Here is a 131,804-nt window from a genome sequence, read left to right on the forward strand (position 1 = left end):
TGTGTGGGCATCCCATGCTCACGTCCAGCACACAGCCCCTCTCCTTCGGCATGGCCAGTGGGAGCTCCTCCACCACCATGCAGCACCGCTGCTCCCAGCTCTTCTCCAACAGCACCCACTGCTCTTCTGACCCCCCACTCCATGGGGAAAACCAGGGCAGCATCCTACTGAAACTCAGTGTCGGGTGGGTGTAAGAGGAGATGTTTCCTTTTGCAGCGTGCAGTGGCTTGAGGCTGGCTGCTAAAACAAAAATACATAGGAAGGAAGGAAGGAGGGAGGGATTGTTCATAGTTAGGGCATCTGCCTCCAGAAAATCCCAGGTCTTTTCCTTTTTGTGCTGCCACAGGCTTCCTGTGTGATAGTGATGATGTTATTCAATCTCTATCTCCCATTGTATAAAGGACGAGAGTAATCACGGGTTTTTTTTCCACCCACTATACAGCTCCTGCCTCTTTGTAAAAGGTTTATAAACTGTTGAGGGAAACGTCTTGCTCTTATTTGTTTTCAAGCTGCTGGTATAAAAGATCTCCAAATTCAAATGTGGCATCTACCTGCTAAGAGCACCTAATGTGAAATCTGGAATTTTGGTCTTTCCCAAGAAAACCGTTCTCTTCCACTTACTCCTGATGTGTTGTTAGTTGTTTTTTTGTGTTTTTTTTTCAGAGCCTCCATGTAACTGGGCCTTTGATTGTACTGTAAGGCTTGACATTGAGCAAAAATATAGTATATGGAGAGAAACTCATGTTTCCGGTAGGTCATCAGGAACTGCACTACAGAAGATTGAGGGTTAAATTCCCATTTTGTCAATTGTTAGTGCCTGAGGCTCCCAGAGCAACAGAACAATCTCAAGTCCCTCATCCAGCAGGTTGTCTTCACCCATCAGTGTGTCCTGATTTCCTCGCTCCCTTATCACACACATTAATTCCAGCTGTCTTAATGAAAAAGATGAGTGCCACTAAAGAGATCTGTCAGACACTCTGATGTTTAACAGAACTCCTGAAAACCTGCTGCAATGGAGACCTGCACACACCCATCAGGAGATACAGAGGCAGATGTGAGTCTTGGCATCATGTTTCCATTTGATAATAGTGTTTGGACTGCTCTCAGAATCACAGAATATCCTGAGCTGGAAGGGACCTACAAGGATCATCAAGTCTAACTCCTGGGTCCACACAGGATTGCCCAAAAATCAGCCATGTGTCTGAGAGCGTTGTCCAAACACTTCTTGAACTCCAGCAGGCTCAGTGCTGTGACCACCGGCCTGGGGAGCCTGTCCCAGTGCCCGACCACCCCTGGGTGCAGAACCTTTCCCTAACCCCCAGCCTGACCCTCCCCTGTCCCAGCTCCATGCCGTTCCCTCGGGTCCTGTCGCTGTCCCCAGAGAGCAGAGCTCAGCGCCTGCCCCTCCGCTCCCCTCGTGAGGGAGCTGCAGGCCGCCATGAGGCCTCCCCTCGGCCTGCTCTGCTCTGGGCTGAACGAACCAAGGGCCCTCAGCCGCTCCTCATACATCCTCCCCTCTAGACCCTGCACCATCTTTGTAGCCCTCCTTTGGACACTCTCTGATAGTTTTATGTCCTTTTAATACTGTGGCACCCAAAACCACACACAGAGCTCGAGGTGAGGCCGCCCCAGCGCAGAGCAGAGCAGGACAATGCCTCCCCTCGCCCAGCTGGCCGTGCCGTGCCTGAGGCACCCCAGGGTGCTGTTGGCCCTCCTGGCTGCCAGGGCACACTGCTGGCTCGTGTTCAGCTTGAAGTCAAACAGAACTCCCAGGTCCCATAACTCTTAGGTGGGACCATTCTCTTTACATCAGCTTGTCTAAGTGTCCAACGTTTGGTTTTAGAAAGGCCCAAAGTGCAATCTGAGTTGCAGGGGCTCTTGCTGATCTGTGCCACATGCCTTGATTTGTAATTATTGCTGGAAAATTGGAATTTCTTTAAGTGAAGTGTCTCACACTGACATGGAAGAAAATGACTTTGGCTTGAGCCCATCTAGCTTCACTCATTAGCAAGAGAAAGCAGCAGCAGCAATCTCAGTACTCCCCTTCAGTGAGTGCCAGGAGATAAAATACTGGTTGTGCTGATATGAAGCAACTTCCCCTTGTTTCGTATCCCCCAGGAAGGACACGGATCCATCTGGGAGCGCAACTATTGCAGATGGTTCTGTTTGGCACCCATCTGGATGCCCTGTTCTTCTGCATGGCATCACGGGTCCCTGTCTCAAAGTTTTGGGCTCTGCTTTGGGCTGCAGGTAGATGAAAGTTCAGCAGTTTTTTTCTCCTAACCTTTTTCCCTTTATTAGATCTGGCTGTGGATGCTTCTGTCCCTCAGTTTCTAATTTATCAAAGGTAGATAAATACTGATCTGTCTCAGAGGAGTAGGACATTAAGAATTGTGAGTTGTTCAAGTATTGCAGAGCTGGAAGCCTGGCAGGATCAATCTCACGTATCAGGGATCTTCAGAAGCTGAGGAAGCACTCAGAAGCCTGGGTATTTATTTGAGTTTTACAGACTTGTTGAGGATGTGAAAGTGGCCCTATGTCTACGAACAAACTTTCTCATGGGATTTCTGGTGCCTCCATTCATTCCTGGGCCCCTGCAGGACAAAGGGCACAGGCAAAATGTTTTCAAGAAACAGCTCAAATATTCAGAACCTCAGAAGAAGTTCAGTTTGAGTCTAAACATAAACAAGTTTAAAGACTGTCTCGTTTCTTGTAAAGCAAGTACCCTGTAAGGACATTTCCCTTTCTAATTCTTAGGCTTCATAAAAATGTCTGAGAGAAATTAATAAAGTCCTCTAGGAGTTTTTTTCTTCTAAGTTATTTTCTAAGCCTAGCTCTACATTTATGAGTGTTTGTTCCTTGATTGGGCTAGATATGGTATTTCTACCAAAGATATGATATTTTCAACCAGAAGAACAGCTGCTTTTATGGGAACAGCATTTGATGTTTAGATATAAACTGTAGTTTTGGCGATACTCAACCAAGACTTCAGGCAATCTGAATAACAGATACTCAACCAAGACTTCAGGCACATCTTTAAAAACACAGTAAGGTGTCCCTAGAATTAAAATAATTATTTCAGCAAGTCAGCCAACAACTTACATTCAGTTCTTTCCAACCCTTTAATTGGCCCTGCAAACAACTTTCTTCGTCTTTCTCAGATCCTTGTGAGTTTGTAGGGACAATAGGCTGTGTGAAGGCTAGATGCAAAAATGAGTCATGATCACCACGCTACACATGTGTATGCCTTTGTGAAGAGGGGTTGTTTTAAAAATGTCTGCCTGTATTATCTCTGAGGAGAGAGGATATCAATTGCTTTTTCAGTCATTAAAAAGGACAAAATACTCCTTTGTCATAAGTGAATACGGGAGAAGTGGTCAGGCTACGTGTAATTAACCTGTGAGTTGTGCCCTGAGTTTAAAGACATTATAAGAAATCGCCACAAGTGGAGAGCTTCCAAAATGAACCGGTAATGGCATCTAACGGAATCATAGCATAGAATCATAGAATGGCTTGGGCTGGAAAGGACCTTAAAGATCACCTATTTCCAATCTCCCTGCCATGGGCAGGGATGCCACCCACTAGATCAGGTTGCTCAGGGCCCCGTCCAACCTGGTCTTGAGCACCTCAGGGATGGGGCATCCACAACCTCTCTGGGCAACCTGTTCCAGTGCCTCACCACCCTCTGAGTGAAGAATTTCCTCCTTACCTCTAATCTAAATCTCCCCTCTTTTAGTTTAAAAACTATCCTTCATCCTGTCATTGTCTGCCCGAGCAAAAAGTTGTTCTCCATCTCTTTTATAAGCTCTATTTAAGTATTGAAAAGCTGCAATAGAGTCTCCCTGGAGCTTTTTCTTCTCCAGGCTGAACAACCCCAGCTCTCTCAGCCTGTCTTCATAGGAGAGGTGCTCCAGCCCTCTGATCAACATTGAGTCCTTCTCTAGACCTACAGATCCCCATTCTTCTTGTGTTGGGGGCCCCAGACCTGGAAATAGGTGACAGCTGTGAGCCCCAGCAGTCATACCTGCCCCCAGTCTTCTCCCAGTTTGAGGTTGTTTGATTTTGGCTTGAGCTCATCACTCTAGCTAACACTGAAGACATGATTCAAGGTTCATTTCATTTGAACAGATCTCCCTGTACCAATCAAGCAGTGTGCTAACCACAGTTTTACGTGTGAGGAGATATTATTAGGGCAAGTGACAAGACTTGCTTTATTTCTCTTGAGTGTGCTCATAAATTACTGATGAGCTAAAATGTACTGGCTTAACGCCTCAGCAAGCTGGACATTTCGAGTAAATGGAGAAGGTGAATTTCAGCCAACTCTTGACCTCTCTTCAGTATCATTCCTTCAACAGAAAATTTTCCTTCACGTGGTTGATATTATACTCTTTTCTTAGCAGGAGACTGGGCTAGATTTGGCTCAGACATCCCATGCTTCCAGCAAAGATGGAGCTTGTTCAGTTACTTTGGAGGAGCCTGTTTTACAGCACATCATCCTGCTTGCATGTTCAAATGCTGTCCTTCTTTCCACACCATTGTGCCCTTACAGTAGTGCTGATTCTCCAGACATCTCCCAAAGCCATGTCTGTCTGCTGGGGGTTGTCCACAGCCTGGTGTTCCCCAGCTGCTCCTCTTCCTCATCCTGCTCTAAGCCCCTGCCTGCATCTTCTCCCACCGTGCTGCTTGCAGAAACAAAATGTTCATTGTGCCAAAGCATGTTTTAGGTTAAATCTGAGTTATTCATGACCAGTAAAGCTCCACTGTGTTCAAAGTATGGGGGTCAGAAACAGTGTTCAGAGGAATTGAATCCAGCCTCCTGCTGATGCACTTTTGTAGACTGCCCAAGCTTTAGATGAAAGTCAGTCGAGGTTCTGGCTTCCCCTACTGAATATATATTTTCTATATATACATAACATTTGTGTTCTATAGAAAAAGATGAGTAGGATGTGAAAAGAGTGTATCTAAACCATGAAATACAACTGGGAACAACCTGGCACTACTTAGATGGAGCTTAATGGAAGGGAGATCAGAGAAGAGCCATGTGGACGTCAGAGCAACAAGCTCCAAGGGAAGGTTTAAAGAGCTTAGCTGGACACGCAACAAGAAAGCAATAAGATATGATGCACTACGTTCATCTGAAAAAAGTAAGGATTGAGGTTAAAAAAGAAGCTGACCAGAGTAGCCAAAACACTCCCTTAGTTCTTCAGTTTCTTTCACCTTCCATTGCACCTGCTATTAGGCATCACTGGGGATAGGCGACGGGGTCAGAGGGACCATTCATCTCATCCAGTTATGGCAGTTCCTGTGTTTCTAGACAGGAAAAATTTAGGCCAACTAGGAAAAAAAAATATTTTTTTAAGTATTTTTAAATACTTTTTTTTTTTTTTAATTGCAGGAAGCTTTTTGAGTTTTCATAATCATTTTCTGAAATTTCTAAATGTTTTGACATTTTTAAAACTTCGTAACAGTGTCTAATGCTCAAAGAATCCCAACTCTCTCTACAGCTCAACCATTCAACAAAAAATTGACAGTTTTTTTCCTCCAAAATAAATACTGTCCCATTGAATTCTGGAAGTCTTGAGCAGGTCTGTTTAGTGAGCCCCAAAATCTTGCTCCTGGGAAGTTGTGAAAACCTCATTCCGTGCTGCTCTTAAAACTCTTCAAGACTAAATGAGCAGCTGGAGGTAGTCACCAACTATGCCTCCTCTCTGTCTTCCTGGGATGGGCTATCATGTTAAGGGGCTATGAAAATGCTCATTCTTTAAGGATTCATGCTGGACACTGTGTAGCTGGGAAAAAAAAAAATAAAAAAATAAAAGAGCTGCCAAAAGCAGCTAGTGGCATTCCAGCAGGCTGGCAATGCAGGGCTAAACTTAAATCCTTCTCAACAAATTGTGCCATCCCGCATTACTGGACAAAGAGCAGGATGATAGCAAAATGGTAACAGATGCATGCGTGTACTCTTAACAACAATAGAGAGTCCTTGTTCAGATTTTCAATTTCCAGCCACACAAATAATATTCATACCCGTCCAGATGGAAGTCCTGGGCCCGGGAGCCAGCAGCTCTTGTGACCCAGGTCCTGGCTCTGCTCTTGAAACGGGTACGAGCGAGATGATAATGTTTACTTAGCCGTCTTCCAGCTGGGCAGCTTGCTCCATCAGTGAGAGCTGAGAAAATCTGAAGGGTCCTTTACATGTGAGTTCTTTTATACCAAGCTTCAGTAGTTCCTGAGGTGGACTTAAAGCCTCGTTCTTAAAGTTATCTGTATAAATCCAGCTGATTTAACAGCAAATGAAATAAAACTTCCATCTGAGCACAGGTTGTCCTTGAGACAGGAGCAGAATCTCTTCTGTCTGTAGTTTAAAGGACTCAAGATTAAAAATCTTATGGTTTTGAAGTGGCCTTGCAGGCACTGTTGACACTTGAAGCTTCTGAGCCAGAAGAACATTTTAATATAACTGACGCTTCGTAAACGATCAGGTTAATTTATGTTCTGCGCTTTCCTCAGTGACACAGCCAGCCTTCACAACTTTATACGTCTCTAGCAATTTTCCAATTTTTACTGTCGCCCACTAACATTAACGTGGTGTGACCATGCAGCAAATCAGAGCATTATGTAAAACAAAAGAGCAACGGCAAAACACTTCCTTAGCTTCAATTGTTTTATTTTAGAGACAGATTCCTTGTGAATTTACAAACAAGCATGCCAGCCTCCGTGCAGCCCTTTTAAAATAACACAGGCCTGCCTGATGACTAATTTTTTATCAATTTTTAGCCAAAAGGCAGCCCACCCTCAAGGAGTAAAAGAAAGGTGGTTGTCTTGTTTGCCACTTCCTCAGACTGGAGATGGATCTGGGATGCAGCAGGGGAATTCGGGGGCCCTCATGGCTGAACCAGCACCCAACCAGTCCGCAAAAAACCTTGCTGTGACTCCTGGATTGGGATCTGTGGAAGCAAATAGTCCTTGGCCGGCTGCGGGGCGATGTGCTGCTTGCACAGCTTGGCATACAGCTGCAGCAGGTTGCCAGGAGCCCTTTTGGAAATGCACGCACCGATGGCTGCTTTCACAGCAGGGCTTTTCCCAAATGGATCTGATTTTCCCAGCTTTTGCACGAGTGAGACGTGAAAGGGGGGTCTCACCCTTCCCTCGGTGGCCGTGCTCCTGCTCCCTGCAGCAACGGGCAGGCTCCGGTGTCAGCAGCAACACAGAGCAAGCTGAGGCTGGGGCTTCATCCTCCGGCTGCCCCTTCCTGCGCTGCTGGCTGAGCCAAACCCCTTCCAGCCGCACACCACAGATGGCTAATTAGGGGCATGGGGAGAGGAAAGCTGCTCGGGGCCTTCTGCGTTGGGAACAGGCTCGTCCTTATGCAGCTGACATCCGTCGGCGTAAGGCATTCTGCCTTCACTGCATGCAAATACAGGCAAGGGGGGGACTGCGGCTCAGTCCTGTCCTCGAGTTCTGGTGAGCTGAATTCGGGCGTGGAGGATGCAGAGATCGGGCGTGCAAAAGGAGGGAAGGATGTCCAGGAGCATCTGTCTTTGAGGGCTTGGATGAAGGGTCCCGAGGAGGATGCCAAGGCAATAGCTGCCCTCTCTGGATGTCCTTTCCAGTTTTTTTCACCTTCCTCTCACTCCTCAATCCCATCAGGGGATTTTCCTTGGCAGGAACAATTGTTCCCAGCATCTTTTCATCCCCACTGACCTCTTCGCTGAACCCTACCCATATCCACCTGGAAAATACCATTAGTGCTGCTGCAAGGCACTGTCACTATCTCTGACCCTTCAATGCCTCTTGCTGCTTGACTATGCTAATTACGCTGTGCCAATTAGCTCCCCATATAAATTCACCCAATTAATTTCACTCTGAGATCCCATCATCAACCAAGTCTCCGTGGCTAAGAGGTCCGGGAGTTAACCAATGCATCTGGGAGCCACCAGGAACCACAGATGTGTCTCATACAGGCATGAAATTGCCCTCTGAAATTCCTGATTTAGGGAGAAGTGCTTGTATTCCCCTTTTTCCCTCATTTAGGCTTGAAAAGACACCCTCGTGTAGGATATCAGCCATACGTTGATCCTTGCATCCTGTACGCCTACTGAACAAATCCTGACCTTCGTCTCAGCACATTAACAATTTGTAAGTAATAAAAACGAAACCAAAAGGGCAATATAATGAGATATTTTTAAAACATATAATTGCCTTTTGGTTTGTATTTTCCTGTAAACCTTTGGGTGCCTTATAGAAACACTTCAAAACTGTTAACCTTCCATTTATCATAGAATCCCAGAGTGGTTTGGGTTGGAAGGGACCTTAAAGCCCATCCAGTTCCAACCCTCCTGCCATGGGCAGGGACACCTCCCACCAGCCCAGGCTGCCCAAAGCCTCGTCCAACCTTTTCTTCATTTACATAAAGAAAAACACCTTCTCTTTTTCCTCTGTATAAAGAAGTCATCTTTCTCGCTAAAAACATTTTTATGGAAAAAAAAAAAAGAGAGAGAATCTACCAAAACAATTATCACATCACAAAATGATTATTTTGGTAAATGATCTTTGTTATTTGGAAGCCTATATTAAAAAAAAAAAATAAATAAATAAATAAATAAAGCTGCATTTGCAATGGCTTTGACCAGAGCCAGGACTCCAAACAGGGTCCACTACTATCGTGCTTTTGATTTAATTTTGGCTGTATCTGCACATTGCTTGGCTTTGTTCACTTTGCAACATCCATGCTTGATGCTTGGAAAACGGAGAGCTGAGCCACTGGATTCTCTGTTTCATCAAGGAACAACATCCAAAGACTGCACAAAAATCATCTCAAGTAGAAGCAGGCAACTTAAGAAACTTCATCCATCGAGGCCAGGACCCACCGCAATCAACCATCGGATGGGCAGCCTCATCTCCCAGAGCAAAACTGGGGTCCTGATGGCTGGGGCTGCCCTTTGAGGCTGTGCTGGCTGCATGTGCAATGCAGGCAGTATCGGATCCATGATGTTAAAGACATATTTTTATGCAACGCACTTGCTTAACATTTGCTTACCATGCTAGAACGAAATGCAGACGGTGGGTTTTGCTCATGTCTCGGCAGGCGTTTTGCTGACTCAGTTCCTTTTTTAACCCTCACGGGCAACGATCCAAAGGCATCATTGTAATATTCATAAAAAACTAATTATCCAGAACTTCAGGCAGTTGGCACGGTAACCCTTCTACACAAGTTTTAACAGAGGGTTGTCGTTTTTACAGAAATTTTTAGGAAATTTTCCTAAGCACAGATGGCTCCTCACCACGAGACAGAGCTATTGCCATTTCACCTCCACACCACTTCCACCCTCCAGGTTTCATTTGTTTGATCACGTCCCACTCTTAAAACATCCTATTTTCTTATGCACACAGCTTGCAGGTGCAGCTTTCCTCCGCTTGGCTTCCCGGGGTGGCTTTTGTTGGCTGCAGCGGGCTGCCCGACTGAACAGGCAGGAACTGCCATGTCAGTGCCCAAAACGCATCTAACGGCTGTCTTCATCTCACAGACTGCTCCGATTTCTGTGAAAATGGTTTGAAATAGCTGTTTTCCCCCTCACTTTCAACTTCATGGTGGTATAATCAGGTCGTGATAAACCACAGCGCGGGTGCGTTTTGCTCTACCTTCAGGAACAAATATTTGGCAAGAACAAAAGTCACCGGCACACTCCAGGTGCTTCAGGCTTGGAAATTCTTGAAAAATCCATTTCTTTACATGCCTCAAGTAGGAAAATAACAGCCAAAAAGGCAGCAACTTTGAAAACCTTATTGCAGCAAAGCGTCCTCTGAAGATGTGATGTGAGGGCAACCCAGGGTGATGTAGGTGTGGAAGAGCTGAGTCAAGCGGCTGTAGGGCTGTCGTCCTGCTGCTGCTGTGCTATCGGGCTGGTGTCCCATGTTGCAAAGAAGTCACCTGTACTTTGTGCCCTCCACATGAGATGCAGAAGGTCACCCCATCTATGTCCCGCTGGGTCTGCCTGCATCGAGCGAGGGTGACTGGGTGGGAGAGGAGCAGCTGAGGCTACTGGGCTCCGAGGGAATTAATGCACCATGTCTCCTACACCCAAACGCCCTTCAAACTGCTGCTCCGACCCTCTGGAGCTGCTGGCATGCAGACAGAGAGGGCAGGCACAGGCAGGAGATGTTAAGAAGGTGGGTTCTAGGAAATAAAATAGATGCCAAACTCAGCTGGCCTGAAAGCTGCCCAGTGCTGAGTCCCATCCACGCCCTGCTCCAAGCCCCCTCTCCCAGGATATTAGTTATTTTAGGATAACTACCAATTTCGTAGCTGAGATCCACAGTAAATGCCCAAATTGCAGAAACCCCTCAGAGGAATGACTGCGGGGAAGCACGGCCAGTGTTTCTGACCCGGACCCAGGCCTCTGCAGGGGCACTGACAACAGTTTCACGTCCGAGGAGCTCTTAGCTCGGCTCAGCACGCCTCCATCGCTCCCACCAGGAGGCTGCTCCACCTCCGATTTCTACAGCCACGAGCACAGCGGGGAGGGCAGATGCCAGCCTGTGTCCTTTTGGCAGGATCCTCCTTCACGGCTCACTTGCCAGCAACATTAACCAGTGCTCCCCGACTTCCCTCCCCGCCGCTAGCCCCGCTGCAGGTGGACAAAAGGCTTGCTCTCGCCACGGGATGCCGGGAGACAGAAGGCATCTCTTTTGCCAGAGTCTCTGAAATGGTGGTCTCAGCAGTAGGGGAAAAAAAAAAATAGCTTTTCGGGCCGCTGAGTTTGCTGGCATCAGCAAATGTCGGCTTACAGAGCGAGGCTGCTCCAGGGCGCTGCAGGCTGATGGCAGCTCTTTCTGCATCACTTAGTCGGGCGCGGGAGTCCCACCTGGTACGCAAAACATTTCCAGAGCAAACATTTGCTTTCCCCCCCCACCTAATTTTAAAACTGCTATTTAAGCATGTACGTGACGAGTGCCTTTCCCTCTGAATCATTTTGCGCCGGAGCCCCCACCGAGCCACGGGACAATGGAAATTTTGGGGGCTCTGCTGAGCTCATTTGACTCGTGGCAGCAGTGATTTTATCCTCGTGTGCACACCTGGCTCCACAACCACTCCTCAGGCAAATGAAGTCACGGCTGAGCAGACAAGACATCTTGAACTGAGATCTAAACATTTACCCCCGAATAAACACATGGCCTTGGCCACAAGGAAAACTGGTCCTTTGCAAACTTTAGACAAACAGTTCCATTCATTGATTGAAATGCTTTGGCAATGAAATACGTATTTGTGTGCTTTGTACGTAGCTTTACCTCACTGCAAAATGATATAGTAGGTTTAGATAGGAAATGCAGAATATCTTACCAAGATGAACCTGTGAGGAGAATGGAGGTAGGCAGGAAAGTTAGGTGTGTTTAGCCAGGTCCCCAAAGTAGTATTAACTTAAGGGTATTAACTGCTCGTTTACAAAGTGCTAGAAAGTCTTGACAAGCTGGAAGGATGGGGAACAGGGGTTTAACTTCTGCAGCAGAGCATGTCTGAGGGACAAGTAACACCACCAATAAAGCAGGGCCTTGGCTCGTTACTGATGTGGTAGGAGCAGTTCCTCTCCAAAGTTACCTTTACCAGCGTGAAGATTGAATTACACGGTTTGGCCGATACTGAATGTCTACCCTGTCCCCTCCAAAAGCTGACTCACAGAAGTATTATTGTGGGGTTGTGCTGCCACCTCGATGCAGGAGGCCAGCAGTGGAGTGCTCGCAGAGCTCCTCTGGCGCAACGCCTCAGAGCCGGCCTGGCCACCAGCACGTGGTCTGCTGAGAAACAGAGCCCTCGGCTCTGACCGACACCCCAAAGCCTAAGATTTCACACATCAGCCTGTAAATCCTACTCGGTTTCTTGGTATTGAGCTACCCACAGCAGAACCCACCAATCCCCCCAAGCCGTGTCCCAGACCGGATGGTGTGACTGTTCTCCTGCTGAAGGTGCAGGCAGATCTCATCAGGAAGGCAGCCTAATTGATAACTGATAACTAATGACTAAAGAGAAGAAACCTGGTGCTTCTCAATACCTCGCTTTGCTTTTCTTGAGCCTACGCAGAATTGAAAGTTCTGTGTTACATTAAAGATGCTTCCTCAGTCACTTTCTCAGAGAGGAGGAATTTGCATTTTTAACTTCTTTTTCAGTTCAGTGCAGTTGCGATCTTCTCTAGGTTAGCTTGGGAAGTCTGAAAAGACAGGAGGAAAGTAGAGGACCCCTAACCGGGTGAACCATCTTAAGTGGATTTGCAAATGTTGGGCTATTATTGAATTCAATGAAACCAATGGTCAACTGTGTTGATGCTGAAGTCAACAGAATTATAACAACAAATTATCATTTCAGGGGGACGGATTTGCTGATGGCCTACGATAATGTAACCCTTGACATCCATGACCTTCCTCTCCCAGCTGTGAGACCCGAGAGTTGTCCCTGTGAATGCAACACCTCTCTCCTTCGTACAAGAACGGCGCCAGTGGGCAAGTGGGTTTGGCCCTCCAGTCAGGTAAGGATGAGCCAAGTGGTCTGTAATAAAAATATAGGGCATTGTAAAGTCTATTGAGCATCTTTACCTGCTTCTTGGAGTACTTCAGACACGTTTGAAAGATTAATTTCCGTGCAGTCCCGCACCTCCTTGTTTAGAGCAGATATACCGAAATATCTTACAAATATATACGTATAATTTTCTATCCATCTCTATCCATTTCTCCGTCTCTTTCAGACAACGCAAGGCTGCCAAGGTTCAGATGTGAGATTGCAGGCGTTTCTTAATTTGTAACACATTAGAAGTTTGCTCGTTGCTCCTGGGAATACAGCCAAGACCCTTTTCTTCCCTACTGGTTATGCTACAGACATGCACCCTGATTCTCTTCTTATTCTTTCCCCGGTCTTTGCCAAATCTTAGTGACTTCGCTTTGGGGTACGCGTAAGAAAAAATAAATAAATTAAAAAATAGAAAAACAATCCTGATGTTTGGCCCAGCCTCCAAGGAGAGCACAGGCATGAAGCCTGCTCATGGGGCTGCCCAGAGACTGCATCATTGCCCGAAGAAAGTTACAGCAGCACAATGAGCTCATTAACCCCGATGCACCAAGACAGAAAACATGCCCACAAGGAGATGGGCACGTTGAGGTAGAAGCACGGTGAGCAAGCACTCTGCTGTCTTTTTAGGACTTGTACCGTGGCCTTCTGCTCACCCTCCCACACCTTCATTTTCTCTACTTAATATTAAGCTCAGCGGGCCCTACCTGTATGCAAGCCAAATAATTCCTTTATCTGAACAAAATGTCCTTGGCTAGTGGGATTTTCTGGTTGCCTGGCCATCCATTGTATAAATACCGAATTGCAAGGGATTGGACGAATGCCAAACAAACAAACAAAAAAAAGTGACGGGCTAAAATATTTCTTGTTCTGAAATAAAAGAGATGAGACCTCAAAATGTATTGAAATCTTCTGAAAACTTCGGTTTAGCAGAGTAAAATGAGGTCGCAAAATCCCTGGGTATCTATGGATTTTGGCAACATCTAATGCACCAAGGTGGACAGAGATGGATCAAAAGAATTCTGTGATGGATCAAAAGAGGTTAAATAGTTTCTGTTTTAATTTATGAAGGCTTCTAAAGTGCATTAGACTGGGTATTTGTGGCAAGCTGCTGCAAAGACAGCACGTAAAATAAAATGCAGGCTTGTTCAAGAATTGTTCCCCAACAGTAAAGACCTGTGGAGTATGGAATAATCCCCACAAGGTAAATCACAGATACGGATCAGGCAGGAACTGGCAGGAGAAATCCAGTAAATCAAACGGGTCCTCATCTTCAAACTGGTCTGTGCTTCTGCTGCGCAGCTGCAGAATACATCACATTGTCACCCTGGCATTGGAAACCTTTGTTTTAATTAGAGCACTGCATGTATTTATGCCACATCGATCCTCCTGCCCGTTATAAGATTCCAGGGGCAAAGTGGAACACCTTAATTCTGTGGTCAGACTTTACAAATGCAGTCAGGCTGGTTTTTGGTGGTTTTTTTTTTTTCAGGATTCAGCCTTATTTAGTAATATATAGTAAAAAAGGTCACCCGCAGGGTCCCTCCCTCCTTCCTTCACCACCAAGATGAAAGGCACGAGGCTTTCAGGAAAGCCACGATGGATGTGTGGCCAGATGCTGCCCGTGGAAGGTGCAGATTCCAAGGTGATTTTTGCTACACTTTTTTTTCTGCTAGAAGTGCACGAGGAAGCAGTGGCGTGTCACACCTTGTCAGGAGAAGTCACATATTGACAGCCATCAGCAGACCGGGAATTCATCACTGTTAAAACCCCTCCAGCTCCCAGCCCGGACCACAGCCGAGCTCGGATGCGGCTCCTGCCCCGTGGCCGCAGTGATTTAAACCCTGCTCACATCGATATGTCTCGTGCTTGTAAATTACAAACTCTGCCCGTGTCAGCCACGCTTAAAATCAATGGGGAACCTAATCTCCGCTCCGCTTGGGTATCGATCGAGCTCCATTGACTGAAATTCAGATACAGTAAATCAGTGGAGCTCCCTAGCGCTGACACAGAAACCCAGGTTAGAGGTACTTCCACCTGTGTAGCTTGTCCGAAGAAAAATCATCTCAGCAGGATTCATTTTTTGCCCAGGTTTCCCCGTGGATAGAGTTGGGATGTCACAAGCAGGTGAGTTGGTTCCTTAAGACATTTAAGGGACAGGAGCATCGCTGAAAGGAAGAAACCTCCCCAAAAGGCTGGCAAAGCAGGAGGTGGGACGCGCCGCCTGCTCCTCCAAAGGTCAGACGTCCCTGCGGGCCCGGCCCCAGGGTTTACATCAGCCCACGGGACCTGGGGAGGAATAGGTTCACTGGCAGCTTCCAGCAGGGATTTCTTACTGGGTCCGAGGCAAAGAAGAAGAAAAAAATCAGGAGAGTGTGCACATGCAAGCAGTGGCGATGCACAGCACGGGGCAGACGTCTCCTAAAGCACGGGCTTTATGGGGGCAGTTTTGGGTAGCCTTTCTGGCTAATAGCCGCACTTCTCTGCTGCTCACTTGCCCATCATGCTGAAAAAACAACAGAGAACATGGGCTGGGATCTGCCCGTGCTAAAGCAGGCGTCTGGAGGTGAGATGTCTGCTTGCGAGGGACTCAGCAGCACTCCTAACGCCGCTGGGCTGCCAGCAGCTCTCCAGGTGCTCGCTCCTGCTGCGTGTGACGAGCTCAGGTCTGGACCTCGTGCCATGGGGCTTGCAGCTTTCACCTCCCTCTGCTTCCCTTCCCTCCTTCCCCACCTCCATCCTGCAGCACCGTGAGCTCCAGGTAAACCCCATGGCTACATCTGCCCTCGGTATCATCAGCGGGAGACCTTTGGCGGTAATAGGGCAGAGCCCTCAAGTCTTATTTATTTATGGATTTCTTCTGTGGCTTTATTCGCAGCGAGGCGTTAGAAATGAAGGTAGGAAACCAGCTCGTGTGCGTGTGTCTGTGCGCGTACAGGTCGTGGTATATGAGACCTCCGCTCACCCAGGGCAAGGTAAATCATTAACGACTGGAAGTCTGCCGGTGGGCTTTTTGGAAAGCGTTTGAAAAAATGTCACGCGCTGCTAGAGTATCACAAAGGCAATTCCGGAGAAACCCCTGAATGATTCCTTTAGGCAGTATGCGGGAGCAATATGGGCTTGATGCAGGTGCCAGCCGAAGGTCTGACCTGGGGATTCTGCATGGACACGTAGGGACCGGCTCCCTGACGAGGCTCACGAGACCTGCTTCCCCCTCACAGGCCCTGCTCGCTCCTTCCCAGCCTGCCAGTAACCTCAGCCTCGCTCAGCCTGGAGAGCTCCAAGGATTTCACGCCCAGTTTCCTTTCTGCAGGAGGAAAGAATGCGAGAGATGCTTTTGGAGAGCACGTAACTCTTCACGTTGTCCTTAGCTCCTCCGTGCTGCCGGAGAGGAAAAAGCCACCCCGTTCCTTGAAGCCCTCATCCCTCCAGCCGTCTGTGCTCCAAATATTCAAAGCCTAGACCCGGTGCTTCGTCGTCCCATGGTGTCCCTAGAGCTGGTGGCACCAGCTCCTCTGTCTGCTTTCACTCCCCACGGTTCGGGTTCCCCGCAGCCTTCCCGGCCCCAGGAGGAGGGCTGGAGAGTAAATCCTGCCAGCCGCCAGCTGGGAGAAGGGCTCACGCCAGTCCTAGGACAAAAGCAGCAGAACCACAGGACACAAAGCCACTGGGAATGGGGTTTCCCTCACTCCCTGCACTGGCAGGTTTTGTCCCACACCCAGGTCTTACTGCCCCGCCGAGCTGTCCGGGGAAGAGGAAAGCGAGCAGGTTTTTGACACGCAAAGCAAGCAAGGCCTAATTAAACGAAGGGGACGGAGAGATTGCGTTTATTCAGGTTATTTAAAAGCCCTCGGTCTTCGTTAGCAGCTGCTCAGCTGGAACAAGCAGCCTCTCTCTCAAGGATTCAGCACAGCTCCAGCTTCGCTGAAGAGCTGGGAAGGTGCCCGTCGGCACGTCTGGGTCCGGACAGAGTGGTGAGAACGCAAACCCCAAACTCTGCTTCTCCCGGCGTAGTCTGAAAGCAGGTGAGAACAGGGAGGGAGGGAGAACAGGACTATTTATACAATGAATGTTCAATTAAATGAATTAATGAGCAAGGCAGCACACCAGTGAAGCACTCCTCTCTCAGGGTAGATGGAGCACATCACGCTGGAAGCAGTGGGGGACTGCTGCTGGCTTTTACAGCGTGGGGAAGGCACAGAGACCCCCATGGTTTTAAATCAAGGCTGAGAGCCTTCTGCCTCTGCCCGTTTAACCCGTCCCACTAGGACCCATGGAGAAGGAGCACTTTTCAGGGCAGGAGCTGGAGGCTGAGCCGCTCAGAGCTCTGCACATCCCCTGGCCAGGCTGATTCAGCGTTGCTCTGCTCCCCAGGGAATTTCTGTTGGTTTGGCTCACGTCTTCGCTTCTCGCCTTTGTTATGGCTGTAAGTCCTTCGAGAAGATCTTGTGTTTTTGCTCTGCGGCAGAACAGAACTCCGAAGAACAACATCTGGGCAGGAGAACAACCCGGGAAAATACCCAAATGGTAACTTGGGAAAATCCAGAGCTGAGAATCTCTATGCATTTCTTGAAAGGGTAGGTCCTTGGGAGGGATGCTGCAGGTGGCGTCCGCTGTGCTGGAAGAGACGTCCGAAGACGGGAGGAGTCCCTGCAGAAAGACAGATTAACATCAGAGCACGGAGAGGCTTCACACCATAAACCCCGTGGCTGCACAAAGCTCCTGCGGTAGGACCAGCCGATACGGCGTGTCCCGATGGCACCGACCTCACCTCTGCCCCGAAATGGGAGTCGTAAAGCACGTGTAGCTTCCCACAGATATGACAGCTATTTCTTTATGTGCAGCCCTCTGGACCCAGGTGGGTAATACGAGAACATCACAGAGCAAAAAAAAAAAAAAAATCAGGTGCTTGAAATACTCGGGCCCTAAAGCGCTCCCCTCCTCTGCACCCCCTGCCTCCCCCAGGTTCAGCCTGGAAAGGCAAAATGGGGATTTCGGTGTATCTGCTCAGCCATCAGCTGCTGCACTGCCAGCAGCTACGCTAACTTTCCCCCTCTGTAATGGACTGTTTGGGGTCCCAGCCAACGACCGGGGAAGCTGCTGGAAAGCGTCCCACTGATTTCGGTGGCTGTCCAACACCACGGAGCCGTGTACGCCGAAAATTAAACGCAGACCCTCCGAATTCGTTTCACACCGGGCCGCAGGACCGTCCTCTGGTACTAGCAATTATCGTGATTATTGTCATTACGGGATTTGAGTGAATGCCCGTGAGTGCAGATGGACGGAGATTTTTCTCTACCAGAAATCCTGCCACGCAGGGAGGACTTTCTCAGAACTCGAAATAAAAGAGGATGGGTCCAGACGCTGCTCTGCTCCTTTTGCAGCCCCACAGCTGCTGACCAGCTACGGCGTCCACGGCGAAATCTGAATTTCTTTTAAGTGAAATGTAAAAATCTGTCCAAAAAAAATAAATTTACATACTGCACCAAGAAAATAAAAACCTTAAGTTGAACAGCAGAAACTGGAAAAGCTGCCAAAGGAATGTTAGCAAGTTAGCTAAAGACAGGGATCGTTAACACTTCAAAACAAAACAAAGCAAAACGAAAAAAAAAAGACGGCTCTGTAGCTTAAAAAAAGAGCTCTAATTTCATCTTTTACAGATAATGGTGGGTTTGTGGGAAAGGAATTTGTTCTGTCGGCTCTGTATGGATCCCACTAACACTTTTTTTTTAAGAAAAGGAGCTCAGAATCTATCAACACTTTGATCTCAGCTCAATAAAGCTAATCTCACAGTCGGTTTTAACATGGACATTTAATTGTGTTTAATCACCGTCTGCAAAAATCAATTTAGGTGACATGATACTGACCAGGACTGGCCAGCAGAGATAAGCAAGAGTGATGTTCTAGCTACCCCGTCCTATAACACTCACCTCTAAGCAGGCAACTAATTAATGTTGTTATCCTTAGGTGGAAGGGAAAATGCTACTTTTGGCTTGTTTTTCAGACGTAGGACTCAGGAAACAGTAAAATTAAATGACTTCCTCGAGGTCATGCAGTAAATCTCCGACAGCACGCAAAATTAACTTCTTGTTTCCAGCTGGGACCCCCACCCCTAAATCGGTTTTTATGCCCCAGATTAAGATATCTGTCCCGATACTGACCTGATGCTGAGCATGATCCATTTTGGTGGTCAGTTCTTAAGCAGCTGGATCAGACGCTGATCTGTTTTGTGGGGAAGTGATGTTACAGAGCACAAAATTCACCCCAGAGCTCAGTGAACACCAGGTTTTCCACCAGAGCACAAATGTGAATTTCATACCTCAGAACGTGCCTGCAAATCTCCAGGATTGTACCACGGCACCCTTTGTAATTCGTGCTGTCACTTGGGTCTGCGTTATTAACCATAACCGGTTATATTTACACGGCACCCTCCAGCAAGGACCTCAGCACGCTTCTTATCTGTTATTAAAGCTTTCCAACATTCCTGTAAAGTGATTTTGGCATTCTTTAGGAGATAGAAAAACTGGGACATGGAGAGGAAAAAGGCCAAAATGTTAAAAGGGAGATGTTCAAAATGTTAAACGTTAAAAATCTGGAGATTTTTCTATTATTTTCCTTGGGGAATAATAATAAAAAAAAATAATAATTTGAATGTATGTTTAAAAGTTCTCAGACTCAACGTAAGTGATAAAATCTTTTGGCCAACCATGACCATCATCAGTGTGCCCAGAGATGACAGTGCCTAACACAGTCTACAGCAATTCTCAACACAGCAGTGAGAATATTGCCCATTTCTTGTTTTATTAGCACAGACTACATGCAATTATCTGTAGCACAGGCTTATTCTTGCTCTAAAGACAATCATACGTGTTTGACTATCATGATCACCAACACAGCCTTTTCAAAGGTGATTGTGTGAGTTCCCAGTTCTAGCTATGATGTGTATTTGCCGTGTTTAATTAGCCATCGCTGCCTTGTTATTCCTCTCAAGGATAATCTGCAATTGGATGAATGCCGGCAGAGAACTTGGAAGAGCATCTCCTCGATGAGTAGACGCTCTGCTTGTGTCAGGGTAACTTGGAAGAGGTTTGTAGAGGACAAGGTTGCTTTCAGACAAACTGCTGGAGGCACTCACCAAACCCCTCAGGAAACTGCAGCGTATGGGTTGTCCACTCATCGCTTGAACACCGCTCAGCGGCCCAGGGTTTGGTTGGTTCAGGCCGTAAGGCAACCACATTTTGCTCACTTCGCGATCGAGCTTGTGACGTGGAGCGCAATAAAGGCCGGCTCATTTTGCAGGCATTCAAAGCTTTTTCAAGAAGAGAAAGAAAACTGACCTTCTTGACTTACAAGCAAAAACAAATAGATGCTTAACATGCTTTATGTCACCTAAAATATAAAACTTTTCTCGGGATACTCTCCAATAAGCAGTCTGCTGTAAGTAAAAAGAAAGAAAAAAAAAATCTGGCTTCAACTTTACTCCAAAGCTGCTGAGCTGCCAAGCTGGCTCAGCGTTGCAGATGAGTTGTAGCATTGCAATTACATGCTGCGTTGATGCCACCTACAGGCATTAATACCAGCCTTTCAACAGGTCTGCCTGCCAAGCTTTCAGTGTACTTTTTCTGCCAAATAAGTACTTTTTTTCCTTTTTTTTTGGACTGCAGTGAATGACTCCAGAGCAGTCAGACCCTCGACCCATAAAAACATTTTGTTCAGCTGATTAAATATTAAGACAAGTATTTAATTCATCTGATCCACTAACCAAACTTGCTTTGTCACTTGGCTACTGTGATTATGAAGCAATGAGGACACCGGAATCAACTTTTTTGTGTGCCCTTCGTAATGGGTGGCACGTGTTAAAGCAAACCCAGAAGTCGTCTGCGTCCTCCGGCCCAAAACCCAGCAGTTTGGGGGTGGTAAGCAATGCAAGGAATAATGATGGTGTAACTACTTCTGAGGACTTAGGCAAGGAGTTTGAGGAGCCTCTCATGCAAATATATATATATAATCTGGATGCTGTCATGAAGGCAAGCGAAGGGGGCAGAAGTTAGCCATCAGCAGGACGTCAACACCTCCAGTGGGGCTGTGCAGCCTCACGTTTTCTTGGGGAAAAGTAGGTTTTTGAAAACCAGGAGGGAGGTGCCACCTGGTGGACTGCTGTCCACGTCTCTCCACAGCCAGGCTCTCCCCAGAGCTTTCCTGGGCATCCACTGACCCCATCCACGTCCCCAGGCTGGAGAAGATCACAGGTCCTGCAGCTGCCATCTCCAGCCTCCTTGGAGCTTATCTTCCTGATAATTAAGTCAGAACACGCACAAGATAATTAAAAGGAGTTCTCTCATCCTTCTTTCCTCACCCCCAGGGACATTTTAGAGTATATACTATTTACCAGCCACAAAACAGCCCGTTGTTCAATAGAGATGCCCGGTTCCACTCTAAATACTTCACAGATGTTGCTGCTTTTTGCTGTGATCTCTGTGATTTCCCTGCAGTCAGCCTGCTGTGGACAGAGCTATTCTTACTCTCCAGCCTCTCGGGCTGCCTGGGAGCTCTCGGCACGGGAGTAACTTGGGCGAGTTCACATCTCGCCGCTCTGACAGCTGGTCTCCCTGTGCCAGGTCTGGTTTTCGGAGGGCTGACAGATGTGCCACAGGCTGGGAGAGCAGGGGCACCTCTGAGATCCTGCCCTGGCCTGAAGGTTTGAGGCTGTTGAAAGGTTTGAGGCTGTTGAAAACCTTGAAGGTTTGGCTGTGAAGGTTTGGGCCACTGGTTTGGGAATCTTGCCAGCAGGTTGCAGCAGAATCGCTATCTTAGGAGGGGGTCGTGGCAAGGGAATGTGGTGGGTTTGTCTGATGTGTGCACCCAGGGATGTGCAGTACCCTCAGCAGACCGGGGCTGGATATTTCTCCTGTTCCTGTCATGGAGAAACATCTCCCTGGAGGGGTTAGAAGCTAAATTCCAGTCGCTCCCTGAGGCCAGGCTGTGCTGGTGTCAGTGCTCCCCTCCTCAATCCCGCTTTTAAGAGACAGCGAGCATACTAAGGCTCTCACTTATTTACAGAACTGCTGTAACAAGCGGGGCAGCCTTCCTTTTCTTTAGGAGCAGGTTGTTAACCCCACCTCTCAGCTCACTCAAGCTCAGTGCAACCTCACGGCTCCCCGTTAACTAAGGATGCCACCAGAAAACAGATACACAAAGAGCGGACAGAGGAGCTCTTTTCACTCCTCAACATCTACTACTGGCCGCCATAAACCTCTGCCAAGGCATTTCTAGCCTGCTTCCACGCAGGTTCACTTACAGCTGGAAGGAGCATTAGCTGCTTCAGTTAAGATAAATAGAACTTGGGCGCGTCTGTCCTGTTGTGTTCATGGCATGACATCTGGAAAACAACCATGGATGTGCTGAGGCATGTAGGAGACGTTAGTAGTGCAGTTTTGGACACACCAATTATACATACCATTTTAGGTTCTAATCCCATTACCAGTCTGTTGGCATAAATGGTGCAGCTGGCATTAGGATCTGAGGGAAAGCCGGGAAAAATCAGGTTTCTGTACTAGAAGCTTCTGTCCTCCTTTACCCTCCTAACTTTAGTATCTCTTCTCCGACTCCCTTCTCCATTACCTGTGCCAAAGATGCCTTTGCATTCACTGCTTTCTTCTGTGATGCCTTTCTCCAGTTCCCACAGGTCTCTCCAGCTCACCTCTACCCTTCTCTTTCCATTACTCTGTTTACAAGAGGAAACAGAAAGGAGCTGCAATGTGGACACACTGCAAAGGTATCATTTTCAGCTGTACCAGTTTCCTTTATCGACACTGGGATCATCTCACGAGCACGGACTGCTGCAAGCCGAGCTCCAGCCAGGGACTTCCAGCCCTTGGTCAGACTTCCCCAAGCCTGGTTATCACAAGGGGAATAGTCCTGTGACTTAAGAAACCCAGGATCAGTCTGGGGACACAAAATCCCTTTGGAAGTTTTGATAACTCCTTTAACCTCTATGTGATCATATTCATTCTCTTGACCCGTCAGCATACCATACATAAACCAAGGATAAGGCCAGTGTTTACTTCTGAGCAATACAGTGAGGCGGTACCACATGGCATTTAGAGAGAAATAAAATCCAAATCACCGAATCACAGAATTGTAGGGGTTGGAAGGGACCTCCAGAGATCATCGGGGCCAACCCCCCTGCCAAAGCAGGTTCCCCAGAGCAGGCTGCCCAGGTAGGCGTCCAGACGGGCCTTGAATGTCTCCAGAGAAGGAGACTCCACAACCTCCCTGGGCAGCCTGTCCCAGGGCTCCGTCACCCTCACCGTGAAGAAGTTCTTTCGCATGTTGGGGCGGAACTGCCTGGGCTCCATTTTGTGGCCATTGCCCCTTGTCCTGTCCCCAGAGACCACTGAAAAGAGGTTGGCCAAATCCCTCTGTCTCCAACACCTCAGGTATTTGTAAACATTGATGAGATCCCCTCTCAGTCTCTTCTCCAGGCTGAACAGACCCAGGTCTCTCAGCCTTTCCTCACAGGGGAGATGTTCCAGGCCCCGCATCATCTTTGTGGCCCTCCGCTGGACTCTTTCCAGGAGATCCCTGTCTTTTTTTTTGTGCTGGGGAGCCCAGAGCTGGACACAGTACTGGATAATCACCCCAACTGCCCACACAGGCCCCACACACACCAGGTTGGGGAAGATGCAGGCACTCGGTCCGCACCCAGCACCCCGCACCGGGCACAGGGGCTGCGATCCTATAACCCCTTACACCCTTTTCTCCCTACCCCACCTCGTTCATCCTGCTGCCCCTTCCCCTGCACATCCCTCCCAGCCCACCAGAGCCTGAGCAGCTTTTGGCGTGGTGGCAGGAGTTGGGCTCTGCCTGACCGGTGTTCAAGTCCCCCAGACCGTGAGCTGAGTTAAAAAGCACACTGACTAGAAATCATTTTGTTGGCTTTTATTGTATTTTATATTATTTCTTCAGTGATAACGCAGATGGGCTTCTCCAGCGGCGGTGCAACATCCCCACGTGGCATGATTTACGCTCGGATGTTGGTCACGGCTGGTTAGGTCACGCAGAGGCAGCACTTCAGCTCCGCCGCCTCCTTAATGATATTTGGCTAAAAATATATATATATTTATACTGCCTGCATGTGCTTCATTGCCTGCAATTAAACATTGAGAGAAGCCAACGGCATAAAATACACAAACCCGCCGCCCACCCCCGCCCTGTACACGCAGGAAATAGCTTCCTGCGCCTTTCTTTGCATTAATCTTTATTTTGGGCGTTAAATAAACTCAAGCTCAGCCCTGACGAACTCCCCTCAGCCGCCGCCCGCCCGCCCCTCAGGGACGAAGTCTGCCGCGTTGCTATGCCTGATGACGCACGCACACCCCGATTTTTCTCATTGGTCACTCCGAAGCCGCGAGGGCGCGTGGGAGAGGAGGCGGGGAAGCCGTGAGCCGTGTATGAGAGGCGGGCGCCGATTGGTGCTCGCGGAGAGAGGCGGGGCGCGATTGGCTGGCGGCGGGGCATTGTGGGGCGGCGGGCGCACGGGGAGCAGGGAGGGGCTGATGGCGGCCATCGGCGTGCATCTGGGAGCGTCCTCGGCGTGCGCGGCCGTGTACAAGGTGCGGGGGTGGGGGGGGTGGTAGTAGAAGGGGGTGGTGGTAGTAGGGGGTGGTGGTAGTAGGGGGTGGTGGTAGTAGGGGGTGGTGGTAGTAGGGGGTGGTGGTAGAAGGGGGTGGTGGTAGAAGGGGGTGGTGGTAGTAGGGGGTGGTGGTAGTAGGGGGTGGTGGTAGAAGGGGGTGGTGGTAGTAGGGGGTGGTGGTAGTAGGGGGTGGTGGTAGAAGGGGGTGGAGGAGAAGGGGGTGGTGGTAGTAGTAGAGGAGATGGAGGAAGTAATAGTGATAGTAGAAGGAGGAGGTGGTAGCAGAGAGGTGGAGGAGAGAAGTAGTAGTGGTAGTAGAGGAGGTGGTGGGAGTAGTAGTAGGGGAGGTGGAGAAGGTAATAGTGGTAGAAGGAGGAGGTGGTAGTAGAGCAGGTGGTGGGAGGAGGAGGTGGAGGAGGAGGTGGTGGGAGTAGTAGTAGAGGAGGTAGAGGAGGAAGTAGTGGTAGTAGTAGAGGAGGTAGAGGAGGAAGTAGTGGTGGTAGTAGAGGAGGTGGAGGAGGAGGTAGTGGTGGTAGTAGAGGAGCTGGTAGAGGTGGTAGTAGTAGCATAGGAGGAGGAAGTGGAGGAGCAGGAGATGGTGGGAGGAAGAGATAGTGGTAGTAGAGGGAGGAGATGGGAGTAGTAGTAGTGGAGGTGGTGGGAGGAGGAGTTAGTAATGGTAGTAGAAAGAAGAGGTGGTAGTGATAGGAGGAGGTGGAGGAGGTAGTAGTGGTAGTAGGAGGAGGTAGTAGTAGAGGTGGGAGGAGGAGGAAGCAGAGATGGAGGAGGAGGTGGGAGGAGGTAGTGATAGAAGGAGGAGATGGTGGTAGTAGTAGAGGAGGTGGTGGAGGAGGTAGTAGTGGTAGCAGAAGAAGGAGGTAGTAGTAGTAGTAGAGAAGGTGGAGGAGGAGGTGATGGTGGAGGAGGAGGAAGTGGAGATTGAGGTGGAGGAGGATGTAGTAGTGGTAGGAGGAGGAGGTGACAGTAGTAGTGGAGGAGGAGATAGTAGTGGTAGTAGAAGGAGAGGAGGTGGTAGTAGTAGAGGAGGGAGGAGGTGCAGGGGCCGTGCTGACAGACGCTTCTCCCCGCAGGACGGCCGCGCGGACGTGGTGGCCAACGATGCCGGGGACCGGGTGACTCCTGCCGTCGTGGCCTTCACGGAGAGCGAGGAGGTGAGGCCTGCCTGCGCGGGGGCCCCCGGGAGAGCCGCTCCGCATGGGGCTCGCTGATTTTTCTCCCTGTTCTACTCAGGTTGTCGGCTTGGCGGCGAAGCAGAGCAGGATAAGGAACGTTTCCAACACCGTGGTGAAAGTAAAGCAGATTCTGGGGCGAAGGTAAGCGGATCCCTGGGCGCGCAGGTGGGGGAGGGAGGCCGAGAAGCGCAGTTTTCCCCATTAAAGCTGCTCAGTGTCAAGGGCAACCTACAAAAAATGTCTGCTGTCGAGCCGTAGCAGTAAAATGAATCTGGAGCCAACAGCGCGGTTCCGCTGGTCTTAAACATCGATTGTATCATCGAAACTCCTTACCCAGCGCTTCATTTGAAAGTGAAGAGATGCGAAGGATTCTAGGCCTGAATTCCTTTGCAAAATCAAATTGTGACAAGAATTTATTACGCGTGCGTGATTTCTGGTATGTGCTCTGGTATCCTCAACCGAGACTGCGACTTGGACATCTCCCAGTGGCTGAAATGCACCAGGATTTTAGTTACCGAAACTCCGTACCGCCTCTTGCTGGCACAGCGGGACGCGCTGTGGTTGTGCCTCCCCTGTCCCTTGGCTCAGGGGCTCCGTGCCAGTTTGCACTGACAGCTCCAGGGGTGTCAGCACTGAACTTTCAGGTTCAGGTCTGGCGTCAGAGCTGCCACAAAGCGTTTTAGTGATAACGTGGCTGCGTGTTACAGCTCTTTCACTGAAGCGAGTGGACCAGAACGTGTCCGCTCTGCATGTCTTAGTTCTCTGCAGATACTTAGTTTTTTGTCAAAAATAGAGGGCAGGCGGCTTATTGCTGACACCTTATGTCAGTAAAGGCAACAAAAGTGCCACCAGAATCTTTTGTAACTGAGTGTTGGGGACAGTGGGTTGAAACAAAACATGATTGTAGGTTTTTTTGTTACTCTTCACTAACTAGCAGGTGTTTCTGCTGTTGTTAGTGTGGGGAATGGTGCTTGACAGGTACCAGCAGACAGAACCATTACGTTGTGATCTTTTCTTCCATGTAGATGTATCCATAGTGTGAAAAGAGGAATCTTGCCTAGAGTGTAGCTTCTTCATACACTGTCAACACTCTAGAGAACATCACCAAGACGAATTCCTGCAGTTACTCTGGAGCATATGGTTTATTTTGCTGTTCTCCTTTTGTCTTGACAGCTCTGGTGACCCACAAGCACAGAAATACATTACAGAAAGCAAATGTTCAGTGAGTATGAGCTGATTTTGTTGTTGTAGTTGTTGTTCTCAGAATAACTTCTCATTTTATACCGTGCTGCTTTGCATTTTGTGCCACGCTGTTTTGTGTTCCACAGCGATCATCTCTCCCAATATGAAGTTTGTTTGCTGCTGTATGGAATGTGTTCCTCTAGCATGTGTTTCTTTCTCTCTTTACGAAGTAGAGAACTTCTTGTTCTGAGATCTGCTGCCATAATGTAGTACAGCAAAAAAAAAAAAAATACACGTATCTCTTGGCCATTCATAAAAGAGAGAATTCTTTTAAAATATTTTCAGAACAGTATTGTAGAAGCAGGCAAGTAGTTGGGCTGTTGTACTACAGAGAACATTTTAATAGATGAAGGAAGTCAGGAGCTTCTAAGTCCCTGTGAATATCATTCGAACGTTTGTTGGATAATGCAAGGTTTCCTTGTGCTCTTTGATAAACATTTTGGAAATATTTTCTTGTCATAGAATACAAAGTATTCTAGATACAATAGAAAGTATCAACAAGCTCTTCCCCTTTTTTCATTACTTTGAACAGAAACTAAATGGGTTATTAACAAAAACTCATGTTCAAATTATGCATCTAACAGGGGTGTGTTGTCTTTGCTTACAGATAGTTGAGAAGAATGGAAAACTTCAATATGAGATAGATAGTAAGCTTATTAATCCAGAAGATGTGGCAAAGCTAATTTTCAGTAAAATGAAAGGTACGTAGTGAGTAAAAGCATGTTATAATAATAATAATGTTTTTAAGCTTGTCCTCATGTTTTTAAGATGCGGTCTGTTGGTGTTTTTTTTGCATTTAATCAACATGTTCTGCCTATGTTTATAACAGAAACCGCTCAGTCTGCGTTGGGTTCAGATGTAAATGACGTTGTTATCACCGTACCATTTGATTTTGGAGAGAATCAGAAAAATGCCCTCGGGTAAGAGGATTAAGATTTTTCTGTTCTTTAACGTGCCTAAAGCAGAGCTTCTGGCTGATGAGCAACGGGAGTTCTCCTGCTGGACTTCGACTGTATCATCGTGGCTGTAGTGTCACTTCAGATGTGGTATTCCTGCTGCCTCTTCAGTGCCCCCTTTGAAATGCAAATGGTGATTTTTTTTTTTTTTTTTCCAGCCCTCCTCCATAATTTTTCTCCACCAAACTAAATGGTGCTATGTGATTTTATTGAGGACTCTATTAGAGAGCAGATACAGATATTAGAGATATTACAGATATTATTATGCAGATATTAGAGAGCAGAGTGAATACACACCACTGTTCTGCTTGGAAGTGCAGCTGTAGAACTTCGTTTCTATGAAAACATAAGTAGACTTTTGCCACAACAGAAGTCAAAGCTGCGCATAAATAGCAGCATTTCTTTCTGCTTTCGGTGTGTAGAAGGCCTTATGGTGAATTGTCATGAAAATCTTAAAACACACTCAAAGTTAGTCATAAAACACTTGCACTGGGTATCTGCGGTATGTGTAATGAAACTTTCTGCTGCTTTGGCATACAAGTTTCAAAATGACTTCAGTGTGGAGGAAACTATTAGGGCAGTCTCAGGGCCACTGAGTGCCAAGAAACCACACAAAGAAAAGTTAAAAATGAGCTGTGGTAACTTGATTTGGAAGTAAAATCAATCAAATCGACATCTGGTGAAATAACGTACTGAGGACATTTAATGCCACACATGAAGACGCGTTACCCAAGCTTACTTGAGGGTGGCTTTTTAATCTTTTTTTTTTCTGCTGTTTTTATGGGGTATGCAAGTCTGATGCATCAGTGTTTTCCTTGACATAAGCACACAGCAGATCCAGCTCCCTGAAGAAAGCAGTTGCAATTGAACTTCATTATGTTTTTTTTTCCCAGTCACTTCTCTTGGTTAATACCACGCTGTAACCAAGTGCTGAATTGATGTCATATCTAGTTCTGATGAGGTCTTAATAGTGTGCGTAACTACAGTGAAATCGCTAAAGTAAAATGCGATGCTGTTGTGCCTTATCACAGGGAAGCAGCTGCAGCTGCTGGATTTAATGTTCTGAGATTAATTCACGAACCATCTGCAGCTCTCCTGGCCTACGGAATTGGCCAAGATTCACCCACTGGGAAAAGGTAAAATCCGAAGATCTTACTCCTTAAATTTAAGCTGCTGTAGTTTAACACAACACATTCTGTGCAAAGAAATCTTAAATGAGGGAATGACGTGTTGCCCTAACAGCCAATACAAAATTAATGATTTGAAGCCTGCTTTTCTCTTGCTCTCAGAGCCAATGGAAATTTAAAAGTTATAAATCTGTGACTTTTAGTTAACTCCTTTATTCTGTTTTGTAAGACATTGTCTTAAAGATTTGTCCCCCGTTTGTGTCTTGCTTTTTAATGAGCTGATTGGCTTGAGGAAAAATGTAAATTTCTTTAGCAGACTTAGGCGTAGCTAGTTTTTACTTGTGGGAGATGGGGTTATTTTGCATATGCTTGAAGAACTAAAGGTCCTGCCTAGGAGGTGCATTCAGTTTCCCTCAAGATTATTCAGATAAGTCACAAGGTTTTCAAAATAGCCAAGGCTGCTGTTAGTGAGAACAGATGTCTTGTCTTTCTCTTGTTGGTATCTTTTTTTTACCCTTCTCATATAATTGGGGCCCACAACTGAGAACCCAGTGTCACATTTTAGGTTATGTTGTGGGATAAACGTTGGCTAACTCTCGCCGTATGACAGTGACCTGTTCTTTAGGGAACGTCGTCACTAGTCAGTGGTACCAAGACGTGCTAAATCCAGACTGCGCAAATCAAATTCACTGGACCAAACTGATAAAACCCTGCAATATATTGCTTGGTGGTGGTCATATTAGTGTGTCAAAGTAAACAGAATTTTAGGTGCTGTGTTAATGCTACTTTCATTTTTCTTCACTGTGGCAGCAACGTGTTGGTTTATAAACTTGGTGGCACGTCGCTTTCTATCACGGTCATAGAAGTAAACAGCGGAATATACCGCGTGCTTGCTACAAACACAGACGACAGCATCGGCGGAGTGTGCTTCACAGAAGCTCTAGCACAACACTTAGCATCTGAATTCCAGAGGTAGGTTTTGAATCCCAAGTGTGTTGCTGGGACAAGAACGTCATTGCGTGATTCTGGCTTTTAAAAAAGAACTCATACTAGCTTGGCAGAGCTAGTGGGCTGTCCGAGGGAAATGGCTCAGATAAAGATATTAAAGGAACAGTCAGCTGTTGGGGGAGATGGGGAAATAGTTGCTTTGGGTGACCGTTGCCTGAAGTCAGTGGTGAGCTGTAAGGGCTCAGCTATGAACTATTTTAAGTGATGTAGGCTTGATTATATAGTTACCGTCACAAAGGTGGGGTGTGTTTGGAGGGAGGAGAGTGGGGCAGGGAATTCACTTCTGTGGGTTTTGTTTTCTCTTGCTGACATGAAGGACCGTGGAGGGGTCAGCTTCATCAGGCCGGAGCCTGTGTGTCCTTGTCCTGTAACAAACAAAACTGCACTCATAAATGTACTAGCATTAGATCTAGTGCTTTTTTTTTCCTGGGGTGGCCAACTGCATGCTATTACAGAAGGAGACTTTGGATGAAATATACTCTTTCAACGTGTCTAATGTTCAGTGTTCTATTTCTTACAGTAATATGTGATTAAAATTGTTTAATTTGTAGGCCTGTTCTTGCTGTTTCTTCTTCCAGGATCCATTCAACTGAGAAATAGTTTGGAAAGACTTAAATTTGTATGATAAACACACATACCTCAAATCTGTGTGATAAATATTAATACATTGAGTTCACAGCAGTACTTCTACTTAGCATTCTTTAGTTTGAATTGAAATACGTGCTCTTATTCTCTGTGAACTTTCTGTAGTGTCACTGTAGGTAACGTGAAAATGTCTACAGAAAAATGTTAATATCTTGAACTCATTTTTTTTCTTTCAGAAAATGTTACCGCTCAAAAGCTTGCCTTTCTAAATAGACTTTTTTTTTTTCTTTTAATGTAGGTCTTGTAAGCATGATATTAGAGGAAATCCCAGGGCTATGATGAAGCTAATGAACAGCGCTGACGTTGCAAAGCACTCGTTATCAACCTTGGGAAGTGCAAACTGTTTTGTAGACTCACTGTACGATGGATTGGATTTTGATTGTAATGTGTCCAGGTAAAACAAATCTTGAAGCTACTACTGTTACACAGAAGTAGGCTTTCAGTTTTTCTAGTTTGTGTTTAGGATATTAATAAGCTTTGATTTTTGGTGATGCTGGAAGGCCAACTTGCTTTTTTGAGCTTTCTTTCACATTATTTGTTAGTGCATGACCTGTAGTAGTTGAGAGGAACACTGAAGATATTCTTGTAAGTGGTTGGAAAATACACTCTGAAAAGGTCCACGGAGACCCCATCTTTGGAATCTAGTTAATGAAAGGGAAATAAACCCTGTAATTAATCAAGGTGCTTTCTCTTGTTCCTCCCATTATTGTTTTTGTTGCTGCATTTTTTCTTACAGAAGAGGGTTTGGGGCTCTTTCATCCAAATGAGCTCCAGAATGGTAGAAGTCAGGGATATCTTAGTGTCTGTCTTTGACAGGTGGAGTGGAAAAATACTTTTTGTCTCCTTGTTTATGCTGCTGTGTCCTACTCTTAAGTCTCTTTTCTCTGTTAGGATGAACTCTTTTTGAAGTATTTAGGTAAACTTCAGTTGCTCTTCCAGTCACCAGTAGAATTTAGCAAAATGAAATTGTTTTGTGCTGTTGCAGCAGTTGGGTCTGTTGAAGTAAGGCACGGTAAGCAAGCGTGAGAAGCTCTACTGTGGAGCTTGTTTGGTTCAGTTGAGATAAGGAATTTGACTTACTGCAGTTGTGCAGAGTAACTTTTGTCTTCAGGCTTGAAAGAGCCTGAAGCAAGCACATTTTCTTTTAATTTGGCTAAGTAACTATTCCTCTGTGCAAATTAGGAAGCAGCTTGACTTGCCTCTGGAACTTCAAGAGGTGCATTTTGATGTGTCTGTTTTAAAGATGAAGGACTTTTTGCTTCTTTAGGATTTTTGCTTCTTTATTGCTTTGACTCAGATGTGAAAACTGTTTTTTTTCCCAAGAATGCACTAAGTAAAAAATCTGCATTCCATGTTAGTGATGCAATCAATAGCAGAGATATTTTCACAACAAAAATCACTTCTTTGAGATTAATAGTTGGGAAATAAAATTTTTTTGACTGCTTAAAAAAAATCTCAATATGAGGTATAGCCAGAGAAACAAAGTATGTTCTAAAAATGATTCTTTTTCTGTTTTGGGTGTTTGTCTAATGGATGGCATTTTTTTTTTTTTTTACCCTTTTAGGGCCAGGTTTGAACTTATCTGTTCCTCACTTTTTAGTAAGTGTGTAGAAGCAATTAAAAAGCTCCTGCAGCAAGTTGGATTTACAGCAGATGATATTAATAAGGTAATAATAGCAATCACTTGTCTGTGCAATGCTTTATAGCTCTACAAGAACACGTGGGGGGATGTTTTCCTTGGACTGAGATTATTTCTGAATGTGTTCAAGCATTTTTGGCTCAAATGCAACAGTGTATGTAGAATCCAGGTCTTTGGAGGTTATTTGGACTAAGGTAAAAATTAGTCAATGATGGCATTTACTGACGTATATTGAGTAAATGGTAGAGGATTCGTCTCCATTTGGTGTGTTAGTGTAACTTGGTGGAGCTGAGGAGTACTTTCTTTAATATTCAGAAGTTCTTTTGCCGTCACTGAGTTTTGGATTGGGTTAGCTGACATGTGAAGAATTCCTGAGTTTCAGCTTGGTCTTACAAGTTGAACAAGGTATTTACTGTCTGCTTGGTGTCTGTGTTCCTCCTCCCTTCACTCCTCCTTGTTAGCTTAAACTTGGGAACACATTAGATGCCAAATCTTTAATGCCGAAGATGGTGATTAAAGTTACAAATATTGCTGGTTGCTTCAAATGTCTCTTTCTGTTTGGTACAAAAGTGACTTCATCTAAATTCCTCTGCACCCATCTGTGGTAAATATTGCTGCACGTATTACTTGTGGAGTTGGTGCACAAATTCTGCAGCAAAGGTTAACTTCTAATGATACTGGATGCTATTTCAGACTCCTAATTAGTGTTGCCACTAAAGCTGTGTCACATCTGAATTACAGTTGCAGGATAATGAGGTGTTCTAGGCCACTGTTCAGTGAGTGTCTTCTGTTTTCCGGTGGAAATATTTTTAAAGTCGCTCATTGTGCTATTTGCTCAGGCCTTAATGGTGTGGTTTTTATTTTGATTTTATGCTTAAAATGTATTAAAAATAGCTTAATTCTACAACTCTTTAGTCATGCTTCACGCTAAGAAAAGTGGATTAGCTTGGTTTTAAGATCTAGTTGCAACACGGGGAGCCAGGAGAAGAATTTATAGTGTGAGGTAAATCAAACACTTGCAGAGGTTTTTGGAATCTGTATTTGTAGAGCTGCCTGTTGTAACTAGATGTATTCTGAGCAGGAGGCTGGATGAGGTGACGTACATCTACGGGTTCTAAAATATCCCAGAGGGGTTTACACTTCTATATTGCAGGTTGTGGCTTTTTCTTAACTTCTGAAGCGAGATTTGAAAGCATTGTCTTGTTTCCAGGTAGTTCTGTGTGGTGGGTCTGCTCGAATCCCAAAGCTACAGCAGCTGATCAAAGACATTTTCCCAAACGTGGAACTCCTGAGTTCAATTCCTCCCGATGAAGTTATTCCTATTGGTGCAGCAATAGAGGCAGGAATTCTGCTAGGGAAAGAGAATCCATCATTAGAAGAAGAAGCATTCTTTATTGAGTGTTCTGCCAAAGATATTCTTTATAAGGTAAGACTAAAATTGTTTAGCCTTCGAAAATTTTACTGCTATAATGAATACATAAAACCAGTTAAGCTTTGATATTAAAGAAGTACTATTGTTTTGATACATTACTCAGCTGTAAGTGGCAATTTAGGTTTATCCAAATTGTTGGAGAAATTCCTCTTGACTCAAAGGAGAGATGGATTGCATCCTTGTTATTTCCTTAATTGCCAGTTCCTTGTCACTGCTGGATTTTTTTCACTTATAGAAACTTCAGGTTTTTTATTGAATTGCTGCTATGGTAAATACAGCAGAAAGAGTGAATCTTGGATTTCTTTGTTGATGGAGCACTGTTACAAAGCTTCTAGCTCACTGAAGTACTTAGAAAGGCGTGAACTTGTTCTTTCTTTTTAAAGGGAGTAGACGAGTCAGGGGCTGACAAATTCACAGTGCTATTTCCATCAGGGACACCATTACCAGCTCGAAGGCAGCATACCCTGCATGCTCCTGGAAACACGTCTTCTGTATGCCTTGAACTATACGAGTCATTAGGGAAAAGTCCTATGAATGAAGAAAACAAATTTGCACAGGTGAGTGTCTGTCTACACATACAAGTTTTTAATGTGAACTACTTGGAATTTAAGTGGATCTGGAGGAAAAAAAAAAAAAGAACCAGCCATGTTCCTACCAGAACCTTATGTTAAAAAAATCAGAATTGAATGCATCTGTCTAGAAATTGTCCTTAAACGTTATTCTACAAATGTGTTACGAATTATTGAAGCATCTTTAAAGAAATTTCCCTCCTGAGTTTCTAAATACCTGACTTTGATGTATTGGCACTACTGTGGTGCAGCTCATCTGGGACAAGAGACTGTAACCAGGTGTTCCAGTAGTATATAGATCACCAACACTTTAGAAATAAAACTGCTCGAGGTAACAATGTTGCTAGTGTATGTACTAATTATTACACATATCACTTTTTTCATTATCCTTCTGTGTAAGGATTTAGAAAAACTTTAACATCTTTTTTTGTTTTAAACAGATTGTACTCCAGGATTTAGATAAAAAGGAGGATGGCCTACATGATATATTAACTGTTCTCACTATGAAAAGGTACCTAAAATATTTCTTGTTCTGATGTTTAACTTGCTGCTTCACACCTCGGACAAACCTCTTTTTTCCTGTTATAGAAAGTTTAGTTTTGTGTTGAGAAATTTCAGCATTTCCTTGCTTACTGGGCTCTGTCCTAGCTGGGGCAAATTCTGTAGGAATGTGAGGAATGTGTGTGTTTTGTTTTTTTTTTTTTTTAAGGCAGCACTTCCTGTGCTTGCATTCTTTGATTGCTATGGAAATAAAACCTAACACAGTTGTATAGATGACTTTTAGCATCTTCAGAGCTGCTGATCAGTTTAACCATGCTTGAGAGCAGCAGGTAGTTCTGCAGAACACACACACTTGTGAATAACTGAAGTTAAATTATCCTTTTATTAGTTGCTAATGAATGCTAATGAATCCCTGAAGGACTTACAATGCTGCGTTTATGGAAAACACCTGTGGCCTTTTCATTTTAGAGTCAGGGTTGTGAAGCATGAAAAACAATGCCATAGGAAATCAGGTTTTATAAATCTACTTTTTACAGAACTACCAGAGGGAAAATACAAAGTGTCATATGGTTGTGGTAGGAGAGGTGGAATGGAATTGACACAGGGAAGTCTGAGAAATCACTTCTAGGTCTTAATGGTTGAGTACTTTGGCTTACGTGAAATAGTCAAAGTAGTTTATAAAGGTAACAGAAGGTGGAGTTCCAAGTAGTCAAAACGTGTTTGTCTTCTGAGGACTGTACTGGAATTCTTACTGCTTTTCAAACTAATAAGTAAGTTGTCTAGATGTTGCTGAGAAACTAAATCCCTACATGCTATTTGAATACAAAATACTTTTATTTTCTTAAGTTAACTATCAGGTTTATTAATTCTGTATTAATAGACTTAACTTTAAATACCTCCTTAGCCGTGCAGAAATTTTCACTTAGCATTGGTGAGAAAAATCTTTTTGGCTATTTACATGCAACTGTGAGGCACAGAATGCTTGCATTATTTTAAGGGTTTTAGTATTGCACAGATCAGTGAAAGTTCATTGGAATGCTTTTATTTTTATCTAAATCTCAAGTGTGACTTGTATGCTTAGGTGAAGTAGGATTCAGTGTTAGCTTTTTTTAAATGAAGGGTTTTTTCTTTAAGAAGATCCTTGGTATTTATAGACTACTGCTTTTTAAGAGTTCTTGTGATTTGAGAAGATGCACTTATCTGTTGGTTGCCATTAGGCTGAGTTCTTAATATAATTATTTTGAATATTACTACATATTGTATTTCCAAGCCTGCATTAAATAACTTAGTTACAGTAATAACATAAATATGTTCCTGAATCTGTTCCATCATACTTGGAGAAGAGGCATGCTTTAATGGAGAACAAGAAGTATGTATCTAAGTACTGAACACAGTAAACTAATTTCATAAGTATGTTACTCTGTTATTCATTTTGTTGCTACTCTGGCTTCCTTTGTTCTGCATGAAGCCTACTATCTGTTTTCAATAGAACATGTAACAACATACTAAATGAGGTGATCCTAAACATACCGTTTTTTTTTTCCTAGGGATGGATCCTTGCATGTTACCTGCACAGATCAAGATACTGGAAAGTGTGAAGTCATCACTGTTGAAGTGGCTTCATAATCTCATTTGAAAGGCAACGTTACCCTGAGTTGATATTGTCTGTCCTTGGCTTGTCCACCAGAGTGGTGACTGAGGTGTCTTTAATGATTCATAGAGAATTGTAATAAACTGAAGTAAAACATTAATTTGCCACCAAGTCTGTTTGGAGTAGAAGATGTGGTGCAGAATGTTAATCTAAATAGGAAGAAAACACAGCATTGAATTATCAGCACCTTTCAAAATTTTTTTTTCAAAGAGTATATCTCAGGTTTTTGGTTTAGCAACAAGCATATTTTGTAGTCTGAAGACTTCTCATTAGACTAATCAGCTCCTATACCCATTCAAACAGTATACCTGTGGCTTCAACCAGCATAGCACTGAACCAGCAAGAGCTAGATATGTGAAAATCCACTCCCAAATATCTGTACAAATTATCATTAACCTGTGTGGTCTCCATATTGCCTGAAACCCTGGAGGTGCCCGTTTGAGCTGGCCTCTTGAGCAGGATTTCTCTTTTTGTGGAGTTACTGTAAGATGGTTTTGTGATGTTACCTGAAAAACGTGTAAGGGTTATATGTGCTTATTTATGTGTTTATTAATAAAAAATTTTATACAGATGCTGGCATTCTCCATACTGTGGCACTGTTCTAATCTGTATATCAGTATATATTTGGCTATAATCTGATGTCTTGTGGTGTGTTTTTGTTTTTTTAATTTAGGTGGGGAAGTAATAGAAAGTGGAACGGGCAACTATAGTTCCAGGATTTGAGGGTCTTGGTCTTGCATACAGTTGAGGAAAGCAGCAGTTCAGCCCTTAAGTAGGGCCAGATGTTATTTTGTCAGATATTCAGAGTGACCCAGTAGTACCTCAAAGGCATAAACCAAAACTAGAGAGAGGGATGCCAATCTGGATTTTTAAGAGACTTGGACTCAGTTACTACTTTCTGACAGATTTCCCAAGTTTGTCTTGAGCTCCACAGTTACCTGTTGCATTTACCTCAGTTACCTACACCCATTTTAGTATCCTTTTTACTTTACAAAAGCAATGTATCCTATGTACATATAAATCTTACTGCATTTCAAACATAAGCATTTGACTTGAATTTGTAATACTTGGAAAATTTTGCCTCACCTACTACTGGCTCTTTGGTCTCCTGAAGGTAAGTGAATAAATAGTTCATCAGTTCCTGTCTGGAAGCTTTTAAAAGGAGTCTTGGAAAACCCAAAGTCTTACTTGGTGTGGGCAGTGGAGTCCCTTAGCCCCATACTGTTGCACCTTAACATCAGCTTAGAAGAAATCCTTGTGGAAAGGCTGGAGTTCTAGCTAGTGGCTGGACATCTCTGAGGGGTGTGTATTTTGTGCACAGCAGTACCAATTGCTGGGGTTTGGGGCTGACTTGAACAGCAGACCTCATTTCTGGGAAGTGTATTGTGAGAGAATATATTTTTGGTTCAAAGTGCCTGAACTATTCCCTTTTTGACTCTGGAGGTCAGTATCCGACAGAGCACTAGTGAGGGGCCTCAGGGCCTCCCGTTGCCTCTGCCCCACGTGTGGATGCTGAGAGTGAACAAAGAGAAGGAGCCTGGGCCTTCCTTCACCTGGCACACAATAAAAAGATGGGGTCTGTAAAAGCCACTTCAGCATATGCTTTAGGTTTAAAACTTCATGTAAGATCTGTAAAAGCTGCTTTAACATACAGTTTAGGTTTAAAGCTTGGTGTGAGAGTTTTATTATTAGTAGGGAGAGTCTTGCTATACTTTCTTGATGGGGGTTAATTTTCCGTATAGCTGCTGCTTTTGTGGGTTTGTTTCTGTGGAGGAGTCCTGAAGAGTGTGGGAGGGAGAGAGTGTCTTGGGGGGGGGGGGGGGGGGGAGAAGTGTACCTTAAAGCAGGGTGAAAAACGCTTTATTCCTAATTTTTTAACGTAGTCAGAGAACCTTGAACCCTTGCCCTCACCCCCACCCCCTAACCCTCTCCTTTCTCCCTTCACACCCCCCAAAAAACGTGACGGGGGGTGTGGGGGGGAGAACGGGGCCGCCTCTGAGGCGCCGCCATGGCCCCGCCCCGTGCTGCACGGAGTGTGGGGGGGGGGGGAGGGCGGAGCATGGCGGGCCCCAACCCGCGCCTGGCGCCTGCGGCCCCCTCCAAGATGGAGGGCTGGCCAGGAGGTGAGGCCGCCGGACACCGAGCCCCTCGCTTCCCCTCCGCCTCGCTGAGGGGTGAGGAGGAGGAGGAGGAGGAAGGTTCCGGGCTGAGGGAACCGCCGCCGAGCCCTCCCACCCCCTCCCGTAGCAGGAGCGTTGCAGCCGGGCTCGGCGGTGTGGTGGTGGTGGGGGGGGGGGGGGGGGTTGGGGAGGTTTTTTTTGGGGTCGTGGGAGGGAGGCTGGAGGTTGGAGGCCTCGCCAGCGGCCGAGGAGGGCTGAGCACGGTGCTGTGGGGGGGGGGGGGGGGGGTGCCTGAGGTAAATGTGAGGGAGAGGGGTTGGGGCTGCTGTAGGGGGGCTGGGGGAAAGGCAGCCGCCCCCCTTCCCTCCCCTTTTTCCTCCTCATCCTCTTCATCCTCCTCATTCTCCTCATCCTCCTCTTCCTCCCCCAGCCCCTCACCGACTTCCCGAACTTCCCTTCCCCCCCCCCCCTTGCCCCTTCAGCCCCCAGCAGCCTCCCTCCAGCCCTGCGATCCTTCTGGAAGAGCCTCGGGGCCGTGACTCCGTCGGTCACCGTGGTCCCGTCACAGGGGCCGGGCTCCCCTCCGCGCCCCTCACGAGCTGCAGGGCTGCGGCGGTCCCCTCGGAGGTCCCGTTGAAGAAGGGAGGCTCGCTCGGAGCTGTGCCTCTCGTTACGGGATGCTTTCGCCGTAGGGAAACGCTCTCCCTTGGTCTTAAGGCGCTTTCTGCCCCTGGAAGGGTGTTGCGGCAGCGCCTGCCCTCCAGAGCGTTGGTTGTTCCGTGTAAGTATGCGGCCAGGCACGCCGAGCCGAGGTTCAGGGAGGGAATCGTCGCCGTGCTTCTGCTCTGAGCCTTAGGGTGAAGTTGGAGAGACGCCGTAGGTGTGCGAGAGGCTGCTGGCACAGGTGGTACCGCGGGGACTTTGGGTTGAGGCACGTGGAGTGCATAACGGTTTCAACTCAGCCGAGACATTAAATAGGATTCTTTACCGATTTTCTTATTGTAGCCTGGTATGTGCCATGTCTAGCTTCACTTGAGACCCTCCAAGAATTATGTAGGAAGGAAAATCTCAGATGTAAATCCATTGGAATCACCAACAGGAGTCTAAAGAGTTATGAGGTGGAATATTTGTGTGACTACAAGGTAGAAGAGGTAAGAGAAACACAGACCGATTTGATCACTCTTTCAGCTGAAATTTGGAAGCGAGACAAAGGTAGTTTTGTTCATAATATAAAGAAACAGGCTGCAAGTACAAAGCTGTTGATGACATCACATGAAATATCTTTTAAACTTTGAACTGTAAACAGAAAGCGGTGTAGTTACCTCTTTCAGTATGTTGAAGGAAGTTTTCTTCTGGAATTACGGAGATTTTGGAATACAGAATGCTTCACCTTTGCATATCTAGAAGCAAAACCCTGATGCTTTTAGGTTGTAGCTTGGTACGTATTACGATGCTTCTTTATTTGCAGGTTAACTTTGTTTTTCTCTCGAATGTTGTAGTCTGTCTGATGAAGAGTTAGGGCCATGTGCTGCCACTGGATTCCTACGGCTTGTTCTTGCCAGTGAAATTCAGTATCAGGATTTGGCCTTGTTACATTTACTACGGCTATTTGGCCCTTTTAAAATACATGCAAAGCGCGTGCTTCTCGACTGTAAATACAATATTAAGTGTTTTAAACGGATTGCTTCTTTAGGAGCATGGTTGATACAGGGCAGATAGAGTTTTTTAGACATTTGCTTGGTAAGTTTAGGATTTTATTTTTTTGTTCTGTATGTGATATGACTATATTCTGCTCGTGCATACGAGTTATACAACTAGATAGTTTAATTTGCTTAACTGCTTTAAGAAACTAGCCTCTTCCTGGTTTAAGATTAGTGACCTGAGTGCTTCACAGCTGTGTATTTCTTTGCCCTTAGAGGAGGTACGTGGAGTATCCAAAGTTGTGCTCTAAGCTAACTTGCCAACAGCAAACTTGATTTTTCCCTTTCTCCCCAGTTCTAATTGTTTTGGGGACATCAAGACCTTCTGTACTGTGTGGCATTTCTTAACTGCGGAACTCTGGATTTCAGTAAACAGACGCGCGGCTAAATCTGTATCTGTTTCTGTATTTCAAGGGCACGGAATACTATCTTGTGAAATGGAAAGGATGGCCAGAGTCTTCAAATACTTGGGAGCCTCAGAAAAATCTGAACTGTCCGTTGCTTCTTCAAAACTTTCTTAGTGACAAGAACGAATACTTATCTCGAGTGAAAGAAGGCAAAGCACTGAAAGTGAGAAACCATGTTAAAGCCTTGAAACCTGCGGTCGCAGATTACATTGTGAGGAAGGCTAAGCAAAGAATAGCTCTGCGGAGATGGAAAGAAGAACTCAACAGGAAAAAGAATCATAGAGGAATGATTCTCGTAGAAAACACTGTGGATCTCGAAGGTCCTCCTTTAGACTTCTACTACATTAACGAGTATAAACCTGCTCCGGGAATAAATGTAATCAATGGAATAACGACTGGCTGTGAATGCTCAGACTGCCCTGCTGAGAAGTGCTGTCCAAAGGAGGCTGGCTTTATTTTGGCTTATAATAAAAGAAAGAAGCTGAAAATCCAGCCTGGCTTGCCCATCTATGAATGCAACTCATTTTGTAGGTGCGGTCCCAACTGCCCGAATAGGATAGTACAGAAGGGCACGCAGTATTCTCTTTGCATCTTCCGAACTAACAATGGACGAGGCTGGGGAGTAAAAACCCTCCAGAAAATTAAAACCAACAGTTTCGTGATGGAGTATGTCGGAGAGGTATGTATTTATCTCATATGGATTGATCATTTACTGTGAAGGAGGAGGAAATAGGAGAAAATCTTGATGAGCTTTCTCTTGGTTTTAACGCTTCCTGGCTTTTGCTGTGTAACAGAGAAGTCTGCTTTTGGGCAGGGGAGTACACTGACTAGACATTCAAGCTGGCAGTGAAATTAGGTTTTCCAATATGTTCTCCATTCCAGAGCAATTGTAAAAGGCTGAATGCGAGGAGAACACTCATCCTTTGTGTCGTTACAGAATTCCTGGAGATTTGTGCCCTAGCAGTATTTCTAAAGATGAGTCCTTTTCTTTCCTGGCAGTCACATTCCTCATTCTTCCCTTATCTTTATTGTAGTTTTTGCTGTTCCCCAGGCACAGTTGTTACCAAACTCCCCACCCAGTCTCGGTCCCTTTTCTGTTTTGTCTGGATAATCTGTCTCATGCTGTTCCAAAGCAGAACTTTAATGTTGCGAAGTGCAGACCTGGAGTTACTCTCGAGATTTTGTGTTGCCTTGTGTTACCTCTTTCAGCCTCTGTTCTGCTTCAGGGATCTTTACACCAGTAGCTCCTGGCAGCCTCTCTGATCCACTCTGGTGTGCTTCTGCCACGTATCTGCCTTGCTAATAAGATGATTCAAAATAATTCTGTCCCCACTTAAAAATGTTTGTGGTCTTCATTGTATTTATTCTTGCCCCGAATCTGCTAACTTGTCAGGTTCATAGCCTATTAATAAAACCTCGTAAACTTACAGGAGACTGTTGTGAGTGCAGAATTCTGTTGCTGAAAGCAAAGAGTACGTTTATCCTCTCATGTGAATCTGGTGATTCCCTACTGTTCTCAAATTTGTTTTCAAAATTTGTTTTGTTCTCAAATTTGGTCTGTCAGAAAAATTTGAGGTTTTTTGTCCAATTCTGTTACTTTTTTTATCTGTCCTGCTGCCAAATTGTGATATATATTTATATTTTTTTTTTTGCTGATGGTGCACAACAGAATACATTCAAAGTAACAGGCTGCAGGTGAAGTTTTTAAAGCTTAACTTCATAAATTCAGCTTTGCAAAGTGGTGTGGAGACCTAAGTTATTGTGAAACCAGGAATTCCACAGAGGCGACAGCATCTTTCATTACAGCCAAAAGTCACAGGAAGAGTTTTAAAGACTGGTAACTGTCGTTCCAAATTTTACGTGCAGTTAAAAAAAGGCTTTGTGGGTCTAATGAAAGAATAGTATGTTTAGAAACTCCAAGTAGGAACGGTTTATTTGGCTTCATCAAAACACTTAATGCAGGCGATGATTTTTTCTTTTCCTGAGACAAAGTAGTGCACCGGCCGTAGACAAGTTACACCAGACAGCAAACGTGGTGTTTTTCCTAAGCAAAGTTTTCCTGACTTGATTGTGATGTTTGTTTTAATTCAGTAATAGTTAATAATATGATGCAGGTTTCTTTTTTCTCTCTCTTTAGGTGATTACAAGTGAGGAAGCAGAGAGACGAGGCCAGCTCTATGACAACCAGGGCAATACGTACTTGTTTGATTTGGACTATGACTCAGACGAATTTACAGTGGATGCGGCTCGCTATGGAAATGTGTCCCACTTTGTGAATCACAGCGTAAGGCCTTGTTTTATATCCCAGCTGCTGACAGAATCACCCCAGTCGTGCCAGAAATGCTCTCCTGCTGCGAATATTTTAATGTCATATTCACCGTTTTTCTGAAGTAGCGTGTTTTATTCCAACACAGTCCAGTCACATAGCAGAATATAATAAATAGAGTGCCATACTGAGCCTTGCTCAGAGTGAGGCTGCCTGCGCAAATCCGGCAACGTGAGGCTGCATCAGGTGGACGGCTGGTAGTTCTAGGGGAGTCACTGCACTACCAAAATAGGGTTTGTTTGGTTTTCAAGTAACGAAGAGGCGTAACACACGAGAAACACTTGATCAAGTCAGTGAGGAGTTGAAGACGACGGAGCTGCTGCATTATTTTGTAGCAGGGCAGGGTAGGAGAGGGTGCGTCAAATATCCTTCAAACATTAGTGGATGACGAAAAAAATTGCTGTTTTCTTTGGCATTTCTCTTGTGTAGATAGATACCTTTTCCCCTTCTTAGGATCAAATCTAAATTTGCCAGAGAACCTGAAAGTACATTTTCCGTAGGAAACTTTTGTTGTGTTTTATTTCCTATCCAATTCAAGTACCTACAACACAAAGGCTGAGCTGCATCTGTAAAGGAATTACGTGTTTTTAGTTCAGGAATGATGTATTTCTGAACGGTGCGGTGTTTACGAGGTCTGCGGTCACTGTTGTACAAATAAAGTAAACTCGTCTTCAGGTCGGTGAGCTGATGACATCATTTGTGTGTCATGCAGGCTTGTTAGGGAGGAGGATGAAGAAGAGTTTTAGAATTGCAATTGCTCACTTGTGGAAATGGCAATAAATTATTCCTGCACTTGAGTGCGGAGTTAAAAGTCTAACTTCAGTTCTGCTTTTGTAACGTGAGTTATATTTTACCGTGGAATAGCAGAAAAGCACGCGTATGGTTTAACAAACTGTCTTAGAGACTGCTTAAACTTAATCTAGAAAACCTGAAAAAGTGGTTTATAGTTCCTGCCTGGTTTATTTGACACACGCACTCCTCCTCACCTGTAGCAGATAGCTCAAAAGCCAAGCAGGTTAGCAATTAGAAATAAAAAAAATACCTATAGTATGAGAATGTTATTTCTGTTTTTTTTTCTGACCTGGAAGCAACATTCACGCTCATTATTCTATGTTTAGGTTTATGTGGCTTGAAATGCTAGGTTGTTCTTCTCTTCTCAGCTTTAATTATTTTTGTGGGTTTAGTAAGTAAATCTTAACCCCGAATGTAGGTTAAATTGTTCTGTTTGCCATCTTTTTTCATTGCCATGTTTTGAAGGTACCTTTTTTTTAAGTAGGCTGTTAGATATTCCTGTAGTCCCTGCACTGTGCAAAGGTTATCTTCTTGAAAGAGCTCTACTCTGAATGTTCTCCTTTAATGCTATTTCAAAACTGGAACTTGTTGATTTCAGAAGATAACTTCATTTAGGACTCCTGTCACTGAGAGAAGAGCCATTCCCTCCACTTCCTTTCAGTGAAACTTGCGTTGTTTTTTTTTTTACCAGAAACTACGTTATTTTTTTTCTTTACAGTGTGATCCAAATCTCCAAGTCTTCAACGTGTTCATCGACAACCTCGACCTGCGTCTTCCTCGAATAGCACTGTTTTCCACGAGAACCATCAAGGCTGGAGAAGAGCTCACCTTCGACTACCAGATGAAAGGTCTGCAGATTTCAAACCTGTTCTCGGGGGAGGTACGGGGCACTGGCTAACTTTGTTGCAGGCTGACTGATACCGGCATTTTAGGTGCTCAGAGCAGGGGCTTGTGGCTGGAACCTCTGACAAGGCAGCTTATTTCAAAGATTTGTTGCAGGGGTGCTCAATATAATGGTCAGGGTAAAGAAATGTGTTTGGATACCTTTAAAAAATTATTTTCTTTATTCAAAGTGGCATTTCAGGTACTTTTTGAGGAAACTCCTTGCAAGCACCTGCTAGTGGCAGCCAAGAAGCCAGTTATAACAGCTGAGTGTGGTCTGAGGTGTGTCACTGTGTTGTGGTGCCTGCAGACATCAGCTGTGGATGTAGGTCCTGTGCTGCAGATGTTTAGGAAGAAGGAAAGTCCAAAAATTGAGTGTTCTTTGCTGGGCTGGATGCAGGGATTGTTACTGACTTAAGGAAACACAGTTCTTGGTAAAATATTACTAGCTCTTTGATAATTGATTTTTCCATTTGGGAATTCTTCGCCGCTCTCTTCCCCCCGGTACATTCTAAAACTTTTTAGTCTGTCTGGCGTTCGTGTTCTGTGTGTTAAGCTTTGTTTGCCTGCAAACCACTAAGCCACAACAGAAGTGTTGTTAGCCCAGCTATTTACATCCCAAAGAAGTGTATTTATGCTCCAGAGCTGCGCCTCATTCTTGCAGAAGCTCTCTTTCAGAACTGACAAATTTATCTTACTTAAATAAATCTCTTTTTAAAACTCCATTTTTTGTGGCGTGTGTGACAGTCCCCGTTTGTTTTGTTGTGGTTTTTTTTTTTGGTGTGTCTGACACTCACATTGAAGGCCCGTTGCAGTCTCAGCTGACTGGGATGAACAGCTCGGGTTTGTTGAGCCTTGGATTCTGCTGCTACGTACGCTGTGTTGTGTAGTTGTAGTGGGGGTGTCAGGAGAACGCAGCATAGCTTCACGCACGATTCTTTCAAGACCTGGGGTGGTAGGAGACTTTTTGAAGCCATTTGCCTGCCTTGCATACCTAGCGTGGTTTCGGTCTTTCTTTTAAAATTTTCTGACTTGTGTTTGTCTGTGCCGCAGGTTCGATAGATCTGACTTCAGACTCTGCAGACGGTCTCAGCCCCTCCAGAAAGAGGATCAGAACAGTGTGTAAATGTGGAGCTGTGTGTTGCAGAGGTTATCTCAACTGAGTTTGGGTATCCAACGTCACAAATACTTTGTTCTCTTCTAAAAGTGTTTTAAGAAGACTCTTCTTTCACACATATATTATTCTTACAGCTAATGTAAACGAATACAATGAAAAGAAGGTGTTCTGTTTGTAGCTGAAATGGCATTGGCCAAAGAAAGCGATCTAGTGTTTCAGGCTGAAACTGATATCAGAGGTTAAAGTTTGATTTCTATAGCACTGTTCTGTAGGAGGGAGAAAGGTGTATGGTAAGAAAACTCTTTAAAATGTACCTTGATTTGGATATTGAGTGTGAGCTTACAAAGTGTAGGCATTTTAGGAGCTGATTTCAGTGGGATGAAGTCGTGTTGCATATCTTCTGTACCTTGAAAAGTCTGGAGACACCCAATTCGAGTCCTGAATCATAGCGGACAGTTTCTTTGCTTTTTTTCCGTTGGTGGTGTTGAACAAAAGAAAGGCTTGGAGAGATTCGCAATAACATTTCTTGCCCCACGGGGAAGGAGGGCCGTCGGAGCGTGGCTAGATGAGCGTTCACAGGAGCGCAGACTGCAAAACGTCCGCTGAACTCCACGCAAGTCATCGGTATTAGCAGAGTCCAGATGTAAGGTCAGGTCTCGAACAGTTTTAGCTGATGTCACGTTACTTAGAAGTTTTACAGATAGAACTTTTCCACTTGTTAGGTTCTGACTTTCAGTTAAGATTCTAGGGGGGATCTGCAGTTCTGCACAGAATTTGTAAATACTGCACTGTTACCAGTAACGTACGCTGTTCTGTTCCTGCTGCAGAGAGCTGGCAGTCATTGCTGAAACAAATTACTGGCTACGGTTTGGAAATAGATAATGAAGAGGGAAAGCAGCCCATTGTCTAGCAAAGCTGATGCATTCTGGAGATGGTTACCTGTTAGGTGCAGCAATAGCCTGGGAATTGATTCGTGTTAGCAGTTGGTTCTGATTAAGTTTTTACATACTGTGACTTTTTTTACCTAGTGACAGATTTTTAAGAGACTAGGCCTATTTTTTCTTGTTTCAAAAATGTTAACTTCAGTGAAGTTAGACTAGGGATGAGCTACCCATTTGCTGTAGATGTTTGTAAGATGTTCTTGAATGTAAAGGCTGGGAAACACACAGTTCTTCAGCTGCTTGAATCTTTTTTTTTTTTTTTTGATTATCTTCAAGTTGACTTGATCTGTTCATAATGTATGCTAACTTTTGCTTGGCTTCAAAACACTGAAGAGCAGTTGAGTTAGGTTATGAGTGAAGTTCCAGCCAAGGTCCCGGGATGATCAAAGGGCTTTATTCTCACGGATAAAACGCTTGTAAAGCTTGCATATTGCTTACAAACGGCGTAAATGTCGGTAGGGTCAGGCAGAATTATGTTGCTCCATAACTGGATGCGAGCTATGTATCATAGGTCAGCTAGTTACCTTTATAAGGTGCACTGCTGTTGGCTCAGGTGAATGAAGTCAAGTACCCAGCATATATCAGTTTACCTAATTAGTTAGAAAATGCCTTAAACTTCACGTTAATTCCTAGCACTCCAAGAAGAGTGTTTCAAAGGATAATACAGGTTGGTTGTTGATGAAGAAGCACAGTTGCATTGGCACTGAACATCCGGCTCTTTGGCGGAAAGTGACATTTTTATACGCTACGACAGCAAAATCAGTTTGACGGTTGGGGTGAAGAGCATAGGCCACCGAAAGTGCTCCGTTTTGTAGTCTACAATACAGAGATCCGCGTTGCAATCAATGTTTTATATTGTTTAATGGAGAAAGTTTGCTTAGATTTCAGAGTACCTGACATTTACCAGGCTCACCTGTATTCACACACCTGAATAAACACTGAATCCAGCCAATTTTTAAAATGCCATTTCTCTCACATTTTTTTCATTTCGGTGGAATGTGGAGCTTTAGTGTTACCGAACTCTAGATGATCCTTGATCGTCTGGAGTTGTGCTTTCCCTTGCATGTAGCCCAGGTCAGCAGTGCGTTCCGCGTGGATGGAATCTGCCACCTCCAGCTGCTCAACCTGCTGCCATCCGCAGCCTTTCCTGTCGGTGCAGGAGCGGCGGCGGCAAGAAGTAGATTCCTTACCAAATCAGTTCCTCTGGCCTCTCCTGTGCAAGGTGACAGGACGGTCCGACACCCTTTTTGGCTGTGTTTATGCCCAGTTCGATTTAAAGAATCACAAGTAAATGCATTTTGAAAGCTAAAGTCTTACTAGTTGTACTTGAGTTCAGTGTCTGCCTTTTTCCCAAGGCAGTGTGTGTTATCACCAGCATTTGAAATAACACTGTTGTTCTCCAAGGATGTGTATGTTACCTCTTGTGCGACAAATAAAGGACCTTTAACTTATATCCTGGGAGGTAACAGTAGTTTGTATTTATTTGAAGTTATTAGTCCCTGGATCCTGTTCCTAGTTTAGAAGTTCAAACAGTGTTTATATTTACATATTCAGTGCATTTGGGATTGCAGTTGGTGAATTAGCGTAATGTTACACTGCGTCACTTTTAAAACTTGCCGTTCTTACGAGTTCAGGGGGAAAATTGCCAAATGAGAGGAGAAGAAACTTACTTTCAATTTCTTAAGGAGCCTAAACCAGCCTAGCCTCTGCCTTTGTTTTGCTTTGTGGCCTGGTAGCACCGTCAAGGCCACTAGGTCAGTTGCGTACATGCACTTAAAGAGTCCGGTAACCTGTGCTCTATCCTCTAGCTTTTTGTTTTTTTTTTTGTTTTGGAGGTAGCAGAACTAATGCTGCAAGATCATCTGTAAGAAAGCTATTGTCTATTTATTTAATCTCAAAGTTAAGTCAATCCTTTGGTTATTTCTAATGTATGTTTTAGGACTGTGTACGTTAGAATATGCAGTTTGTAAGCTCAGGAACATTTTCTTTTCATAATGTGTGATCTCTAGTATTGCTCTCTTCCTATAGTTTTTGATAAAAATAAATTAAATTTAGTTTTTCTCTCGTTGTTGTCATTCTTGAAAGAAAAAAAACAAAAGTTACCCTCTCAGAATTAGCTGGAACAGAACAGTTTGCTTTAAAGCTGCCCCCTCTTAATTCCCAGCTTTTAGCAGTGAAAGGACTGTAGCTGAGCACTCCGGAGGAAGTCATGTGTTTCCTTTTCAGTTTATGGCTGAGGGGAGCTGGTCTAAATTTGCAATATTGACTTGCCTAAAGCAGATGGGGTTCCTGTGTACTTAAGCACCCTGGAAATGTATTCTACTGTTAAGGGAACAAGCCAACAGACAAGAGTCTGCTCTGTATGACTATATTCACAGAGGTAGGTAGGTACAACAGCAGTTTGGTTCCCTTTAACCTTGCTAAAAAGCAAAATAAAAATCTGTGCTTGGAATATGCGTTAACAAATCCCAGGAGCAGTGGAAAAACACACGGATTTGAATAACCTTCAAGTCATACACAGATGATAGCAAATTTTTGTGTTTTTTTTCTCTGCCACTGTTCCCAGTAGCAGAATGCTGGCTGGTTTAACGTTCATTGTTCACTAAAAACAGCAGAAAATTTGATGTACACAAAAGGGAGAGCTGTCATAATGGAAGTCTTCTTAATTCTTTGGGCTTAAGAGCTCATAGAACACTCAGATAACTTCTGTTGTTTAGGCATTTCTTCCTAGACATTGAAATTTAAGAACCTGAAGCCGCATTTCCGTTGTAAAAGCTAAGAATTTTGGCAAGAAGTTAGTTACGATAGCAAACATGCATGGAGAATTTGTCTTGCTTTAAAAAAAGAGATCTGAACATGACTGAGTTCAGTAATGTCAATGAGATGGTGGAGAGGAGGTAAAATTTGGTAATAAAAGAGCCTCGAGTAGCAGAGGTAACAGGTTGGCTTCTGCTGCTGTGACGTAGCTTCCAAAGCAAGCTCCTGCAGGTGGCTTTGGAACCAAACGCGGGGCGTTTTATTTTTAGGTAGCTCTGAAAAACGGAGAATGAACCAAAGCAGAGGAACTGACGACAAGTGGGTTGTAGTGAGTTAGATTTAAACCATAGGCAGTGGTGTTTAGTACCCGCTCGCTTTAAAGAGAGAGCGGTTTGATTTAAAGAAGTGACCAAACAAAAATAAAAGGCAGCCAAAACTTTGCTCGGTCAGTCTCTGCTCAGTTCTGCAGTCCTTTAAAATGACTGCCGTGCGAACTCGGGATTTCCTAAAGCCGTAGTGCAGCCCTTCACATTATTTGCGTGGCCGTCCCCAGAAGATGCCACATTCTCCCCCCCACCCCAGTTAAAAATGTAGTATTGTATTAAAACCTGAGATCACGTGCATAAAAGGCAAACTCTTAGAGCTCATGATAAAAGTAAACACTAAATTTCATTTAGTGTCCCATCCTTAAATTGGTCTGTTCTATCTATCTACCTACTTACAGCCCTGCAAAATGAACTTTAGGAGGTAGAAGGCTTTTACAGTCCCCTCTGGAAGTACTTTCTTAAAATACTTCGTGGAAGGAACAACAGAAGTTACAGGGGCTGCAGAATGATATTTATGATGGTAATACTGAAAAATTGTATAAATTAGCTTACGTGCAAGTAGTAATTGGCACTAAAGAGAAAAATAATTAGGGGCTTAAAGAAGAATGTCCCTATTCTCATGACATAATCCGTTCTACCTGTCTTCAGGAGAGTTTTCTCACTATGCTTTCACCTGCTGCTAGCTTCTTATACAGGCAGTACAGCTTGTCTGGCTGAGGTAACTCGGCATCAGGGGTCAAGGGAATTTCAAAGTCCGAGGAGCTCTGGGAGTCCCTCTTCAGTTCCAGATCGGGAGCCCTAGAAGTGTCACGCGTTTCCACCAGCACCTCCTGAACATGAGCAGTGCCAGCTTCTGCTTCTCTCTCCGAGTCTTTGCTTTTCAAGTCACAGATGACATCAGAGGCACACGAGCTGTTCTGACCCGGTGCCTTCCAGCTGCTGTTGTCAGCTTGACTCTCCTTGGCAGCCTCATGTGGCACAGGAACCGTCCTGCCCCCGGCTCTGCTGAAGCAGCTGAAGTCAGCGGCGTTCCTCTCCTGGGAGGTGATGAGCACCGTGTCCATCTGGCTGTCCCAGCCCTGGCTGCCCTGCTCCGATATGTGCGTCGACTGAGAGGAGTTCTGGGAGGAGATGTGGGTGGAGTCGCTCACCCCATCCGAATCGCTGAAGAGTGACTGGGACCCACCAGCACCTGCTGAGGACAGGAAGTTGTCCTCGTTTTCAGAGCTTTCATCCAGCCTGTCACACTTAAAAAACGCATCCCAGCACGGGACGTCAGCTTTAGGCTCCTGCTGGTCGCCAGGTACGCCATTGGAATTTGCCGTAGAAGTGGCATCTGACTCCTGGGGAAGAACTTGAGCTGTACTTTTTTCAGAATCTTCTTTGTCATCTTCTTCATCGTCGTCGTCGTCATCATCATTTGACTCCTCGCAGTCCATGAAGTCCACCTGGACGGAGGTATAAGTTAGGGGTGCTTTGTAGCTGTCCGTGCTCTCGTTCGTGTTTCCTTCAGCATTTTCAGGCTGCGTTGTTTTGGAGGGCCTGCTCTCTTCTCTCTGCTGCTTGGAAATCTTAGGCCTTGCAGAGCTGAGTTCTGTATCAAAGAGATCATCTTCATCTGTCAAGAGAACAATTAACAAGATTTTAGCAGAGATTTGAACTTTTTTTTTTTGAGAGCGAGCAAAGTTTCCACAAAAATAAAACATTTAATAAAGAGAAGAAAAAGTTCTTTAACCCACTTGGAGGCTTAGCAGGACATCAGTGACATGTTTGCCCTGCCTCGCAGAGCACCTTACAAGCTACTGTAGTTAATTTTACTGTTTTGGTTTGGCATTACTCAATCAGCACGTTAGTGGATTCTGTCAGGGCCTTCTTTGTTCATCGGAGGCCTTAATTTCTAGCGTTCTACTGCAACTGTCACTACACTGGTAAAGAGGCTCCTATACAGCGACTCTCAGAGCCAGTAATTATTTGCCAGGTCAGACACTTAAAAAAAAAAAGGCAAAAAATAAATCAGATACCGGTTAAAGAAAGTGGGATGCACATTAGCAAAATTCTTTCTGCTCATTAGCACTTACAAACAGCACTGTTGCTGTGTTTGTTAGACTGAGGAGACATTTAATGACAGCAGTAAGGGGGCTGCAGAGGTGTCAAACAACTGAAGTTACTGAAGAAGCTCGTGTAACTGCTTCCATGCTTTGAATAAAGGTTGACCCAAACAGCAAGCAGTTAGAAGCTGCCAGCAGGTGTCCCTGCCACTGGCCTCCACATGCACGCTGCAGACCTGATGGAGCCCTCATGGACACTGGTCTAGATTCGTGTGCTCAGCCCCGTCCTGTTTTGCCGCGACTACATCAGCCTTGCATGCTTGGCACTTCAGAAACAGCTGAAAAGAACGCAGCAGGCCTGCAGTTCTCCCCTGGTTCAGTGGCTTTCCAGAGTCTACACAGAGCACCCATTGCTGAAGCAACCGTCATAAATTAAAAAAGATACCAGGTGCTAAGCAGCCAGGTGCCGAAGATAACGAAGAGAAGCAATTCCTCTGAAATACCTCACTGTTCCTCCACAGCACAGGACGTGATACAGGTAGAGTCAGAAAACGGCTTTGTTAGGGATGGCGTAGGACTGTGGAATGGAACCCTTCTAGAACATACAGGGCTTCTAAGAACATTTTAAGATCACAAGCAAGCACACTTAACTACCACTCTCCCGAAAACTAAGTTCACTTAATTTACGTTTCTCCTTTCTAACTGTATTTCTCTTGCTTTCTACACAAACTAGTGAATGCCATGGCTTTTGGCACCTCTGTTTTGTCTTAGGCTTTCCTTTAAGGATGGAACCACCAGCAGCATTTTTTACCTGTATCAGATAAATCTCTTTTGTGGACTCTCTTCAGTGTTCCTAGGGGCTTGTACCTGGGTTCCGCATTTCTCCTGTACGATCTGCATAGCGGCTGCAATCTGAGGTGAATGAAGAAAAATCAACATTTAGAACTTGGCAGCTATTTTCAGGCACAAAAGTAAATATTTTGACACTGCTTCATGCCTTTCACAGGCGCTGCGGCAAAAGCGTTAAAGCAAATGCAGCAATAGCTAGGGAAAATGTTAATACTTTGGTGAGCTTAGGCAGCTTAAAGGGAGAAAATCTGTCATTTCCAGGTATTTACCTTAAAACGTACATCATTTGGAAACTTATCTTTTAGCCCCTTGCTTAGAGAAGGAAAGATGACAGGGTTCAAAATCTGCCTGCAGGTTTATTCAGTTATTGTAAAGTGTCTCCTTTCCTATTAAGGAAGAAAACAAAAAGGAGCAAAGAAACAAGTCCTCATTTTGTTCAGACTGAGTGCCACCACGACTCCTGTACTCCATAAAAGCACTTGCTACGCTGCCAGCATCTTTAGGAGCACGGGAGTACAGGTCTGCGTGATACCGTACATTCGTGCCTGCACAAAGACTAGGAGTTCAAGTGCCCAAAGAAATTAATTCTCTTTATAAGAAACTTCCCAGAAACAGCACTGACAAGTAGAAATAGGTGAAGGATGACGTGAGGTGAATGCACGCAGGTGCCACCCAAATCCAACGATCAGAAAAGCCTCTCTACATAGCTCTCACTAGTGTGTGGAATGCAAACTCTTGGACTCTGCAGCACCTATTAGCGTTCAGGAAGAAGTTTGCAGGACTGAATGTGGCAGGGAGGAAATTGAATTATCGGAAGAGTAAAGTAGAAGTCATTGGCCTGCTCGAGAGGCTGGGATTCAGGAGAGTTGTCCTTAGAACAGGGACCAGGTGACCTCCTTTCACCAGCTGCCACTTACAGTTCCATAACTTTGTCTTCTGTCCCACCCACCGGCAGCACGTTGGGGTACACATTCACCGGAGAGATGTAACGCAAGAAATCCTTAATCTAAATTGAAGAAGAGAAGCAGTTTAACTTGCACCAACAACAGTTTTGCATCATAAGCCAAACACTAAGCGTAACAAAACCCCGGGTCTGAAAGTTTCTTGAAAATTGCGTCCAAACGTGTGAGCATCTCACTCCAGCTGAGGTTCTACCAGTACTGATCACTGAACACAGCTACGTGATTGCAGATTGCACTCCCACCTACGCAGACCAGCACAACCCAACTATTTTCGCATGTCCAAGTCTGTTACTCACAACATACCACCCGGCACACTCTGCCAGCAGAGCTGCCATGCTTTATGTACTACTGAGCACCTCTATCCAGAGGTTATTCCGAACTCTAGGAAGATGGTCCTCTTCTACAAGACAGAGGAAATTCAAATAATTACTGTGATCTTCAAAACAGGACCTCCTTCCTAGAGCTCGGAATAATCTCCATTTTGTACACGCAAGGCTTTGTGACAGGTTGATCGGTGGCACGAATCCAGTTTCAGTTCAGCTTCTTACGAGAGAAGTACCTGAAAAACTGGATCGTCATATTAAATGAAGGCATGTGATTCGAGAGAGGATGCTGCCAGGACCGATTTCATGTTAGCCTTTAGCAAAGAAAGAGGAGTAACAGTGGCAGCTACGATGGGAGAAAATTTCTGCTTGAATGTGTGGACAGGGGAAAGAAGTCAAAGCTGCCCAAAACTGCGCCACAGCAGACAACCAACGTACTGAAAACCCCAAACGCCAAGCTTTAAGCACACCACAATTACAGAATAATCAAAACAGTTGTAGTGGTGACCTGTGCTTCAAGCAGAGAAAACAAAAATGGGCTTGTAATCCTGCCCTACCTTAACACGTTCTTCTGCAGTTATATTAAAACATTACTAGTTTGGGGATATCCCTGTCTCCAACATCCAGAACTTCCTATCTCCTTATGTAGTGTTTTGTGGTTTTTTTTGTTTGTTAATTTTGACAAGTCACATCATCCACTCCAGAATAATTAGTGTCTACTTAGTACTACAAGTATACAAACCTCACTGAATGAAGAGTGGAAAGAGAAACAAGCTCTGTAGGTACTCTCCCCAGTCCTAAAAAAAAAAAAAAAAAAAAAAAAAAAACAGGAGGCATATAAATTAGGCAGCTGGTTTTCACGCTCAGTCATCAGGCAAGCATAACTTGCTCTTAAACAGCCCATTTTAAGGTTCAGTTTTACAAACCTCAGGCAGGACACACACCTGAAACAGGTTTTGGCACGGCCCAAACGCTCACCTCACAATTACACTGGTTTTCTTGATCCTTTCTCCAAACCACATAGTGGAGGGTTTGATGCTAATTATGCGCAAGGGAGTTCCGTTTTGGCAAGTCATTCCGCAGGGCAGCCTGTTCCCTCGAAAGCAGTCATCATCCTGCCAAACGCAACACAAAAATTAAGTGCAATCCTGGCTTTTTCCCCCCCCAGAAATTAAGCAACGCGGTATCCGGCCAGACCATATTCTCATCTCACTTCCAGCTCCTTTGAACACTATCTCTTTGCTGTTGCCTCTTGCTTCCAGAGCTGAGGAAGCAAATCAGAGACCAGCGCCCCACTGTGCCACCTCCAGTTCTACCTGCACTCCTCCTAGGCCCAGCCTTCAGCTTCAGACATCCTGCAAAGGGAAGGCCAGCAATTACAAGCACCCAGCGCGTGGCTGCAGGGGGCATCACACGAGCTGGTTTTGATGTACCTGAAGGGATGATAACACCTGACTGATTTAACCCGCTGTTCATCTTACCTCATTTAACAATTTCTAAGTTTCAAATACAATTAAACCGTGTCTAGTATCAGATAATAGCTTTTCTAAAAACACGCCTTAACCCACCAGCTGGAGTTTTCATTCTCCTCTGCATTAAGCAACCAGTTGGCCCCAGCCTGCTGGGGAACAACAGCACGAGAACAACTGCAACCAGTCGCTCGCAGAGAGGTTAGCGGAGGCTTTCCAAAATGATACACACCCGAGGATGTCGACAGGCATGAATCTGTGTGTGCCGGTCTGTAGTAACATGGTAGAGGATTTCTGGCATGTTTCTGAACATATCAAGCTTGTTCACGTGCACCTAAAAAAAGGCAGAGTTAACTCTTGGTTAGCTTAATGAATTTGCCAAACTGCAGCCAGAGCAACTGTACAGGTGTGGTTCTGCTCTCAAAAAAAGCTGGTAGGGTTTTAAAGAATTACTGGTATGGAAGCATTACCTTGATTCCAAGTTCCTCACTGAGGTTAATGAATAAATATTCGTAACCATAAGCAGCTTTGCAATTCAGCCACACAATGTGATAGCGACTCAGCGAGGTCCAGCTTCGCGCTAACTCTAAGATCCCATTTAGACACTCCTCCTGAAAAGTTCAGAAAATATTGCGATTCGTCTTTGAAGGCACTCCCAAAGCGCCGTGCTTTGATAGGCAAATGCCGAAAATGCCGTTTTGCATTTTCAGGATTTACCTAAAGAAGGGCTGGTTAAGTAATTAGTGGCTTTTGGACCTCTTCTCTCACGGCTTATTTAGACTTACCCTGCTTGGTATATGATAAAATTTGGGATCGCAAAACGTGGTGTCCAAATACACGCTCTGAATGTCCTTTACTCTAAAAGAGGAATGTGATATTGTGAGCAATGCATCACATAAGATGTATCGCTTCCTCTCTTCAAAAGGAGGCAATACAAGCTTGTCTTACTGCGGTATATTTAATACACAATATAAAAAATGATGGGAAAAAAAGATGACATTCACAAATTGTCCGCGCCTGTATGATTTTTTGTTCTTTCCAAACCCCACGGATAGCCAAAGACTTTACAGAAGCTGAATGAAAATGTGGATTGTTTTTCTCATACCTGGTCCCTGAATGCAAAAGCTCCATTCTGGCTGCTTCTCCTTTCGCAAGCCTGAAATCCCCCGTGTACAGCACGGTGCCATTTTCACCTTGAAACAAAAACCTGCAAACAGAAACACTCCAGTCAAACTCAACAATATAAAGCATTAACTGCCAGCTGCCAGTTTCTTTTGCTTAGAGAAGTCTGTGTGACTAAAACATGACATAATAGAAACACTGGGCTCAATTTTGTCCTAGACTAATTTCAAATAAACCCAGTGATTCAGACTCAACACATCTGGGACATGCCCTGTGCATGGGCTGGTCAGAGCCCACAAAGGACAAAAGCCTTACAGATTCTGTAAGGGAAGCCCAGCTGTCTCCTGCACCCAAAGGAGTTTTTAGGCATCTGTACCAGGAAGTTGGGCAACTTGTTTTTAGCATCTAGTAAGCACGGGATTTATTTTTAACCACAGTTTTGTGCACCATTTTTAAGTGCAGTTGCAGTCCAGAAAGTTATTATTCAAGGCGCAGGAAAAAGTACCCTGTGGTAACAAGTAACTTCTGCACGGACAAAAAAGCCCTGTACGATCTGGGTTCTAACGCTGAAGGTGGTGGACCCTGCGACTACAGAGCTATAATCAAGTAAGAATTTTAAATTCAGGAGCTCTTTCCAGTTAGGAAAGGAAGAAAAATAAAGAGACACAGCCACAGTATTTATTGAGACTCCGTAGGACTAATTTGCCAGCAGAGACGTTTAGAGTACTGGAAGGACGTACATGACCGATCCTGGGCAGTGACCAGCTGGTAGAAGCGTCACCTCTATATCTTCTTTCTGGAAGAGAGGGGTCGGCGTTATTTTCACGCTGCAGTGAGTACTGCTGGTACCTTCACTGACACGGTGAAAGCAACACATTGCTCTTCACAGGCAACGCAGCACTTGGCACTACTTTTGAATAAAGAGAAAGCGCGTCTCTTCACATTGCAACAAGCCCTGAGCAGCAACGACCATCCTGTCACACCAGAAGAGATGATGGACGGTAAGGTGCTCGTGAGAGCCAGTCAGCCAGGAGACAGCCCTGCTTCCTTGCTTCCTGGTAAAAAAAACATCTTGGAAAAAAACCTTGGGATGCTCTACGAGACCTGTAAGTCCTGCACTTACACACAAGGTGAAAAATCACAACGGGAGTAGGTGAGCTGGAGATCACTAATACGGTGGAAAGAAGTCACCAAAAAATCCCTCTGATAATAAGAACAAAGAGGAGAAGAATTCATGTGGCTATGCATGTTGGAGAGAAAAGGAACACCAGATGTTAACAATAGCGTGTCCACTTTTGACGTCACAGGTAAGATCTGCTTCTCTGCTCACACAAACATTGTTACTGGCCATTAAAAACATAGGAATCGTTTTTGTAACTTACCTCACCAGAAGTTTCATCTACTAAAGAAATCTGAGTTGGAGTTTCAACTTCCAGTGCAACCTGTAGCAAAACAAGTAAATGCATCAGATGACTTACTGAACATCTTGGTTCATGTTTAGGGCTAAGAATTCACTTCGCAGACATCTTTAGCATGCACTGTGGCTAATTCTGAGCCTGTAAAATTGTCCTCACTTCCTTCTAGTGAATCATGGGTTTCCATTCCCAGTGGGAAAAAAAAAATGATGTCAAAAAATGACCTGGAGATATCCCAGTGTCTGTATGCTTACAAAAAGTACAATCTGTTGGCCTGTTTAACAGCAACAGCACAGTTTTCTCTGGCTGGATCATCTGCCTTGGTTTTGTGTAACTGTAACGTTCGAGACATCCCAGTCCCAGCGCATCCAGACTCGCAAGACACCACATCCCCATTCCAGATTTCTGAGCGGTTCCAAGAGATCCGCTCAGCTGGTACTCACACCGAGCTCATAAAGTTTGGCTTCTCTACAATAAACCACAATGCTAACCGAACAGACAGCTACCAAACTCCTGGCTTGCTCCAAAACTTGCATACGCACATCGAAATGCAATTTATACTAAGAATTCAAGCCATCAGCGAGAGTTGTCTTTTTAAATACCAGTATTAATTTTATCACCTGCAATTTCTTTCTGAAGCTGAGTAAACTCACACGGTTGCTCTTAATCCTGGATGCTCAATGTTTCTCAGTAAAGCTCAAATTTCCTACTGCAGTGAAAAAATTGTCAAGTTTTAGATCTAAACTGCCTGATGAATTCTTCACTGACAGCCACAGTTTGCTTCACGAGCACACATGACAATGTCCCCAGCAGAGCTCTCCGCCGATCTTCAGTAGTTTAAATTTTGGAGCCAGCAGCAGATTCAGAAAGCCTCTCATGTCACGTGTACAAATAAAGGTCAGGCTGTAAATCATAAAAACATTTGTCTGGAAGCTGACGTCGTGATTGCTTCTTCAGTCTGAACATCAAATCAAACGGCTACGGGATGCTCAGAGTCCTTCGTGCAGAGCCCAGAATCACGTTCACTCCCCCAGAATGATTAAATCCTTCAGTCACTCAAGGCTTTGTATAAAGGTAGTCACGTTCTCCTCAGCCTCACAATTAAAGTAGGACTCGTACAGAAGTCCCCTACTTCTTTTTCCTCCTACCCAGACCCAGCTCCTAGGTAAGAAACTCGTAAGAGTTTCTCTGAATATGGAGCTTAACACCCACAATCATAAAAACTATTTAAGGCAACTCTGAGCCGTAACTGCCCCAAGGAAAGAAGTTTCAGCTTGCCTGAAGTTCCTGAGCTGTCATTTGACTAGAAGGCTCTCCTGTCCTTGCTCGGGGGACACAAAATCCTTACGCTGTGTGATGACGTACGTACACACAGTAAGGTGTGAAAGGAATCACGCTCAGTTGCAAAGCCTGCATCTGCAAAGGGAAGGAAATAACTAACTACATCCATCTAACTACAGGTAAGCCACATCTACAAATGACAACTGACCACTTGAAGGTTGGCTCCAAACAAATGAAACCAGGTAATTCGGTTCCTCGGCGATTTTATGTCACTACAACACTTCCCTGCTAGAGATAATTCATCTTCTGAAAAGGAGAAGGAAGATAATGTAACTAAAAGATTATACCCCAAATAATACAAGACTTTAAGCGAAGCAAGAGAGATGTAGATGAAGGACAGGAGAAAAGAGACATGAGTGAGGTAAGGAAAGGAGGGAGCAGTACAAACCATCAGAACAGCTGCAGAGATGAAAGACATTTAAAGCTGAAGTTGAGAGAAAAGGATCAATTTTGTGGAGAGAAAAATAAAATTGAGCAGCAAACAATAAACCAATCCGACATAGCAGGCAACAAGGAAAGTTCCTACTGATGTAGGAACTTAAGAACTGAAATACTGTATCAAAACCAATATTTAGAAACTTCGAGGAGGGGAAGCTTCCTCTTCCCTGGAGCCATCGCTTGGAAACTATTAATTCAAAAAATAAAGAATAAAAAAATACTCACAATGTGATTCTCCCAGAACTTGTATTTCCAGTTAGTCAGCAACAATTCCTTAGTTACCGGTGAGCAATATAATTTAACATTCAGGCTGAAAGGAGACAAGAAAGAAGCGTGTTTTTTTAAGTAATATAATGACGTATTAGTACCTCACACCAAGTACACCATAACACGAGTGGCAGCTCCCTCTTTCACCCAAAAAAACCTGTAGAACAGCAAGCCTGCAGGAGCTGTTCTGCCCCAGCCTGACATGGGGCCAAGACAAGTTGCTCCACCTTGCAGGGCTTTTCTTCAGCACAGCAGACCCAAAGTCTTACCCATGTGTGCCCACGGATGCGCATTTTTGGTACGTGGCCACGTGTACGTACATCTTCGCTCGTTTCCATACCCACCAAGGTCTGATCCAGACAAGTATGGTCTCCCCGAGACTTGGGGCAGCTAGCATGCAGCAGAACAGCTTCCTACAAAGCTCTGGCTTTTGCACGGTGCACAGATAGACCTGATGAGCGAAGAGATTACCTGCGCACATTTGAGGAGATGCAACACCTACTCTAATAAACGTAACAGTGTCTGGGAACGTGCCAAGGAACTGAAACTCGATTATCTGCAGGTTCAGATGTTAGACTGCTTTCAAGCCCACTGCTGGTCCATGCCAACTACCTTGTCCATGGATTTCATGGCTTCAGGAGACAGATAATCCCACAGAACAGGCAGTCTGCGTGAAGGCAACTGCTTCAAAACCCAAGAATTTAAGTCCTTCTCCATACAAGGACATTTATTAAAGCACTGCTCAGCTCCTTGTCCAAATGGAGCAGTCAGAGCTCAAGAGGACCGTGCTGTTACCATCAGCACCACTCGGATTCCTGCTGCCCTTCCCAAGTGACGGAGCTCTCTGTAGTTTGCACTATTGAGTTTTTGGGGCACAGACCTCAGTGGGAGTCAAGCCACCTCCAGTCACAGGTGATCCTCGGTTGGAAACTGACTCAAAACCCTTCACACTTTAGCTTTTGGGAGTCGGAGAAAGAAATATGGGAAAACCTGAAGTCGTGCGAGGTGCATGTTTTCAGAACAGTGCTTCAGGTTCAAGGAAGCATTGGGATCCAGTGCTGTGCCCCTTCGGAGCCCTCCCCTGGTGGTAAACGGGCTGCAGACGTTAAGCTGCCTAGTTCTGTGTGGCGTAACCCTGAGGACAACAGCATCTAGTGCGTAAAGCATTGACGTTAGTGCTTAAACCACTCATGTTCCACACGTTTTGGTTAAACCGTCAATGTTTTGGCCAAAACACACACGAAGTTACGGATTGAAGAAGAGAAGGTCCAAAAAATTAGAAGACCTCCTCCAGCAAAGCAGCACAGCAAGAGCCAGACACCGCTGCATGCCTCAAACGTTATTTTTCCCTTGAAAAATAGAAAATTTCTCACAGGCCCTGAACCTTCCTGTCAATAATAATAATAATAATAATAATAATTGTCGCTGCACTTCTTTCCAGCCACCGCCCCTCAGAAAGCCCTGAGGGGGCTCTTCCCCTCACACCGTACCTGCTCTCCAGCCTCCTCCTCAGAGCGGACGCCCTCAGCCCCTTCATATGATCTGCAAGGAAACATGGCGGTCACAGGGGGCCGCCACAGGGACGGGCGGGAGTCGCCATGGAGACGGGCGGGAGGCGGGAAAGGGGCCTCCACAGAGACGGGCGGGAGGCGGGAGTTGCCATGGAGACGGGAGGGAAGGGAGGGGGGAGCGTCGCCATGGAGACGGGCGGGAGGCGGGAAAAGGGGTCGCCATGGAGACGGGCGGGAAGGGAGGGGGGGGAGCGCCGTCGCCATGGCCACGGTCGCGGCGGGGGCGCGGCGCTCACCCTTGTGGCAGTGCGACAGGAAGTAGGCGCGCGCCCGCAGGTTGTCGCGGTCGAAGCGGTCGATGGACAGCGCCGGGTACTCGCGCAGCCGGCCCCCGAACCGGCTCATGGCGGCCTCTTCCTCTTCCGCCTTCTTCCAGTTAGTCCCGCCTCCCTCCCAGCGCGTTCGGCCAATGGGAAAGCTGCTCCCGCCTCCCTCCGCGATCTCGGCCAATGGGAAAGCTGGTCCCGCCTACCCGTTGACCAATCAGAATCAGGTGACGGGTGAAGGGCTCCTCAAAATGGCGGCGGCGGGAGGGGTTGCCTAGCAACGGGGCGCGGAGGGGCCGGTGTGGGGCGAGGGGGGAGGCCCCGGGGCGGGCCGTGAGGTCTCTGAGGGCCGGGTCGGGGCTGGGGGAGACGTCTGGGGGGGGACGGCGGCTGGGGGGGCTGTGGGGTGAGGCACGGTGCTGAGTGGGGGCTTGGGGTGGCGGGTTGGGGGTTGGAGATAGCAGTATGGCGGTCAGGAGGGGGTTGTGGGGTGGGGCTGGGGTCTCGTTGTGGGGTTGGGGTCGTGATGTGGGGGGTTGGTGGGGGTCGTGGGATGGGGCCGTGGGGTGGGTTTGGGGTCTGCAAGTCATTTGTGGGCATGGTGGAGAGACTGGGGTCCAGTCACAGCTGTGGGTTGGAGGCTGGTGTCGTGGCTGCGGGGCTTGGGGTTAAGGTCGTGGTGGTGGGGTAGTCTCATGGTCATGGTGGTGTCTGTGCCGGGATAAACGCCTTCTGCAGCTCCGGCTTATGGTTATTGGGACAGAGGAAATCCCAACGTCTGCCCTTCATCACTACCTCTGTACACCCCGTGTTTTTTGAAGGGACGTTCCTGTCTAAAAGCTCTGCACGTAGAAAGGAAGGAGAAAACAGGAATTTTGTAGATTATTATTGCAATTTATTTCGTCACTGATCATTAAAACACCCCCTCTTTAACAGAGGCGGAGCAGGAATTGCGTTGGTTGGGGTTTGGCTGCCCCTTGCCTGTAGGTTTCAGAGCAGGGATTGGATGTCACGATTGTGTGGTGGGAGCCCTGCTCTTCCTTGCTCTGTTGTCATTGTTGGTCTCTAAATGATAGCAAGGAGCTGACTGGACACAAGGTGCATGCTGAGCAGTTTGGTGGTTGTAGTGACAGTTTAAGTGCAGTCTTATCTTTTAGAAGACGTTTTATTTCTCTTTATGAACTTTAAGGAAACAGAGGAAACAGAATTGGAGAAAGAAGATAAAAAGAAGCGTTGTGGAACAACCATTGTAGTAAGACACAAATACTACACTGTCTCAAGAACTTGAAAGTAAGTAGTGAGATGCTCCTTGCTTCTCAGCTTTTAGTGGTGCTTAATATAGCTAAGAGAAGCCAAATGCCCAGGACTTCAAATACCAGGGAGTTCTCCTGTTCCAGCCCCACGGAAGTAGGTTGCTGTATTCCCTTTTCTGGCAAGTAGCCGGGATGAGGATATTCCTGATAGGTGTGCCTGCACACACACACTTGCACGCTATGTGTTCAGCCGGACACACAGACTGAAAACTGCATTTACTGGCACCCACATAAATACAAACAGAACTCATATAAACGTGAAGTACACAGACTGTTCGTCCTGTTCTCCCTCTCCATCTGATCAGGACTGAGGTTCACTTGTGACCCCACCACCACCACAACTACCTCATCATAAATACATCCACATTTGTGAATCCTTCAAGCATTAGCTTTTTACACTGGTATCTCTCACATCTGGCAAATTCTTGTACATACGGTAGTTTCTTTCATGTTCTGGACAAGAGGCGCTGGACGCTGAAATATGGGAGGTTCTCTTTGAACATAAGAAAAAACTTCTTTACTGTACAGGTGACTGAGCAATGGAACAGGTTGCCCAGAGAGGTTGTGGCGTCTCCCTGCTTGGAGATATTTAGAAGCCATCTAGACACGGTTCTGGACAACCTGCTCAAGGTGTTCCTGCATGAACAGGGGTTGGACCAGAGGATCTCCGGAGGTCTCTTCCAACCTCAGCCGTTCTGTGGTTCTGTTTAGTCAGTGTAACGTCAGGCCAGGGGCCTGGATGTCCGCCTCAATACCTTGGCAAATACAAAAAGGTCTCATGTAAAGTCTGTTGAAGTCATTGGAAATACCTGACTGGTTCTAGGACCCCAGAGAGGTCCTGTGAATGCTGCCTTGTATAAGCATTAAGGAAACAAATATATGCAGGCCCAGGCTAGTTAGGATTCCCTAGAAATTATGGTGTGAATAACATAAAAAAACTTTCCCAAGGACAAAACAGAGGTATGTGAAATGTCACCATTTCCCCTACAGTAAGAGTAGGCAAACATTGTTTTAGCAGAGTTCACTGTCGAACAATACCATTTACATAAAAAGCGTTAGTGTTATGCTGAATTATATTTTCTTACTGTCGTCTTGCACTGTGTTCAGCTTTGGGCCCCTCAGTACAAGAAGGACATCGAGGTGCTGGAGCTTGTCCAAAGAAGGGCAACGAAACTGGTGAAGGGTCTAAAGAACAAGTCCTGTGAGGAGCAGCTGAGGGAGCTGGGGTTGTTTGGTCTGAGAAGAGGAGGCTCAGGGGCGACCATCATGGAAATGACGGTTCTGTTCCGTAGGCTGTCTGTAGTACGGCTCAGCTCGTGCTCCTCCTGTACAGCGAAACCGGCTCTGTGCTTGCAGCTCGGGGGCACTGCAGTAGACAAAGAGCACAATTTGCAAAGGGCTTAAATAGCATAGAAAGGATAGATTTTTTTTATTACTATTTGAAGTCACCACGGTGGCACTTTAACTGTGTGACCTTTGTACCTGGTTTTGAGCAGGTGGACAGGCCACCAGCAATGGTGAGTCAGGAAGTGCCAGGCACGTCTAGATGCCTTGGAGAAGCACATGCGTTAGATGAATTCAGCACATCCTGTGATGAAGTGCTTGACCCTAGTAACGTGTAAGTTACCAGACAACACTTAAGAAATACTAAACCATTACAAATTGTAGCTCTAATGTCGTCGCTAATAACGTTAACTGTGTCGAGTCCCAGACTGACAGCAGTTCTCAAACACAGTTGAGCATATACGTGATGGGAACAGCTCTGTAATGGCTGCAAAAGGACACTTTGCAGCGAGGGATTAATTTTATTTTATATATATATTTTTTTTGAGATAAATATTTCCAAGACTACACTAAAGATTTATAATAAGGATATATGCTGAGCATATAATTTGTACATGATAATTCATAACTGGGTGGGAAAATTTACTTTGTTTTTGGATTTTTTTTCAGTAGTAAATGTGCCGCCTGCCCTTACAAAATGCCAGTAAAGAGCTGCAGAGCTCTTACTACTTAATGCTTGCAGTGCTGAACTGCCAGACATTTAGTGTTGCCAGAAAAGAGTCCTTGTGCGTATTTTTTATTGATCTTTAATAAAGCATGTGTGCTAAGAGATGAAAGGCCCTTTTTCGCTAATGGCTCTTATACTGTCGGACAGCAGAATTGCAGACTTCTGATTCTACATTATGATAATGACAATTCTTGATATTTTCCCAAAGATGTGTATGCTGCAGCATGACTTTTTTTTTTTCCTTTCCTGCTTCTTTTAACAGACTAAAAGCATTTGAAAAGGCATCAGCTTTCGACTTTTCCAGCCCTCGGTTGATACAGGAACTTGCTAATTAAGGAAATTTTACTTTGTGCAGGATTTGGAGGCAGCATACTACCCAAAGGGAGCGAGACTGTTCATCCCCTCACTACGAAATCCATAAGCTTTTTCTCCTTCCTTCAAAATGTCATCCTAATTGCAAGGCTGAAACCTGGTGACATTACAAAACTAGGAGAGGACCCATTTCTGGTTATATCTTGTACATGTGGTAGAATTCTGTATGGCTGCTTGCAGAAGCAATATAAAGTTCTGTGAAGACATTATTGTATTGTGTATACTTTTTTGTTGTTGTTGTTGTTCCACTCATCTGTATTCTGCCCTAACAAAATCACTTACTTTGGCCTTCTCTTATTTCATTTTCAAAAATCTAATTTCAGGAAAAAGTCTGAAGCTTCTGCAGTCATGGCTAAAGCTGACCTCAAGCCAAAATCTATACGTCATGCCAAAAATTGGTCAGATGAGGTAGAGAACTTATACAGATTTCAGCAAGCTGGATACAGAGATGAGTTTGAATATAAGCAAGTAAAACAAGTTGATACGGTAAGATTTAGAACTCTGCAAGGGTTATTGCATTAAACGTCTGTCTCATGTTAAATTATTAAGTAAAAATGAAGGTGCCTCTTACTTCCTGTCTTCAGGCTAGCTTCTGGTAGGTTTTTTTCTCCCAGATCTGGCTTGAATTCTTGCATTATTATTAACTGTGCAGAGTAATTTATTTTGCAAAAGTGAAATAGAAACACTCACCAGCCTGTGTTTTTGTTTTACATTTCTTATGCATTTAGAGGTGTTAGAGATTTGTTTGAATAGATGTAGCTGCCATCTGAAAGACTAATTCAGCTTTGAGGGAAGGAATATATCAGAGGTAATTCTCTGTAAAGTTTCCCCATTCCTAACAGGTCTGTTAAGAGAGTAAACACATCCATTGTCAGGGGGCTCAGTCCTGTGTCATTGCTACCAGCTTCACTTTTACTGCTGAATTACATGGTAGGATAGATAATCAGACCACGCGCACCCAAAACTTGGTTTCTATTTCTGAAACTGTCCCAAGTAGAAATGTTTGACGGCAACTGTGGTAAAGGGAGTTGTGGCAGAGGCATTTGTCAGCTGAGCACATCAAGGACTTGGTCCTCTGGTCGCTACAGTTACCGGTAATATTCCTTAGCACATCAGATGAGGTAATGAGTAATAGCCAGATACGCAGTGGCTACCCGAGATTCAAAAGAGCAACAAAGAGTTTAATTCAGCAAATAACCTGTTATCTTTATTAGATCTCTGTGATTGCTCTTCCAAAGCACCATAAATCTCATGAAAAATACAGTTTAAAATACGTTAACCTCCTGCGCACCTCAGTGTGGAACGTTCCTAAGAAAGTCACTCCTCATTCCCATTAAAACAGCAAAATGTCAATGTGTGTAATAAAACACAGTTATTTATTTTGTCGTGGGCTCAGACACCACCGTAAAGGCTGTAGAGTAAATTCCTGTGCAACAGGAAATCCTGTAACTAGTGCGGTAGGATCAGTATGCTCAAGATTTATGGCAGGGTGTAAACAATTAAAACCTCATAAAGGTTGAAGAACGTCGCTTATTCCAATTTAAAATGATTGTGCATTCTGTTCAGACTTGCCAGGATCTGGTAGTGGTTCTCTTTCAACTTACACATTTGAAATGTCTTATTTTCTCTGTATTAGGTTTCCATAATGCAGTTATGATTAATGATGCAATTATAATGTAGGTGTAATGAATATTAAGGCTTTTAGCTTTAGACAGAGAATGCAGATAACTGTGTGTCTAAGTAATAAGGTAAGGAAACTACTACTTCTGGAACTCTCCAGTTAGAGAATGCTCTGCGTAGGCATCCTATTGTCAACTCTGCCTGGAAGAGAAATAAGATTCTCATGACGTGATTTTTTCAGGTTCAAATTGATCAGAAACAATCGCAGTTCAAGCTGCAGATAGCTGCCTACCCAAGCCCTAAAGCTGTTAAACTAAAGGCTTGAGCACTTGGTTGTTCAAAGCTTCACACTGTGGATACCGAACAGCACCAAGATGATGCTGGTGTCCTGCAGGATTGATCCTGCTGTTTCTGAGACCAGCTTTTACAGTACACGTAGCTCACTTTATCTTTATGAAATCACTAATGAAATGCGTGATGTACACATTTTTCATGGTCAGAAGAATCCTGAAGAACCACTTAAGTCTGTGTCAGTCGTAGAGAAGTGGAATTTTACAGCATCTCAGGTTACTGAATAAATGAATAGCATCAATGTTTTATTCCTAGATATATTCTAAAAGCTTTGACTGGCCCACTTTCTAAATGACTCTATCAAATATTCTTAGATCCTTATTTCTAGACTTTTCTGATCAAAAAAATTCTTTAGCCCAGACCAGAAAACTGGTTTCTGACATCCTGCTTTTAATCTTCTGTAAAAGTCAAGCAAATTAGTAGCAAAGTAGTGCTCAGATGCAGTGAGGTTTTCCGATGGAAGTGTACCCTATATTTTCTGCAATATAATGCACAAACATCATTCAATGCAGGCTTGTTCTGGTGAAAGTATATCCTTTTATTCTATTTGTAGGTAGAGTGTTGGCCAGAAACTGGATTTGTTAAGAAGCTTCAGAGAAGGGACAATACCTTCTATTACTACAATAAGCAAAGAGAATGCGAAGACAAAGAAGTTCGTAAAGTGAAAGTTTATGTTTATTAATTTTGTTACTGTTCTAATGTTTGCACTGTTCTATAAATCTGTTGGTTAGGATCTGTAAGTAAATGAGATCTGTGTAATCTGACTTAACTACAGATGTCGTTCGTAGATAGAATGGGGAATGTAGGAAATGTAGAGTGACCTGGAATTATAGACAGGGGAACTTCATTTTTTTTCTAGTTATAATTAAAAGTATTATTATTCCTAGTTACAAATGATTTGATATCAAAAATCAACAATAAAAAAAAAATAAAAAAAAACATGGCAAAGGGACGTCATGTATTTGGGCTAACTGTGTGCGAAGTCCATTAAAGGTAGTCGCTAATCTTTATTCTGAACAATATGCTCTTGTTGAGAATGGCTAATGTCAGCCACGGTCTCTTGGTATAGCTAAGGACTACGAGGCTCTAACAAGCAGAAAACTTTATTAAAGGACGCTGAACAACCAAGCCGCAAGGCCCAGTGCTGAACTGCGGATTTAAACAACTGCTTATTGTGATAGAAACAGTTACAACAAGAAACCTCTTTCTGAGCGATAGGTAAGGTACACCCGAAGTCTTTTTTTTATTTACCTCAGAAGCAGCATTTAAGCGAAGCGAGAGCACAGCTGCCTCCTCCGGTCGCTCCAAAGCAAGGCCTCCGGAGCCCAGCAGCCTGGCGCCTGGGGACCTGGGGTCTCTGCTCAGCCTGCGGGACGTGGCTGCCGCTTCCCTTGTGCAGGGTCAAGCCAGCAGCAAAGCTGAGCGCACATCGCAGAGACGCACAGACACCCAGGACGCTGACATGGCCCCTCACACAGACCGCTACAACGTGATGCCTTCAACAGCACCTCCTGGCAGGATTCCTATAAAACATAAGCACAGCCAGCAGGCTCCCTGCTTCCTCTCCAGCCGGCAGGGCCAAGTCAGTGGTGCAGGCGCACTCGCGCCGCGCTCCAGGTTCACAAGCACATGCACTTCTGCAAACGATCTGAGTACCAGCGCGGCCCCTCTGCGTGCCACTCGCCTCGTTCACTCAGCTCCCCGCCAGTAAATAGTTTGGGGAACACACGCCGTCCCCATCCCGGTGGGATCCCCACTGGTTCCCCTGCCTGGCACCAGTTTCCACTCACACACGCGCAGGGCTCACAAGTAGCTGGCACTTAGTCCCTGCAGCACACGTGAGAGGGAGAGCGCGATTACACAGAGAGCGAGTTAAGATTTAATAAGAAAAGATCCAGTAAGAAGGTGGGACAGGCTGTGGTGGTCAGGTGCAGGGCTCAGCCACACAAGCATGATGACCAGTGCCATTTTACACGAAACCACCACACGCTTTTCTGCCTACTGCCCCCCTTTGATCTGCCTTGCCCTGCATGTTTTGCCCTGTGGATCCCACCGCCGCCCCTGTCCTGCGTCCCCCTGATTTCCAGTCTTAGCAGCTGCAACATCCTGGTTGGTTTTCCTAGGAGCAGTGGCTCTGACTCGTGGATGGCCCAGCTCGTAGTGCGACAGGCAGGGTTTGTTTCTTGTCAATGTCTTCGTGATTGCTTTGTCGGATCTATGCCCCAGCGTGTTTGCTTATTGCTTCCTTTTTTTTTTTTTTTCCCTTTAGCATCCCAATTTAGAAGCCCTTTATCAGCCAGCCCTGCTAGAATAAACATTCTCACACTTAGCAATCGCTGGGACTGAGCAGGTTTGTTTCTGGTGTTTGTTTTGTAATGTGGAAGTCCTCAATCAGATAACCCCGCTGGAATAAACATTCCCACATGCCAACTTCTTTCCTTATCAATGAGTGAAACCCACCAGGTTTGTTTCTGGTCATTGTCTTTGTTAACACCAATTGGTCAGGATTTGTCTGTAAGTGCTTGTTTTTTTTCTGTTTTCCTCCTCATCCCAAGTTTGCAAGGCCCCTGGTCAGCCAATTTTAAGTCAGACAAATAAACAGCCTCACCTGCTTCGGAAATGCTGATTTTTGTAAGAGTTGGCAGATTCTTCTGGCATTGAGAGAGCGAGCTGCCTAGATTTTATTACCAAAACTTTTAAGCACAGTGCGTGTGCTGAAAGGTTGAATCTCCCTGTCATATTTAAAAGATTGCCAGTCAAAAGGAAAAAAAAAGCCTTGTAATTAGTGCTGGAGACCGGCTTACGGGCATCCCCTTTGGCAGCCTTCATGCTGTGTTTGAAAGTTCACTCACTTCATTGTAAACCAGAAGATCTTGTGTTGACAGTGACAGTTTTGGTTATAATTGTCCTTTGACATCTAGTTTGTATTCACATTTCAAGGCAGTTCATGCTAAATTTTAGGTTCCTTACAACCCCTTTCATTTGTTTAATTAATTTTTGTCTGGGGCTGTGAAGTCAAAGGGGCTCATTTTCTGTTTAAGAAGAAGCAACTATGGGGTTCTTGCCCAAATGTGCCTGTGATCTCAAGATAACATTAATCTAGCGTAACGATGTTTGCTGGAGTTACTCTTCCCGATGTGGAGTTGGTATTCAGTTCTGCTTGCTGAGCGTGAAGTTGATATGCAAGCACTAACAAGCCTTCTGTTACTGTCATGCTGGATGTATCGCTTTTAGTCAAAAAGCTATAAAAAAAAGTGTCAATATTTTATCTTATTTCATAAATCTTTAACTGAAATGTCTTGTCTGTCACCTTGGGTCTTTCAAGCATATCAAAGGCTGTCAGCTTACTCATGTCTTAGCTTAAGGTCTCTAAGTTGTAAAAAAGGGATCGGAAGGGGGCTATCGAGGAAGCTCTGCTTCATTTTCAGGGTGACGCTCCAGTTCGCGTGGATTATCTAGTTAAATAACTTGTGCTTCCGGATGCCGTTACGGAAACTTCACACTCAATTTTAGTAACTTTAAAAAGAGAAAGGAAAACACATTTCTCCGTTTTATTGCCTGGAGATAAGAATATGCGCCATTTTTTTAATTAGACTCCAAAGCAAAAGTAATTCTGTGGAAGTACTTCCATCGTACTCACCTCTGGCCCTCGCAGGGCACACTGCAGTGCTGGCAATGAACAAACGGGTGGCAGGGCTCCCTCTTAGCAAGTATTTAACCAGCTACCCACAGGATTATGTGGTCTCATTCTAATTCACTCCACGGCTTTGTGCAAGGCAAGGATGAATGTTTTCTGTGCTTGTTGAAGCTCCTAGAAGGTGGTAAAACAAACGTTTCCAAGACCTACTTCTCAGGCTTTGTATTCAACAGTTACGAGGGAAATGGCAAGGCTGCAGCCTCTCTGAATTCATCAGCTACAAGGAGGGAATAAAGGCTGTATTTTTGTGTTCTTGGGTGAATTTCAATGTTTTCAGCCTTTACGTGAATTCATTATGCAACAGTATTGTCTGAAAGTGATGCTACGGTTATATGATTGCTTTACAGTCACGGCAGCTCATTAACCACACAGAATGACAGCACGAACATTTTAATACTCACTTTGGTACCCGAGCGGACAATTCCAGCCCTGAAGACACTGGAACCTCAACTTTTCAATGTTTAGACACAGTTCCCTTGTTTCAAGATGCTGAAAATGATTGACTGGCCTCAGACTCAGTAAAGATGACTTTAGCTCAACAGCTGTTGATGTCGCTGGGCCTCACACTTCAGAAAAGAGGGGGAGCCTGTCTGAAAGCAGCTCGAATCACGTTGCCTTATTTTCTTTGCCTGTTCTCTCATATTGCCCTTGTTCCACTGACTGTTACTTATGTGTGGGAGCTGCTTCTTAGCAGCCTGCCTGTGCTCACGTTGTAATGACTTACACTGCTCTCAATAAAAAGTTTTCTTTCTTGTTGAAGTTGAGACTTTGCATTTCCTTGAAGTCCAGCACAGTCCCAAGAAGCAGGGGAATGCCTGCTGGCAGGAGAGTTCCAGGCTGGCACCAAAAAAAGTGCAGTGTGACTTTGAACAAGCATAACCATATTTTTGGGTACTCCGTTCAGCCAGTGCGTTTACATATCTCAGTGCTGGGACACAAAATCTTTGCTCTTTGGTGCTTTCGTGGATTTTTCTTTTTTTTTTTTTTCCCTCTCCCATACTTAAAAGCCTCAATACTCTTCCATGTGTTATAGATGGAAGATTGGGGGCACCTCCCCAGGGACCCAGGCGGTCTCTCCACCCCTAGCAGATGGATGGGGCTGCCCTTTTCTGCTGGAGTCCAGCCCGTAGCAAGGCTGAGAACGTGCTCTAGAGAGGCTCATCACCGTGTGCGCTCTCGCTCACACACTTCCTGGCTTCACAGATCCCTGGAAAATCAGCAAGGCCTCTAGCTCTGTCCAATGCCTGTACCCAGGCTCTGTGACCTGTCCCAGACCTTGATCCTTTCCAGCTGCGGGTCTTCTACTCACCAGCCAGCGCAGCCCGAAGTTTGCAAGCAAATTGCAGGCACGCGGGGCTGAATTCACTAGGGAAAGAAACAGCCAGGCTGCTGCAGGTGCTGGCGCACAGGGAGGTGACACAGAGAAGATGGTAAAAAGGGGATTGAATAAGGAGTCAGGCCAGGCTGTGGGGGTCAGGTGCAAAGCTTGGACAGGTGAGTGTCCCTCTAACCCTCCTCCTTGCCATCTTCTCATACTCCATCCTGATCGTGCCCTTTCCATGTCTTTGGTCATTCCCCCGAACACCCCATAGCAAGCTTTGGGCAGTTCTGAGTCCCCTGTTTTTCAGCATAGGAACCAGGTGCATTAATTTACCTGGGATACCTCTTGTCACCATTCCCTCAATGTACAAGGATGAGTTAGGAACTATATGAAACCCCTAAAACATTCAAGGAACTTGCAATTCCCAAGTTTTTGCATCTTGTAGAAATCTATTTAAGGGACCTTCAAGGAGTAGGAATGATGTTAGTAATCCTGGCAGCCAGCTATGTTTTTCTGAATTTTTGTAAAAGATACTGAATTGAGAAAAGACTTGCAAAATAGCTATCCGGGTTAAAACCTCACAGAATAAATAAACTTGTCACTTATTTTTAAGAAGGTAACAGGAAAAAACGTTTTTGCTTTTAAATTAGAAGACTGAATGATATTTACACTGGGGTGACTCTAAGAAAATAGTGCCCCAAGCCCCCTCAAATAACCCATAGTACTCACACTAACCACATTTCCTCCTTCTTAACAGTCACAAACCAAGGCTGACCACCCTCATGGCTGGATTTGTTCTTTTAACTTCCCACCAGCTGCTGCCTGAGGAATCCTGGCCTTCGTTACCCTCACTGCTATCACCTGCTCATTGACGTTTGTGTGTGGTTAATTTAGCACTTCCCTTGCTGTTTGGTGTTTCTGTGGCACTGAATCCTCCTTCACCAACAGCTCGCTGCCCCAGGTGCTCTCATTTCTCACATCCTCACACGGGGGAAGGAAACGCCTCAAAAAAAAAGGAGGAGGATGAGGGAGGGAGGGGAACAGGGCACGCGTCAAGGGAAGGGTGAGCGTGTGTGGGCAGTCAACCAGGCAGCGCCTCGGAGAGATTTTGTACCGCAGAAGCCTCCTCCCTCGCTGGCAGGCGCTCAGCAATCCCTGGCTGGGAAGCGGGACGTGGGCCCAGCTCCTCGCCGCAGATGTTCACCCTTGGCAGGAGCTCCCCAGCGCCTCAGCCAGAGGAAGGTGTCCTGCCTGGGCGCTGCGCTGCTGGCAGCTGCCGGGCTTGGCAGGGGGACGGAGTGAAAAGCAGGCGGGCTTGATGCGAGCCTGGCTCTTCAGTGCTGCTCAGGGCGCCTGTGAGACCTCAGAGAATCACAGAATGGAATCACAGCATCAGTAAGGTTGGAAAAGACCTTCAAGACCACCTGGTGCAACCATCCCCCTACCACCGATGTCACCACTAAGCCATGTCCCCAAGCACCACGTCCAACCTTTCCTTGAACACCCCCAGGGACGGTGACCCCACCACCTCCCTGGGCAACCCGTCCCAACGCCTGACTGCTCTTTCTGAGAAGAAATGTCTCCTCATTTCCAACCTGAACCTCCCCTGGCACAACTTGAGGCCGTTCCCTCTAGTCAGCTGCCCTGAGGGCCTGCTTGTCCCAAACGTATGGATGCGGGGGGAGCCCCCCCAGTGCTGGGACGCAGGTGGGGAGAGCCAGCAGGCGGGCTGCGGGCACCGGGACATAGGCGCTAGGATGTGCATGGAGAGACGGGCTGGTGCTGTGCACGCTCAGTGTGAAAGATCATAACGCTTGCAACTACAGAGATTTATATAAAAGCTCACCAGATTAAAATTTCGTCAGGCCGGAGCACTATTTCAACAGAGTAACTAGATTTATACACCTGAAGGATGAGTTCAGAAGAGGTGTTTAGAACAAATATTGACTGATAAAATGAGTATTGTGAGCAGATTGTTGACAACACAAGGCAATTGAAGCAGATGAAATGTAAAAGCTTAATTATGCTATAGATAATAAGATATTAAAATGTCATTTAGAACGTTAGTTTAGGAATAGCTTCTCTGTTATTTACAGTTTTACCACTTGCATCTTTTTATTTTTACCATTCGCATCTATCTTTTTTATCTTTATTTTACCATTTCCATCTGTCAATCTATTTTACTATTTGCACCTATCAGATAGAAAACAAACAAAGAAAGAAAGACAACAACAAAACCCACCAGCAAATTCTTGTAATTCCTGCTTTTCTATATCAGAGCAAAGTAGGAAGATCCATCTGTGCTGGAGGCATTTTCTTCACATTTTCTTTATATTCATATAAAGAAATATTATATATATATGTAATATGAAGCATTTCTCTGTTTGAAGTTTTTTTTCTTTTTCTCAAAAAAAAAAAAAAAGATTTCTCTAAATCTATCAAATGCCGTGCCTCTTTCAGTTGAGATTTTTGAGCATGAAGGAGTAGATTGGGAAGCTTCTGTGACACATTCAATAAGATAATGTGAGAGAGGGAGAATCCACAGTCCTCATGAAACTCAAACTGCTGGAAAACATAAAGGAGAAATTTGATTATAATGAATAATTCAGGCAGCACATCCCTGACTCTGAATGTCTCAACTCTTTTATTTGTTCAGTCTCTCAAATATTAAAACATCAGCGTGCAAAAAGTAAAACGAATTGCTTTTTGGTGAAACACTGAAAACCTGCTGCATTGCCCCAGTTCTGAGGGATGCCACGGGCTGGGGCTGCGTGCTGCATGTGTGAGCCCACATCTCCCTCTGCTGACTGCCCTGCAGCTCCCCCAGACCCTTCCTTTATTGCATATGATAAAACCTGTGATTTTTATTTATTTTTTTTTCTCCTGCTGGTGGGCTAATGTCCTCTCCATCTCCCAGCCAGTGCCCACAACGTCCATGTGCTGGGAGGAGCTGGTTGTCTTGGGCTCCTCACATCAGCCCTAGTGCCGAGTGCTGATGCGTATCGTTTTGGTGATGCTGTATTCCCCTTTGGGTCTGACTGCTGGTGGATTTTTCCACTCACCCTAAAATAATGCATAAATTCTTAAAGGAAAGTCTCCAATAACAGTAAGGGAGAGACTCAAATAAATTTGCTATAAGCCAAGAGAAGTGAGCAAGGAGCTTTTGCTAGATCTCTAGATTACAGACAGAGTATGCAGAAACAGTTTTGCTGAATTTGGGGTTTGTTGTTTCCATTTGAAGATGTCTGTAACTCTGCTTGATGTCAGTTTAGAGATCCTTTGGTCCTTACAGGCAGCTACTAAGTAAACTTGACTGTGGGAACTGCAGTACATAAAGGGTTTGGCTCCTGTTTTCTTCCTACGAGCAACCTTCAGAAATCCTGTGTCTTCTCAGCAGGGCACATCCCTGTGGCACATGCAAGGGCAAATGTACAAGCCCAGAATTGCAGGACTTGATGGAACAACTCACGTCCTTTTCTATGCAGGTGACACCAGCAAGCCACAAGTCCTCCAGCTGTTTTTCCCACTGATGGTCTGCCAGGGTTGAGTGAACCTCTCCATGGATGGAGATGAATGCACCTCTTTTGGGAGATCCCAGTGCTATGATGGTTTGTCCACTTCTTTCTTTTTCCACAGCATTTCCTTGGGGTGGCTGTTTGATTATTTGTTAGGACAGAGATGAGTTTAAAGTCCATTTTAACAAAGCAGGTTTGATAATCAGTTTTCCTTTGGACTTGAAATCAAAGGCAAAAATAGCTCCGGGGTCCTCCAGGAATCTTGGTTTGTGGAAGCTTTGCTAGAAAGCTCCGAAGAAAACCACATCCATTCAAAAAAAAAAAAAAGACCATGCCAAATAGAACAGCCCAAAGGCCATCGTGCTGGGGGCTGATTTAATGGTGCAAAACCCAATTACCAGCCTGTAATCACTAACCGTGATGCTGAGAAGCTGAAATCGCTACGGGGAAGGAGATGGCAGAGCAGTGGCTGCTGCTGCTGGAGCCAGGACTGAGATAAATCGCAGCAGAGAGCCAGCACAAACAAAGAGCTACGGAACAAAGGGATGCATCCCAAAACCCAGGGCACCGGACCACTTGGAAGGACCTGCAGAGCTAAGGACGGTGCAGCCGGCTGGCAGCCAGCTGAGGAGTTACAGGGGCAGCAGCATCAATGGCAAGGATATATAGTTAGCTTTGGGATATGTTGAAGTTTTCATACGTGTGCTGAATTAAATCTTCACCCAGAGAACAGGGAAAACCACATGATGGCCTTTAGAATAAATAAAATATTAGAGGAGAGAATTTGTTTTTCTTTATGAGTCGGTGGAGCTGATGTTCTGAAAAGACTCCAAAGCTCTCTGCAATTTATGTGCCAAATCTGTTTCTTGGAAGCAATGCCAGGACTATTTTTTGAGAAAGGAGAGCTCCAGCTTAGTGTATAGCCTTGGAACAGCTCTGACACTTAAACACAGCCGGTTGTGATAAATGTAAAGCATACTAAACAAGAGCAAGGGAAGGGAAACTGTATGTAGCCTGATCAGAACAAACCATTGCCGTATTAAACCATCTGAGACTTCTTTATATATTATTTTAGGCATTAAAAACAACAACAACAACAACAAAATAACAGTTAGGCTTTTATTTCTGACCAGAAAAGCGTACCTGCTTTTCATAGAAGAATGATATTGCAGAACAAAGTGACTCAGTGTAACAGGGCGTCAAAACTGTGGCAGTCAAATCATGCTTGACAAATTTGGTGGCCTTCTACAGTGACAAGTGGTGTTCCTCAGGGGTCAGTACTGGGGCTGGCACTGTTTAACACCTCTGTCGGTAACGTGGACAGAGGGATCGAGTGCACCCTCAGGAGGCTGGCCAACAACACCGAGCTGTGTGGTGCGGTCAACAGGCTGGAGGGAAGGGATGGCATCCAGAGGGACCCGGGCAGGCCTGAGAGGTGGGCCTGTGCGAGCCTCTGAGGTTCAACAAGGCCAAGTGCAAGGCCCTGCAGCTGGGTCGGGGCAATCCCAAGCACAAATCCAGGCTGGGTGGAGAATGGATGGAGAGCAGCCCTGAGGAGAAGGCCCCGGAGGTGGTGGTGGATGAGAAGCTCAACATGAGCCGGCAATGTGTGCTGGGGGTCAGCCTCTTCTCACAGATAACTAGTGATAGAAGTAGAGGGAATGGCTTAAAGTTGTTCCAAGGGAGGTTCAGGTTGGAAATGAGGAGACATTTCTTCTCAGAAAGAGCAGTCAGGCACTGGGACGGGTTGCCCAGGGAGGTGGTGGAGTCACCGTCCCTGGGGGTGTTCAGGAAAAGGTTGGACGTGGTGCTTGGGGACATGGCTTAGTGGGTGATATTGGTGGTAGGGGATGGTTGGACCAGGTGATCTTGGAGGGCTTTTCCAACCCTAATGATTCTGTGATTCTATGAAAGCAGCATGGGCGGCAGGGCAGGGAGGGGACTGTCCCCCTCTGCTCTGCTCTCGTCAGACCCCGCCTGGAGCCTGCGTTCAGCTCTGGGGCCCAGCACAAGGACAGGGATGTATCAGAGCAAGTCCAGAGGAGGCCGCGAGGATGATCAGAGGCTGCAGCCCCTCTGCTGTGGAGTCAGGCTGAGGGAGCTGGGGGTGTTCAGCCTGGAGAAGAGAAGGCTCCGGGGAGACCTCCCAGCGGCCTGCCAGGGCCTGAAGGGGCTGCAGGAGAGCTGGGGAGGGACTCTGTGTCAGGGGGTGTGGTGGTAGGACAAGGGGGAACGGCTTTAAACTAAAAGAGGGGAGATTTTAATTAGCTATAAGGAGGAAATTCTTCCCTCAGAGGGCGGTGAGGCCCTGGCCCAGGCTGCCCAGAGGAGCTGTGGCTGCCCCATCCCTGGCAGTGCCCAAGGCCAGGCTGGATGGGGCTTTGGGCAGCCTGGGCTGGGGGGAGGTGTCCCTGCCCATGGCAGGGGGTGGCACTGGGGGGGCTTTGAGGTCCCTTCCAACCCAAACCATTCTGGGATTCTGTAAATGTTCTTGTTTTGAACTTGATGGTAGCAGCTTGTTTTTTATTTTCAGACAACAGAGCTTGATTCAGTTTCAAAAAAATCACTAAGCAAATGGGGCAGATCTTTTTATCAGTTGTTCATTTCTGTCAGGTAGCAAAGAGGACACAGAGGATCTCCTAAGCTTTGAAATGTGGTGGAAAGCTTTAACCACAGCTCTGTTGTATGACCTGTCGTATCATTGAGCATCAGTGGAAACACTGTGCAGCCACCCTGCACACCCATGCTGCGTTGCTGCCCCACAGCGTAAGGTATGGAATATCCATTAGGGACATTTATGGCATTTGCACTGAGGATGAGACATGTATTTTGAGTACTAACATAAATGGTAAGGTAGAGAGGTCTTCAACCACACGTGCCAAGACTGGAGGCATGGTCCCATTTTCCAAGGGAGATTTCGTAAGTTTGACATTGAACATTGAAATATGAGCTCAGTGGATATGTGAGAGAAAACCAAAGCCATACCAAAGCCTGATCCTGCTCTTGGATTCATGAGTTGTGTATCAGCCTCGTGATGTCCGTAGGGTTTGCTGCTGGAGCTCTGGCTGCAGGAGTGGGACCACACCAAACGCATTAAAGTGCAGCGGGTGGAATAGGGCTTGCTGCCAAATTGATCTTTTTGCTGAGCTTGCACTTGTAGAAAGAGGACTTCAGGTTGAAAAGGACGTCTGGTTTCCAGGCCAATTCCCTTCTCACACCTCATATTGCTTCTCGTAAATCAAACTCCATCCTTAAAGCAATCTGGTTATCTGCTCCCGCAGTTCCACCTAAGAGGCTGTCCTAAGCTTCGCTCCTTCGATTGACTGAAATCTCCCAGTCTGAACACGGTACTACAGGTACATCACTCATAGCCATTTGTTTCTGTGCCAGCATAAACCATTAGCTTAAACATTTTATCTCATTCCCTAGCATTTATTCCTTCCTGCGCTGTGTAATAAAAAACACAGTATCCCTTCTTGGCCTCTCTTTTGCCAGGCTAACCAAGCTGAGCTTTTCCATCCTTCCATGTAGGACAGACCCTGCCTTATCACCCATCCTACCACTGAGCTCCTCTCTGACCTGTTGCAGAACGGAGTAGTCTGTCCTGAGTTTGAGTGACAAAAATGATGCCAAGACTCCAGATGGAAACTCACTGGTAGCTTATTCGGTGGCGTAAATCACTCCTTTTTCCTGTGGAAATTCCTCACCTAGGATCTCAGCAGCCTCTGCCTCTGTTACACTACGTCAGCTCATGAATATCATATGACTGACACAGAAATCTTTTTCCTCCTTTTCCACTTATGACAGACAAATCTCAGCGTGGGGCAGAAATCCCTGTTAGTCCCTAAACGAATGATGAGTCTTGATACGCCCGCGCTGCTCTCGCTGCTGTTATTCCTGTACAGCTCTCAATAAACAATCTCTCAAAGAAACTTTTGAATCTTAGCTTGTGTTTTTCCCTTCCCTGCGGACTCTTGCTACAAAGAGTCATTCATCTCCAGCCTCCGGAGGAATTCAGCTGCATCGTGCCCTGACAGAGAGAAGGAAACTCGTGAACAGGACCACGTGCACGAACCAGAGGTCTCGCTGAGATAACTGCTGCCACGGACTAGGATCTCGTGGAAAACCAGACCGGCTCCCACGGGACATTTGTCACCTAATGATCCAAACGTGTCCTATTGAGGAGGTCCCAGCTCAACAAGACGCAGCATTTGCCAAGCAAGTGTCACCCAGAGACAGAAATGCAATCTATTGAGCTGTTTGTGCCATGAAACCAGATGCTCGGCTGAGTCAGCTGCTAAATCTGCTGTGTGCTCTTGGATCCGATGCATTAATGGCTCGGTCCGATTTGCACTCATCAGATGAGGGTTGCTGCCTCCTAACGGAACGTGTCACCTCCATTTGATACACAAGGTCCAGGTGGGAGATGCAGACTGGTTGAGAAGACATGTAGCATTTAAAAAAATGAGATATCCCAGCAAACCATGGGCTGAGTAACTCTCCTCTTCTGACAGCAGCATGGACACCTGAGCACTTTTTGCCCTTCAGGGTGCGTTTGGCTTGTCCCAGGGTTATGTGACAGCTCACAGGAGCACCAGCTATCACAAACCGCCCCTGTGACTTCGGTGCTGCTCCTGTAGGCACCAAAGCACTGGCTCACTGGGACTGTGATCTGCAGACCACAGACTACAGCATCGTGGAGGTCAACCTAGTGGATGTTATCTACTGGCATTTGATAAGAGAAAATATTGTTCTAGAGATCTAAAGATGAAGTCCAGTCTTCTTACTCCTGATCAGTCTAAGAGATCGCCTTCTTACCAAAATCTTAGAGCTTCACATGCTGGAGGCACTGATGACGGGTAAGGAAGGAAACAACAGAAAGGGAGTTTTTGTCGATTTATGTCCTGGAGGGACATAAATCAGTTTGGGTGAGGGGCCCAAAACTGAACACAATATTTGAGGTGTGGTACTGAGCTATGTAAGTGAAGCCAATGGTGAACACCAGGTAAATGGTTTTACTGGTCTTACGGGAACCAGCTATTGTAGGGTGTGTTTGAGTGCCATTGGTTGGTGTCTTCATCTGATCTATTAATGCTTTACATGGACAAGTAATAGTTTGTGTTTTCATCAGGTTATGGCTGTATTTTGCATCTGTTCTTAATTATTGGTGATTAGTCAATAGCTGTTGAAGATGGTTGTGTCCATTTCGAGCTGTAACTCCAAGCATAAATGCAGTATGTGATGCAGGGGACTTCCACGGTCCCTCTCCTCCAGCCAGACCCGACACAAACCTCGGTATTTATCTGGGCAGAGCCAGAGGGTGCTCAGGAATACATGAAATTGCTGGAAAATCAGTGAAAACCCAACTGCGACATTTCCGTAGGTCAAGAGCACTTGCATGTCGGTAGGAAACACCTCTCACCCCGTGGGATTTTTCTTCTGAGTGGATCAAGATGACATGAAGAGTCTCTCCATGTGTCCTGGAGATCCTCCGTCACCAAGCAGCGAGCATGGGAGCAAACGCCGGAGGGTTACGGGAGGTGTTTCTGACTTTCCATCCAACACTTCAGCTCAGGGAAAAGTCAAGCTCAAGACAAAGCGAAGGAGGAAGCTTGGTAATTTTCTGTCCTTGCTTGAATCCAGTATAATTCAGCTTTGAAGTTGCGGTGCTTTGGTCTTCAAGCGCGTTGACCACGAGAGGCTGAGTGGAGATCAAGTGGCGCCGGGCCCCTGTGTACACAGCACGAGCCCCGGGGCCAAGCAGCACCGGCACCACTTTCACCTCTGTGGCTGAAATGTTTCGCAAGAAAAGTGGCTGCTTTCATGGCTCGCTTGCTCGAGAGCTTCTCCGAGCAGCGGCCAGTGGTTAAAGGGAGACCTTGGATGGAGGGGTGAGCAGCAACAGGGCCCCCAACCAAATGATAACACGGCATTTGTGGCTTTGTCGTTTCTTTCAGGTCTTTTATTTAGTGTCTTTCAAAGTCCCTGGGAGGTCTTGGAGATGACAGCAGGTAGTAGTGGGGAAACAAGGTCGGGAGGAAACAAAAGGGCCAATTTCAATGAAAAAAGTTAAATCTGTCCTGGGAGCCTCAACATCTACTGCATGTTAATCGCTTTATTTTTGTCCTAAAATGCATTTGGAGAAATGTGGCCATGATGGTCCGGGGATATCCAAGAGGAGACTTGTTTTGTGAGACCAACTGATGTAGTTACAAAAAAATAAGTAATAAAAATAATCGGGCTTTCGTGCACACAAACCCGTCTTCAGCTGTGAAAAGGCAGCTGCCAGCTAGCAGCCAAGTGGAGGCCGGGAATGTCTGCACCGGGTGTCACTTGGCAAGCACGGGCAAAAACCTTGGCTAAGGGATAGAGCAAAAATATTCCCTTGTCACAAATCTCAGCTCCAGGAGTAATCACTGCATTCATCTACTTCATGTGCTTAACGCGGGCGGATAGAGAGACCCTGCAAGCTCATTTTTGAGCTCTGCCGGCATCAGATGTCTAAAAAAAACACCGCAACAGCAATAATAAAAAATGAATCTGTTGAAATCATGGTATCAGCTTCAATAAATTCACTAAAATAACGTGACTTTCTTCAAGAGTCAGCTCGGTGACCTTCACCTGCCTCCTGCCACTGAGCCGCGCAAGTTTCCCTCCGCATCACAAGCCAGAAACTTTCAGGAAAAAAAAATGGAATGGAATAAAGTAGAATAGAGTAAAATGTAGAGTAGAGTAGAGTAGAGTAGAGTAGAGTAGAGTAGAGTAGAGTAGAGTAGAGTAGAGAAGAGTGGAAGGGAAGGGAAGGGAAGGGAAGGGAAGGGAAGGGAAGGGAAGGGAAGGGAAGGGAAGGGAAGGGAAGGGAAGGGAAGGGAAGGGAAGGGAAGGGAAGGGAAGGGAAGGGAAGGGAAGGGAAGGGAAGGGAAGGGAAGGGAAGGGAAGGGAAGGGAATAAAGTAAAATGAAATAGGATAAAACCACAGAATCCCAGAAAGGCTGAGGTTGGAAGGGACCTCTGAAGATCACCCCGGCCGAGCAGGATCACCTAGAGCACATTGCGCAGGATGGCATCCAGGTGGGTTTTGAATATTTCCAGAGAAGGAGACCCCACAACCTCTCTGGGCAACCTGTCCCAGTGCTCCGCCACCCTCACAGTAGAGAAGTGCCCCCTCGTATTGAGCCGGAACCTCCTGTGCTTCAGTTCGTGCCCTTTGCCTCTCGTCCTGTCACTGGGCACAACTGAGAAGGGACCGGCTCCATTCTCTCGACACCCTCCCGTCAGATATTTATACACAGCGATGACGTTTCCCCTCAGCCTTCTCTTTTCTAGGCTAACCAGGCCCAGCTCTCTCAGCCTGTCCCCATACGAGAGGTGCTCCAGGTGAAATGAAACGGAGCAAAATCATAAAATCACAGAATATCCCGAGCTGGAAGGGACCCATAAGGATCATCGAGTCCAGCTCCTGGCCCCACACAGGCCTGCCCAAAAATGCAGACCGCATGACAAGAGCACAGCCCAAACGCTTCTGGAACGCCGACGGGCTTGGTGCCCTGACCGCGTCCCTGGGGAGCCTGTCCCAGTGCGCGACGTTTTCGTAAAATGAAGTAATGAAAGGACAAGAAATAACGAAATAAAATGAAATAATGAAATGAAATGAAGTAGAATGAAATGAAATAAAATAAAGTAAAATAAATAAAATAAAATAAAATAAAATAAAATAAAATGAAATAATGAAATGAAGTAGAATGAAATGAAATAAAATAAAAAGAAGTAAAATAAATAAAATGAAATGAAATAAAATGAAGTGAAATAAAATGAAATGAAATAAAATGAAATGGAATAATGAAATGAAATAACGAAACGAAAAACAATAGAATGAAATACAATGGAATAAAATAAAATGAAATAAAATGGAATTCGGAATTACGGAATATTGGAATACAATAAAATAAATAAAGAAATGATGAAACAAAATGGAATGAAATAAGATGGAATAAAATGGAATGAAATAAGATGGAATAAAATAATAAAATAAAATGGAATAAAATGGAATAAAATAAAATGGAATAAAATGGAATAAAATAAAATGGGATAAAATGGGATAAAATGGGATAAAATGGAATAAAATGGAATAAAATAAAATAAATAAAATAAAATAAAATAAAATAAAATAAAATAAAATAAAATAAAATAAAATAAAATAAAATAAAATAAAATAAAATAAAACCAACCCAACCAAACCAAACCACCCCGAAGCAGCGGCACAAGCTCCCCTCCCTCCCTCCTTGTTCCGCCCCCCCCCCGGTGTGCGCGCAGCGGCCGGGCGGGGCCGGGCGGCGCAGCCCCCCCTGCAGAGGGGCCGTACCGTACCGAGCCGTACCGTACCGAGCCGTACCGAGCCGGGCCGAGCCGTTCCGCCCCGTGCCGAGCCGAGCCGGGAGCTGCGGGCCCGCCGGTGGCGGTGGCGGCGCGGCGCGGAGCGGAGCGGGGCGCAGCATGAGGCCGCGGCCCCCCCCGCACCATGGAGGGCTTCGCCGCCCGCACCTACGGCACCGGCGGGCCGGACAGCCGGCCGCTCTTCGGGGAGACCTCGGCCAGGGTAAGGGGGTCCGCTGGGGGGGGGGCACCCCGAAAACGGAGGAGGGACACCCCCCCCCCCCCCGAGGTGGGAAGCAGCCCCCCGGGGGGGGGCGGAGAAGGGCGGAGGGAGGGGTCCCCAGCGGTGCCCCCCCCTGCTCTGTCTGCGAGAGCAGCCCCCCCCCCCAGGTCCCTACCCGATGGAAAGAAGCTGCCCGAGACCTGGGAGAGAAATAAAGCAGGGGAACAAACGAGGAAAATCCGCAGGATAAGAAAAAATCGACCCCCCCCCCCCCCCCCCCCCCCCCCCCTTCCTTCCTCCCGGGACAACAGCAAAGCTGCCCCCAAAGGGAAAAAAAAAACAAAACAAAAAAGCAAAACCAAAAAAGAAAAACAACCCAAAAACCAAAAAACCCAAACCTAAGACATCCCAAAATCCTAAAAGAAAAAACACCCTTTGAATGACCAGAATTGTAAATAAATAAATAAACCCCACAGCCTCCCTCCTAATTAGTCCCTGAAATCAAAAATACAAAAATGTCCTGCCCAATATCCCCCCCCCCCCCCGAGAAATAAAGCAAAAACCACAGCTCCAAAACAATCCCCCAAAGCCAGACCCATCCTCCAAATAAAAAGAGGAGCTCCCCAACTCCCCCCCTCCAAAAAAAAACCCAAACTTCCACATAACGCCCCCCAAGCACCCTCTGATGCCCCAGCCCCGATGGGGAGCAGCAGCTCCGGGTGCGGGGAGCCCCAAGGTTTGGGGAAGGGGTTTGGCCCCCCCCTCCCCGGGGCCGTGACCCCATTGAGCTGCATTTTACCCATTTTTTGGGGTGTTTGCTGGGGGGGGGCTCCCTTTGGTGCCCTCCCCCCGTCGATCCGGGGTGCACTGCGGTGGGTGACGTGCGGCGGCGCCGGCTCCGCAGGTGTCAATCCCCTGTAATCCCCCCAAAGCCTCCCGGCTTTGGGGTGGGGGCCGGGAGCTGGGGCACGGGGGTGTTTATGGGGTCAGACTCCCTCCTAAATCCCCAAAATCCGGGGTGCAGGTGGTTCCTGGATCGGGTTCGAGCCCCGTTACGAGAGCACAGCCGGCGATGTGCGTCTGTCTGGGGGGATGCAGGGTGAAATGATATGGGGTTGTTCTTGGGGGGGTGCAAAATGGGACCTGCTGGGGGCTTGGGACCTGCAAGGGGATGAACGAGGGGTGAGGGGAGCTGTATGGGGTGGCTGGTGCACAGCTGAGGGATTCGGGGAAGCCAAAAACGGGGTTTGGGGAAGCTGCCATAACCAGGCAGGTCCTGGGGTCTCGGTGGCGCCACCGGAGCCTGGCAGCAGGACTGGGCTGTGCAGGTCCCCTGCCAAACCCCAAAATCTCCGTCCCCGGTCCAGCCTTCGATCCTGGACTTGTGCGGCTCCCCTTCTTTGATCCCTTTGCTCCCCTTTGCTTCCCTTCTCTCTGCGGTTGCAGCTCTGCTTGCAACGGGTAGCGGAAAATAAGAAATATTGCATATCGGTTCATGTGCTCGGACGTGGATCCAGCATCCTGCACGGCACCCCACGCCCATCCCATGGGGCCCCACTGATTTTTATTCATGTATTTGTTGGGGGAAGCCTGTTGTAGGGGACAGGCAGCGAGTGGTCTCTTGGTGGCAGAGGGACAAAGGCTCCCTGTGCGGCGCTGAATGGTTCCTTTGGGATTTCCCGGGGGTTGCTTAGGAACAAACGCCGGAGAGGTCCGGAGCTGGGAATGTTCTGTCTCAAAACCGGCGAACTTTGCCTCAAAATGGGAGCGGGTCTGGAGGGAGAAGCGCACGGGCACGGTGCTGTTGGAGGTGGCGGGGCACCGATCTGCTTTTTGGCACGGGGTGGCCTTAGCCATGGGATGAGGCTGGGGGCTTCTCAGCTGGCTGGTGGGGTGGGAAGGACCACGGAGATGTGCCGAAAGGGGTTTGGGACTTCCAGGCATCCTGACAGTGCCCAAATTAACCAGGCAGCTTCAGAAGGGAGGCAAAACCCTTCCCTCTGCCACGCTTTTCTCCCTGAGCCGCCTCCTCTTCTCACCTTCTTGCGCTCTCCTGGTCCCCAAGCCGGTGGTTTGGGGCTGAAGCCAGCCTGTGGGGTCGGGATGTGTAGCCTGGGAGGAGGAGCGCAGCGAGGCGGTGTTATCCCGATGTTATCCCGACGGGGAGACGTAAATTCAGCTGCAGTTACCATGGCTGCAGCTGTGGCAGGAGGCAGAGCGACACGAAGGCACCGGCGGTAAAGTGGCGAAGGGACCGAGCATCCCAGCTGCGGGATTTCTCGAGGAAGAAGCTAAAAGCAGGAGCTGCTCGGGCTCCTCCGTGACGGGAACGTTTAAATACAGCCGGGTGGATGCTCTCGGAGAGGCGGAGAGGCACAAAACGGCAGCCAGGAGCTGGTGAGGATGTCTCCGAGTCTTGGAGCGGTCAGTGGGGCCGTGAGCTTGTCCCCTGTAGGGTGTGGGGTAACACTGTCTGCAGTCCCGTGCCGTCTGACCTGACACTGAGGCGTCCCCTGTGGCTGCGATGTGCTGGAGCCCCGCTGCGATTGCCTCCGATCATCTGGAGTTGCTGATGGAAGGCACAAAATGTGAGGTGTCACCCTCCGGGGACCCAAGCCCGTTCCCCCATCCTCCCCAAGGCCCTCAGGTCTCTTTGGGGCCGTGTCCGCGCAGCCAGGAGCTTGTTCCTCGCAGCGATGAACCCCGGTGGATGCCGTGCCAAGGGGGGTCCCTGCGGCGCCTGTAATAACAAGGTGATGCTCGACCTGGAAGAATAATTCTCCGGGTTGGCTGTGCGGCAGCGGGTGGTCCCGCTCGTAGGGCACCACGCGTCGCAGCCCCCGTGTGAGCACCTCCCGGGCAGGAGCATGCTCCAGGACACGGCCCGGAGGTGAAAGGCTCCATCATCCCCAATCCCCTTAACCGTCTCGGCCTCTTGCTCGCGTATTTTTAACCTTTTCGCTGCGCTAAGCCGCCCGGAGCTGAAGCGTCAGTGGGGAACGCAGCCTCTCCCTCGCTGCTTTGCCGAGCCTGGGATTGCGGGATCGGGGGCTGTAATCTCCCGATCCTGAAATACCTCGCTCTGCCCGGCGGCGCGTTTGGAAAAAAATTCAGCGCCCCCGGGTTTAAGTGCGGGGAAAGCCCTGACCCGCGGGGACCTGCAAAAGCGCTGCGAAGCTGCTCCGCCGCCGGCATCCGGACCCGGCTTGTCTGCTGCCCAGTTTGCCCCCCTGCCAGGTCTGGGGTTAATTCAGAGACATTTAACCCCGAAATTTAAAACCATTCCTGTACGGTATTTCCTGTCCTCGGGTGTGTGGTTGCGTAGCTCCCTCCCGGCCTCCCTGCGGTGATTTTACACTCGTTAGGTCGGTCACACGGGATGGCCACTTGTTGCTGCTCCGCAGCCTCCTCAGCTCCATCTCCCCTCCCTCTGCGTTTGCAAAGCTCTCCCCCCGTGGCAGCACGACCCAGCTGCCGACCTCCTGCCGCCTCTTTTGTCAGCAGGGAGCTGAGCCCAAGCGCAAACTCCGTCCCCCCCTCTGTAAAATCGGCTTTGTGGGCTCGGCAGAGCAAGAGCAGAGCGAAACCATCGGCCTCTCCTAGACCAGAGCTACCGCTGGGGTCGGGGACCCCCCTGGCTTCAGTTCGGTGCAGAACTCACAGCCAACCTCGTTCGGACTAGCTCAGGTGGAAGAGCCCAGCTGCAGGAGTCCCGGTGTGCTCGCAGGGAGGCGGTGATGCTGCATTTTGTCCTGTTTATTGCTTCTGCTAACCTGGTCCGGGTTCGTTTCTTAAAGCTCCTTTTTTTGCACTCTGCGGTGGTTTTCTTGGTGGCTCCCAAGGTGCAGGAGCACAAATGGTCTGGTTTTCCGTGGAGGAACAAACCCCTTGGAGGGCTTCATTCCCAGGCTAAGCTCAGCTCTCACCCGGTGCTTCCTCCGCCACCGACTGCTCCTGCCTTCCTCCCGTGTCCTGCTCCGCTGGGAGCTCTCTGCCCTGTCTGTTGGTGACGGCGGGGACACTGGGGAGGGGGAGACGCTGCTCCTTGCCAGCAGCCCACAGGTTCCCACCTAAGACAGCATCAAGCTGCTCCCCCTTAGGCACTGAGGCTAAACCAGGCTTTTTTTTTTTGGTAACAGGGGTCCTCGGTGATTCAGTTCTCTAGGTGTGGTAGGTTATTGCATGTTTTTTTTTTTTCCCCTCACGTGTGTGTGTAATTCTCCTCTCTCCTCAGGACAGAATCATCAATCTAGTCGTCGGCGGCTTGACGTCCTTGCTGCTCGTGGTAAGTGCCCCGCGTCCCAGCCCGTGTTTCGTGCCTCGCGCAGGCGACGAGGTGGAAACCAGAGCTGGTGGTGGAAACCACAGTTCCTCCCAGCAGTGGACAGCAAACCTTCACCGACTGAAGTGGTTTGGGGTCCGGGTGGTAACCTCGGGGCCTGTCTTTTGAAATTCTGACAGCAGGGGAAGGGGAGCGCCTTCCCTCAAGCCGTTTGAGCTCCTGCCGTGATTTAAGATCTGGCTGTTGCGTGTGCAACAAAAAGCCCCGCACGGCTGGGCAGGTTGGCCTTCCTGGCAGACCGTGAGGCCGGCTGCGCTGCCTCCATTCGGCCAGGGCTGGCTGTGCTCCCAGAAAACCCATCCTTGAGTTTTCGAGTGAAAGTGTCCATCAGATGCTTACGGCTCGGTCGCAACGCAGCTTGTTGAACGTGTGCCACCGTGATGTTACAGGGCTGATTACACTGAGCGACCCTAAGCGATGAGGACAGGAGCTTATATCCGTGCTGTGCCAATGTACCGAGGGTGGACAAAGTGCTTAACCCAGGAGATTTGCTTTGCTTCTCTTTACATCCCTCTATTTACGTATAGATTGATAGAGGCTTTTCCAAAGAAGTCGCTTGTCACTTGCTCTCGAGCTCTGCCTTCCCCACACTTTCCGGACGAGCCAAAGACCACCACAGACGGAGGATCAGCTCTGGGCTCTGAAGCTCCCGCTGAAGCTGATGGTCACGAGATTGGCAAGGGTCTGAGGAGAAACCTGCAGGCAGCTGTGGTGCTCCAGCGGTCACGGGGGGCCTCTCATCTTCACAGACCTGGAGGATGGAGAGAGCAAATCGTTCACCTGTGTTTTCCCCCATACAGGTCACCCTCATCAGTGCTTTTGTCTTCCCGCAACTACCTCCAAAACCCGTGAACGTGTTTTTCGCTTTCTGCATCTCCCTGTGTTGCATTTCTGCTGGCATACTTGTAAGTACCACCCTGCCGACCGTGCACGACTGGATGAAATACGAGTAAAATCTGACTTACGGGGTGCCTCCTTTACTCCCCTAGAGGAGCCTGCCAGCCCATATAAACTCCAGCTCCAGGTCCGCCTGCGCAACAACCTGATGTGTTTGCAGGTGGCTGTTTCCTCAGCGCTGAATTTCTCCTCCCAGAAAGGGAAGAGGAGCTGCAGGGAGCGGAGCAGGGGCAGGCACTTTCAGACGTTACCTTTCCCCTTAAATTTTAAGCTCTTTGCATGGGCCAGAAACTTCAGTAGGCCTCATTTATTTTTTTTTTGTAGCTGTACGACTAGTTATCCTTTTACAATCAGCTTATTGTCAGGTTTATTTTAGTGTTTGCACAACAAGCTTACTGCTGCTAATTAGCAGCTGCTTGAGGAAGAGTGCAGGCATAATCTGTAATTAACATTGTGAAACTTCGGCGGCAGTTATCTTTGTGAGACTTCAGGAGTGTCATTGCAACATCAGGAATAATTTATACTCCGCAACAACATGCATTGTGGTATTTACCTTGAACCACACGCTGCTCGGCCCTAAATGGCCAGCTGTATTTATATGGCCTTGAGACCAGCTTGCAGTTTTTGTCGAGGAGTCTCACTGTGACTCATTTGGTAGGCAAATCCCTAACAGTTTGTATTCTGCAAGGCCACCGCAGGGGAAGGAGGGGAAGGACGCAGAGATACTTAACCACGTCAGTGATAAAGGTGAGCAGTTTTGGCACTGCGGAGTGCAGCGTACTACGCCAACTGCTGCTGAGCAGCACAGCTGTGATGCAGGGCTCGTGACCTCTGCGGCAGGCACCTGTGGCCTCCTGCGGAGACGAGCTAGGACCGGAGAGCAGAGCAGCGGGATGGGGAACGCAGACACGGGCTGCACTGCAGAGGTGGCGGAGCAAAAGGCTCGAAGTGGTGGGGCCGGGCAGGCGCCTGCAGAAGGCACTGACCTTTGAGGTTCAGGGGACGAGACACGGTGCCAGGGAGCTACAGCAGGCGGGTTTTCATCTGGGTGACAGCTTGAGGCTGAGAGAGAAAGCAATCGAACAGTACAAGAGCAGAGGGCGGCTTCTGAACAGCTGCAGCATCCTGAGGGTTGGTCCCGAGCACAGGAAAAAGGAAGAGGCAGGTAACAGTATCGAGTGCCTCCTCCCTCTGCTGTAGCTTCTCCTACTCGGAGCTCCTTCTGCAGCCGTAATCTGGGGAGGTTCCCGCAGTGAGGCCCTGTCCCTCGCTGCTGGGTAAGCTGGGAAGCTGCTCTGCGACGCCTGGTCAGTGCCTGGCTATGGCTCCGTGGCTGGTTGTCTCTGCAAGACAGATGGCGTAGGGTGAAATGCTGCTTTTGTCCCATTTGTCCTCAAAGAGCTGGCTGTAGCCAGGTTTGAGCATCAAAAAAACACACTTCAGGAAAGCTGACTACCTGTGTCTTAGCCAACCCGGCACCCTGATTTCACTGACAGCCATGTTTTGGGGGAAGCCACCTTGCCAAATTCTTGTTGGTGTATTCCACAAGTATGTTCAGACATAGATGATATTTCTTAACTGTTAAGAAAATTTGCTGGACTCTGTTCTTAGTCTTCTCTAGCCAGAGCTAGGTTGTTCAAAAAAATAATAAATCCAACTTTAGAAATTGCCAGTTCAGTTACTATAGAAAGTTTCCTAAGAAGAAATATCTGGCATTTTTAAGTAATACAAACTCATTCTTTCTTCTAGATCTACTGGTATCGACAAGGAGACCTGGAACCTAAATTCAGGAACCTGATTTACTATATATTATTTTCTATCGCCATGCTATGTGTATGTGCCAACCTGTACTTCCATGAAGTGGGTAAATGATGGACAGTGGGAATGCCCAGCACCGACACTACTGGACCGGACTGCTTTCAGCTCAGCTCTCAGCTCTACCTGAGCCGTTGAAGTGAAGACGATCAGCCTGAGAGGAAAGAAATGGGTTGTGCAAGGATCAATCAGTACATGATTTTCATGTAAATGTATATGTAATGTCCCCTCTTGTCGGGGAGAATTATTGCCATAAGATGTGACATTCTGCTTTTTTCTGAAGAGCTACTGTTGCACTTAATGAACATTCCAGTTGTACTGACGTTTCAGAATGGCACAAGCTTTTTCATTTTGGAAAAAAAACCTGCATTTTTTATTACTGTACAAATAAACTGCAGCATTGCAAGGATCTGTAGCAGTATAAATAAATGGCATCTTACAGTTACATAAGACAAATACTCTTTATTTTGTTTAAACTGAATATACAATTATTTCTGTTCCCTAGGCAACCATTTGAAACTACAACTTGTTTTTCACATTAACAAAACCACAGACTGAAAAAGACCAACTCTTGATTATGAAGAGCTAATTACAGAAATAAATAAAATAATTTATACACGAGTCTTTAATTTCTATAGCTTTTTCTTTCAATCCCTAGCTAACAGGCTGCTGCTCAGCCTAGTGTCTGTTTCAGTCCTTGAATGTAGGAAGTAATCGGCTTCCTCTGCCTCCAGGCCCTGTGCCCAAATTCTCACAGAGCTTTCTCCAAGACTTTGCCTCCTCCTCACCACCCCCCATCCTGTAACTTGCTGCATAAATCACCTCCAGAGAGGTGGCTGGTAGTGTCATGTAAACAGCGAGAGACAAACGTTCCAGCCTGCTCACAACCACCTTCAAAAAAGAGTTTAGGGACAAGCTGGTGGGTTCCAGCAGCTTCCCTTTCCCTACAGGCCTTCCCTTTTTATTCAGCTTACTGTAGTGATGAAGGGGAAAAAAAAATAAATCAGATTTTCCAAAAGTGATCTTTCTGAGCTCTATCCGTTGCCAGCAACGGACTGCTCAGGAACAAGCAGACCAGGCCAACCCAGTAAGCATCTGTCTCGAGTCCTGTGCCGTAGATGTACTGATAAAGCAGATGAGATGGGAACGCAGACCATCGCTTTATGCTGCTGCCCACGCTCCCTGAAGTCTTTGATGGAATACATTTCTTCCTGAAATGTAACAGTCTTGCTCCATGTATTACAAAAGTCAGTTAAGTGCAGAAATTCTCACCCATTCTTCATGAAACGTGTGCAAACTAGTTCTTGCTGCAGCACTAAGAGGCTACGGTCCACAATCCTTGACTTCTGTCCAGTTTTCAGGGTGTGCAGTTGAGCACACTAGTAAAAAGTCAACTCAGAACTGACCACGTGGATCCTAGCAATGAGCAATCCAACAGGGCTTCTTTCAAACACTGAAACACCCTGGCTGAAACGTCGCACATCAGGCTTCGGTTGGCTGCTCTGTAACCCTTCACAAATGAGGTAAAATAGCCTGAGCAGGAAAAGTGCACTGTAGTCATCTCAAACTGTAAGGTTCTGTTTAAAGACATGGACTGACTGCTTTCTTTGGAAACGTGGCACAGGGTTGCAACTGATTTCACAACGCGAACGTGGTCGATACAAAATGGACGCGACTGCTGCTTCTCTCAGTGACAGCTCACTAAATCTTCAACATCCTTTGAATCTTCCGAGTCAGGACTGCCCAGTGATGAGCCAATGATGTGTGACCCATCTCCGTGATGCTGTAGGATAGGATCTGTCAGGAGATGCCGTACATTAGAACTCATTATTTACTGGTCCATTATAACATGATATATAAAACACACGAGACAAAATGCAGTCTGAGCTTTGAAACAATTTTAAGGAATGTTACTCCATTAAACTAGTCAGTTTTCAAGTTCAGTTTTCAAGGGGAGCCACGACTAACCTGGATGCAACCAGTGTGACTCATGTTTGGATTCCCCAGGTATTACTGTATCAGGCCCAAGGCTGATCCTCAGATGGCTCTGCAAGTATATCCTTCCTCCAGAAAGGAGGATTTGTTAGATGCAGCACTGGGAGAACGCATCTATGCTGCTTCCAAGCCTAAGATGACTCTTGGCATGGGGAAGCGTGGCAAAGCTAGCAAGCCCCTCCAGGTGAGTGCTGTGCAAACACCCCAAAGCGCCCAGCCCCTCACCATGAGAGCTTATCGAGTGGTTAACTGCGTTTCTGATGCCTCTGTTTTTCTCCCAAATGAGAAACCAATTTCATTCCAGCACAGGTATGAAGAAACACGCACTAAACAGAGTTACTCATTAGCCTGTGTGTACTAATTCAAGGCTCAAGGGCAATGGGAACAGCTCAGTTAAGTCATGAAGCAGCTGCTGTTCGGCTTTTCCCACGAGGTTGAGATTTTCTTCAACTTCTACTGAAGTAAGTGGGGTAATCAACGTGGTTAAAGATTCACAGCAATAATTTGGAAAATAATTCAAGAGAAAGCAAGGATCATTGTTTAAAAGAACTCAAAAGTGCTATACTGATTTGGCAAACGCTAGCTCCAGCATCAAATATACATACCTGTTAGAGTTGTTAGGGGCAACACCGATTCACTGTCTATATCATCTGATGTCTGGATAAAACCATGGGAGGAAGGAACAATTAGCACAGTTTCATCATCTATCGTAGGCTGGTCAACTTGTTCTTCTATCGTTGGAGAACCCAGGTCCTGCACGACACGGAAGGACAGGACATGAGAGTGCATTTTTGGTAGCAAGAACAGAAAAACCTGCTTTGGCCAGCAATACTTCATAATAAGTAGACTGCCTGGATGAATTTTATCTCATTAGATTGAAATGTCAACATCTGAGCTAATTACTTCACATAAGATACATTTCATCCTAGAGTGGGCACCTAAAATGAGGTAAGAGGAATTCCACCCTGTGAACAGTACAGGACATGGGGAGAGGAAATGAGAGATTGCATGGTGGTGATAAAATGTTCCTCTGTAAGTCAAATATTCTGTCTATAAACAGGAATAATCTTTTCCACTACCTGCTGCCTAGATGTTCTGAGACTGAAGCAATACCTTTACAGTTTCCCAGCTCCACAAATGTGATAATTTTACCTGAACTTAATAACTTAGTTTCACAACTCCTGCTTCTGTGACACGTTTTTACAGCTCAGAAGACCAATTTTAATTGCTGTGCCTCGTCCTGTAACTTGCTGGCAGTAGGGTGGCTCCAAATTTTCTTGGACAAACCTCATTACATCAAAAAATTAGCAACATACCGATTCCTTCCAGGCACAAGTTGTCAATATCCCTGCCCTCTTCTAAATCCCACAGCTGCTGCCTATTCCCTGGCTCTTGTAGTGCTAGCACTGAAAAGGAAGTAATAAACCTGGCTTACTCAGTGCCACAGCACACTCAGGTGGGCTCCTGGTTCTGCACACGCAGTGAAAAGACATCCTGGTTAACACTGCCAGAATAACCACAGATATTTGGATCTTGTGTTTAACATGTGTAAGGTTCGTTCAAGCTTCAGGAATTACTGATGCAGAATGATAGCAAATGTAGCTATCGGTGTGAAGGTACAGGGATTTATCCCTCTTTTCAGAGTGGGCAAGAAATGTTTGAGAGAGGTAACACCCCCACTCCGTTCAAGAAAATCTTGAAGTTTCAGTTAGTTTTAGGAAAACTTGTTTCCCTACATAGTTTCCACAATGTTTTTGCAAAGGCAGCTTGCAGAAAACCCTTTCCCTGGTGCAGCTGAAGAGGAGCTGACTACCTGTGCTGCAGCTTAGCGATTTAAACTCACTCCAAACGTGTACCCGTTCATGCAAGGCACAGTATGCCTGACCTGCAACAGCAGCTTTGTGCAGAGAACACAGCTGAACCTGCCCACAATAAGCAGCATGGCTTAGAACTGAGAAAAGGAGGTGTGAAAAAACTGAACACGCCATTGTGACAAATGGGCACCCCTCCCAGTCAGAAATAACAAAACCCTGCAGCACAGCTGCTTACTTCCCACCACCCATACCCACACTGACAATATAATACTTGCAAGTGCATAAAAATAACACTGGCTTAGAGAAAGCAATGTTTAGGCACGTCTTTCTAGAGTAACTTTTCATTTAGAAACTCACTAACAGTCTCTGTTTCCTGGAATTTAAGCACACACATCAAACTTGAATGTGAATTAGAATTACAAACTCAGTTTACTCTTCTGTATATGAAGATTAGTACTTCTTGACACCCTGCTAGCCATAAATGATTCCTACGAAATTCAACTAGGAACTATGCTTTTTGCAGAAATTTACCAATTCCAACTTGAGAAGCTGCATTTTTAAACTGAGAGCAGAAAGCTGATGGGCTGCCTCAACTGCTGAGAATTTTTATCACAACCATTTCAACTATGAGATAAAAAAGAAAATCCCCAGCTTTGGATGTATTCAGGAGCCAAACACTTGTGTAGTAGCAGACTGTGGAGGCATACAGTGATCCTCCTCTTAGTAAGAGTATAATGGATACACAGTGTCTGTTTACTTTTGCAAAGACAAAGTCTAACAAAGTCCAGACATATTAACAACGGATTTTTCAACATGGATATAAAGCAGAATTACAGCAACAGTAAAGCACACTGTTTTTGGAGAACAGGAGGTAGTATTCAAATCTAATTCATCTCTTTCCCCAGTCTAACCTAATCACACTTCTAAAGAAAGGCATTTTCTACCCACTAAGTAGAGTTATGTTCATTTTATTATCTCTGTTTTCTTTGCCTTATTCATTATGATGGTTTCAGCAAATGAAAGATGGAGGAATTTAGTATAAACACTCCAAATGCACAAAATCATTTGGATAAGTTTGTTTCTGCATCTGAGGTGCTGAAGCTGAATAAAATTGAGGCCAGGAAGATAGATGACTTAAATGCTTCCAGTCCCATTTAACAGACACTTAACTGGGAGTACACTGTTTAATAGAAGCCCTCAAAGTGGAAACTGTGGTGAACCTAGAAATACATTATTAGATTCGCAGAGCAACAGTTGCATATTCTATCTCACCTCCACTGCTCAGCAGACTATCTACCTGTACAGTACTTGCATCACACAATTAACAGCCTGGTTGAAGGTAACAGCATCAAAAGACAGCTGCTCTGTGCTACCAATACCACCACTTTCCACAGCCATCACTCAAAAGTACCCTGAGTAGAGAAGCAGCTCCACAGCTAGGGAGGGATTTGGTGCCCAAGACGAAATCAAATCTGAGCTTGAGTTCCAAATTAAATCCTACCTGTTTCACATCCATAACATATTAGCAAAGCTCAAAGGCAGAGGATCTGAAAAAAATGCTCTTGGAACTACAATATGCATTAAATCACTGACATTCATATGAACAGCTTAACATAAAGGTCAAAGATGCAATGAAATCATTCTCCATACAGAGAGAGGGAAAAGGGTCAGGTATCATGCAGTCCCTTACCTCAGTGACATAGGTGCTGGGTAAATCAGAGTGAGAATCCTCTTCTGGTTTCAGGCTGGCACCTGAAATCTCCTCTTCAGTTCTTACCATAACTCCATCCATCAGCTCACTCCGATCCCTGCTGCTGAATTTTGAGGCATCGCCTTCACTGTAGGCTGACTGCTCTTCATCGCTGAGCTTGGGCTGATGGATGTCGTCTGGGAAGCTGTTTGTTTCTAGGGTGTCAGGAGGATCTGTCAGGTCAGCTGGCTGAATGTCTGAATCAACAGTAAGTTCTGCCTGAGTGACAGAGGAGGAGATGTCTTCAGCAGCAACAGTGCGGATTATGACACTTGGTGTGTGGCACTGTACTGTGACATTGTCACCTGTATTTAACAAGTGTTCTGGCTGTAAGCAGTATGTGCAAAAAAAAAGGAGAAACAAACAAACAAAAAACAACTTAAGAGACTTTTTTCCTCCAAGTATCTTCCTATCTTTCAGCAAACAGAAGCAAAGGAATTAAAAGCACTAAGTACAACTTTGAGGTCTATGTGTATAGTGTGTCAACCCAGATCATCTGTTGACCTTGCGGTAACCGTTCTGTAATTCACAAATGAAGTACATACATAGTATGAAACAGAGGCGACTGTTCAGGTGAGGATTGCCCTGGATTCAGAAGATTAGAGCTTTTTTTCCCCCCTTTTGCATCACATTTTTTATTCAGACTTCAGTTTCCTCCCCTTTCCCACCCTCTAACAAAGACTAGTACTGCACTGTAGGTTTTGTGAGCATCGGTATTTGCTCATGAAGACATCAGGAAATTTGTATTTTGCTTTGCTGGGACAAGCCACTAGATGGAGACATCCTGTTCTGCCACAGTAAGAACTAACCATGCTAACTTTTCAAGCAACTTGAAGATAGTGTTTAAGAACAATATAAAAAAAAGAAATGCTCACATTTCAGCAATTTAAGCAAAGTAATGGTGTTATGACTTAACTGCTTTACAAATTTAACATGCAAATAGAGGCAGGCCCCTGTACTATTACGTTCCCCTTCCCACCACTGTCCAAACTTCAGTCATTTCACTGCTCAAAATACATACAGATAAGGCATGAACTATGATCTGTTCTGGGGAGGCTGGAGCAGCAGCAGCTGTCAGGGTCATGGTAGGACTAGTGGTCAGCGTTAAAGGCAGGCCTTGGCTTGAGCTCGTCTGTAGTAAGTACGTGCCTGGTGTTCCAGTAGGCTGGAGGTGGAAAGACTGCAGAAGACAACACAAGTTTAATACCCAAACACGCTGACTTCCTGGACTGCACTCAGAGCATGCTTATTTACAGCAACTAGCCCCACTGTAATTCCCCTGGAAAAACCAAACAGAACCCCAGTGCCGACTGCTCTGATTCCTGTAGTGCACTCAAGAAGGAGACACAAACTTGTCTACAGCTTTAGGCTACTGAGACATCTACTAAGGCTAACAGACTGTATGTATTATGCTGTACAACAGCACAAAAGAAATGAACAAATTCAATTTATTCTTAACATTGAGACAAAAGACAAAATATACTATGAATTGTAGTACAACAGAACTAAGAGAATCTTTATGTGCTGGGAACTGTCTCTTCTGTTATGTCAGATTTCAACAAAACACAAGCACAAAATAAAACTTTATAGCACTAAAGCATTGAGACAGATGTAAAAAGCATCTGACTATAACTCACATTTGACTTCACACCCCTAGCAAGTCACATTTTTTGGAAATACATTTTGCTTTGAACTTCTCAGTTTTAGGTCTGTTAAATTCCTCTTTCCATTCGATTTTTTTTTAATGCCCAATTCCACAGTCTAAGATGTAGCTGTGCTTAAGACAAAAACCACAGTGACAAGCACCAGTTCTCTCGTACTTACTGGAAGAATCTCAAAAGTCTGTAGTGTTCCACTGTTTAATGTTATGGTCTCGGAGTCAACAGTGGCAGCAGGGGAATCTGTTGAGGCTGCAAAAGGAAGAAAAAAGAAAGGTTAAGTGTGTAAACCAAAGTGCCTCAGCCCTGCAGAGAGCAAACCACTGTAATTGCTACACAGCAGGGTATTGTTAATTCCAGTAATACAAAAAAGAAAACCAACTGCAATCCTAATGACAAGTTATTCTAATTGGTACTTAAGATACAATACTATGTAAAGGCTCCAAAGGAGAAAAAGCAAAGAGTAAAGTTACCTGACATCATCTAATTACTTAAGATGTATAATGAAATTTGTATGGGGTTCTGGTGCAACAATATCCTTTAGATTATTATTTTTTTACATGCTGTCATGGTGTCAGGTTTAATATTGCTATGATTCCCATGGATTACTTGTTCTCTTTTTTTTTTTTTTAAACCTTTCCTGCCCTCCACAGTATGTCAACCACTGCTGAAACATCAGATGCTCCCTCCCCAAGGTATTTGCTTATCTTGTGTGTTGTGGCTGAAGGGTATAAAAGCTGGAAGTATTCCTATCAGAGGTAATTATTTAGGTAATTATTTCCATTCATGTTAGAAATAGCTACGAGAACCACTAAAGATAGTTTAAGTATCAGACATTTCAAGATCACCAGGTGCAAAAAGGTCATACACAAGGCTTAAAAAAACATCAAAACATCAGAACCATAATGATTATTTTTACTTATTCTTGAAAAAACTCGGAAGTTCCAGAAAGCAGGAGGCAAATTAATATTAGTAATGCCATACATATTGGAAAGGCAAAAGACCTACATAACGACAACAAAGCTACAAGCGCTTGAAATTTGACCATCTCAGAATCTGTGGCTTCAAAGTAGACTAATTTTGGTCTCCAAGAGGACAGGAGCTCCAATTTTGATTAATGTAGCGGCACGTTCAAAGTTTCCTGCTGCAGATTTCCTGACACCCAGTAGCAGACAGCTGTAAAATGCAGCCTGTCTGTTACCTAGCCAATTACGTTCATAAAGCTTACAGGAATTACCCATTTGAAATGCTGAGCCTCCTCTCATATGCAGCTGAAATTGGCTAATTAATAGGTTCAGCTCTCAAGGGATAGAGAAACAGGCAGAGAAGACGCAACATTCACTTTGATTAGACAAACACAAATTCTTCAGGAAAGCACGCTAACACGGGGAAGAGGCTTGTTAGGCAGACACAAAGGCAAGTGAGATCACAAAAATCTCACTACAGGATTACAGAAAGGACTAAGGGTTACAGAATACCAGCTGGCTCATCAAAAACCAGTAGCTTTGACCAAGATTGGCTGAAAGTGTAAGACTACAGATGTGTTACTGCAGGTAAAACGTTCTTGGGTTGGTGTTGCATGGCATTCTAATTAAGAAATAAATGAGATAAAATGAAGATGGCACAAGTTCATTACGACAGGCTAATCTGATGAAATTATAAACAGAAAATTAGTTACCAAACTCCTTTCCACTCACATGCTAAAGCCCTATTAGCTAACATTTTAATCAGCAAGACCGAAGCACTGAATATTCTTAATAAAATTCACAAATGACACACTTAAGAACAGTAGACAATGGGAAAGACAGGCTGCACACGGGGTGACTGGCCTGGAGTAACTTAATAAGATTAGCTACAAAACCAAACAATAAGCACTACAATCAGGGTAGAGCTGGTAACAAATGTTTGCTAATGAGCAAAGCTCATCCTTAAGAGGATGGGAAGCAACAATTTTAAAAAAATTGGTTAGAGCAGATCATCAGCTAAACTCATCTGTGTGACACAGCAACTAATGCTTTCCAGACTCTCTGTGCCTAGAAATAACTGCATAATACAGAAAAAGACTGGAAAAAAATATTATATTCCTTCTTGCTTCAATGCCCTTCATCAGAAGTTAGGCACAGAGGTGTCTGCATTTTATGAAAAGAGATCTTGTACGTTACATTTCTTGTTACAGACAAGAGTTACCAGAAGAAACTGGTAGATTAAACATATATTCTGCATCTTCATTAAGAGACTTCAGTATGTTCTCAAGAGGCCTTTTCAAAGCAGGCTTCTGCAAAGAACACATTATGTGGCAGGCTCTTCTGTCCATGTAGAGAGAGACATAACCCCTGGGTGCAGGTGCTCCAATTGCAGCTTCTAGGCCCTATTGTCACAGTAGTGCCTAAATTTGCCTAACAAAGTCAGAAATGGGGAAATGGAATCCAGGAATCCTTATCTGAAGTTATGCATGATCAAGGCAGAATTAACTCCTCCTTCACCTTTTTAAAAGAATGCTTCAGGTTTCATTAGAGAACAATGAGCCATGCATTTCAGCTACTTACAGACATGCGTTATCTGGACCGGGATCTGCAAAGCTGTCATCGGGCTTGAAGTGTTGCCTGCATTCTCCTCTAAACGAGCCACTCGAATCTGCACGTGCTGAACCCCCGAACTGGAGTTAGTGTTTGGTAACCCACCTCCAGATTTGTTCTCCGAAAGCTGGTGCCCTGGATTGTTTTTTTGGTTCTCATGCAGTTGCTTAAGGCCCTTTATAAGTACTGAGAGAAAGAATATTCATGCTAAAGTACGCTGAAGAAGGGCATTTCAAATGGTGCACGTGACATTTATCCAAGATGAGAAAAACAACAAAATCATTCTCAATTGGGAACCTAAACAATTCAGAGATACTTCAACTAGAAATTCAGCACATACATACAAGATGTTTATAGTTAACCACTGGAGCGAACCTGGCTTTCTCAAGGAACCTAGACATTTTAGGATGCTTGGAAAATAAAGAAAAGCTTGTAACATTTTGGACCTCTTCAAGAACAAGTACAGTATCCTCTCAAGCTATAATTCAATGCCGTACTACTGGCTGTGTAATGCCGCTACCAGAAATAAAACCTCCAATCTTACAAAAGATGGAATCAGATTTGAGAGGTAGACAGAAGCGTCAGTGGAAACAGGGACTGAGACACAGAATTAATCTCTCAGCAGCTACACTGCAATTCTTCATCTGCACACACAGTGGCCCACTGCTCAAATAAAAGCACCCACCTACCTTCCCTACTATCACTTTGGTCCCACTGAGGAAGCAGTTGAAATATATAAGGTAACAAAAAACGGAGTCCTGTTTTTCTAGCATTCATTATAAAGGAACTGCTACACATCCGATTTCTGTGTCTCTGATTTTTTTTGCCCTCTCTCCAGCACAGAGAAAAGGAGGACTGAATCAAAGTTCACGTAGACTGAAATATCCTTTGTCTCAGGCACTAGTTTCTCTAACCAGGAATGAAAGCTACGAGTTACACATATTAAAGGGAGCTTTATAATCTTAATTCTTCCCCTGTTGCTCACCATACAGCTAGTAATAGATCTACTTTCTGTTACAATTAACATAAAATAAGATATCTGTGACGTGGTTAAACATTTTAAAGTAACAGATCTAACCTGAGGAGATACTGCTAGACTCTCCCACCTGAAAAGGTCCCTGTCCTCCACACCAAAGATCATCACCATGACATCTGCCAGCTGAGCTGCTTAGATACGTGCTCTTATTTCAGCCAAAGTGACGGGAGTTGGCAAAATCTACTGTTTAGTTGTACAAACCAGCTTGGCTTGTTCCAACTGAAACACTTAGGGGACTGGATGTTGGTGCAACTTAGCCAGCAGATCCAAGGGGCCAGTAACTTCCAGCATAGGAGCACTGTGCTCTTTGGCCATCAATGCTGTAAGCAGACAGCAAAATGAAGCCCTATTCCTCTGACATTTGTGAAAGGAGCTTTCAGAAGAGAAGCGTGCAACTAGTACATTACCAGGGAATGAAACATCTTTGTGGTTTGCAATCTGTCTTTTAATGGTCCACCATTTACTCCGAAGCCACTGCGGTGAGCGGACACTACTCCATCCTTCAGCTAGTAAATCCCAATTGATGTCATTTTCATCAGAAACTTCAAGTTCCGCTATCCTGACAAGATAGAGAAAAGATTTACCTGTTAGAAACTACCCTCCAGACTGGAAGGGGTGTTGCACATCTCTGGTCTCGTCACATGTAACAGAGGCGAAATGGCATGCTAGTGAACAGTCCGCCAGAGCTCATCAACTGACATAGGCTTCCAAGGCTCCACGCTGCCAGAGGTCAAGCAGAATCATCAACAACAGACGATGGACTGGACCTCTGAGATGATCCAGTCCATCTCCTTGCCATGCAAGGTTATTCTCCTTATTACACGTACATTAGGGTTTTGATCAGATTATTGTTAAGCATTCCAAACGATGGCACTTGCATCTTTTTTCTTTGGAAAACCATTCCCCAAACACATCTCCAAGGCAGGAAATACTTCCTGGGATTCACTCTGAGCTTTCATTTAATTAATTTCATGTTATTATTACTTCTGTTTTCTCCTAAATAACACTCATCCATCCTTAACATGAATTTTTGCCTCCTCTCAGATGCTTCTTAGCCAAAGTAGATGAAGTTAGCTACAATATTAAACAGTTCCTCATAAATTAAACCCATCAGGCTCTCCAGGTAAGGGACAGTCTTCACACAGTTCTGGCAGATGTTACGCACACACTGGATTGTACCAGAATTTGTCTGAATACTATAAATCTCTCTGAATTGCCTCCAGCTCATCTGTACCTGGAGCACATGAAAGAAAGGTGAACAGTGGGAGGGGAAAGGATTTTTGTGAAAATTAAGAAAAGTTCTCTTCATAAACCAAGTAATAGTACTGAATACTCTTACTAGTTAAAAAAAAAAAAAGAAATAAAAGGAAAAAAGCTACCAAAACCAACTCTGAAGGATGAGTTAAGGATATCTGGACTAAAACAGATACCAGAAATATTAAGAATTATAACCAGCACATACTAAAATGCAGAATCAGGGTACTCACTATGAACTCAACTCAAATGGCTTCAGGAAGTTAGTGAATAGTGCTCTGTAAATAACGCTTAGATTCCCTATATGCCTTGGATTTTTATTCCCACCCCAGATTATTAACCCATAAAAATCCACTCACTAAAATGCCTGAGTTAAAAGGCATTTGAAATGGGAGGAGGACTGGATAGAGCAGAAGACATCCAAGGTTACTGAGCTTTTCACTACCAGGTTGCTAGTTCAAGTGTAGTCATCTCAAGTGCTGATCAGCACTGATCCAATCAGTGTTTGGCAGCCTACATGAAATTAATTTGCAGTCTCGGTTTAGTTCTTTGTAGACAGACGAGATGTCCGCATCACAGAAACCACCACCACACTTGACCCTCATTGGTCATCTCAGCAGAGAGGCCAAGGACTGAACGGGCACGGAGACTGAACTACCCTCCAGTTAAGGGTTAAAGCGCATCGGTGGGGCAATGTGTGGGAAGCTTGCACGGTCGCTGCCTGTGCTGTACCTGTTCTGTGGAATAAAGAAGACTTCAGTCTCCAGGGCTTTCAATCTGACACCTTTCACGAGCACTAAAATTCACTAAAAAAACAAAAAACAAAAAATATGTTCAATAATAAATCTCTGGGAACTGTAAATGCAGCAGTGACTTCTGGAGGGTTCTAGATTTTAGAGTTTAAGAAACCAGCAAAAGGGACCCCAATGGAATCCTGCTAGCATCACTTATTCTGAACCTTTAAAAGCAACTCAAACAACAAACCTTAAGATCAGATTTATTTCATCTTCCTTGGTCCACTCAGTTCCCCCGCTTTGTTTCCAGTTGAGATAGTTGAGCCATTTAGAGCGGCACTGCTTTTCAGAGCGCGTTCCGACCCGTTCTGCTACGGCAGCCCACGATACACCTTGTGTGACAATGTCACCTGGTTCTGTGCTGGTTAGCTCATGAACTACTTCTGCTAGCCTCTTTTCTTCTTCCTCTGTCCACTTTCCTGAAAGAGAGAAAAGCCCTCCAAATTAGTCAGCAGCAGATGCTCTGTTCTGAGCTGTAACATGTCAACTGACTTTTTATTGCCTAACACCTTATTCCAGACACAAGTATTAACACTCATACATTCTTCACTGACAATTTATAATATATCCATTCTTGATTAACAGGTGCATAATTCCAGTTTTCCATTCTGCTGTCAAGTTTTATTCTCTTCTCCTCTTGCGTATGAACAAAACCCCACAGAACTGATCAAAATGTTCACCAAAGCAAACTGGTCCAAGCTACCTGAGTTACTTGAGTTGAAGTAAATTAATCACGTAACAGCTTGATTTACTAATTAACTACCTTAACTACTAACTTAACTACCTAAGGTCTGGATAAGTTTTCCTTCCATTTGAATATACATACTATACATAATATTTTACTCCTCGAGTGCAGCTGTCTCTTAGCTGACATCTACAGTGCATGTCTATGAACACCCAACACAAGTAAAGTACTTTTTAATCCACCTCAGTAATATATGCTCCAGTGGCATAAACACCTGATAGATAATGGACTACAAAACTGATTTTTAAGAGAAACATTAGACACCTCTACCAAACGCATTCTGAAAACGTCACCAGGTTTCACATTATAAAGTCACTCAGTCCAGAGTTACACATCTCTGAAAGCATCACTGACAAAGACAACACGTTTAATTAGACGCTAGTGTTTACCTTACCTGTGTTGCAAGTATCCTTCATCAGTCTACACCGATCTTTCACGGACGAAGCACTTCTCCCCAGGGCAGCTCCTATCGTGGCCCAATCGTTACCGTGCTTTATTCTCAGCCTGAATAGAAACATGCTCATTAACACCATATCCAGTTATGAGATTACCAACATTATTCTCTACAAAAACAGGATAAACGTGTAGGTCACAGGCTTAAAGAGAGAATGGGGAGGCACTTTGATATTGCAGTACAGTTTTCTTGATGCATTTTTCTGCCATCACAGCAAATTTGTCTGTGTATTTCTAGAAGCCTTCTCCTAGAACGGTGGAGCTAAGCCTCAGGACATTAGCTTATAAAACATTTAGCATCTGTCTTACAGGTGTGTTGTGAAGCTTAATTACTGTGTTAAACACAATATGAACGTTTAGATAGACATACAAAATCCATTCCACTCAATTTTCTCAAGGAGTTTCAGGTGGTACAGAGAACGCTTGAGAAATCTAAGTGATGGCTGATGAAAACCCAGGCATCCTAAAATTTTAATGAGGAAAAACTCTGCAAAGTCACATCTATAATTTTAATGTTTCCTCCCCCACCCAATATAGGGTTGCTTAACATGCCGAGTCACAACTACTTATGGCACAACTGGAGCCACAAGAACCTTGTGAATGACACAAACCAGTTAAATTGATCAAAACAAATCCATCAACACGATGTAATATACCCTCTACCTTCCTTCAGTCCAAAAGGGTTTCTTCAAACTGGTCAACCCAGTAGAGCTGCAAGAGCAGGTAACGTCTGCAGCTCCCACCCCTTGACCTGATAGGTTCATAGGCAAATATCAAAGAGGCTTGACAATTTCTGCCTCTCCACCGTATTTCATAGGGGAAATCCTACTCTTAATCAGTAATTTTCTTTAGAAATAACCACTGATCAGGTTTCCTAAAGAATAAGAAAGGCTGTTTATCACAACTACAACTGATCTCGACCATGCTTGTAAAAATCTGAAATGCTGCTGTTTTCAACAGAAGGCTTATTTTTAGAACTTAGTTGCATGTTGCTTAACTCTTGAATAGACACGAGGAGATATGCAAAATTAATCAAAACGTAGATTTCATTTCTCCTCAGATTAATTTAGTGACCACACTTTTCTGATTGAGTTGGAGCACTCAAATTCACTTGCGACTTTTCAGTTATTTCATATAACAAAACCTGATAAAACTATTCAAGCTTCTAAATATAAAAAAGGTAGCACGACCTTTTTAGTAAAAAAGACTTACTCTTTAAGCTTTTCAATTTCCTCAGGTGTATACCTAGGCGACAGGTAAATAAAAATACATTATTTTAAAATGAAGTCACACAGCATAAATATTTTTGTTTTACTAACCACACATTAAAATTTTAATTACCTTAAGAGATTAAGGAATTTCAATGCTAAGGAACAATTTCAATGCTAAGGATGCTTGGAAAGAACGTGAAGAACAAATGCCATTTTTCATGCTACTGCATTTCTAAGATTCCTCGTTTGCCACTAAAAATCACCATTCTTATTGAACTCAGAAAAACAATTAAAATTTCATGTATTAGTCTCTCAAATAAACAGCTATTTTTTTTCCTTCCTCAGTTTACAGCCACCGTAAGGCAGAATTCCATTACAAAAATCACCATTGAGATGATGTTTTCATTTTCAACTATGTTTAAAAGCTAAAACCTAATGCCCTCTAGCAGCACTTCTAGATCACGCCATACCCACTGCTTTACAGATAGGGGAAACTAAGGGCACAGGGATTAGGAGCAATTAGCTCAAGGTCACAGTTCTAGAAGGAAACTATACCTCAGCAGATCCATGCTCGTGTCAAAGTCTTCTAATTGCATCAGAATCCCCTCTGCAGCCTGCCTTTTAAGTTGTGGATACCATCAACTTAACTATTATCAAGGTTGATCAAGCAGAATTCAGCAGAGGTCACATAGGAAGAGCTGGGTCTGTTTGGCTAGTATCTTCTGGCTCGTGTATAACATGTCAAACATTAAATACATGGCCCTACTCATACCAATAAAACCATGCAGCATTAGAGATTTTCATACTTTCCAACATGGTTTCTGTCATCATACATGCGAAGAACTCTTCTATAAACAGCAAAGAGAGGCCGATTCAGACCCCAAGCTATTGTCCTGTAGAAATCTTTTCTTTCATCTTTTGACATTTCAAATATAATTTCAGTGGCATCTTTTATTCCACGGGCCTGGAGGAAAGTATTTAAAAAAAACCTTAGATAAAGTCTCCTAGAGATCAAGAAGCAGAACATTTATGAACTGAAGCTTAGCATGCTATTATGAAACTTTCTATGTATTCCAAACAAGACAGTCCAAAATTGAAAGTATTTATGAAATAGTTACTTTAAAAACAAATCTTTGAACATTAGGTGTTTTTTTTTTAAACACTGAAGTTCAAGTAGACATGGAAGATCTTTCATCCACATAAAATCTGTCTAGCAGTATTTTATTATCAAAAGTTGAAGTGTCATTTAGAACATTATAGAACAGACAATTTGATGGAATTAGCCTGGAGTCATACAAATGGAAGTTGTTGAACGGTTTTGTGTCCATAATTTTGTGTCCACCTAATTTTGGATATTCTTCATCTGAAAGCAATTTTTCCAATTAAACTACTCTTCTTGTTCTGATGGAAACTTAAAGCAGATTTTTATACAAAAACACTGGAGTTAAGCATAAAAGGCTTTAGTTTGATTTCAGCTTAAAGTATAGCTCCAAAAGACAAGAAACAAGGTAAACGGGGAAGTATGAATCAAATGATTTAGCAGTAACTCAAGGAAGTCATCTAGATAGCTTAACAACGCTCACCTAGATTTAGAAAATAGTATTATCTTTGAATAATTTTGTGGCAGAAATTCTAATACTGGTGTGGGCAGACACATATTTCTAGAACTAGTACTGAGGGATTTGTATACCAATGATGACTCATTTCAGGGCTTTTTTTGATCCACAAAGGAAGGATGGCGAACCTGTAATATCCAGGCTATATATTTTCAGCTGCAAGCACTCAGGTCAAATATTCTCAGCTGTAAGCCTACCACAAATACGACTTATTGGCAATTATCACTGTCAGCATTTTAACTGCATGCCTACTTCTACACTGAACTCTGACACCAATATATTAGTGGCAAGAAAGCAGATACATGCATGCCATTAGCATAGTAAAAGCAAATACAGATATGGCATTGAAGGAATCTGGAAGTTGTATTCAATGCTTTGTAAAGAAAATGAGCTTTACAATGTTACATTTGGTAGTCTTAAATCCTGTGTACTATTATCTTGTGTATTTCAAACAGGTAATGACCATTTCTACTATGTACTGATCAGAATCGTGTATAACACATTCTGGGAAGTGCTGAAGAAAGTTGATTTCTATCACGAGCAGCATTACTACACCAACCAGCAGATAACATACTCTAACACATACCTTTAAATAACGTTCAATGTTACTCATCAAAATGTCAATTTCTTCTTTTGACCACATTCCCTGCTTCCACTTATGGCCTTAAAACAGAAATGAAACTAAAGTGAAAGTCAGCAAAACAATATATCAGAGAACACATGCCTCATTATTGCAATTAAAGAAGAAAATGGAGTAGTAAGTTTAGCTACTTAACATCTGTTTAATTTTAGTTAGTTTATTTCAGAACTGCTAAAGGATCTTCAGTAATTGTCAACTGCCAACAAATGTTTAAATAAAGCACGTCAGACCCCTCTTCAAAACTATCAGTTTTTTAAAACACAGACTCCCGTGTGCTGTAAGTCATGTTTTCAGGCTCTCTCTTCAACCACAACTAGAAAATTTCTCTTTAAACTGACAGCTGAAATTTCCATGCACTCAAATGATTCCAGAAGCTGGGACTTAATATGTGACTCACAATATTACTCAAGAAATTAGCAGCATTGTGGGGTTCTCTTATATGCCTTATTGCTTCCCAAGATGTGTGTAGTGCTACCCAGTGAAGTGCTGTCCATAGAGGTAAGTGTCTTTTCACAAGCTGAATTCTCTCTCTTTTTTGCACTGGGAATAGTGTTCAGTGGTCACAGGCAGAAAAAAGACTCAAGGTGTTTTATTTCCCAAAATAAAAGTGGCAAATGAATAGAAACAAACCTTTTATTTCGTCTGTCTATGCCCTTAGTAACTTCAATGTCAGCTAAGCTTTAAAAGTAAAAACAATTGACATTATGCAGAGAAAAAAATTCAAATTTTGGGTTTCTCATTAAAACATTAAAACACTCCTCCCTTGAATTTATGTATAGATTCTTCTTTTTTTTCCCATGCTTATAGTGTACTTAATAGCAACGATCACTTATAATTAAGATTATGCCGGTGACCCAGTTTACGTACTGGTGAGTGCTGGCTACTTGCCCATCTCTGCTCAGAAAAATCAGGGTACTTCCTTCTCAGCCTGCTAATTACCAGAGCTGAGAGGCAGATCGCACCAGAGAGACTGTTTACTTAAATCCAATTATAATGAAAAGTACAGGCGTTATTACTAATTATGTTCTAACTGATCAGAGAAAACTCTTCCCTTGTGCCTGATGGTTTCAGTTATCTTCTTCCACAGCTACAGAGGCAGAACAATAACCTACTGCTATAGCTGAGATTCACACCTCTATCAAAACACCTGAACTGACCTCTAAAGGGGCACAGCTACTCTTTTCATGGAATTCCAGCTATTTTAGGAAAGGAAGTCTATTTTGCACTTCACATGTTTGCATATTCAGAGCCAGGATTATTATGCCCACAGGTCTTGGAGAAAAAAGTATTCTTATTAGGTGGAGATGGCTACAAAATGAGAAGCTCAGGCAACACCTGTCAGACTCCTAGCTACTGCAAAAGGAGATGCACAGTGGGATTCCTTCACAGCTTATTTCTGTGAAAAAGCATGGAGACCCCCAAAAAAGCTCAGCTAGTACGGTTTCACAAATGTTTTTCTAAGCATATTTTATTGGAAATAAAAATCTTCCCAAAATTACTTCTCTTAATTGCAATCACTAGATTTAGTGCCGTCATTCATTCACAACTGTAAATGCCACTTGATATGCCTGTGAAACAGCTACTAAAGGAACAAATGCAGTAACTTTCTAACATGTATAACAGGACACTCATCAAACATAAGGTCACCAAGCCACGTGCAGTCGTTCCTCTGCCAAGTCGCCAGTACTTGCTCCTTCAGTCATGGGCGAGAATGTGCTGCTCTGAAAGTCCTTCACCACTAGCTACTGAAAAGATGGCAATCTCTGCACTTCCTCTCACCCCAAAACACAAAAAACGTGGCACATGGTTTCTACCAGGCTGCCACTGTACTGTGATCTAAAGGGATATCTTTGCTATCCTACCTCTCCCACAATCCCTGCACAAAACACTGCAAAATTTAGAAGCTCTATACATCTAATAAATACCAAGGATGGAGAAAACTGTTACTAGCAACTGCACACTTGGGACCAGTTATTGTAATGGACACAGACAGCACTGCTCATCTCCCTTCCTCTGAATTTTCCATATACAACACCCAGATTCTGCATGCCTTGCCCACATTTTTTTTCACTGGCTCAGCAGCCCGCCGGAGTAGAAATCATGGGGAAAGAGATCATTTGATTCAGCGACGGAAAAGCATTTTTCTCCTCAAGTTTTCTAATAAAAAAAGATCTTGCTTTGGACTGTCTGAAAGAGATTTTTTCCTGTGAAGCATTAAGGTCAAGACAAAAACAGTGGAGAGACTGAGTAAACTGGAGAGACATGTCTTCATCTGACAATATGTAAGTTGTTTCCAGGCCTTTAGAACGGCATGCCTCCTGGCGGGAAGAGGCAGGACCCAGAAAAAAAAAAAATCTCTAAAGTTCAGCAACTGCTAAACTACACAATCATTTTGAAAGGGAAGTGTGCCAGTGGGGTGGCAGTTTCAGGAGTAGGAATGGTTACTTCAGTAGGTCTTGGTCTGCATAATCCCCACTCTATTCCAGAAACTGTTTAGTATGAATCACAACTGAGCAGTCAGACCAACAAGCCCTACTTGGAGGAAGATGTGTTGACCTGAGCACATACTCTTTTTTTCACATTGTACCTCCCCTGTGACTGGAGCTTCCCAACTTCCAAACAGGCCAAAGTACAAATGGAGCAAACATACAACTGTCTGCCCCACCTGTGCTGTGACACTTTACCTACAGCAGTTCTCTATCATGGCCACTACTCAAGTGTGGCCCTTCTTCCTCTCCAAGAGTATCTGGGGTTCCAGCTTTCTTCTTGCGTACAAAGTGTAAGAGGGATGGTGAAGACAATGCATTAGATCTCTCTGCAGTTTTAGAAATGGTCTTCTCAAATACCTTCACTAAAAATGCCAGAGATTACTTTATGCAAAAAATGTTCCTAAGAGGCATTTGGAACAGCTTACCTTCTTACTGTGTGGGAGAATTTAATTTTAAATGTCCTACCTTTATTTGTTAGGGAATCCTTATCCTCTTTGGTTGTGAACCAGGCTTGACTAACAGCTGACACTTCTTCATTGCCCATTGGGGAGACTTCATCCAGCTGTTCATTCTGAAGAATCTTGAAAAGACAAGTATGGAATCACTCAGTCATATCTTCGGTTCTTTCTATCACCTTACATCTAACATAACTTAAAGGAAAGAAAACCATCACATCTAGTTTACCTTGTTGGCTACTCAAATAGTGCCACTTTTAGATTTGCCATTAAACGTACATTCATCTTTCTTAAAACACATGAGTAAGATATAGCATCTTAACAGACAGATGCTGTGGGAATTAATTAGATAACAGTCTTCATCCTGTTTAAATTCTAGTGAATAGAAGGAGTCTCACTGGCTTTGGTGGAAAGAGGACTGTGACCAGCATCTCCAATACAGAACTTCTAACATGGTACACCCACAATGAGAACAGAATGCAACTATTAGGACTGTGTGACAAGACAGAGCAGATTTAGGCCTGTTGTACAACTTGATTTATAATCAAACAGCAGCAGAAATAATAGATAAACTTGTCCTACTTCTATGCTGATTACCACAGAGCAAATAATTAGCATTGGAGGGTTACACCTATCACTGTTTACTGTATTACTCTTTGGGCAGGAAAGTTAGATTCAAATGATCACTTTTATAAATAAAATCACTAAACTGCATTTTTATGGAACACTTATAAACAAGATCTGTGCTCAAATACACCAGTTTCACACTAAAATAACCCTGTTCACTTAATAAGCCCTTTCTGCTGTTTCTCTTCTCATTTCAATTTACATAACAATGTACATAAAAATTAGGTCAATTGTGAAGTTTTACTGTACCTGAATCTGAGTAACAGTTCCTTCATTAATCTCATCTTCAGCTACCTCAGTGGTAGCAGTCATGGTCACCTCGAAGCTCTGATCATTTTCTGAAACTTCAGAATGGATAAGTTAGTTGTACACCTTACTCCTGTAGCAATTTTCTTTATGAATGCTATAGAGGTTTTTACAAATTTCTACCCTTGCTCTGAAAATTTTAAAGGGGCCTTAATTTAGTATGTTTTTGTTGGCATGGTAAAAGTATCAAAATGATTACAAATTGTTCCTCTTCATAAAATTTATATATGGTTTTGAAACCTTCAGTTTTACTTGTGACTATAGCCAAGAGCTAATATGAAACATGTAAATAAAAGATGTCTGATTTGGTGCAAACATCTGGTATTGTATCAGTGCTTTCTTTCCAGTGCTATTATCTTCAAGATTTTCCATTTGCTAAACGACTTTCAAATCTTTTGGCTGCATTCTTTTCCCCTAGTTTTCCTTCAACTTCAGCTTGACAATGCCTCTATTTTTAAGGAGTTTTTATAAGGATCCACCAAATAAACAGACACTTGAGGTATCATAAATTGGTATTTTAGCTTGCTACATCTGTTTTTGCTTCCATATGGGAGATTGTATTGAACTACATAATATTCAGTAAACTTCTTAAGACTCAAATTCAGCATGCAGCCTACCCTTTGAACATCTACATTAAGATTACCATACGTTTTGCAACGAGCATGACTTTTCTCAATATTACAAAGCACAGAAATGCTAACTATACTGTATGGCCATTAAAAAACAATCTTGCAAACTCTTTCAAAGAAAATAGCATTTACTTTGTTCTTCATCCTTGCACTGCAGTCCCCTATCCATAAGGCAGTTTTATTTTGCTAGTACTGTATAGATACAAGTTGCTGCAAAAACATCCAAGACTCTAAGAGGTAAAGATGATATTAATAACATTTGTAAATAAAACATACAAAACATTTTAGTTTGCATGCAAAGAATTTTAATTCTTACTAATAGAAACACTTGCTTCAGGAGCACACAAACTTAAACCAACTTACTTGGAACTGCAACAACAGAAATGCATGGAGTGGAATCATCAAGGCTTTGATCATCCTCTGATAAGCAAAGCCGCTTGTGGGGAGGCTCAGTGCTGTCTTCAGAGTCTACTTCATCAGTTTCTAACAACAAAACAAAGCAGGTCACTTTCTGTTTACAAAGTGGAGCTCTTGAGAAAAACCTGGCAGACAAAGACCAAAACAGGAGTAGAAGCAAATGGGATAGGTTGGTTCAGAGCTTTAGTGCTGCCCGGGACCTTAGCATAACGTTATAGGCAATAACAGGTCATATACATTTTCTGTGAGGTTTTCTTTGTAAACTCCATCCACAGTCCATTATCCTTCCTAAGTTATCTCTCTGCTGCATAAAGAAAACCTTAAGTCTACAGAAATTTGGGTATGTGCTCGGTTCTAAGAACGCATCTGCACTGAAATAAAACAGAACAGCTATAACCTTGTCATGCACACACACATGCTTTTGGGATTTACACCTCCTGTAACACTTTATCCTTACTTAAACTGAAACAGAAAGCATCTTCAGCAGGGTAAACAGAATCAAAATAGCTTGTATAATTTGGAGGTGGGTAAGAGTCAGATCAATGAAAAAGTAAGAAAAAAACCCCTACGTAACACAATTCCATACCATTTTGAGGGCAATGAAGTATAAGGTTTCCTTCAGTGTCCTGAGTCAGAGTCACGGAGTTCACGGTTTCTACTGTCACTGTGTCAGACTCTTCTTCAACTGTGCTCATACTCAAACCTGAAAGAGCAATACACAGATGAGCTTTCTTCAGACTGCCACTTAGTCCATAATGCTGCCTTCTTTTCCTCAAATAACCCTTTAAAACTCAACAGACAATGACAAATCTCTATCTGTTCTTTCACACGAACAATTCCAGAGTTAGAAATTTACCTGCCATTGCTTTTTCTGCATACTTATACATCACACAGTAACATCAGGTAGTTTCAAAGCTACTTGTCTAGTTAAAAGTATGTAATACCTAACTTCCCTATTCAGAAACATTTACAATCTTTTTTTTAATAATAAATAAATATTTTCAAATAAAATAGATACAAAGCTATGATACTACTTTTTCAGCGTTTCTAAATTCTCCACAACTCCTATTATTTGTCTCTCTCGTATTTGTTACATTTCTCATCGAATAATTTTACTATCGTGTAACCTTCTACAGCCAGTCAGGAGCGAGAAATATTTCTGGAGTCACGCTATTCATAGCTGAGCTATTTATAGATTGCTAAGCTGCAAAGTTTTCTTCTCCTTCCACGCATATAAATAACTTGTGAATACTGGTGGTTTTGCTTTCCCAGTGAAACAACATAAACAACAGAAAAGCTGGGTGTATCACCTTATAAAAAAATTACTCAGCTACTAAGTTGCCTAGGGTAAGCAATACAGACTGAAGCAAGCAAAACAGGGCAATACTAAGTGCTTCTGATAATCTCATTTCCACCTTAAAAATACCATGCAGAAACCCAAAGCCTGTAAGAATTTCAATGTAAACTAGTACTGCTACTGATTTTGAAAAAATAAAAAAAAGTTCTAATCCCTCATATACAAAGAACTGTATTTTTCCCCGTGCAGAAGCTAAATGAAGTAACTTCTAAAATATCCAGAAGTTTTGCAGTGATTTCATCAGTTTGGAGCACCTTGGTTTGGTGACTGCCTTTAGCAGAGCTTTGTAGAAAGTAAACTATCACCTATTTCTCCTTGAAGTCCTTTCAATCCTTTTCACGAGTTTTCTCTTATTTTACCACCAACAAAAATAATTACATTTAACTTTCATGTCAAAGACAAATGTTACCAAGAATTTTAACTTATATTGCTAAAAATCACTGACTACAGCTTCTACAAATCATAATTACATTACAGAGGTTCCATGATATCCGTATATCCATACGTATGTGGAATTTACAACGTGGATTTTAAGCCACCCATGTGATGTTAATGTTACCGCTTCAGCAGGAAAGCTTGATGAAAATTTGGCACATCTTTAAGCTTGCATAGTGACTGATTCTAAAATGAAGTGATATTACCCTTCTGAACAGGTGAAAAATTTCAGGTATCGTTGATGCATGAAGTCAGAAGGTTCTCAGATTTACTTTGGTGTACCAGCAGCAGCAGCTCCTGGCCAAATGCAGGAGCAGGAAGCAGTAACCTCCTTGGAATTCATCTGCTTCTAAGTTTTAAAGCTTCTGCCCTACCTTTACTAGAAGTGATGCTTGCTGCACGGCCATGGTACTGATTTGTAAGAACCAAACGAGGTATCCTTCATTCTAAAAGGTGAAGAAAGAAATCCTAAGTTGTAGAGCTGGTTAAGTAGTCCATAACTTTTCAACCCATTTCTGAGTTGTTCATCGATCCGTTGAGTAGTGAAAAAAATTGGACAATTTTGGAGGGCAAGAAGAAATCGATTCTCTTTTTCATGTTCACATATATTTTCTGGACAATTTTTACTATAGAGAATGCTGTAGTAAAAATTCCCAGCAAACTTACTTCAAATGCTACAGAGTACTCCTTAATTACATATGTGAACAGATAACACTAACAGGCTTTTTTTTCTATAATAAGTTGAAGGAATCTATTTTTCTTCTCACCACTACGAAGACTTTGATTTTTTTTTTAAACACATTAGCCTCCTATCTTTATGTCAATCATGTACTTCAGCTAAAGTTATTTTCACACATTTAGAAGCAGAGGAGACTATAGCACCAGGCACAGCAAAAGATTCAGAAGAGCATTCCTTCCTTTTAATTAACAAACACTGCAAGTTGAATACCTAGATATCAAAGCTGGGCTGTTCTTTCTTCAGTTACTCCGGACTTGCTGAGAATCCAAATATGCTTACAGGATTAGGCTTCCAAGTCAAAACCACAGAGAAATCCAGGTGGTCCATTTTGCATCCGCTCCCTAACTGGATTGCCATATAAGAGAGAGAGAGCACAGAAGGCGCTGAAATCTGCAAACCTGAGATCTCCATTCAAGCTGGGAGGAAGATACACCACGATCAGTAGCTGCTACACCGCCACTTCTGTTCAAACGGAGCTGTTTCGGGACTCTAGATGGACAACGGCTGAGGCACCACATCCAACAACAGCACTGACCCTTCTGTCTTCACGTTAAGTGTCTATGCTTGGCTGCCTGAGATCCCAGGTAATCCTCAAAAAGCACCAAAAGCTGTGCACAGCACATGGTCCAGGGAATAGAGGTTTTATAAGAAAGAAGCACTCCTCAGTGTAATTCCTGGCCTGAGCAGGGTTTTTATAACCTTCTGCCAACCTCCCAAGAATAGTTTATCCCAACAGTAGGTGCAAGCTCTCTAAAAATGACTCGCGTTGTGTCAGATAGCTGAGATTTAGCACATCTCAAGTTATCTGACCAAATGTAATAACCATAACCAAGCTGTGATGAAACAGGGAGAGCCAAATCCTTCATATGAGTGGAAGAATTCCCATTAACTTCAATGGAACAAGCGGAATCACTACTGAAAACTGACTGCAACAAACGTGAAGAGTAAAGTCAAAGCCAAATGGGTATTTTGGATATTATTTTTTATTAGTTAAACTGCACAAATACAACAACTTGTTCTTTCGATTTACATTTCCGCCAGGACACGACCACTAACCTATGAAGACATGAATTGGTGACTGAACGGTGAGGACAAAAACATCGTGGGTCACTGCGGTGGTTCCTCCTGAGTGAATACAAAATACGTCTGCCAACCTCCAGACCTTACAAAAATCACGACTTTACAACCGGTTAACAACAAAATGAGCACGTATGCTGGAGATCCATCACATGCAATGTTTGATGGGACCACTCGAAGCTTACGGGCAGTGCAGTGGAGAAAGGACACTGCTGCTGCAGGCACCAACGCCCTCCAATGCAGGCTTCGACGCTGGCTGCAGGAACACTGTACTTGCCCCACGTCCTGATTTATCACAGGATGACAGCTGAAGCCATGCTAAACAATACCCTAACACTGCAGAAATCTTTTAGGATGTGCCATACAAAGCCCGTTTAATAGAGACACCTGCACATCCACTACTGAAGTTCAATATAAAGCTAACGACGGACACTGCCTTTTAAGCAGTGGGAATTATGGCAAATAGTCTCTTCATCTCCAAAAATACCACCTTCTAATAACTTCACTAAGTGAATACATGCTTTTGAAAATGCATTGCTTTCTATTAAAACGAAAAAACTTGCTCGCATTTGAAATGCACGACCCAAGTTATTTTTTAATGCTACATTCCAAAACGCTCCTTACAGATAAAAATCTGCCACTAATTTTATGTTCTGAAGGAGGGTGTTAGCTTGCAGGGAAGGGAACAGTCTTGGACGCACGCACACTAACTGTGTGGATGCATAGTGAAGACAGAATAATCACCCATTTCTAAGCTAACAGCTCAGAAATAGATGCAAATTTAATAAGCCCTTTTTGCATTTTTAGATTTGTGTCTTTACCAAAGCCAAAATTTAAGAGCTCATTTTAATTTTAATTGGCTTTCAACACGCAACCAATGAAATGCAAAAATATTTTGCCTACAAGAATCAGTTAATATAGAATTCCAATATAAATTTTCCACTCTAGCCATATAATACAGCAGTTATTTGTTTTGGAAAACACAGAGCAAATTTAGGCAGAAAATAACAAAGCTGATTTTATTCTGAATTACAAAAAAATGAATGTTTTAATACAAATTCCTATAATTCTTAATCATCTTCATCAGACAGATGGGCTGAATTGTTCTGTGGGCTGTAAAAATTAAGCACTTCTAAGAAATAATATTTTCCCCTTACAGACAGAATTCTGTCACTGTGCCTACTTATCAACTAAATCTTACGCCTAGCCTTCTGTGGGCTATCGTAAATCTTTTGAAATTTCTCAGTGTAATTGTAGTAAAGGTTGTGTTCTCTACACGGGGCAAAAGGCGTATTTCACTAAACTTGTTGTGAAGCAAAAACTCAAGTCTACTAAGGGACTACTGAGGTTTTAACAGGAACGCTCACACTAGATGCACTGGGATTTCAATGCATTCATTCATGAGTAATGCAACTGAAAAAGTCATTCCAGGTTTAACAAAACCTGGATGTTTAGTGTATGCCATACCATGGCTTTTCTGAAGTCAACACTCCTATACACAATGAGGAGTTTTTGCTATTCAACTACTGCCAATTCTCTGATGCTGCATTTGACAAAAAAAATCCTTTTTTTTTTTTTCCCCACACCAAACAGGTTGCACTCAAGTCTACAAACGCATCACAGAGGAACTGACTTCAACAGCTGCAACAGCGCGGGCAAGAAGGGGACCAAACCGGGCAGATATCAAACAGGAGTTGAAGATCTGAGTTCAACATACACAGATTTATTAAACTGTATCAGCATGAGATTGCAGTCCTATAAAAACAACCACATTCTACTCATCTGTGGTATTTAGAGAAGCAGGCCATCACAAAAAAGAAATATATGGTAGACAATGGGACAAACTGTTCTCATTTACATTGATGCACAGTTGGCAGAACTCCAGGAGTTCCAGCCTATCCACTGATATTTACATAAAAACCATGGAGTACACTCTAAATGTCACACACATACACACAGCAAAGTTACGGCTGTTTCAAAAAAAAAAAAACAACTTCTTTTTTCTCTTCTCAGTAATAGAAAATGGCTCAGGCACAAGTGTATTAACATGGATAAGAATCTTCGTAAGACTGATAATGTACTCAAATTTATTTTTTCTTTCATGTTAATCCAGTTTCATTCGTAGCATTAAGCAGTAACATCTTCACCTTTGTAAGCAGGCAGAAAATTAGCATCCAAAATACGATTGTTATCCTAATTATAGAAGGCATAAGACTGATAAACAAAACCACAACTTTTTTGCTTTCTGATGGACAGATGAGCACAGAATTAACTCTCATAAATAATAGACTATTAGAAACTATAAGGTACAGCATAGAAACATGGCAAGTGTTTAGGAGGTCTCCATCTCTTCCACATTCACCTTTTACAATTGTGAATGGTTAAGACAAAAAATCAGTATTTTTAGAGGTGTTTTATTTCAGAAGTTTTAATTAATGTTCAGTCTTTTGGGTAAGTCATCCGATGTCATATAGAAAAAAATTAAGTGCCCAGAAAGCAAGCATTAAGTTGTTGCCTTCTCTGGACTGATGGAAACCTCCCTGTAAAGACTGTATCTTCTGCTTTTGCAAAGGGATTTTAACCATGCTGTCAAGAAAACAACTTCCATCTACTGCCAGAGCAGTGCTGGCAAACGGAAGGGCTTTTCTAGATTACTTCAACACATTTTACAATGGCCAGGTGGGTCTGAACAATGGTTAATTCTTTGTGAATGGGGACGTACAAACACAATCTGTGAGCCAAGGAGCAGAAGTACGATACGCTTCACCATGCCCAAGTGCACAACCAAGAATAAAGAAACGTCAAAAAGGGGGAAAAAAAAAAAAAAAAAGAAGAAAAAGCACAAGCTTCTCCCAAGCCAGCTCCTTCACTGTGGTAAAACAGAGTTTAACTGAAATGTAGCGAAGCCTAGTACTGCTCTTAGATGAAACCCCTCATCTTGGGGGTTACACAATGCAGAACCCACTGAAAAATAAAAGCCTCAAGGAACCTCAAATCACAACCCTGACTAAATAAATAATAATAATGAAGCAAAACAGATGGAAGTCAAAACTTTTGGATTCCACAGTCCTAGAGTGGGGAGATCAAGGGATCTGAACGCATTCACGCAGGTGGCCTTTTATTACAGATCTCACAGGAAGGAGGGAAAGGAGTTTAAAACGAAAATAATAAAAACAAAAAAAATCAACGCCACACAAAAATGCGGGTCGCCCTCTCCAAGCGAGCCGCCTTTGGGTAGTTTTTCCATCTTCTTCCCAATCTCGCACCTCCCCACCCCCCAAATTCCTTCCAGAGAAGGGAAGAGAGGAGAGAACAAGGAAAACAAGGGGTCCGGGAACCGGAAAAGGGGAGAAAAATCGTCGGGGAAGCAGCGACCCCGGGGCGGCAGCTCCGCACCTCAGCGCCCCGCTGCCCCCCGGCCGCCAGCGCCGCCATTTGGTCGCGGGGCGCCGCCGCCATTTTGCCGCCCTCACAGCGAGCCGCGGCGGCGCCAGCCGAGCCCGCCGCCAGCCCGGCCCGGCCCTAACCCAGCCCAGCCCGGCTGCTGCTGAGGAAGGGAGCGGCCATGACCGCCTCCCACCTCCCGGTCCCCTCAGCTCGGCTCGGCTCGGTTCGGCTCGGCTCAGCCCGGCCCGGCCCCGCCCGGCCGCTGCCGGCCCTGTCAGCCCGCAGGCCCCCGCGCACTTACTTCCTGTTTTGGGTCCGGGCACTTGAGAAACCAGGATGGAGGCTCCCAAGTACCAGGATGGAGGCGCCGAGCGGCGGCGAGGGAGGAGGAGGAGGAGGAGGCGGAGGAGGAGGAGGCAGCGGTGGGGCGAGGCGCAGGCAGCCCGCCGGAAGGGCCCGCCGCCCCACCTGCCGCCGCTTCCGTCAGAGCGCGGCGCCACAAAGCGCACGGTGCGGGGCCGGCCGAGGTGGCAGCGCCAAAAAGCGCACGGAGCCGTTCCTGGCCTCGGGCCCGGCTCCTGTCACAGAATCACAGAATCATTAATGTTGGAAAAGACCTCTAAGATGATCTGGTCCAACCAACGTCACCCACTAAACCATGTCCCCAAGCACCACGTCCAGCCTTTCCTTGAACACCCCCAGGGACGGTGACTCCACCACCTCCCTGGGCAACCCGTCCCAGTGCCTGACTGCTCTTTCTGAGAAGAAATGTCTCCTCATTTCCAACCTGAACCTCCCCTGGCGCAACTTGAGGCCATTCCCTCTAGTCCTATCACTAGTTACCTGTGAGAAGAGGCTGACCCCCAGCTCCCACGCCTTCCTTTCAGGTAGCTGCAGAGAGCAATAAGGTCTCCCCTGAGCCTACTCCAGATTAAACAACCCCAGTTCCCTCAGCCGCTCCTCACAGGACTTGTGCTCCAGGCCCTTCACCAGCTTCGTAGCCCTTCTCTGGACACGTTCCAGGGCCTCGATGTCCTTCTGGTAGTGAGGGGCCCAAAACAAATTCATGGGGTGGTGCAGGAAGGACTGCCCAGGTTGGCCCCACGTGCTGACAGGAGGAAGCCTTCTGCCCTCCCTCCCTGTCAGAAGCCCCTCTTTCCATTCAAATTTCCTTTGTGGCTCTATCTTTCATTTACCTCCTGCCTAATTATCTGAAAAATTGCATATTATAAAACCAAACAAAGCAACCAACCAAACACAAAAACAACAACATCAACAAACAATAAAAAAACACACACAACCCCCACACAAGCCTTAAAACTGCAAATAAACAGGCATCTGGCAGTGTGTGGCTTGTGGTACTTGCCACCTCATGGGCCAGGTGCATGCAGGTGGCCTGGCTCTGGGCAAAAAGGCACCTTCTGGCTTTCCTCAGAGACCAACCTGTAAACCAAAGTGTAATGGATGTATGCCGGCATTAAAGGTATGAAAGGTGTCCCCCGGCTTCATTTCTCCATGAAATCAGCTCATTGTATTTGTACCACAAAATTACTTTTTGGTTGCTTTGTCTTATACAGTAGATCTTCAATGGTGTCCTCCCCCAAACCTTCTCAGAAGCTTTAAAAAGTGCCCATGTCATTGACAAACAGCTGTTCTGCACACCTATGGGCTGTAGTGATCCCAAAAGTGTTTCGTCTTTTTTTTTTTTTTTAATTATAAAACCTGTTTTAATTTGCTAAGAATACTTTTACAGGAGTTCCAGCAATAGTTTTCAATGCCAGAAAAAATATTGAAGGAATATTTCAGTGAAAATGGGCGAGTGATTTTGGTTGCTCAAGAAGAGGCATGGTTTCACCTGTGGTGAGAAAACTTGTCAGTGCAATGCTGTGGGGACCAAAATGATGAGGAGGCATCACTGGGAAATCCCACCCAGATTTAGCCAAGGTGGGAGCCTTTGAAAATCATCGCTGACATGCTGTCAGGAGGGATGTAGGCAGGATTCAGTTTCCCTAAATATTTGGTGCCCTTTAATACCTTAAAATCCCAAAGCTGTGAAGATGCCTGCAGGGAACCAGTGAACATGACCCAGGGACCTGTGTTCTTCTGAACCAGCAATGGGAGGGAAGCCAGGCAGGAAAGAGACCCCATCTGGTCTAGGATGTCTCAAAAGGGACTAGATGTCCATGGTTCAGCAACTACGTCTTCTCCATAAAGTTTCAGATCACTCTATTTGCTCTGAACATGCTACAGCTTCATGACGCTGGGTAAACAAGGTCTTTCCTGCATTACTATTCTGTAGAAAGGAATACAATGAAGCTTGGTTTCACTGTCTCTTATTCTACATTAAAACATAGCCATGAAGAAAAGCTGGGAATTTGTATCTGTAAAACATAGGTTTGTACTTTGTACATGAAAACAGAGGGGTGAAGACTCAATTTTAATAGGAACACGAGACGGGTTAGGGAAGAGAAGAGACATTGCACATAATTTTAGGGATATGGTTTAGTGGGTGATACTGGTGGTAGGGGGATGGTTGAACCAGATGAACTTGGAGGTCTTTTCCAACCTTAGTGATTCTATGATTCTATGATATTATGGTGGTGAAAGATGAAGAAGAAATGCACGGTTGGAACAAGGAGAAGGTAGCTGGAATAAGGAGCTGAAAACAGGAACTTTTTAGCATCTGTTTTGTTCAAAGCACACTTAAAATTAACTTTGGTGTCTATATACTTTGTCCTCCTGTACATCAAATCTTGGGGATCTAAAATTCCACATACAGGTGTTGACTTCTCAGGGAAAAATTATTTTAAATGCCCAGTGTCCCTAGGTACTCCTCAGCAAAAGCAGAGGTGGAATCTGCTTTTCTAGGGTTGCATAGAGCTGTTTGATTCACCAGCTTGTGATTTCCTGCAGATCCTTATTTTTTTTTTTTTATTTCACACCTTCTGATTTCTGCAGGAAATGAAGCAGGGACGCTACACTTGCCTTTGCTTTTTTTTTCCCTCTCTTTTTTTCCCCGTTTCTTTTTCTTTTCTTTCTTGCTTTAAAAAATAGCATCACATCAGCAAATTGACTTGTACCAAGATGGATAATCATTTTAATAATCAAGAGGTGGAGTTCAGATAATACAGAAAGCAGTGATGTTGACATTTCTTATATCTCAGTCTCCACCACGTGAAAAGTTCTAGAAAGACCTTATGTGGTACGCAGAAGACACAGACAATTTTTTCCATACCAGGCTTATTTTTCTCATATGTTATCCCCTGTATAGAATATAAAGTCTTTATCCTTATTCTCTTTTTATCCTATTTATCTGGATATACCTTGTAGAAGACAGTATTATAAATGCAAAATCTATACCTGCTTTTATGCAGTGCTGTTCTGGGATGCATCATAGTGAGATATGGTGATGATGAACCGATGCTGTTAGGTTACACAGCAGCACTTTGTAGACTGAGAACAATACACCCACACATTTACTTTATATCGAGGTCAATCCAGACATATGTGGAAAAAGCAAAGAGTGCAGTTCTCTGGCGTTTCATGAACAGGATGAAGTCTCTGTAACAGACCCTTGTTCTGTGGAGCAAGTGAGATTCATAGATCCTGATTTGTCTTTTGTTAAGGAAAAAAATATATGCACATATACGTACTTAAGCTGATGAAAGAATCAAACACAGAGGTTACTATGGACCTAACAATTCCTCTTTTAATTAGTGTTTTTTTTTCCCATTTTTTTTTCTTTTACTCATTCATGCTGTTTCTTCCTTAGGGCCTATTTTCCCTAGCCACCAGGTGTCTCCACTGCAGCGTGCTCTGGACCCACCAGTTGCATCCCACAGATAGAACTTTCCTCCCTTTGCTGTGATGAAGATAAAGCTAAATTAACATTGCCCCACAGGTACGGTACTTTCGTTCCTCACTACGGGAAAGGCATCAGGGGAAATGGGAGACTGTGGCCATGCTATGTTATTATTATTATGATGGCTAGGGCATGAATACTTTGCTTAATGTCCTCTGCCTCGTGGTTTAGGGAGACAGGCATCCCAGGTGATGTGCAAGCTAAGGGAGCAGGGGGATCAAAGGCTGCTGGAGCAGTTGCAGGTGGGTAGCAGAGGTGAGCTGATACAGGGATCTCCCTGATGCCGAGTCAGAGAAATCAGCAGCGGTGGTGGAGATATTTTGTACAGCACTTTATTTCTGTCTTTCTCATGTTAACTGTCTGGGATCAGCGTGCCTAAATCCTATGTAAGTTGATTTAAACATTGAAGTCTGACATATGAGAATGAGCAATCCAGTCTGCTTGTACTTGAGATTAAGCTAACCCTTCAGGCACCCCATCTGGGAAGTTCTTTAATCTCCTACCTTCAGTTTCCCAGGGATATTTAAAGTGTTTCTGTTCTGAGAAGTATGGCCACCTCCTGTTCTCAGCTCCACTGAGATCCACTTTCAGATAGACATGCTGCTCCTTCTCTTTGGTTTTGAGAGCATTCACATCCCAGTAGGTAAGACTTCTGCTGCAGTGGTCAGGTATAGGGCATTCCCCTGGAGCTTCAGAGAATTTAAAAGTTGTGGGAAAAATAGTCTCTTAATTTAATTTATTAATTTAATTTATTAAATTATTTATTAAAATTTATTAATTTAATAACTTAATAACTTAATTTATTGCCAGTTATGACCAACTTCTGATCCCTGATCTGGAGATCAAAAAAGAACGTAAACAATCAAACAAACACTCCAGATAAACACAATTCCTCCTTCTTCTGCAGGCTCAGCTTCTCTTAGGTCCCCTGTGGGTTACAGTCAGGTTGTCCCAGTTTCTTTGTTAAGGTGACAATGCTGGAGGCTCCAGTCGGGTGCACAATAGTTTATTTCTGCTGCTCTTGCCTTCTTAATGATTCTCCTCTGTTCCAGTGTGGGTCACAGACGTGCTGAAGTCCCTGAAGGGTGTCCCTGCCCTGGTGTGGGTTGCCCATGACTGCAGTCCCTCAGGAGTGTCCCGCTTTGCCATGGAGCATCTCCTTTCAACACCATGTCCTCAGCCACGTCTTTCCCTTCACCTGTTCCTTTACCTGCATCTTCTCCTTTTCCTGATGTTGCTCTTTTATTAAATCTACCTGGGCAGGGGCTCCACGCACTCCCCTGACTGGCTGGTGTTTTGGCACACAATAGCTCATTTATGGTGGTGTCAGAGCCAGCTGGAGCAGATGTGACTGGGCAAGCCATGGCCTCCTCCCACACTGGGCACCTGCAGACCCTGGCTGCCCAAACCCTGCCAGTTGTGCCTCCCACTTCTGAAGCAAGAGGGCTTTTCACTCCCTGTGCTGCAGAAAAAAGATGGGGATCCAAGGGTTTTGACTTCTGGAAGTTCACATTGGACATTAAATGATTAAATGAAGGATGAACTATTAATTTCAGTGGACTGGATCTCACCGAGGAGTTCTTCAGTAGCACACCGGTGTGCTGGCAGCAGAAGGAGCTTCAGTACTCAGAGGGTGATGGTCCTCGTGCTCTGCATTGGTATATGATACGTGCCCTCTTTAATGCAGTCTGTTGTACTGCGCCCATTTCGGACCCTAGACATGATTACCATTCTTGGCCATGGTTTTGTGGAAAGATGCTGACACAAATCATGCCTTTTACCCCAGCTCGTTGCAATCCACAGCTTCAGAGGAGCCTCATTTGGCTGGATGTGTTTTGCGTTTGCCACGTCTGCTTAGTACGAGACATTCCCTCTGTCACTTTGGGCTTGTAGAGCTGAACCACTAATTTAACCCACCAAACATCCACCGCTGTAACCCTGTTCCCAGTGGCGCTGACGGACATCAGGGCTGCCATGCAGTGGTTAGAGCAAGACTATCTCTTGCAAATCACCCCCTGTCCAAGCCTTTATGTGTGCTTTTTTCCTGTCCTTCCCTGAGGAACTGCATCTTGCTGCCAGAGACATGGAGATGTAACCCTCTAGGTCAGGGAATTTATGAGTGGAGGTAGCAGTTGGCACAAGCTGGAGGGAACAAGCCCAGAGGGAAAGACAGCTCTCCTCACTGCACCATCCTGCAGTCTGCCTCCTGTTTGCTTATGAGATTATTCTTATTTACATAGATTTCTGTCTGTATGTATATATATATATATATATAATTACACGTGGGAATAGCGAATATATTCATTGCTTATTTATAGAAAAATATATTTATGCAGATAAACAATCTAGTATTTCTAAAACATTTGCTCATTTGTGCACTTACAGTTTGGTAGGTGCTGGTTATAGGGGATTGCTCAGGCTCTGAAGAGATGCCATGAAAGAGAGAGATGCCGAAGAAAGAATAACAGAGCACGATGTGAACCTGCGTGGCTTCCCCACACAGAGTGAGTGTCTCAAAAGAAAAATAATTACCTTGGTGCCTGGCCTAGGAAGGATCCTACAGAAAGCTGTGAGTCATCTGGAGACTTCAGACCTTGTCTGTGGTGGCAATCTCAAATGTTTCCTCACTGGACTGGACTGATCTCCCTTGAAGGTCTCTTGTGCTGTATTTTGAACACCTGCTGTGTCGTTTACTCTCTGTCATAGTCCTGGAAAATACTAGAGAATGCGAAAGTATTCAGGGGCCTCCATACACAGTCTGTGGAGCTGGGAAGGAGGGCACTTTCCTTTCTTTTTTTTTTCTGAACCCCTTATTGAGGCACCTAAATTAGGGTCACAGTTAGGTCACAGGCCATAGCAGTGGTAACCACTCTTAACCTAGCAAGCCTAGCAACGTTTGTGTGAATATTGATACAGCTGAGTGTGAAGACAAAAAGGAACTGAGCTCCAGAGAAAGTGAGAAGAGGGCAAGCTGCCATCGAGGTCTACGTGGGTCTGAGCTGCCAGAGACATCGGAATCGTGCATCCTGCCTGCTAGTGAGTACAGCAGGAAGGGGACTGCGCAATCCCATAAAGGGTTTGGTGGCTGGAGGGGGTACCTGTGAGAACAGCGAGGAGGAACCTGCTTCTGTAGCATGGACACATGGACAGCAGAAGAGGAGAAGGAACGAGGCTTCCCAGAATCGCTGGCGGAAGAGGAGGGAGAGAAAAGGATAGAGCAGATGGGAGGAGCAGATGGATCCCAGTTGGGAAGCGACTTACTGTGTGCCACCGAAATCAGAGGCGCTGATTGCAGGGGGAGGCAGGACTTGGCATGAGGAGAGGGTGGCAAAATTTAGGTTTTACCGTAGGAGGGACAGACAGAAGTTGACAGGCCCTTTCTGCATGGTGTCTTACAGAGACTGGGTGTGAGGGCCATGGGGGAGCAGAACTGCAGCTGTGTGGGGACAATATGGGGACGAGAGCTGGTTCCTTGGCCAATGCCACCTAAAAAATTCCTGTAGCCGGAGCTGAATGATCACAATCCTGAACACTCTGAGGAGCTGTGGAGAGGACGTATTGCACATTGGAGAATCATGTCCTGTTTTGGAGCTGAAAGCTGATTTAGCTTCCATGTAGGTTCAGCATTTTGGCAGTGTTTGCCAAAAGTTGGTTACCATGAAAGCAATGACAAAGCTCCCATGCATTTGAAGGGGACAAGCTGCTTTTTCTAGGCAAAATGTACAATTTATCATGTAATTCTACTCTCTGCTGGCAGATGGTGCTGTGATATGTCCTGGACCTGCGGACCAGTTTTTCAGCTCATAGAAGGAATACAAGCAAGCGGCATCTACTTTGTATTTACATTCTGCTTTGTTCCTAAATTTATTTTATTCACTACCAAATGAATTTCTTTGGCTATTTGTTGTTCTGCTTCCAACTTCGAGTATAGAAGCAGGCCAGCCAGTTTTATTTTTGTCATTTTGGATTATCACAGAGCTGGCAGGCAGAACTCAACTTCAAACCCAAATCTTTCTATTGGTAGGAAAATTGTTCATGGCATTATTCCCCCTGATGCAGGATTTTCTTGTGTTTAAAAGCTCAGCATTTTGGGCCCAAACTGGTCTTGCAGCCTCCCTTTAACAATAGTTTGGAGTTTCTGTTGGTGGACATACCAGGTACACAACCTAAGCAACCTCTCAGGGTCACTTCTGTCCCAGTTTTTGTTTCCTTTGATCTCATTTCTTGATACTGTGGTGCATTGTCTTGCAAAGTACAATGTGATTAAAGGTTTCTCTCAGTGGTTTCTTTCTGGGAAACAACAACAACAATAATAATAAAGCCCTAACCTTTTTCTACTGAAAAAAAATATATTGGGGGGAATTAATAAAGGGTGGGATCAGTCTCTTTAATCTCTAAATTTAAAGGTCTTAAAATTGCTGAAAAATCAGTGCTAGAACTCACCTGCTCTCCAGAACCATACTCAAGAAGGTTCTTAAACTTTTTACATGTCTTCTGGCTTTGCTTGAGAGGTCCCCAGGATCCCTGCACCCATATTCTTCGAGAGTGGCTGATAACGCTGGAGCTGAAGACTAGAAATTACAAGAAAAAGTAAGTAAGATGCTATTCTAACAGCCAGTGCACTTGGAGGCAAGCAAGGGCTTCTGTCACTAGTTTCAGGTTTATTTGATAAGGGCTCAATGTAAAAGCCCTACACACCCCAGGGTGCTGGGTGTGAAACCTCTGTTTTATCCTGCCTAGCTAATCATTGGGCTTCCTACCCGGGCTTGTCGTCTGGTTCCATGTGAGAACGCAACATGACGGAATTGATAGGGGTTAAGAAAAACATCCAGAATAGGTATTTTTTGTTGGTCTTCTGCCTTGTCCTGAATCTTTTCGGTGACCCGGTTTTTGGCACAAACCCACAAAGCTGTTACAAAGCCACAGGAGAGGCTGCAGGACGTGGGAACAGAACTGGTTGCGGGGGGATTACCTCAGGAACCTCTGTAGGTGTTTTTGCCACTGAGAAGAACATACCCGTGGACTCATTCCCAGTGCTGAGAAGGAGCCTGGACATAGGCCTGCCAAATCCCACGAGAGGGATTATACCAAGAGCTCTCATACAAAAAGAAACGAGCACCATGTTCTTTCCTTTTAATAAGAAGCAAGTCCATTTGGGATGTATTCTGAGGTGATGGCCAGGTGGATGGGTCCTCTTGGGGTGTAGGCACCTAACACTCCCTCTGGATGCTTTACAATCGAGAAGAGACAGAAGCTAACTTCTCCAGAACTCCTCCAGAGTCTCCAGAGGCGCTTTTCTCCCTCATCAGACATTTCAAGAAATGTCTGCATTTACATCAGAAGGACCAAGGATTCTGAAGTATAAGCATACCTGGGCCTCAGGTAGTAATTTTCAAACACTTCATAAATAACACCAAAAACATCAGTCCAACCCCGCGTGACTCCGAGTTCTTCAAATACATTTCTCTTACTGACTGCAACACCAACTGAAGTCACAAACAATTGAAGAGTCTCAGTGCAAGGCTGTCCCCAGTGCTAGTGCCCAGTTTCAGTGGTGATTTGACGTGCCCATGTTGCTCTCCGACGTGTTCAGAGCAAGGCTTAGACATGCCGAGTGATGTAGGGCAGGCGTCTGTGCCCATAGTTGATGCACTGATATTAGGGATGTTGTACATGGGTGCAAGAAGTTCATCTCCTGGAAAATTCATTGCAGGGTCAGGCTTGAAACCTGAGCCATAATCAAGCTGTCTTTTCCTACCAGAGATGTGAAAAAAAAAAAAAAGGTAAGAATAATCTTCAGAAGCAATCAAAGCAATAAATCAAATTTGGCAATTTACAGGGCAGTGGCCAGGATAACACTATCCATTTCCTAAGGTGTCAGAGTGATGTTTCTGGACCTTAAGCAGGTCTGAATTTCCGTGGGATTTAGAAGAAATATATTTCACATTCTAATCTGATTTCCTAGGCTAGAGAAGAAGTGACTAAATGAGCCGATAATACTACCTGGCAGCTGTCAAATGACTTTTGGCTGTCGAGAGAGAAAACGGAAGAACATACGTTCTGAACTCTTGCTACTTAAGATAGAGGATGAAAGAAATAGAAGGGGTTTAAGTTGGAAATGAGATCATGCATCATGCCCTTTGGACAGCATGTAATCTGGCTAATGGCATCAAGTAGCTATATAAATAACTTCATTAAAGTGAACTTGTTTCAAATGAGCTAAATAAATCAGACTCATTTGTCAAAGAGCTGGAATGAAATAATCAGGTTAATTTAAAACCGTGTGCTGGGGGGACGATTCCCAAACTACTTCTCCTGGTGAAACTGCCATTGGTACATCTGATAGAGAGAACTAGTGAACTTTGGCAGTTTCTGTGAAACTCAGGAGGATAAATCGAGTTCTTCAAGCTACAGATGGACTTGCCATGTTCCCAACAACCTTTAGCTTCCTAGGTTGATGCAAACCCACTATGCTCAGTGAAGTCAGCCGAGCTGTGCAAATTTAGACCAACTACAGATGTGAGTCCTGGGATAGTGAATAAGTGGGAAAATTGTCCCATCTTGCTGTGGGTTATCCATCCATCTGTCTGCACACTCTTCTGAAAACCTCAGTTCTGAGTTGCTCTGGTTGTCCTCTGATAGAGCAAGAACTGCCTATACCATCATCACACGCTGTTCATCCCACTCTTATCATATGACCAGTTTTCCAATTTTTTGCATTTTGGATGCTTTGTTTGTTTGTTTGTTTGTTTATTTATCTATTTATTCATTTATTTTTCCTACAAATCAGAGGAAAAGGATGAGGTGTGTATCTCACAAAAATGAGTTTAAGGTTAGCATTTACAGACAGCTGTCTTTCAAACAAAGGAGTGGGAAATTGATTCTTCACTTTTATACTGCCGAGATCAGACTTTGGGTTATGGCATGTTGTGCTTTCATGCAACGAACCAGCCCTGAAGAGTCTGTAGCTGACAGCTATGGATTTATCAAATGAGAAACTGGACCGTGAATAAAGCTCTCAGCAATAAAAAACCTTTCAGCT

At 44.7% G+C, this 131,804-nt stretch overlaps 6 protein-coding genes across 22 annotated transcripts; 4 read left to right on the plus strand and 2 right to left on the minus strand.

Annotated features, from left to right (window-relative positions):
- The first annotated feature begins 23,854 nt into the window (after positions 1–23,854).
- HSPA14 (heat shock protein family A (Hsp70) member 14) lies at positions 23,855–36,722 on the plus strand. Of its 2 annotated transcripts, none has more exons than XR_010825842.1 (14): positions 23,855–24,168; positions 25,280–25,360; positions 25,440–25,522; positions 26,555–26,603; positions 27,231–27,324; positions 27,453–27,543; positions 28,611–28,715; positions 29,517–29,678; positions 30,598–30,753; positions 31,924–32,026; positions 33,209–33,424; positions 33,863–33,987; positions 34,440–34,510; positions 36,048–36,722. XR_010825842.1 is itself a non-coding variant. In XM_066980021.1 (14 exons), exons 1-14 carry the CDS (start codon positions 23,917–23,919, stop codon positions 36,124–36,126), a joined length of 1,716 nt encoding a protein of 571 aa, XP_066836122.1. In that variant the 5' UTR covers positions 23,866–23,916; the 3' UTR covers positions 36,127–36,722. The 2 variants fall into 2 exon arrangements, 1 of the variants encoding a protein (XP_066836122.1); XM_066980021.1 differs by having other exon boundaries at positions 23,866–24,168; positions 33,814–33,987.
- Positions 36,723–38,150: 1,428 nt separating this feature from the next.
- On the plus strand, positions 38,151–48,495 carry SUV39H2 (SUV39H2 histone lysine methyltransferase). Of its 3 annotated transcripts, none has more exons than XM_066980110.1 (6): positions 38,151–38,274; positions 39,277–39,422; positions 40,386–41,057; positions 42,516–42,662; positions 44,215–44,344; positions 45,432–48,495. In XM_066980110.1, exons 1-6 carry the CDS (start codon positions 38,160–38,162, stop codon positions 45,539–45,541), a joined length of 1,320 nt encoding a protein of 439 aa, XP_066836211.1. In that variant the 5' UTR covers positions 38,151–38,159; the 3' UTR covers positions 45,542–48,495. The 3 variants fall into 3 exon arrangements, with proteins under 3 accessions (XP_066836211.1, XP_066836231.1, XP_047918553.2); XM_066980130.1 differs by having other exon boundaries at positions 38,211–38,325; XM_048062596.2 differs by lacking the exons at positions 38,151–38,274; positions 39,277–39,422 and adding an exon at positions 39,433–39,709.
- Positions 47,900–61,718, minus strand: DCLRE1C (DNA cross-link repair 1C). 6 transcript variants are annotated; one of them, XM_066979925.1, is made up of 15 exons: positions 61,244–61,296; positions 59,712–59,796; positions 58,986–59,123; positions 58,361–58,610; positions 57,675–57,734; positions 57,033–57,088; positions 56,276–56,377; positions 55,956–56,028; positions 55,641–55,781; positions 55,403–55,504; positions 54,680–54,816; positions 54,444–54,498; positions 53,334–53,422; positions 52,379–52,479; positions 47,900–51,137 (listed from the first exon to the last, which is right to left on the minus strand). In XM_066979925.1, coding segments are annotated over exons 6-15 (1,776 nt in total). In that variant the 5' UTR covers positions 57,035–57,088; positions 57,675–57,734; positions 58,361–58,610; positions 58,986–59,123; positions 59,712–59,796; positions 61,244–61,296; the 3' UTR covers positions 47,900–50,163. The 6 variants fall into 6 exon arrangements, with proteins under 6 accessions (XP_066836026.1, XP_066836001.1, XP_047918551.2 ...); XM_066979900.1 differs by having other exon boundaries at positions 58,328–58,610; XM_048062594.2 differs by lacking the exon at positions 58,361–58,610 and adding an exon at positions 59,197–59,294 and having other exon boundaries at positions 61,244–61,261.
- Positions 61,719–61,798: 80 nt separating this feature from the next.
- Positions 61,799–68,104, plus strand: MEIG1 (meiosis/spermiogenesis associated 1). Of its 5 annotated transcripts, none has more exons than XM_066980310.1 (5): positions 61,799–61,817; positions 62,780–62,880; positions 64,400–64,521; positions 65,610–65,772; positions 67,811–68,104. In XM_066980310.1, the coding sequence occupies exons 3-5, from the start codon at positions 64,418–64,420 to the stop codon at positions 67,937–67,939; spliced, it is 396 nt and encodes a 131-aa protein (XP_066836411.1). In that variant the 5' UTR covers positions 61,799–61,817; positions 62,780–62,880; positions 64,400–64,417; the 3' UTR covers positions 67,940–68,104. The 5 variants fall into 5 exon arrangements, with proteins under 5 accessions (XP_066836411.1, XP_066836328.1, XP_066836450.1 ...); XM_066980227.1 differs by lacking the exon at positions 61,799–61,817 and adding an exon at positions 61,830–61,928; XM_066980349.1 differs by lacking the exons at positions 61,799–61,817; positions 64,400–64,521 and adding an exon at positions 61,830–61,928.
- Positions 68,105–84,117: 16,013 nt separating this feature from the next.
- On the plus strand, positions 84,118–92,061 carry TMEM243 (transmembrane protein 243). Of its 2 annotated transcripts, none has more exons than XM_066980698.1 (4): positions 84,118–84,386; positions 88,621–88,671; positions 89,529–89,633; positions 91,375–92,061. In XM_066980698.1, the coding sequence occupies exons 1-4, from the start codon at positions 84,309–84,311 to the stop codon at positions 91,495–91,497; spliced, it is 357 nt and encodes a 118-aa protein (XP_066836799.1). In that variant the 5' UTR covers positions 84,118–84,308; the 3' UTR covers positions 91,498–92,061. The 2 variants fall into 2 exon arrangements, with proteins under 2 accessions (XP_066836799.1, XP_066836853.1); XM_066980752.1 differs by lacking the exon at positions 84,118–84,386 and adding an exon at positions 86,824–88,168.
- Positions 91,888–121,523, minus strand: DMTF1 (cyclin D binding myb like transcription factor 1). 4 transcript variants are annotated; one of them, XM_048062559.2, is made up of 18 exons: positions 121,202–121,523; positions 116,072–116,143; positions 114,492–114,608; positions 113,852–113,971; positions 112,803–112,897; positions 111,937–112,051; positions 108,929–109,005; positions 107,533–107,690; positions 106,728–106,760; positions 105,457–105,566; positions 104,508–104,736; positions 102,677–102,828; positions 101,204–101,419; positions 98,824–98,909; positions 98,021–98,179; positions 96,940–97,326; positions 94,041–94,188; positions 91,888–93,237 (listed from the first exon to the last, which is right to left on the minus strand). In XM_048062559.2, exons 3-18 carry the CDS (start codon positions 114,598–114,600, stop codon positions 93,128–93,130), a joined length of 2,304 nt encoding a protein of 767 aa, XP_047918516.1. In that variant the 5' UTR covers positions 114,601–114,608; positions 116,072–116,143; positions 121,202–121,523; the 3' UTR covers positions 91,888–93,127. The 4 variants fall into 4 exon arrangements, with proteins under 4 accessions (XP_047918516.1, XP_047918514.1, XP_066836582.1 ...); XM_048062557.2 differs by lacking the exon at positions 116,072–116,143 and having other exon boundaries at positions 121,202–121,521; XM_066980481.1 differs by lacking the exons at positions 116,072–116,143; positions 121,202–121,523 and adding an exon at positions 114,762–114,780.
- Positions 121,524–131,804: the final 10,281 nt, after the last annotated feature.

The sequence above is a fragment of the Anser cygnoides genome, chromosome 1 (assembly GCF_040182565.1).
Source record: "Anser cygnoides isolate HZ-2024a breed goose chromosome 1, Taihu_goose_T2T_genome, whole genome shotgun sequence".
Lineage (NCBI taxonomy): Eukaryota > Metazoa > Chordata > Aves > Anseriformes > Anatidae > Anser > Anser cygnoides.

Bases quoted from the DNA above. Each gene is read 5' to 3' on its own strand.
- HSPA14 (XM_066980021.1), top strand. From the start codon at position 23,917: ATGACGCACGCACACCCCGATTTTTCTCATTGGTCACTCCGAAGCCGC. The intron at 32,027-33,208 runs GTAATAATAGCA...TCTTGTTTCCAG, and splicing joins CAGCAGATGATATTAATAAG to GTAGTTCTGTGTGGTGGGTC. The intron at 33,988-34,439 runs GTGAGTGTCTGT...TGTTTTAAACAG, and splicing joins AAGAAAACAAATTTGCACAG to ATTGTACTCCAGGATTTAGA.
- SUV39H2 (XM_066980110.1), top strand. From the start codon at position 38,160: ATGGCCCCGCCCCGTGCTGCACGGAGTGTGGGGGGGGGGGGAGGGCGG. The intron at 39,423-40,385 runs GTAAGAGAAACA...CTGTATTTCAAG, and splicing joins GTGACTACAAGGTAGAAGAG to GGCACGGAATACTATCTTGT. The intron at 42,663-44,214 runs GTAAGGCCTTGT...TTTTCTTTACAG, and splicing joins CCCACTTTGTGAATCACAGC to TGTGATCCAAATCTCCAAGT.
- DCLRE1C (XM_066979762.1), bottom strand. From the start codon at position 61,669: ATGAGCCGGTTCGGGGGCCGGCTGCGCGAGTACCCGGCGCTGTCCATC. The intron at 59,797-61,243 runs GTACGGTGTGAG...GTCTCCTTTCAG, and splicing joins AGGAGGAGGCTGGAGAGCAG to CCTGAATGTTAAATTATATT. The intron at 57,735-59,711 runs GTGAGTATTTTT...GTTTTGCTACAG, and splicing joins AGTTCTGGGAGAATCACATT to GTTGCACTGGAAGTTGAAAC.
- MEIG1 (XM_066980310.1), top strand. From the start codon at position 64,418: ATGGTGAGTCAGGAAGTGCCAGGCACGTCTAGATGCCTTGGAGAAGCA. The intron at 64,522-65,609 runs GTAAGTTACCAG...ATCTAATTTCAG, and splicing joins GTGCTTGACCCTAGTAACGT to GAAAAAGTCTGAAGCTTCTG. The intron at 65,773-67,810 runs GTAAGATTTAGA...TTCTATTTGTAG, and splicing joins AAGTAAAACAAGTTGATACG to GTAGAGTGTTGGCCAGAAAC.
- TMEM243 (XM_066980698.1), top strand. From the start codon at position 84,309: ATGGAGGGCTTCGCCGCCCGCACCTACGGCACCGGCGGGCCGGACAGC. The intron at 84,387-88,620 runs GTAAGGGGGTCC...CTCTCTCCTCAG, and splicing joins TCGGGGAGACCTCGGCCAGG to GACAGAATCATCAATCTAGT. The intron at 88,672-89,528 runs GTAAGTGCCCCG...TCCCCCATACAG, and splicing joins TGACGTCCTTGCTGCTCGTG to GTCACCCTCATCAGTGCTTT.
- DMTF1 (XM_066980481.1), bottom strand. The intron at 112,898-113,851 runs GTAAGTTGGTTT...TCCATTCTGAAG, and splicing joins TTCTGTTGTTGCAGTTCCAA to TTTCAGAAAATGATCAGAGC. The intron at 106,761-107,532 runs GTATGAAAATCT...CCTGTCGCCTAG, and splicing joins GACAGAAACCATGTTGGAAA to GTATACACCTGAGGAAATTG.